General features: G+C 46.6%; 3 protein-coding genes across 12 annotated transcripts in view; 2 read left to right on the top strand and 1 right to left on the bottom strand.

Moving 5' to 3' along the window:
• Positions 1–50,942: 50,942 nt before the first annotated feature.
• Positions 50,943–86,172, top strand: VIPR1 (vasoactive intestinal peptide receptor 1). Of its 7 annotated transcripts, none has more exons than XM_009201097.3 (13): positions 51,399–51,607; positions 62,547–62,652; positions 68,015–68,122; positions 74,592–74,698; positions 76,117–76,217; positions 76,712–76,844; positions 79,416–79,569; positions 80,108–80,168; positions 80,440–80,506; positions 80,878–80,969; positions 83,565–83,694; positions 83,933–83,974; positions 84,688–86,169. In XM_009201097.3, the coding sequence occupies exons 1-13, from the start codon at positions 51,530–51,532 to the stop codon at positions 84,877–84,879; spliced, it is 1,371 nt and encodes a 456-aa protein (XP_009199361.1). In that variant the 5' UTR covers positions 51,399–51,529; the 3' UTR covers positions 84,880–86,169. The 7 variants fall into 7 exon arrangements, with proteins under 7 accessions (XP_017811040.1, XP_017811039.1, XP_017811037.1 ...); XM_009201098.3 differs by having other exon boundaries at positions 76,114–76,217; positions 83,565–83,794; positions 84,688–84,800; XM_003894609.5 differs by having other exon boundaries at positions 51,400–51,607; positions 76,114–76,217; positions 84,688–86,172.
• A 13,851-nt stretch (positions 86,173–100,023) lies between these two features.
• Positions 100,024–132,075, bottom strand: SEC22C (SEC22 homolog C, vesicle trafficking protein). 4 transcript variants are annotated; one of them, XM_003894606.3, is made up of 7 exons: positions 130,913–131,057; positions 117,690–117,898; positions 112,656–112,819; positions 110,236–110,415; positions 106,429–106,547; positions 104,802–104,867; positions 100,024–102,291 (listed from the first exon to the last, which is right to left on the bottom strand). In XM_003894606.3, exons 2-7 carry the CDS (start codon positions 117,869–117,871, stop codon positions 102,091–102,093), a joined length of 912 nt encoding a protein of 303 aa, XP_003894655.1. In that variant the 5' UTR covers positions 117,872–117,898; positions 130,913–131,057; the 3' UTR covers positions 100,024–102,090. The 4 variants fall into 4 exon arrangements, with proteins under 4 accessions (XP_003894655.1, XP_009199360.1, XP_017811041.1 ...); XM_009201096.4 differs by lacking the exon at positions 130,913–131,057 and adding an exon at positions 131,240–132,075 and having other exon boundaries at positions 102,091–102,291; XM_017955552.3 differs by lacking the exon at positions 130,913–131,057 and adding an exon at positions 130,380–130,805 and having other exon boundaries at positions 102,091–102,291.
• Positions 132,076–139,933: 7,858 nt separating this feature from the next.
• Positions 139,934–143,672, top strand: part of SS18L2 (SS18 like 2) — a 4,227-nt gene continuing 488 nt past the window's right edge. The window contains exons 1-3 of the mRNA XM_009201093.4: positions 139,934–140,101; positions 140,659–140,735; positions 143,587–143,672. The exon at positions 143,587–143,672 is cut by the window's right edge and continues 488 nt beyond it. Of these exons, the coding sequence (XP_009199357.1) occupies positions 140,033–140,101; positions 140,659–140,735; positions 143,587–143,672 (232 nt within the window). The 5' untranslated portion in view covers positions 139,934–140,032. The remainder of the gene's footprint in view (positions 140,102–140,658; positions 140,736–143,586) is intronic.

Raw genomic sequence — 143,672 nt, 5'->3', positions numbered from 1 at the left:
GTGTGCTTTTGTGGTAGTGAGTATCATTCTTTTGTTTCCTTGTTTAGAACTCCCTTAAGCATCTCTTGTAGGGCTGGTCTAGTGGTAATTAATTCACTCAACAGTTGCTTGTCTGGGAAATACTTTATTTCTTTTTTGTTTGTGAAGCTTAGTTTGGTGGTATATAAAATTCTTGGCTGGCACTCACGCTTTACTTTGGACATAGACATTGAACCTGGACCCCGGACCTTGATTTATCCAATTCCTTTGACATAACCTTAGAGCTGGAACTTGGACCTACAACTAAACCTTGGATGTGAATTTGGATCTTAGTTCTGCTCCTTGAACCTCATCCTTGGGCCTGGATTGGGCCAGAACCTTAAACATGACCTTAGACCTTGACAATGGTCATGGACTTGAGCCATGGGCTGATCAAGCATCTATATTAGTCCATTTTCACACTGCTATAAAGATACTACCCAAGACTGGGTAATTTATAAAGGAAAGAAATTTAATTGACTCACAGTTCTGCATGGCTAGGGAGGCCTCAGGAAACTTACAATCATGGTGGAAGGCAAAGGAGAAGCAAGCACCTTCTTCACAAGGTAGCAGGCAAGAGAGAGCATGTGTAAGGGGAAGAGCCCCTTATAAAACCATCAGATCTCATGAAAATTCACTCATTGTCATGAGAACAACATAGAGAAAACTGCCCCCATGATCCAATCACCTCTCTCCCTCAACACATGGTCCCTTCCTCAATATGTGGGGATTAAAATTTGAGATGAGATTTGGGCAGGGACACAGAGTCAAACCATATCATTCCAACACTGCCCCCCCAAGCCCCATATCTTTTCACATTTCAAACCCAATCATGCCTTCCCAACAGTCCCCCAAAGTCTTAACTCATTTCAGCATTAACTCAAAGGTCCACAGTCCAAAGTCTCATCTGAGGCAAGGCTACAAGCCTGTAAAATCAAAAACAATTTCGTTCCTTCTGAGATACAATGGGGGTAAAGGCATTGGGTAGGTACACCCATTCCAAATGGAAGAAATTGGCCAAAGCAAATGGGCTATAGGCTCCATGCAAGCCCCAAATCCAGCAGGGCAGTCCTTAAATCTTAAACCACCAAAAGGATCTCCTTTGTCTTCATGTATCACATCCAGGGAACACTGATGCAAGGGGTGGGCTCCTATGGACTTCAGCAACTCCTTTGCAGGCTGGCATTGAGTGCCTGTGGCTCTTCTGGGCACACATTGCAAGCTGTCAGTGGATCTACCATTCTGGGAGCTGGAGGACTGTGGCACTCTTCTCACAGCCCCACTAGGCAGTGCCCCAGGAGGACTCTGTTTGGGGCTTCAACCCCACATTTCCCTTCCACACTACCCAGCAGAGGTCCTCCATGAGGGCTCCACCACTGCACATCCACACACTTCTGCCTGGACATCCACACACTTCTGTACATCCTCTGAAATCTAGGCAGAGGTTCCCAAACTTCAGTTCTTGACTTCTATGCACCCACAGACCCAAGACTACATGGAAGCCACCAAGACTTGGGGCTTGCACCCTCTGAAGTGATGGCCCAAGCCATACATTGACCCCTTTTAGTAACAGCTGGAGCTGGAGTAACTGGCACACAGGGCACCAAGTCCTGAGGCTACGCAGAGCAGGGGGGCCCCGGGCCCTGTCCATGAAATCAATTTTTTCTCCTAGCCTCTGGGCCTGTTATGGGAGGGGCTGATGTCAAGATCTCTGACATACCCTGGAGACATTTTCTCCATTGTCTTGGTGATTAACATTCGGCTTCTCATCACTTACTCAAATTTCTGCAGCCAGCTTGAATTTCTCCCCCGTAAATGGGTTTTTCTTTTCTTTTGCATTGTCAGGCTGCAAATTTTCCAATTTTATGTTCTCTATCCCTTTTAAACACAAGTTCCAATTTCAGATCATCTCTTTAAAGTTCAAAGTTCTACAGATCTCTAGGGCAGGGGCAAAATGCCGTCAGTCTCTGCTAAAGCACAGCAAGAGTGACATTTGCTCCAGTTCCCAATAAGTTCCTCATCTCCATCTGATGCCACCTCAGCCTGGACCTCATAGTCCATATCACTATCAGCATTTTGGCCAAAAATCGTAAGTCTCTAGGAAGTTCCAAACTTCCCCATATCTCTCTGTCTTTTTCTGAGCCCTTCGAACTGTTCCTACCTCTGCCTATTCCATAGTCCCAAAGTCACTGCTAACTTTTCAAGTATCTTTATAGTAGTACTCCACTCTCTGTGCCAGCAATTTACTGTATTAGTCTGTTCTCACACTGCAATACTACCTGAGACTGAGTAATTTATAAAGGAAAGAGGGTTAATTGACTCACAGGTCTGCATGGCTGAGGAGGCCTCAGGAAACTTACAATCGTGGTGGAAGGGGTAACAGGTGTGTTTTACATGGCAGCAGGCAAGAGAGAGCATGTGTAGGGGTAAGAGCCCCTTATGAAATCATCAGATCTTGTGAGAACTCACTCACTGTCATGAGAACAGCATGGGGTGGGTAGGGGCACAGAGCCAAATCATATCAGCATCTCTTCATGCTTAATATGTATACGTTATTTGGTAAAGTATCTATTCAAATATTTTGTCATTTTTATTGGGTTGTTTGTTTTCTGAGTTTTAAGAGTTCTTTATAAATTCTGGATACAAGTCCTTTAATAGACATGTGATTTGCAAATATTTTCTCTAAGTCTTTGACTTGATTTTCATTCTGTTTACAGTATCTTTAGAAGAATGTAAGTTCTAATTTTGCTGAAGTCCAATTTATTAATTTTTTCTTTTACAGATGATACTTTGGTGTTGGCTAAGCAACTTGCCCAAGGTTACCAGATTTTCTCCTATGTTTTCATCTAAATGTTATAGCTCTATATTTTACATTTTAAGTCTATGATCCATTTTGAGTTAATTTTTTAATAAGATGGGGGAAATAGATGGTAGGTTTTCTTCTATTTTTTGATCGCACATGGATGTTCAATTTTGCCAGCAACATTTGTTTAAAAGGCTACCCTTTCTCCATTAAATTTCCTTGTTCCTTTGTCAAGAATTGACTATGTGTGCCTATTTCTGAACACTCTATTCTCTCCCACTGATGTATTCGACTCTTTTTCTATACTACACTGTTTTGATTACTATAACTTAGAAGAAGTCTTGAGAGTAGGTAGTGTTAATCCTCCCACTTTGTTATTCTTTTTCAAGGTTGTTTTAGCTATTCTCAGTCTTTTTCACATTTTAATCTCCAATTGTTCATTACTAGTATATAACAACATTATATACTGGTATGTAGAAATATTGCTTTGTATAATTATTTCCATCCTACAACCTTATAAGTCTCGTTAATTAACTCTTATAGCTTCTTAAGTAGATTCTGTAGTATTTTCTTTATAGACAAACAAAAACAGCTTAATTTTTTTCTTTCCAATCTAGATTTCTTTTATTTTTTCTCATCTTATGGCACTGGCTGGGTTCCCCAATACAATGTTGAATAGAAGTGGTGAGAGAACACATCATCACTTTCTTCCTAATCTTAAAGGGAAAGCATTCAGCCTTGCATCATTAAGTATAAGGTTAGCTATGGGATATATGTGATGCTTTTCATCAGATTGAGGAACTTCCCTTCTATTCTTAGTTGCCTAATAATTTTTAGAAGGCTTGAACGTTTGATTTTGTCATATGCTTTTTTTGTGGATTAAATTGTGTTCCACAGAAAGATACGTTGAAGTGCTAACACCCAATACCCGTGAGAGAGATCTTATTTGGAAATAGGGTATTTGAAGATGTAATCAAGTTAAGATATGATCATACTAGTGAGGGTGGACCCTAGTCAGGTATGACTCATGTCCTTATAAAATGTTTATCACAGCACTATTCACGATAGCAAAGTCAGAACCAACCTATCCGTCAACAGTTTATTGGATAAAGAAAATTTAGTGTATATACACTATGGAATACTGTGCAGCCATAAAAAAGAATAAAATCATGTCCTTTGTAGCAATATAAATGGAGCTGAATGCCATTATCCTAAGTGAACTAACCCTGGAACAGAAAATCAAATATTGCATGTTCTCAGTTATAAGTGAGAATTAAACAATGGGTGCACATGAAGAGAATAGACTTTACAAATAGATTCTAGAGTAAAAGACTAAATAGTCCCCTTTTGGGGACTCCAAATGGGGGAAGTTAAGAGGGCGATGAGGGTTGAAAAATAATGTATTGGGTACAATGGTCAATATTTAGGTAATAGGTACACTAGGAGCCCAATCCCCATTATTACACAATATATCCATGTAACAAACATGCACATATATCCCATGAATCTAAAATAAATTTTAAATTAAAATGTTTTAAAAACAGATCTTAAAAAGAAAGAAGAGAAACACAAGCCATATGACTACAGAGGCAGAGACTGAGGCAATGCATCTACAAGCCAAGAAATGTCAAGGATTGTGGACATCAACAGAAGTCCAGAAAAAGGAATGGAATAAATTCTCACCAAGAGCCTTCAAAGAAAGAATGGCCCTGCTGACACCTTGATTTCAGATTTCCACCTTCCAGAACTATAAAAGAATAAATTTAAGCCACTCAGTTTGTGGAACTTTGTTACAACAGCACTAGGAAACTAATATAGTTTATTTTCTGAATTAATTGAAGTGATCATATGTTTGCTTTTGGCTAGTCTGTTAATAAGCTGAATTACATTGATCAGTAGAATTTGCAGCAATGTCACTTCTTTTATTCCTGATGTTGGTAATTTGTTATCTGCTAACTTTTTAAAATCTGGTTAGAAAATTATTAATTTTATTGATCTTCCCAAAGAACCAGCTTTTGGTTTTATTGATTTTCATTACTTATTTCCTGACTTATATTTCATTTGTTTCTTCTCAGACATTTTATTTTCTTTTTTTCTGCTTAAAGTTTAATTTTTTTCTTCTTTTAGGTTGTTAATATGATATCTCAAGTCATTTATTTGAGACTTTCAAATTAATGAATTTAGGTATTTTAGTGATATAAATTTCTCCCTAAATACTGCTTTAGCTGTATCTGACACATTTTGATATATTGTGCTTTCATTTTCATTTAGTTCAAACTATTTTATAATTTTCTTTATAATTTCTTCTTTTCCCATGGTCTATTTAGGTTCCTAGGTTCCAAATATTTGATATTTTTAAGACATCTTTTTGTTGTTTGTTTTAAATTCCAATGTGGTCAAAGAATATTCTTTGTATGATTTAAATTATTCTGAATTTGTCTGGACTTGTTTTATAGCATAGTGTGGTAGATCTTGGTAAATATTTCATGTGCACTAGTAAAAAATATGTATTTCTACTGTTTGGGGGTGGAATGCTCTATTAATATGAATTACATCAAGTTGTTTGACAATGTTTTTCAAGTCTTCTATATCCCTGTTCATTTCTTTTATTGAGAGAAGAATGCTGGGATAGAATGGAATAATAGCCTCCAAACATGCCCATGCCCTGCTTCCCAGAACTTTTGAATGTATTACTTTACATGACAAAAGTGACTTTGCAGATGTCATTAAGGTTACAGACCTTGAGATAGGGAGATTATCCTGGATTATCCAGGTGGGACCAGTATAATCACGTGAGCTCTGAGAAGAACCCTTCTCAGATGTGGTCAGAGGAAAAGGTCAGAGAAATGCAACATTGCTGGCTTTGAAGATGGATGAAGGGGAGCATGAGCCAAGGAATACTAATGGCCTCTATAAACTGGGAAAGACAAGGAAATAGATTCTCCCCCAGAGTCTCCAGAAGGCAATGAGGCCCAGAAAACTTTCATTTTAACCCAGAGAGACCTGTATCATACTTCTGACTTAAAGAACGTTATAAGATCAGTAAATATATGTTGTTTGAAGCCACTAAGTTTGTGGCAATTCGTTTCTGCAGCAATTAGAAAACTAATACAGTTACAATTTCTATTGTGGATTTGTCTATTTCTCTTTGCAGTTCTCTCAGTTTTTGCTTCATTCATTTTGAAGCTCTATTATTAGGAGTATAAATACTTAGAATCATTTGACCTCTTTGTCATTAAAAAAAAGATCTTCCTTATTCCTGCTATTAGTCTTTGCTCTGAACTCAAATTCATCGGATACGACTTCAGTTATTTAGCATGGTATATCTTTTTCCATCTTTTAACTTTAAACCTATTTTTGTCCTTACATTTAAAGAAGTCTTTTGTAGGTAGATTTTTTTTTTTTAATTAATCCAGTTGGGCAATCTCTGCCTTCTAACTGAGCTGCTTAATTTACATTTAATGTGATTATATAGTTGGGCTTCTATTTGTTTCATCTGTGCCTTGTTTCTCTTTTCTTCTTTTTCTACATTTTTAGATTAAGCATTTTTATGGTTCAATCATTATCTCCTTGGTTAGCTCATTGTTGTGTTATTTTATGTACGCTTTGTGGTTTATAGTATATTTAATTTATCACAGTATACTTTCTGGTGATATTATACCACTTAGCATGCAGTATAGAACCTTACAATAGAATGCCAGTCTGAGGAACTTGGAAAACAACTCCCACAGAGAAACATCCATTAGACTGGTCAAGATTAGCAAATATAATCATTCAGAGTCTCTGAAGAGTGGCCAAAGGGCTTACAACAAATTGAGAAACATTTATTTAACAAAATCAATGGAAGCATGGTAAATAACGTAATACAGTAAATAAGGTTTATGCTGCACAATGGGGGAAGAGGCTATTCCTAAAACCCAGGTAATTCCTATGGACCCTTCAGGGCCACCACGTACAGTGTAAAAGTTCACAGAAGACTACAGTAACTCTATACAAGCAATGCAGTAAGGGTTCAGCTCCCTCAGGATGAAGGCTGAACTACCCCACAGGTCAAAATCCATGTAAAAGACTGGCTAAGGCCATAAGAACATGGAATGGATGCTAGAAGAAGAAATCCGTAAATGAAAACTATGGCCATTACAGAAACAGACACTGAACCTACCACATTTTCTTCCTAGGGGGCCATGTATTAATATATAATGATACAGTTTATTTTCCTCATCCCCTCTTCCTTTACATCACTGTTGTACAGAGTTTGATGGTTGTAGATAATCCTACAATTCAGACCTTAGGTTGTGGAATATTGAAACAAAACAATGACAGAACTACAAGAACAAACATCCATCATGCAGAGATTCAGGATTTTGAAGGGATGAAGTTACTGATAAAACACCAGGTTAAGCCTTCTTTGGAATGGCATACAGCTGACCCTTGAACAATGTGGAGGTTAGGGACGCCAACCACTTGCATAGTTGAAACTCCATGTATAACTTTTGACTGCCCCAAAACTTAGCTACTAATAGCCTACTGTTGACTGGAAGACTTGCCAATAACGTAAACAGTTGATTAACACATATTCTGTATGTTACATGTATTATATACTGTATTTTTATAATACAGTAAGCTAGAGGAAAATGTTATTAAGAAAATCACAAGGAAGAGAAAATATATTTAATACTCATTAAGTGGAAGTGGATCATCAGGAAGATCTTCATCCTTGTCGTCTTCAGGTTGAGTAGGCTGAGAAGAAGGAGGAAGAGGAGTGGTTGGTCTTGCTGTCTCAAGGGTAGCAGGGGTAGAGGAGGTGGAAGGAGAGATGGTGGAGACAAGCACACTTGGTGTAACTTTGTGGAAATACATTAGAATTTCTGTCCAACATTTTTGCTTTTTCATTTCTCTAAAGATGTTTCTATATGGTACCAATTCTTCCATCGTTTGCTTTGGTTTTAGTGCCCCATCATAGAAGGGTCTATGTCATCAAATAAGTCAAATGCCATCTTGTTTAATCAAAATCCTTCTGTCAGATAGTCTAATGTCAATTTGTTTTCTGGCACTGCTTCTTCTATGTCTTCTTCCTCATCATCTGACACTGGTTCAGAAGCATTCATCTTCATTAGTCGTCTTCTGTTGATTCCTGTAGTGTAGTGTCTGTTAGCTCTTGAATTTCTCCAACATCCATATCTTTAAACTCTTCATCCTCCACCTTCTTGCCATATCCACAGTCTCTTTAATGATTTCCTTGATTGACTTTGTCATAAATTCCGTGAAGTCATGCACATCTGACACAGATTTCTGTAGCAGGAATTTATTGTTTTGGGCTTGATAGCTTTCACAGCTTTTACTATAACAACAATGACATCTTCAATGGTGTAATTAGTCTGTCCAGATTTTCTTGAGGTTCTCTTCCACAGCATTGACAATCCTTCCCTTAGAATACTATATGTAATGCAACTTAGTTGTCCTTATGCTCATCTCATCTAGAAGCTGAATTTGAGACACTGTGTTTGGGGGCAAGTAGACCACTTTGATATCTTCACTGTTGAACTCATGGGTTCACCCAGAGGTGGCCAAGGAGCATTGTCTGATAGTGAAATAACTTTAAAATGCAGTCTCTTAATGGCAAGGAACTTCCTGACTTTCAGGGACAAAGCATCAATGGAATCAATCCAGAAAAAGTGTTCTCATTGTCCAGGCCTTCTTGTTGTACAATCAAAAAACTGGCAGTTGGAGTGTATCTTTTCCCTTCAAAGCTCTAGGGTTAGCAGCTTTATAGATAAGGGCACTCCTAATCATAAACCCGACTGCATTTGCACAAAACAGTAGCATTAGCCTATCCCTTCCTGCCCTAAATCCTGGTGCCCGCTTCTCTTTCTTACTAATAAATGTCCCTTGTAGCACTTTTTGTTTTTACAGAATAGAGTACTTTCATCTGCATAAAAACCTATTCAGGCAGGTATCCTTTCTCCTCAGTGCTTTTCTTGATGGTGCCTGGGAAGTTCTCTGCTGCCTCTAAGTTGGCAAAAGCTGCTTCTCCTGTTATTTTGACATTTTTAAGGCCAAGTCTCTTTCTAAAATTATCAAATCATCCTTTTCTGTCATTAAATTCTCAGGCTTGAGATCCTTCCTTTATCAAATCATCCTTTTCTGTCATTAAATTCTCAGGCTTTAGATCCTTCCTTTTGCTTTAAGTTGTCATATAATGACTTTGCTTTTTCTTGAATCATGTTAGAGTCTATAGGACATGCCTTTTTACAGCAATCCTGCACCTACATAAGAGCTGCATTTTCAACACGAGATAAAAACCTATTTCACAGTAAGTCTAAGGTTTTCACACCTGTTGGCACAGCTAGCACGATGACTTCACTATTTTTACAATAGTCCTTACACAGTATTCATTTACTTTAAAACGGTGGGCAGCCACCACTGCAGACCTCAATCCATGGTACATGTTTTTCAACTTTTTCAATTCAACTTTTTCTTGTAATGTCATGCCTTTTCTCTGCTTTTTAGGAGTACTTCCAGCATCATTAGTGGTGCTTTGTATGTTTCCCATGGTGTTATTCAAAGTTTACGATGTTGCACTAAACGCGATGAAAAATACAGGAGAACTGCAATCACTTTTTACTGCGAAATGCAATTTACTGGAGGGTTGAATTCTTCGTGTTAGAGGCTTAGCATCACACAGTGTTTTAAGCAGATACTCACAACACTTGAGCTCACTGCAACAGCAACAGGAGGTGGTTACAAAATTATTACAGTAGTACAGTGTGTATCACAGTTAATTTTATGCAGTTATGATTTAATATTGCATCTTTACGTTTGAATTTATCTTTACTGTGAATAGCAACATGTGCAGTCTGTGTGTGTAAGTTTTGATAAATTTTAACTTTTTATAATAGATTTGTGTATATTTTACTGTAGTAAATGATAAAATAGGTGACTATCTACATACTAGTCTTGAACCTTGAAATAAAACTTTGAAACTAGAATTAGGACATGGTCCTGGACTTTAAATCTTGGATACGGACCTCAGACATAAACATTGAACCTGGACCCCAAGGATAAACTGTGAACATTTTACCTAAAAACTGGACTAGAGCATCAAATCTGGACCTTGGACATAAACCTGAACTGACCTTTAATGAAGGTCTTGGAAGTGAACATAAAATCTCCAACCACCACGACACTTGACTTGGATGTTGGACCTCAAGCTATGCTTAGATTTATCCAGGACCTCAAACCTGACTTTAGACCTAGACCTGGGTATTAGACCTGAAACAATTGACTTGGAATTTGAACCTGTACTATAGGTCTTGACCTGAACCTCAGACATAAACTTGTACTTGATATCTGGACTTTATACTTTCACTTTAGACTGGGATTTGCCCAGATCATTGGACCTGGCCATGGACCTGGACTTTAAAAACTGGACCTTAAACCTGGATCTCAGGCCTGAATATGAATCTTGGATCTGGATCTTGGACCTTGCTTTGGAATGCACTTAGGACCTGACCTACGGCATGAAACTTTGCTCTTAACTTAGACCATGAAACTGAATTTTGGACCTGGACCTAGACTTTGGCATTGGACCTGGACATTGCGCCTAGAACTTACACCTAGACCTCAAACCTGGTTAAGAATTTTGGACCTGGATCTTGGACGTTTCTTTGAACTCATATTAGACCTAATCTTGGGCCTGGAACCTGAACTTTGGATGTGGATCTAGACCATTGGATCCAGGGTATTGGATCTAGGTTTTGGACTTTAGAAATGGATTTTGGACCTTGAACCTAGACCTCAAAACATGGACTTTCCTATTGCTTTGTAGAAAAAATAATAATGAACATAAGCATTTCTAAGCAAAAAATCTAAAATTTAAAAAAACTCATTCCTCTCAATTACACTGTTGAATTCTAGCAGCATTTGTGAAAATCAGCTAATAATCACATAGAGTGCACAAAAGTTCCTATTGCAAGTTAGAGTGAGTTAAAGTGAATCTAAACAATATTTGTGTGAAAAAGCCTATTATCACATACTAATATTATTATCAAAAGTACTTTCTTATTCAAGTTAGAGCCAATTAAGATGAATCAGGTAAGTGTGAAAACAAGCAGTTTCCCAAAATTTATAAACAAGCCCAGTCTCATACATTCTTCTCAAAAGTATGTTCTTACTGAAAATTAAATAAAATCAGGCGTACTTGCTCAATAAAAAAGAACACAAGTTCAGAATCGGAATCAAAGTTCAAACTTTAGCTCCAACATCAAAGTCATGGTCCAGAGTCAAAATAAAAGGTCTAGATCCATGTCCAATTTCTCGTGTATAAGGTCTGGCCTAATGTCCAATGCAAAGTCACATCCAGAGTTCAAAGTCCTGGCTCACAGTCTAGATCCAAGTTGAAGTTCTAGGTGTGAGGTCCAAGTCCAAGGTCCACATTGAAGTTCTGTAAGCCATATCCAGAGCCATGTCAGGTTCTGGTCAAGGTCCTATTCTAAGGTCCAGTGCTGAGTTTAGGTCCAAGTTTCAAGGTTGACTTTGAAGTCCTAAGCCCAAGTCCAGTTCCAAGTTGGAGGTCCAGATTCAAATGCAGGCTTAATGCAGGGGTCCAAGGTTCCTGTCCTGGTATAAGGCCCAGATACATGTACAGGCCCATCATCCATGTGCAAGTCCAATTTCCATGTTTAAACCCAGGTCCAATGTCTAGATCAAAACAAGGTCCAAGATCCAGCCCAAAGGTCTATATCCAGGTCTAATTTCCAGGTATAAGTTCAGGACAAAGAAGCAAATAAACGTCAAAGTCTGAGGTCAAGGTCCAAACTTTAGATCCAAGGTCTAAGTTCAAAACCAAGGTTCAAGGTTCAGGTCTGAGGTTCTGGTCAAGGCGCAAGACTGATTTCCAAGATCCAAGTCCAGTTCCACATCTAAGGCCCGGGTTTACTGTAGAAGGGCAAGGACAAGGTCTAAACCTCAGGTTCTGGTCTAGGTTTAAATTAATATGTAAATGTTAGATCTAGACTCAGGTCCAAGATCCAGGACCTGGCAAATCCAAGGACCTGAAAAAAATCCATGACTAAATTCCAAATCCAAAATTCATATCCTAGGTCAGTTCCAGGTCCAGGTCAGAATTTCAGATCTGAGGTCCAAATCCAAGGTTAGAAGTCCAGATCTAAGATCCAAGATACAGCTCTAGGTTCCCAGTCTTAATCTAAGACTCAGGTCCAGTTCAAATCCACATTATAAATCCAAGTTCATTCAACATCTGAGACGAGATCAAAGTCAGGGTCTAAGTCCAGGTCTAAGGCTCAGGTCCACAGTCTTGGTTGAAGATCAAGCTCTAGCACCAAGTTTTAAGCAAGATCATGCTCATGTCTGAGCTCAAAGATCCCAAGGTCAAATGTCAGTGTCCAAGATTCAAGTCCCAAATCCAGGTTCATGACCAAGAATGAGATCTAAAATCAAGTCCCAGCTCATAGAAAAATTCAAATCTGCCGGGCGCGGTGGCTCAAGCCTGTAATCCCAGCACTTTGGGAGGCCGAGACAGGCGGATCACGAGGTCAGGAGATCGAGACCATCCTGGCTAACACGGTGAAACCCCGTCTCTACTAAAAAATACAAAAAACTAGCCGGGTGAGGCGGCGGGCGCCTGTAGTCCCAGCTACTCGGGAGGCTGAGGCAGGAGAATGGTGTGAACCCGGGAGGCGGAGCTTGCAGTGAGCTGAGATCCGGCCACTGCACTCCAGCCTGGGCGACAGAGCGAGACTCTGTCTCAAAAAAAAAAAAGAAAAATTCAAATCTAAGTTGAGAGCTTATGTTCAGTCCAAGGTCTAAAACCATATACATAGTCTAGGCCAAGGCCTAAGATTTGGGACCAGTTCAAAGTCTGAAGTCCAGATACAAGATCCAGATCCAACAATCAGGTCCTGATTCAAGATGCTGGCCTAAGACCAATGAGGTCCATATTTCCAGTACAAAGTTCAGGTCCAGGACTCAGTTACTGATCCAAAGTCAGGGTCCATTGCAGAGGTACAAAGTCCAGGTCCAATATCCATATCGATAGTCATGCCCAGGTTTAGGTCTGATGTTTAGGCCTGAGGTTCAACTTTGAGTTTAGAGATTGAAGTTCAAGGACAAGTCAAGATCTCATGTCCAGTTTCAAGGTACAGAACCAAATTCAGGTCATGATCAGATCAGAGGTCTAGGTCCAAGATCCCCAGCTTCAAAATTAAAGATACTGATCCAATTTCTAAGTCCAAAGAAAATATCTGAATCCAGATCCAAGATTCATAAGGACTAGGACAATGCTCAAAGTCTAAGTCCAGTTCCAAGGTCCAGGTTCAAGATTCAGATACCAAAAACTGGTTAGATTCATCTTAACTTGGACAAATACTGTTTGGATTTGTTTTAATCTGCTTTAACTTACAATAGTAACTCTTAAGAACACTGTGACTTGGATCTAGTTTTCACAAATACTGCATGGATTCACCTTTTGTCTAACTGAAAATAAGAAGTTCCTTTTTAGAGTTATATGTTATAGTTAGCTCATTTTTGCATATTCTACTAAGATTCGTGTCACCGGAATTGAATCTGCTGAGAGGAATGTGTGCTTTTCAGATTTTGCTCAGGTAATGTTTAAGTACCTTACAGATCATTTTACCAAGCAACAAGTTACTTTGGAGAAGAGTGTTTGAGACTTGTTTACACTAATAATGCTTCATTTTAAAACAACTATACAGTTCCCCAGTTCCACCCAAATGAGTTGTCCAATTCTCCCTGGTCCTCTGTCTTACAACTAAAAATCTCTGGACACAAAACAACATAAGCATAAGAAGACTTTGGGCTGGGCATGGTAGCTCATGCCTGTAATCTTAGAACTTTGGAAGGCCAAGGAAAGAGGATTGCTTAAGGCCAAGAGTTTGAGAGACTAGCCTGGCCAACATAGCAAAATCCCATCTGTATTTAAAAAAAAAAAAAAAAAAAAAAGTTGGTTCTCCAGAAAGATAAACAAAATGAATAAACTGCCAGCCAGGCTAATGAAGAAAAAGAAGAGAAGAGAAAAAATTCAAATAAACAAGATCAGAACTGAGAAAGGAAATATTACAACTGATCCCACAGAAATACAAAAAGTCACAGACTATTACGAACAATTATATGCTCACTAACTAGAAAATCTATAGGGTATGGATAAATTCCTGGAAACATACAATCTTCCTGATTGAACTAGGAGAAATAGAAACCTTGAACAGACCAATAACAAGTAGCAAGATTGAATCAGTAATTTAAAAAATCTTCCAACAAAGCAAAGCCCAGGACCAGATGGATTAACAGCCAAATTCTACCAAACGTACAAAGAACTAATATCAATCCTCTAGAAACTGTTCCCAAAAACTGAGAAGGAGGGAATTCTTCCTAACTCATTGTATGAGGCCAGTATCTCCCTGATACCAAATCCAGACAAGGACACAACAAAAACAACAAAAAAGAAAACTACACAGATCAATATCCCTAATGAACATAGATGTAAAACTCCTCAAGAAAACACTAGCCAACTGAATCCAATAGCACATCAAAAAGATAATACATAGCCAGGTGTGGTGATGCATTCCTTTAGTCTTAGCTACTTGGGAGTCCGAGGCAGGAGGATTGCTTGAGCTCAGGAGTTTGATACCAGCCTAGGCAACATAGTGAGAACCTGTTTCAACAAAAAATTTAAACATTAGCTGAGCATGGTGGCATGTGCCTATAGCCCCAGTTACTTCAGAGGCTGAGACAGGATTGCTTGAGCTCAGGAGGTCAAGGCTGCAGTGAGCCGTGATCATGTCACTGTGCTCTAGTCTCTGACGAGCGAGATCTTGTCTCAAAAAAAAAAAAAAAAATGTTTTTCACCGGGAGCAGTGGTTCATGCTTGTAATCCCAGCATTTTGGGAAGCCAAACTGGGTGGATTGCTTAAAGCCAGGAGTACAAGGCCAGCCTGGCCAACATGGTGAAACCCTCTCTCTACTAAAAAATATGAAAATTAGGTGGATGTGGTGGTGCATGCCTGTAATCCCAGCTTCTTGGGAGGCTGAAGCATGAGAATTGCTTGAACCTAGCAGGCGGAGGTTGCAGTGAGTTGAGATCATGCCACTGTACTCCAGCCTGGGCAACAGAGAAAAACTGTTTCAAAACAAAACAATTTTTTTAAAGGTGCACAAATCTCTCATACACTGTAGGTAGGAATGTAAATTAGTACAACCACTATGGAGAACAGTTTGGAGGTTCCACAAAAAACTACAAATAAAGATACATATGATCCAACAATCTCACTGCTGCGTATATACCCAATAGAAAGGAAATCAGTATATCAAAGAGACATCTGCAGTCCCATGTTTGTTGCAGCTCTCTTTACAATAGCCAAGATTCAGAAGCAACCAAAATATCCATCAACAGATGAATGGATAAAGAAAATGCGGTACTTACGCACAATGGAGTACTATTCAGCCATAAAAAAGAACGAGATCTTGTCATTTGCAACAGCATGGATGGAACTGAGGGTCATTATGCTAAGTGAAATAAGCCAAGCCAAGAAAGACAAACATCACATGTTGTCACTTATTTGTGGGACCTAAAAATCAAAACAATTGAACTCTTGGAGATAGAGAGCAGAAGCATGGTTACCAGAGGTTGAGAAGAATAGTGGAGGGTAGGGAGGAGAAGTGGGGATGGTTAATGGGTACAAAAATAGTAGTTAGAAATAATGAATAAGACCTAGTATTTGATAGCATAACAGGGTGACTATAGTCAATAATAGTTGTACATTTTAAAATAACTAAAAGAGTATAATTGGATTGTTTATAACACAAAGGATAAATGCTTAAGGGAACGGGTATCCCATTTTATATGATATGATTATTACGCACTGTATGCCTGTATCAAAACATCTCATGTATCCCATAAATATATACACCTACTGTGTACCCTCCAAAAGTGTGCAAAGGATATGAATAGTCTTTTTTTTTTTTTTTTTTTTTTTGAGACGGAGTCTTGCTCTGTCGCCCAGGCTGAAATGCAGTGGTGTGATCTCAGCTCACTGCAAGCTCTGCCTTCCAGTTTCACGCCATTCTCCTGTCTCAGCCTCCCAAGTAACTGGGACTACAGGTATCTGCCACCATGCCCAGCTAATTTTTTGTCTTTTTAGTAGAGATGGGGTTTCACCATGTTAGCCAGGATGGTCTCAATCTCCTGACACCATGATCTGCCCGCCTCCACCTCCCAAAGTGCTGGGATTACAGGCATAAGCCACCGCGCCCAGCCCCATGAAAATTCATTTTTTAAAAGAAGACATACAAAAGACCAGCAGGTGTGTGAAAAAATGCTCAACATCACTAATCATCAGAGAAATACAAATTAAAACCACAATGGGATATCATCTTACCTCAGTCAGAATCGCTATTAGTAAAAAGTCAAAAAATAACAGATGTTGTCAAGGATGCAGAGAAAAGGGAACTCTTATATGCTGTTGGTGGGAATGAAAATTAGCACAGTCTCTGTAGAAAACAGTATAGAGATTTCTCAAAAAACTAAAAATAGAACTACCATCTGATCCAGCAATCCCACTGCTGGGTATCTACCCAAAGGAAAAGAAATCAACCCGTCAGGCCTGCCACAGTGACTCATGCCTATAATGTTAGCACTTCGGGAGGCCAAAGTTGGAGGACTGCTTGAGCCCAGGAGTTTGAGACCAACCTGGGCAACATAGTTAGACCTTGTCTCTATTAAAAATAAAAATTAAAAAATTTGCCAGGTATGGTGCACCTGTAGTCCCAGCTACTTGGGAGGCTGAAGCAGGAGGATCTCTTGAGCCTGGGAGGTTGAGGCTGCAGAGAGCTATGATCAAGCTACCATACTCCAGCCTGGGCAACAGAGCAAGATCCTGTCTTAAAAAGAAAAAAATAGGAATCAATACATCAAAAAGATACCTGTACTCATATATTTATTGCAGCACTATTCACAATAGCGAGTATGGAATCAACCAAAATATCCATCAACAGATGATTGGATAAAGAAAATGTGGTGTATATACACAACAGAATAGTATTCACCGTTTAAAAAAGAATAAAACCATGTCTTTTGCAGTAACTTGGATAGAACTGGAGGTCATTATCTTAAGCGAAACAAGTCAGACATAGAAAAACAAATATTGTATGTTTTCACTCAGCAGTCGGAGCTAAATATGTGTACATATGGATGTAGAGAGGAGAATGATAGATTATGGAGACTCAGAAGGGTGAAGGAGTAGGAGGGGGATTGATGATGACAGATTACTTAATTGGTGCAATGTATGTTATTTGAGTTATGATTACCCTAATGGCTACCCTGAAAGCCCTGACTTGACTGCTATGCAATTTATGCATGTAACAAAACTGCACTTATACCCCATAAATTTATACAAATAAACAAAAAGAAAAGAGAAATACAGAATGAGAATGATATGGTTTGGCTCTGTGTTCCTAGACAAATCTCATGTCGAATTTTGTAATTCCCAATATTGGGGCAGGGGCCTGATGGGAGGTGATTGGATTATGGGGGTGGATTTCCCCCTTGCTGTTCTCATGATAGTGATTGAGTTCTCCTGAGATCTGTTTGTTTAAGAGTGTGTAGCACTTCCCCTTTGCTCTCTCTCTCCTGCTCCACTGTGGTAAGATTTGCTTGCTTCCCCTTCGCCTTCTGCCTTCTGCCATGATTGTCAGTTTCCTGAAGCATCCCAGCCATTCTTCCTGTACAGCCTGTGGAACTGTGAGTCAATTAAACCTCTTTTCTTCATAAATTACCCAATCTCAGGTAGTTCTTTACGGCAGTGTGAGAATGAACTAATACAGATAAATAGATGAAACAAAGAGAAAATGGCAAATCATCAATTAATATAAATATACCAATAAAGCAACAGATATTGGCAGAGTAGAGTTTAAAGATGATACAACAATATACTATATACAAGAAATTCACTTCAAATATAAAGACACAGATACGTTGAAAGTATAAAGGTGGAAAAAATACACCATGCAAACTTTGAGCCCAATAAAAAGTATATTAATGTCAGATAAGGTAGACTTCAAAGCAAAGAAAATTGCTAGATGCAAAGAGGGCCATTACATAATGATAAAAGAATCAGTCCACTAGAAAGATATGGCAATGTTCAATGTGTAAATACCAAATAACAGACCCTCAAAATACGTAAGTGATCTGAAAGGAGAAATTGAAAACCCCACAATTAGAGTTGGGAACCTTAGCACCCCACTCTCAGCATTTGTTAAACTTAGCAAGAATATAAAAGAGCTGAACCATACAATCAACCAACAGAATCAAATTGACATATATAGAACACTCCACCTAACAAGAGCAGAATATATATTATTTGTAAGTGTTCATGGTACATGCACCAAGACAGACCATATCCAGGGGTGTCTAATATTTTGGCTTCCCTGGGCCACATTGGAAGAAGAATAATTGTCTTGGGCCACACATAAAATACACTAGCACTAATGATAGCTGATGAGCTTAAAAAAAAATCACAAGAAAATCTCATAATGTTTTAAGAAAGTTTATGAATCTGTATTGGGCCACATTCAAAGCCATCCTGGGTTGCATGTAAAAAAAGTACAAAAAGTAACCAGGTGTGGTGGCATATGCCTATAGTCCCAGCTAATCAGGAGGCTGAGGTGGGAGGATCACTTGAGCCCAGGAGGTGCAAGTTGCAGTGAGCCAAGATTGCACCACTGTACTCCAGCCTGGGTGATAGGGTGATAGTGTGAGACCCTGTCTTAAAAATATATATTTTTTAATATATTTTTTTAAATATATGTATTTTATATATATACACACACACGTATATTTACACACATACAGATACACATATATACACATATATACACACATATACACATATATATATATAGAACTAAATTAAAATGAAAATATAACATATCAAAATATGTGGGATGCAGTTAAATGATTGAGAAGGAAGGCTCACATTAGAAAAGAGAAGAAATCTCGAATCAATAATGTAAGCATCCATCTGAAGAAACTTTAGAAAAAGAAAAGAAAAATAAACCCAAAGCAGGCAGAAGGGAGGAAATAATAAAGATAAGATTAGAAATCAGTGAAATTTAAAAATTAAAAAATAATAGAGAAAAATCAATGAAACATAGCCTGCTTGTTTGAAAAATTTTAAAAAGACAATAAACCCCTAACAAGACTCACAAAGGTAAAGAGAGAAAACATGAATCACCAGTATCATAAATGAAATACCACAATTTTATGCTGATAACTTTGACTCCCTTGCTCTTCCCGCCATCTTGGCTCCTGTGGAGGCCTGCTGGTAACAGGACTTATAAAAGGAAATGTGTCTGGAAGGCTGTGGTCCAAGGCCGTGTTTGCTGGCTATAAACGGGGTCTCCGGAACCAAAGGGAACACACAGCTCTTCTTAAAATTGAAGCTGTTTATGCCGGAGATGAAACAGAATTCTATTTGGACAAAAAGGCCCATGGAAACAGTGGCATGGTTCGTGCCAAATTCCAAAGCAATCTTCCTGCTAAGGCTATTGGACATGGAATCCAAGTGATGTTGTACCCGTCATGTATTTAAACTAAAGAAAAGTCAATAAATAAACGCGTATTTAAAAAAAAAAAAAAGTACTCCCTTGAAGAAATGGACCAATTCCTCCAAAATCATAAACTACTAAAACTTAACCAAGATGTAATGGGTAATCTGAATAGTCCTATAACCCTTGAAGAAATTGAATTTGTAATTTTAAAACTCCTAAAAAAGAAATATCCAGGCATAGGTAGTTTCAATGGAGAATTCTACCAAATTTTTCTTTTTAACTTAACACCAACTTTACACAACATCCTCCAGAATAATAGAAGGGGAGGGAATACTTTCCAACTCACTTTATGAGACTGGCATTACCCTGATATAAAAACCAGACAGCAGGCTGGGCACAGTGGCTCACGCCTATAATCCCAGCACGTTGGGAAGCTGACGCAGGTGGATCACATAAGACCAAGAATTCGAGACCCACCTGTCCAGCATGGCAAAACCCTGTCTCTACTAAAAATACAAGAATTAGCCAGGTGTAATGGTGCATATCTGTAATCCCAGCTACTGGCACATCTGTAATCCCAGCTGAGGCATAAGAATTGCTTGAACCCAGGAAGCAGAGGTTGCAGTGAGTTGAGATCGTTTCACTGCATTCCAGCCTGGGCAACAGAGCGAGACTCTGTCTCAACAACAACAACAAAAGACTGCAATATTACAAGAAAAGAAAACTACAAATCAACATCTCCCATGAACTTAGACACCAAAATCCTCAACAAAAATTAGTAAACTGAGTACAGCAATGTATAAAAATAATTATGCAACATGACCAAGTGTGATTTATTCCAAGTATACAAGACTGGTTCAATATTTAAAGAACAATCAATATAATTCACCATATAAACACCACATAAAAAAATATATATGTGTGTATATATATATATATATATATAGAGAGAGAGAGAGAGAGAGAGTACTAGAATTTCTAACCACTGCAATAAAAGAAGAAAAATAAATAAAATGTTGCCAAGGCTGATCTCAAGCGATCTGCCCATCTCAGCCCCCCAAAGTGCTGGGATTACAGTGGACTGTGCCACTGCACTCTAGCCTGGGTGACAGAGTGAGACTATGTCTCAAAAATAAATAAATAAATAATTATAGTGCTGGAATTTCTAACCACTGCAATAAAAGAAGAAAAATAAATAAAAGCAAATAGATTGAGAAGGGAAAAATCAAACTGTTACTATCAGAAATGATACAACTGTCTATGTAGAAAATCACAAGCAATCTTTTTAAAAAATCCTCCAAATAAGAAGTGAGTCTAGCAAGGTAGCAGAACACAAGATCAACGAACAAAAATCAACTAAAAAAAATTTTTTTGAGACAGTCTCACACTGTCGCCCAGGCTGGAGTGCAGTGGTATGATATCTGCTCACTGCGACCTCTGCCTCCCAGGTTCAAGCAATTCTCCTGCCTCGGCCTCCCGAGTAGCTGGGACTACAGGTGCGTGCCACCATGCCCAGCTAATTTTTGTATTTTTAATAGAGACAGGGTTTCACAATGTTGGCCAGGATGGTCTCAATCTCTTGACCTTGTGATCCGCCCGCCTCGGCCTCCCAAAGTGCTGGATTACAGTTGTGTAATGACATTATAGCTGGAAATGACAGTTGTGTCATTTCCGATAGGAACAGTCTGGGCAACAGAGCGAGACCCTTTCTTGAAAAAACAAAAAACAAACCAAAAACCCCCCACAAATAACAAAGGGAAGAAAATACACTTTTAAAGTGAAAAAAATCTGGGAGATACTACCTTAGCCAAGTGATCAAAGTTAGTATCACCGGTAATGGGACAGTCCTGACTCACTGCAGCCTTGACCTCCTGAGAGCAAGCAAGCAATCCTCCCACCTCAGCCCCCCAAGTAGCTGGAACTACAGGCATACACCACCACACCCAATTAATTTTTGCATTTTTTGTAGAGATAGGTTTTCACCATGTTGACCAGGCTGGTTTCAAGCGATCTGCCCGCCTCAGCCTCCCAAAGTGCTGGGATTACAAGCATGAGACACCATGCCCAGCCTGCTTATGCTATTTTCCAATAATCCATATAATGGTTTTTGTTTTAGTGTGCATGGATATATGTTACTATTATGAATTAGGAAGAATGTTATATTTGAAACAAATTTTTTTTTATGGGATCTTGCGCTGCTGCCTAGGCTAGAGTGCAGTGGTGCAATCATAGCTCACTGCAGCCTCAGCAGTCCTCCTACCTCAGCCTCTTAAGTAGCTATGAATACAGGTGTGTGCTACTGTGCCTGGCTAATTTAAAAAAAATTTTTTTGCAGAGACAGGATTTTGCCATATTGCCTAGGCTAGTCTTGAACTCCTGGCCTCAAGCAATTTCCCCATCTCAGCCTCCAAAACAAAATTACAGGTGTCAGCTGCCATACCCAGCTTGAATTCTTAATTGAAAATGTTGCATAAGCCCACCAATAAAATAAAATAGTTTGTTAATTAATATGTAAATATTCTTGTAATATACATAATTTAAAGCATGTCCTGGTACTGTCTTAAAGTGTCTACATTTGGACACTTGAGGCCATGTGCCTGAGATTCATTGCAAAATTGCCCTTGAGGTTGTTGAAGTCAGACATTCAGGCAGAGATGATAGGGATGGCTCCAGCGTAGCCTTCAGCCCTACTTTCAGTCACCCTCCACCCACCACCCCTTCTCCCATATGCTCAACTCAGAGCCCTGGGTCCCAAAACAGATACACTCCATTAATAAGCAAGGGTATGCCCTCCCACCCCAAACTGCCAACAGGCAAAAGACAAGAACCAACAAATATCTCGAGGGATTTGGGTTCTTCTAAGGAGACTCATCACCCACCTCCCTTCTCTCTTCCCCCTGCCCTCTGTCTCTCCTTCTTTCCTTAAACACCTTCATTCCATGGGTGAGAACACTGAGGTCCAGAAGGGGCAGAGGCTGAACTAATGGCATGGTCAAGATCACCACAGAGCCAGGACTCAACCTATCCTGGTTTCGGGAGAGCCCTGCAATGGGGTAGGAGGCAGGAATCTTGGCTCAGGATTCACCTGCCCTGGCTTTCAACAGGCTGCTCGTTCCAGCCTGGAGCAAGCCTCTGTGCCCATCAGGACCCAGCCGATGCAGCTCCTGACTGGGCTTCCAGGAAGGGCTGCATGGCACGGCCCGTGGTTCCCTGCCCCCTGCAACCTGCAGCGCACCACCCTGTGCCCAGGGGTGAAGTGCTCTCAAACAACTGCTCTGGTCACCAATCCACACCCCAACCCTCAAAGCAGAGTCTCCACCCTCCCTGTTCCTGGACAATTCATCTCATCCTGTTTCCTCCTCCAGGAGCCTGGTTAGAGGCGTCTGAAAGGCAACTCATCCCTCCTTGGCAAACTCCCTCTCCCACTCTGGAAGACAAAGAGGCTGTTGACTCCTCCCTGGCAGTAAGGAGCACCCAGCCCTTGGGAACTAGGCTCCTGGGAAGGTGGGTTTGCCTCTCCTCCCTTCCCGATGGGTCTTTGGCAAAAAGAAGCAAATTCTCCTGTGACACACCTAAATCACCCCTGCTGCTTCCAGCCAGTTCCCTCTGGCTCCACGGAAAAGCCATTATGCAACTGCAGACTTTGTGTGCATGTGAAGTGGCTGGTGCTGGTATGGACATCTGTCAAGATGGAATGTGTGCCCATTGTCCAGTGCAGATAACCCAGACCCCAGCCTGTAGCCCTGAGAGGAAGACGGAAGCTGGCTCCTCTCCAACACGTCACTGCACTACATGCCTCACCAGGGCACAGATGGTGGCATTCTAAGTGCTGAGGAGCCCCTGACACTTACACAGAGTTTAACTATCTTCCAGGGAAGCAGGATTTTGTGGGGCTCTAAATTCATCTGTGACTTAAGCAACAGTTCTCTGTTAACCAGACCTTGTGTTACCCAGAGCACGCTCTCCCTTGGCTTCAGCAGCCAACAGGGAGACCCTTCTGTGGAAGTCAGGGACGTGGGGGTGCTCCTGGGTTCCCAGACCTCCAGAGAGACCATCAGAAGTGGAAAGAGAACCTCAAGCTGTAGCCCAGCCCCACTCTGTGTGGTGTGTGACTTGGGCTCTTTGGGTTTCAGCTTCCTCAGAGATGGGCAGACAATCTCTCAGACTGTCCAGCCTAGGGACTGTCTCTTGTTTCTAACAGGTGTGTCATCTATTGGCTCTCCAAAACATATCCTGCTCTGTCCTCTACCTGCATGGAATAAGGGCTGGGAGATTAAACCATCCTCCAAACCACCAGGGGCCTGAAGCTTCCAGCCCCTCCCCCAAAGCGTAGATATCTTGCAATTCTGGAAGGAGAATATGCTCCTCAGTCCTGGGGCCACACAGATCTCCCAGCCAAATCTCACCTCACACATATGGTACAAAAAGGCAAAGTACACATACAGGGCTTAAAGACTATGACATCAGAGCACAGGAGTGAGGCAGGACAGGAGCCGTAGGAACAGTCCTTCCTGATTCACTATGTGAGCTTCCCCAGGTCCCTTAGCCTCTCGCAGCCTCAATTTCTTCAACAATATAATGGGCATACACATACACCCCAACAGAGTCCAAGATGTGGCCCAGACTCTCCTTAATACTTACTCAGTTCTGCTCCCTGCCCAACAGGTCACTGCTCTGCCCACTCTGTGCTTCTTTTCATGCCACAGGGAAAACTGGACCAGCCACCCCCTTCTCATAGAGAAATTCTGCAATCGCATCATTCGGAGTGGTGATCAAGCCCAGACATAGCCTTCATTTATGAAGGCCTGGTCTAGCAGGAATTGTGCATTCCTTTCTCTGAGCCAAAAAGAGGAGTAGGATTAAGTAGCACCTGAATAAATAGCAATTTCTGCCTTTACCCCAGATAAGCAGAGTGGCTTTGCTGAGTATAAGAAACAATCTCTGGGTCCCCTTCATGCTATTATCTCCATCCCCAAGTGTAGTTACCTTATTTCATGAGAAGAACCCAGGATCTTGATAGCTTTGGGCTCACTGTGGCTCCTGGAAAGGCCTGTGCTGGCTTCTGAAAACCGACTGATTGGTTCTCATTACCAATCTAACAAAAGCCCAGTCCCTTTCTAGCATGTCCCTGGAGCTCTATTCTCATGCCTGACCTGAGATCACACCCTGACCCTGACCCACACTCAACCCTCACCTTGTAGAGGCTGGGACTTCAAAAGGAGTCTGAACCCAGTGAGACAGAAGTATCTACACAATACTGTAACGCTGTTACTAGAGCTTCTGTCTCCCTTACTGGCTTTGAGGAAGCAAGCAACCATGTTGGGGAACCTCACATGGCAAGGAGCTCAGGCAGCCTGGAGAACCACGGGTAGCCTCCAGCTAACAGCCTGCAAGGACCTCCAGCAGCCAGCAAGAAAGTGAGGTCCTTGGTCCTACAGCCACAAGAAACAGTTCTGTCAACAACTACATGAGCTTGGAAGCAGATCCTTCCCCAGCTGAGCCTCAGGTAAAACCACAGCCTTGACTGATACCTGGATTGCAGCCTTGTGAGAACCACGCTCAGACCCCTGATCACGGAAATTGTGAGATAATAAGTATTCATTGTTTTAAGATGCTAAGTTTGTGGTCATTTGCTACACAATAGATAACTAAGAGCCGTACTGGGAAGTCTTGACAGAACTTCAGGCCATTGAGATAGTTAAGGGTGGTCAAAATATTAGGCAGCCGTTGGGGCAGAGTAGTGTGAAATAGATACCAGCTACATTTTACTGAGCACTTACTATGTGCCATGCGCTGTGCTAAATGCTTTCCGTGTGCTAACTCATTTAATCCTCACCAGGATTTAGGGACTAAATCCACATTTTACAGACAAGGAAATTGAGGTGCAGAGAAGTTAAACACCTTGCCCAAGGTCACACAGCTGATGAGTAGTAGAGCCAGAACTCACACCAAAAGTACTTTGCCATAACCCTTCAAGAGTGGGGGAGCTGGGATGTCAGTCTGAGAAATTTTGTTCTTCAGCCAATGGGAGCCCTTGAAAGTGGGGAATAGGAGAGTGGCGCAGCCAATGTGTGTTTTGGAAAGCCCTTTTTGGCAGGGCAGCAAGAAAGGCAGGGAGCCAGGCTGTGAGGAGACTTGGAGGCTGTAGGAGTTTGCAGAAGATAGAGAAGTCAGGAGGGAGACCCAGAGTGAAGCATGTGGGGATGGGCTAGAGGGAGTAGAGGACCATGAGGCAGAGCTGAGATGCTGACCAAAAGCCACCTAGGTCAGTAAGCATCTCCAGGGTCAGGGCTGGATTACAGTGAGCTAGTGGCCTCTGAGCCTTGCCACTTCACCGCTTCTGTTCAGCAACCCTATAGCCTGTTCCTCCTCCTCCCAGGGTGTGGTAGGGCTGAGGGAAGCTGTGCTCCAGTCAGGCCCTAACCAATTGACTGGTGCCCTCGAATGCTCTTCCCTCCTTCTCCAAAGGCTCCTGGAAAGTGCACTTGAGGGTGAATGTTATTGCCTGGCACTCAAAGACCAGGCAGACACAGCTGAAGCCACCATGGAAGTCAGAGCCTGGCTCTCCCAGGGCAGAGCACCCACCACGTCTTGAGGCTCAGGTTTGCCCAGGATTCTACTGAGCCCCTCTCTGCAGTTTCTGCAGCCCCCACCAGAAATGAAACAAAACCAGTCATTGACAGGAATGAGCCAGGCTTAGGGTAAATACTGCAATTAGTTTTTTAATCTGGTGATTTACAAACCTCTAAGACATCCGGAGCTCTGAGACTCAAAGCAGCTGATCCCATGCTAGCTAATGAGGGTAGTGGCTTCTAACTGGAGCTCCTGGCAGCTGGCACTGCTGGGTTGAGCTGCCCTGAAGCCAAGACCGCACTGGTGGCTAGACCGGCTCTCCTGGTGGCCTCCACAGGAGGAAGTGCCTGAGGGCTCAGTAGGGTGGAGCTAGGCCCAGCCTGCCTGCCTGTTGAAGGCTCCTCTCCTAGTTCCTGGTCAGGCCTCGCTCCTTGCAGTCCTGTCCTCCCTGACTCGCAAGCGGCAGCTCCTTCGCTTTTCCTGTGCCTCCTGCCAGGATGCCCTCACTCTCCTCCACCACCTTGCAAATCCCACCTCACTTTCACAAGCCAGCATCTCCCTGACACTTTCCAGAATCCCAGCAGAGATGCTGCCTCCGTTCTCTGAGGGTCCCCAGCTGTCTTGCTCCCCACTGACATTTTGCCTCACATAAAAGTGCTATCTTAATGCAGTCTTATTTCTTCCTTGTCTGAGTCATGTAGGGCTGAGGCTCAGTCCAGTTCGTCTTTGCACTGCTCCCCATCCAGCCTACAGAACTCTATCCAGGAGACTCCCTAAAACAGGCATGAGAGCACTGCTGGTGGGGAAAGCAGCCTTGAAGGAAGCCAGTGCACAGGAGGATATTTTTAACAAGTTAGCAGAGGTTTTCTCTCCTTCCCCTCAAACAACCTGTAGACCTGGATACATCACCCAGGGAAGAGAGGATGGAGTGGATGGTGCCCTGCCTGTATCCCCTCTGCATTCACCTCCCCTAGCAAAAGATACCTGTAACTTTTTACTGCAGGCACCTGCAGTTCCGTATCTGAGGGCTTTTTTGGCCACAGGACATGAAAGAACCCACAACCTATGGGAGTTGATGGAGAGATGCCCCAGCTTCCTCCACCTACCAATGGGGATAGCACGACTCTGAGGTGTGTTCCATGCAGCCTCCCAGAGCTGGAGTTCCAGGCACCCATGGCAGTGACCTGGTCATTACCCACCCTGCATTGGCTGCCTTCTCTTTTCTGTCCCACTTCCTCATTTCCCTTGAGTGCTTCCTAGGATCACCTCCAAATAAATTGCCTGTGCTCAAATTCTGCTCTTGGAGTCTATTTCTAAAGGAATCCAAAAGAAGACAAGGAACACCTATGAGTCCCCCGGCTCATAGATGATCCCAGAGGTCTCTGAGGAAAAAGTCTCAAAACTGATCAGGATGTGTTGACAGCAGGAAAAGTTCTTGAAACTCAAGAGCAAAGCTCCCTGGGCCCACTCCCCAGACAGAGCCTCAGCAGGGGCAGCAAGAACCCAAAGAGGAAATGGGCATGTGGAGTAGCCCGGAAGAGACTTTCTCTGCCTCCTGGAGAGCCGGCTCCCCAGGCATAGCCAGAAGCCTTAGTTTTCTGATCCCACAGTTACAGCAGGAAAATAGCAGAGAACCTCCAGAACCATTATGGAAACCCCTTAGTAGCTGTACTTACATCAGCCCCCAGAGCTTTGACTCAACCACCAGAAAGGCAATAAGCCTAGAAAATCACTGGGATTTAATTTTCTGTCATTATAGTAGAGTAGGAGCCCAGAATCAGAAATAATTTGGATTACGGAACATAAAGCAGTTTCTTACACACCGGAGTTTAAGGTTGCAGCAGTAGCTGCTGAACTAGCATTCCTTCCTCTGTCCCTCTTCCTGGTTCATACCTGGCTGTCTAGGACAACTCAGGATGCTGCAGGGTAAGCTCTGGAGACAAAGCCCTGCATTAGTTCCAGGACCACCTTCTTGGAAGCCCCCACCCCTAAGGCATGGGAAGAGCTCTGGAGTTCAATGAGGCACCTTCCACATTTCTCCACTCTCTTTGGGAATCTCGTGGGACTCATAGTTTCCCCAGCACCAAGCCCAAGCTATCCAGGGCCAGGCCCTGCCAGGAAACGGTCAGGGGCTAGCCCTCTCCATCCATCTGTAGAAATGCCTTTTTTGAGGACAGAGTTGGGAGAGTGTTCCCCAGTCCCTCCTTGGGAAATGGCCAATACCTTCCAGTCCCGCTCTCCTTCCACTTCTACCCCAGCCTCACCTGGAAGCCATGGTGGTCATGACTTGAGGCTGGAGTTACCCTCCTCTTCCCAAGGTCTGGATGCAGAACATCTACATAGGCCACATATGCTGGCAGGGTCCCTGCCCTTGTTGGCTCAGTCAAAACCAGCCAGGCAGGGAGAGTGTCCAGCTGGGGCCATGAGGCCTGAGAATGCAACAGATCTCAGTTAAGGCTTCCCATAGAACAGGTAATCTTAGCCCTGAGTCCAGTGACATCCAAGAAATGCATGAATAGAAATTTATGGAGTCCAAATACTTGGGTGCTAAAACATGGCTACTTTATTCCATTTTAACTGAAGGTTGGCATTCTTTTCCATGATGAAAATAGACAACATAGCATAGTGGTATCAGCAGGAGCTCTGACTTTATCACCAATAGAAATCCCAGCTACTTTCATCTCACGTTACCATTAGTGGAGATGTCTCAAAATGTCATTTATTCTCATTACTACTTTAAAATCACTGGGGTTACTCAGCCTGCCACTAGATCTTGTTATTTGATACATTAATAAAGAAACACATGTATTACTGTAACCAAAATGTGTTTTTAGTATTTTGATAACTGCATTTCAATTGATTTCCTTTGTAATTCTATGTTTTGTTTCTTGTGCATTTTAAAACATTATATGGAGAAGATGGTAGATGGGAGACAGGGCTAACGTGCAGCTCCCACATGGATAGACAGAACACCATGATCTTTTGCTCCAAGAACCACTCCAGGAATGTGCAAGGAAAACCAAAAGAATTCACAGATTCTTTGAAAGAAATGGCATGCTGCTGCAAATTCTGTGAAACAGGCAAAAAACTGAGTACCCAAAGTGTGAGGGGCGGGATATCTGCCTCTGAACACACATCCCCACTGGGGAATCTGAAAATCCAGATCATAAGAGGAAGATTTAGCCTTGCCTAGAGCTGAGACGGAATTAGGAAGTTGTGTGAAATATACAAAGTAGAGGTAGCAGTGGGATGTGCCTTATAGGCACTCCCAGTCTCCAGGTTGAGCCCAGGGAAGCCATCTCTGACTATATCTCACAGGGGCCCTTGGAGAAGGCAGCCAGAAGAATTGGGGAGGGATTGCAGGGTGAAGGAAACTCCCAGTTGAAATGGGTAGTGGTTTCAACTGGCACAAATTTTCTTGAGCAGAGTCCAGGGGACAAGCAGGAGCTGTACAGATTTGAGTGCAGGAGCACAGGAGCTACCTATGGAGTGGGAAGATGAGAAGGGGTGAGGTCTGAAAGCCTGCTTTCTCAGCAGGGTAGCTCACAGCCTGGGGCAAGATCTGAGTGGGAGCATTGCAAGAGTGAGATAGGCCTTGCCAGCTGCATGAGAGCAGAGTGAGGCCTTTTGCTACCAGCTATCTCCCACTTCCCTGGCGAACTATATGACACAGCAGAGGTGTCCAAGATCCCCTCTGGAACATAGCTCCATAGGCCTGAGAAACACCCCTCATCCCCCACAGTGGCCACAGCAAGTGCTGCCCAAGAAGAGTCTAAGCCCAGACCTGCCTGATCCTGCCCCCACCTGATGGTATTTCTCTACCCATCCTGGTAGCCAAACACAAAAGTCAGAAACTCTTGGGAGTTTTATGGGCCTACTAATCACCTGAGAAATTGAAATACTTACCTTGGCCAATTTAGGGCAAGCTTGGATCCCCCTACTACTACTACAAGAGAGCTGGTGCTCTCTTGAAAGTGCCACCTCCTGGCTGGAGGTCAACCAATTCAGGCCATTACAGCAACTCATGACAGAACAACCCTGATCCCAGGAAGGAGAAGAAAACACCTAATTCCACTGCCTGCAACATCCTGGCTAACGAGAAATCCTGAGTGTGTCCACGTGACAACTTCACTGCTAGCATAACCAGCATTCAAGAAAGCCAGCACACTAAACATATCTATAACAAAGGACTCTCACAGAGTCTACTTCATTTCCCTGTCACCTCTACCAGAGCAGGTGCTGGTATCCATGGTTAGGAGACCTGAAGACAGATTACATCACAGGACTATTTGCAGACATACTGCAGCACAAGCCTGGAGCCCGGTAGCCCACTGGGTGGCTAGACCCAGAAGAGCAGTAACAATCACTGCAGTCTAGCTCTCAGGAAGCCCCATCCCTAGGGAAGAAGGAGAGCACCACATCAAGAGATCACCCCATGAGACAAGAGAATCTGAGTAGCAGGCCTTGAGTTTCAGACCTCTCCACTGAAATAGTCTACCCAAATGAGAAGGACCCAGAAAAGTCATTCTGGTAATATGACAAAAGTGGGTTCTAGAACACTCCCAGAAGATCACATGAGCTCCCCAGCGATGGATCCAAACCAAGAAGAAAGCTCTGAATTGCCAGATAAAGAATTCAGAAGGTTGTTTATTAAGCTACTCAAGGAGATACCAGAGAAAGGTGAAAACCAATTTAAAGAAATTTTAAAAAAATACAGGATATGGATGAAAAAATACCCAGAGTCATAGACATCATAAAGAAAAATAATCACAACTTCTGGAAATGAAAGACACACTTAGAAAAATACAAAATGCCATGGAAAGTTTCAACAATAAATTCGAACAAGTAGAAGAAAGAACTTCAGAGCTTGAAGACAGGGCTTTCAAGTTAACCCGATCTAACAAAGACAAAGAAAAAAGAATTTTTAAAAATACAGGAAGCTCAAAGAACACCTGGGAAATTCATTGCAAAAAAAGATCATCACCTAGGCACATAGTCATCACATTATCTAAAGTCAAGATGAAGGAAAGAATCTTAAGAGCTGTGAGACAAAAGCACCAGAAAACCTATAAAGGAAAACCTATCAAGGTCAACAGCAGATTTCTCAGCAGAAACTTTATAAGCCAGAAGGGATTGGGGACCCATCTTTAGCCTCCTGAAACAAAAATAATTGTCAGCCAAGAATTTTGTATCCAGCAAAACTAAGTATTTTTCAGACAAACAAATGCTGAGAGAATTCACCACTAATAAGCCAGCCCTGGAAGAAATGCTAAAAAGAGTTCTAAATCTTAAAACAAAACCTTGAAAATCACCAAAATAGAATCTCCTTAAAGCGTAAATTTCACAGGTCCTATAAAACAATAACACACCAAAAAACAAGGCATTAAGGCAACAACAAACATGATGAATAGAACAGTACCTCACATCTCAATACTAGCGTTGAATGTAAATGGCCTAAATACTGCTCTTAAAAGATATGGAATGGCAAATGAATAAAAATCCACCAACCAAGTATCTGCTGTCTTCAAGAGACTCATCTAACACATAAGGACTCACATAAACTTAAGGTAAGGGGGTGAAAACAGATATTCCATGCAAATGGAAACAAAAATGAGCAGGAGTAGCTATTCTTATGTCAGACAAAACAGACTTTAAAACATCAACAGTTAAAAAAAAAAAAAAAAAAAAGATAGGCTGGGCATGGTGGCTCACACCTGTAATCCCAGCACTTTGGGAGGCCGAGGTGGGCAGATCACGAGGTCAGGAGATCGATACCATCCTGGTTAACATGGTGAAATCCCATCTCTACTAAAAAACACACACAAAAAAATTAGCCAAGCGTGGTGGCGGGTGCCTGTAGTCCCGGCTACTCGGGAGACTGAGGCAGGAGAATGGCGTGAACCCGGGAGGCAGAACTTGCAGTGAGCCGAGATCACGCCACTGCACGCCAGCCTGGGTGACAGAGCAAGACTCCGTCTCAAAAAAAAAAAAAAAAAGATAATGATGGACATTATATAATAATAAAAGGCTTAGTCCAACAGGAAAATATCACAATCCTAAATATTTATGCACCTAATACTGGAATTTCCAAATTTATAAAACAATTACTACTAGACCTAAGAAATGAGATGGACAACAACACAATAATAGTAGGAGACTTCAATACTCCACTGACAGCACTATACAGGTCATAAAGACAGAAAGACAACAAAGAAACAGTGGAATTAAACTATACCCTAGAACAAATGGACTTAATGGATATTTACAGAACATTCTACCCAACAACTGAAGAATATACATTCTTTTCTTCAGCACATGGTACATTCTCCAAGATAAATCATATGTTAGGTCACAAAACAAGTCTCAATAAATTTAAGAAAATCAAAATTATATCAAGTATCCTTTCAGATCACAGTGGAATAAAACAAAATTAACTCCAAAAGGAACACTCAAAACTATACAAATACATGGCAATTAAATGATCTGCTCTTGAATGATCTTTAGGTTAACAATGAAATCATAATGAAAATTTTAAAATTTTTTGTGCTGAACAATAATAGTGACACAACTTATGAAAACCTCTGAGGCTGGGTGGGGTGGCTCACACCTGTAATTCCAACACTTTGGGAGACCAAGGTAGGCAAATCACTGGAGGTCAGGAGTTCAAGACCAGCCTGGCCAACATGATGAAACCCCGTCTCTACTAAAAATACAAAAATTAACAAGGCATAGTGACGTGCACCTATAATCCCAGCTACTCAGGGACTGAGGCAGGAGAATCACTTGAACCTAGGAGACAGAGGTTACAGTGAGCCGAGATTGTGACACTGCATTCCAGGCTGGGCAACAGAGCGAAACTCCATCTCAAAAAAAACAAAAAACAAAAAACAAAAACCTCTGGGATACAGCAAAAGTAGTGCTGAGAGGAACGTTTATAGCATTAAATGCCTACATCAAAAAGACTGAAAAAGTACAAATAGACTATCTAAGGTCACAACTCAAGGAACTAGAGAAACGGGAACAAACCAAACCAACTCAGCAGAAGAAAAGGAATAACGAAGATCAGAACAGAACTAAACAAAATTGAAACAAACAAAAAACCCAAAAGACAAATGAAACAAAAAGCTGGTTCTTTGAAAAGAGAAACAAAATTGATAGACCATTAGTGAGATTAGCCAAGAAAAGAAGAGAGAAGATCCAAATAAGCTCAGTTAGATATGAAACAGGAGATATTTCAACAGATACCACAGAAATATGACAGATCATTCAAGCCTACAATGAACACCTTTATGCACACAAACTAGAAAATCTAGAAGAGATGGATAAATTCCTGGAAACATACAACCCTCCTAGATTAAATCAGGAAGAAATAGAAACTCTGAATAGACCAATAACAAGTAGCAAGATTGAAACAGTAACTTTAAAAATTTTTAACAACAACAACAACAAAAAATCCGGGACCATATGGACTCACAGCTGAATTCTATCAGACATTCAAAGAAGAAGTGGTACCAATGTTACTGAAACTATTCCAAAAGACAGAGAAAGAAGGAATCCTCCCTAAATCAGTCTGTGAAGCCAGTATCACCTAATAATAAAACAAGGAAAAGATATAACAAAAAAAGAAAACTACAGACCAATATCCCTGATTAACATAGATGCAAAAATTCTCAGCAAAATACTAGCTAACTGAATCCAGACTGTAAATTAACTGCAAAAGGAACACTCAAAACTATACAGATACGTGGAAATTAAATGATCCTCTCTTGAATGATCTGCTGGGATAATTGACAAGCCACATGTAGAAGAATGAAACTGGATCCTCATCTCTCACATTATATGAAAATCAGCTCAAGATGAATCAAAGTCTTAAATCTTAGACCTGAAACCTAAAAATTCTAGAAGATAACATCAGAAAAACGCTTTTAAACGTTGGTTTAGGCAGAGTTCATGACCAAGAACCCAAAAGCAAATGCAACAAAAACAAAACAAATAGATGGAACCTAATTAAACCAAAAAGCTTCTGCACAACAAGAGAAATAATCAGCTGTGTGAACAGACAACCCACAGAGTGGGAGAAAATATTCACAAACTATGCATCCAACAAAGGACTAATAACCAGAATCTACAAAGAACACAAACAAATCAGCAAGAAATAAACAAATAATCCCATCAAAAAATGGACAAAGGACATGTATAGATAATTCTCAAAAGAAGATATACAAATGGCCAACAAATATATGGAAAAAATGCTCAACATCACTAATTATCAGGGAAATGTAAATCAAAATCACAATGCGATACCACCTTACTCCTGCAAGAATGGCCATAATTAAAAAATTTTTTTAAAAGATATTGGAGTGGATGTGGTGAAAGGGAACACTTTTACACTGTTGGAGGGAATGTAAGCTAGTAAAACCACTATGGAAAACAGTATGAAGATTCCTTAAAGAACTAAAAGCAGAACTACCATTTGATCCAGCAATTCCACTACTGGGTATCTACCCAAAGGAAAAAAAGTTATTATATGAAAAAGACACCTGTTCAGGTGACAGATGCACCAAAATCTCAGAAATTACCACTAAATTAACAAAACCACTAAATGTAACAAAAACCACCTATTCCCCAAAATTATTGAAAAAAATAAATAACTAAAACATTGTCCTAATGAGGGTCCACAGGCTTCAAAAGAAGGTCCATGGCAGTAAAAAGGTTCAAACCTCTGCTGTGGATAGACCCCTGTGAAAGAGGGAAGCAGTGGCCTCTAGTTGGGAGGCCTGGCAGAGATGGGCCAGGAAATCTTAGAAATCAATGTTCTAGGGCAGGGGCTGGCAGCCAGACTGCCCAGAAAAGGATTTTACTGCATCTTGTCTTCTTTCTACTTATTGTTTTAGCTTGTATTTATGGATTCAACTTCTGAACTTGTCCACTGTGCCCAGCAAGGAGCTTAGCAGGGGAGGGTTTCTGGCAGGGTGGAATAGAAAAAAGAGCCTAACAGGCACCAGACTTAGCCCCTTGAATTGGGATTTTGGGTGGTGGCCAAGGACCGATAGGTCAGACCTCAGTTTCCAAGTAGGGGGTCTGGGAGTGATAGAGTCCACACTCCAGGACTTTCCTGGAGATAGACCATTTTGGGCTGTCACTGAAGGCTGGTACAGCAGGGCTGAGAAGTGAACTCCCAGGCACAAACTAAAGTGAGCCCACAGCACCTGCCCTTGGGAGTCAGTGGCTGACACGAGGTCTTTAAGCTGCACAACCTGGACCCCTGTCCTTAAGAACTTTGGGTAGGGGGCAAGGCAGGCAAAATTGGCAAACTATATGAAAGACGCTAGGATGGTTCCCCAGTCTGACCTCTGCTTCTTCCAGAGTGTAGCAGATGTTTGGGGCCCCTCCTCTCATTACAGTGGCAGTTGCAGGGGCCAGCTCTATACCAGTCCTCAACATCCCACCTCAACAGTCATAGGTCTCTCATTTTGCCCGTCTCAGGGCTATTTTTAAAAGCCACAGAGTCAGCTGTGGGGGATGAGTGGGAGATGCAGCCAGGAAGTGCAGGGGAGTTAATTCCCCAGAGTAGGACCCATAGATAAATGGCCCAGCTTCCCACTCACTCTGGGAGGCTTCTGAGGTTCTCGCTGAGTCAGGCCCCCATCTTCTGAAGCAGAGACCTTGACGGCACACTCCCTGCTCCCTTCCTGCAGCCTGCTAGGGTCACTTCCTAAAAAAACTACCTGGACCCAAGTAATTTGCTCCAGGTTCTGCTTCCAGGGAGACCCAAACTGAGACACATAGTAATAGAGTTTGTTTTTTTTGTTGTTGTTTTTTTTTTTTTTTTGAGACGGAGTCTCGCGCTGTCGCCCAGGCTGGAGTGCAGTGGCGCGATCTCGGCTCACTGCAAGCTCCGCCTCCCGGGTTCACGCCATTCTCCTGCCTCAGCCTCCTGAGTAGCTGGGACTACAGGCGCCCACCACCGCGCCCGGCTAATTTTTTGTATTTTTAGTAGAGACGGGGTTTCACTGTGGTCTCGATCTCCTGACCTTGTGATCCGCCCGCCTCGGCCTCCCAAAGTGCTGGGATTACAGGCGTGAGCCACCGCGCCCGGCCAGTAATAGAGTTTTTAAGCTGGGCACACGACTGCCTCTTATAAAGGCTATATTGCTCAGCTGTATATTTTAACCATGAGTGGCCATAGTGATTAAGTTTTGGCCAGTGGGATGTGAGAAGAGGTGACTGTGCACCTTCCAAATCACTCAGTTGTTAGGAAGGGGCATGCCATCTTCTTCCCCTTTGCCTCTTCCCACTGCCTGGAAAGCAGAAGCAGCAGTGTGCAACCTGGGCCGTGTGGACAAAGGTCTTTACCTCCTAATATTCACACCCCTGTGTAGCCTCCTCCCATATTCAACCAAGAATGGCCTCTGTGATCAATAGAATATGGCAGAAGTGACAGTGTATGACTCCCACAGACAGTCGTAAAAGGCACTCTATCATCCACTTCAGTCCTTTGGGTCCTTCACTCTGGAGAACCAGCCACCATGACATAAGGACACTCAAGTAGCCCTGTGGAAAGGTCTCGGTGAGGAGGAACCAAGCCCTCCTTCCAATAGCCATGTGAGACAGAAAATGGTTGGAAATGGATCGTACCCCAAATAAACCTTTTGGTGACTACAGCCCTAGCTGACATCTGACTGCAAACTCATGACAGGTCTCAAGCCAAACCTGTCCAACCAAGTTTCTTACAAATTCCTGATCGACAAAAACCATAAGACTTAATAAATAATTTGTTTAAGCCGCTAAGTTTTAGGTTAATTTGTTATATAATACTAAATAACTACTATGGATTGTATTTTGGCTCTCCTGTCAAAAATTTACATGTTGAAGTCCTAACCCCTAGGGCCTCAAAATGTAGCATTATTTGAAGTAAATGTCTTTACACAGGTAATCCAGTTAAAATAAACTTATTAGAGTGGGCCCTAGACCAATATGACTGACGTCCTTATAAAAAGGGGAAATTTGGAGACACATGCCACACAGGGAGAATGCCACGTGAAGATTAAAGCAGAGATTGGGATGATACTTCTTCGAGCCAAGGAGTGCCAAAGATTGCCAGCAACTACCAGAAGCTGGATGAGAGTCATGGGATTCTCACAGTCCTTAGAAACCAATCCTACTAACACCCTTTCCTTGGACTTCTGACCTCCAGGACTGCAAGAAAATAAGTTTCTGTGGTTTAAGCCCCCAAGCTTATGGTACTTGGCTATGGCAGCCAGAGCAAACCAGTACAATAACTGATACAGACAACATCCAAGGGATAGTGGAGCAGAAAGACCGAAGAATTCTGGACCTTTCATGTCACAGCAAGAGCCTCCACACCAACTCTGGCTTCTCTATGAAAAAGAAATAAATCCCTTTCTTAATTAAGCCACTGTTCTTCCCATCTCTAGCCCACGTAGCTGAAGCTATATCCTCACAAATTCAGCATCTAAAACTTCCTCTCGACATGTGCTTTCCTGACAGATTTCACATGGAAATGAATCCCCAGAATAAAGAAATAAATGGAGATCAACACTGTCATCAAGATTGTAAAGACTGTCTCCCTTTCGCACACTGACACTGAATGTTTCTTCCAGATGGAAAGCAGTGGGGTTGGGTGGAAGGGGATACAGGAAGCCCTTACTGTGAAGGAGCAGCACATCCTGGCAGGACTGAGGGGGAGGTCTAGGGGAACCACACTGGCTCTGCTCACTCTATGGATAGAGAGCAGAACATCTCTCTAAGGAAAAAGAAAGAGCACCAGGTCCAGGAGAGACTGCCCAGGGCAGGATCAGAGGCCAACACAAAGATTCAAAAGAAGTGCTTCTTTCTGTCCTGAGCTACAACAAACCATACGTACATTCCCACTTCTCCCCAAGGTGGCCTCTTCTATTCTGCTGTCCCTGAACAACTTGAGGGCTGGGGAGTTGGAGTGGGACCTTGCAGTATTAGAACTCTTTCTGTTTCACTTAACATGAAGCCAGCATATACTGGTCTAAGCAAAGAAAAGATTTATATATCAGAAACAGAAAAGTTCACAGGGCTTCAGGTGCAACTGGATTCAGGAACTCAAACAATGTCATCAGAAATCTGTCTCTATCACTTGGATCTGATTTCCTTGTGTTTCCTGATTTCAGGCAGGTAAATATGCCACAGCAGCAGCAAGCTTGCATTTTCGCAGCTTACTAGCAGAAAAGCAAGCTTCTTTCCCACAGTTCCAGCAAAAGCCCCAGGGCTGATGCTCGTTGGCCCAGGTTGGGGCATGTGACCATTGGCATGACTCCCATTGGCCAGGCCTGAGGCAGGTGCTCACTACTGGAGCCAGAGCGGAGGATGAGCCCCACCCAATCACTGAACCACGTGGGTCAAGAGTAAGGGAGCTGTGGCTTCCACCCCATCAGAAGGGCACTGGATGATGGATTAACTCTGTGTGATGCGTCTTCACACTGACATCAGGAGGATCAGGAAGTGAGTGACTCCCTCAGCTGAGTGGCCGGCATGTGCCAGGCTAGAGCAGCCTGGCTATGGCAAAGCATCCAGCCCCACCGTGTGGACGGGAGGATAAGACCCAGCCCTAGTCTGGCCTCAGACTAAGGGCTCCTCAGCCCCAGGTTTCCCCATGCATTGCCACTCCTCCAGACCAGGTGTAAGACATTTCTTTACTACGCACAGTTCCGTACTTTCTTACTCCACCGTATGGCCCTCCGCTGGTGCTCAGTTACCCTCAAATGTGGTCTTAGCTCCAGCAAGCCTTCTGCCTTCTACCTTCTCTCCACTCTCCCACCGTAGGTTACACTCACACGCATTCTTCCACAACCAGTCCAAGACCTCTCCCCCGACCCTCCATTTCCTTGACAGCACAGTTCCACGAAGCCCTTCCTCTGATCTGCACCACCCAGAGAGGCTAAGCTCTGCCTGCAATCTCCACTCACACCCTGCCTCATTCCTACAAGAGACTCTGGTCTCCCCACTTAGCCTGGGAGCTCCCAGGACAGGAGTCCAGCTTCCTCCTTGCTCTTTTCCCACCCCAGCTCCTCCCCATGCAAGACAGAGGACAGACAGGCCTACCCCCAAAGAAGGGGTTAAATAATCTGAAAGCTAGGGACATCACAAAGCAAAAGAAGTCAGTGGTCAATTCAGGGTGGCTTCCTGGAGTGACAGCAGGCGTCAAGGTTCACATGGGCTGCAGCAGAGCCTCTAAAGCTGTCAGGGTCCCTGTCCTTGTCCTTCTGGGTCCCGTCCCATCTCAGGCAAGAATAGCCCTAGGGGCAAGCACAGCTGGCAAGTGACTCAGGCCTGGGCAGGATCCAGAACAAAGAGGAAGTGAGAGAGGCGTGCATAGCTGAGGCTATTTTTACCCAGACCTGTGCAAACACAGGCATGAGCTGGTCTGGCCAGTTCCTCCCCTCCCTTGGCACCTGGCCTGGAAGTCCCTTACCAAGTAGGCAGTGCCCACTGGGTTGGGAGCCAGAGGGGAGGAGTGGGTGGGTAGAGAAAGGGCAGATGTAAGAACTGCCTCCAGGTACCCTAGAGACGCAACACCTTGGAAGGCGATAAGTGCTATGAAACAGAGTCGAGAGTAAAGAGGTTTAGGAGTTAGGGGGAAGGGATCAGTTTGCAGTATTAAGGAGAGGGGCTGTCATTAAGAAGAGAGGTGGGGAGCCATGGGAATACTGGGGAAGACCATTCCAAGCAGAGGGAGCCGCCAGTACAGACCAAAAAACAAGAGGGGTCTAGGAATAAATTTTCAAAATAGCAGGGAGGCTGGTATGGCTTCAGGGAGAGCAGAAGACAAGAAGAGAGGTGAAGGGACGTGATGGAGGAGTCACTCAGGGCCTGGTAAGTGCTCGGAACTAAGGAGCCACAGGATCTCGCCGATGTTTTAAAATGTGTTCCACAATAGTCAGTCTGAGAGAAATGTATTAAATAACACCACAGGGACACAAGCCACAAACTTTGACAGGAGGATGCTCATGTGCAGAACCCACAACACAGTTTCTTCAAAAGAGAGCCTGCAAGGAACAGAGAAGCACAGGCAGAGAGATTGAGAGGAGTCTCTGTGTGAAATCTGAATGTATGAATCAGATTTAAGCAAACAATTGATAAAAATACATAAATAAATAATCAATCAAAGCACTTACAAGGCAAGGAATGAAAATTAAATAATGATTGGATATTTAATGCTATTAAGGAATGTTCATATTTCTTAGGAGTGAAAATGGTGTTGTGTGTAATGGTATTGTGGTTATTTTTTAAAGTCCTTATCCTTTAGAGGTACACACTGAAATATTTACAGATAAAATGATAGATCTGTAGTTGGATCCAAAATGATCGTGGTTGAGGTAGAGGGACAGAGGAAAAACATTAAGTGATGGGTGCATGGAAGATCATTACAATACTTTATTCACTTCATGTATTTTGAAGCTTTCTTTTTGTTTGTTTGTTCGTTTTTGTTTTTTTGTTTGTTTGTTTGACACGGAGTCTCACTGTATCACCCAGGCTGGAGTGCAGTGGCGTGATCTCAGCTCACTGAAACCTCCACCTCTTGGGTTCAAACGATTCTCCTGCCTCAGCCTCCCAAGTAGCTGGGACTACAGGCGTGCGCCACCATGCCTGGCTAATTTTTGTATTTGTAGTAGAGCTGGGGTTTCACCATGTTGGCCAGGCTGGTCTCGAACTCCTGACCTCAAGTGACCCACTGTCCTTGACCTCCCAAAGTGCTGGGATTATAGGTGTGAGCCACCGCACCCGGCCTGAAGCTCTTCTTAAGAAACAATAACAACACTCAATCCAGATACTGAGATTGGAGAGTGGGGTGCCAGAGATTCTGAGGAAGCAATTGTGGTGAGCAGGTGAACAGGTAAGCAGGTGAGGGATGAGTTAACGAAGACTTGAGACTGGAAGCAATGGATGAGAGAGAGAAATCAGGGATGCGCTTGGAAGAAAAGGCTTCCCCTTCCTCCCCTGGCTCCAGCATTTGGCTTCTCCTTTCCTCCCCACTCCCTCCTCCCCTCTCATTTTTTTCTTCTCTCCCAACTTTCCATCCTCTGCCCACCCTCCTCATCCTCCCTTCCTTCCTCATCCCTCCTCCCCTATCTCTCCTTCCTCTTTTCTCTTCCTCCCGCCCCTCTATCTTCAGCAAACATCTTCCTGGCTTCCTTCCCAGCCCTGCGCAGGTGGTCCTACCCAGCTGGATTTTCTCTGCAGCTAGGTTGCCAGGCAGCTCCAGTTTGACTCCCCTGGTCACCACCACCCCCAGCTTCCCAGGCCTCCTCTCCTTGTTGAGTGCTGCCTTCACCAAGTTTCCTCAAAAGGAGAAAAGATGGTGCTACTGGGGCCTCTCCTTCCTCCACAGAGCAAGCACCACCACAGCCTGAGGTTGTCCCGGCCCCACTTGGAAGGGAATGGAGGTGAGGACCTGGGAAAAGCATTAGGGACCCAACTTGGCAATGAGAGCATGAGACAGTCTTTGCTGTTCTTCTCCCAGAAATGATTCCTGTCACTGCAGAGGAGGGTGGAGGCTGCAAGAAAAGCAGAAGTGACCTCAAGACACTTCCTGACCAGGCATTTGTTTTCAGGTGGCAAGCCTGGGGACCCAGGAGGAAAAGGGGAGGACTTCCCTGGGCTTCCTCCAAACTGTCTCCCTTAAGCAGCACTAGACTCACTACCTGCTCCCCACCTGTTCTTTGCCTGCTCCCACCTCAGGAAGGGGACTGCAGGGTACACAGGAGGCTGGGCCCTGGACACCAGGCTCCAGCCACACCAAATCCTCAGTCCCCAAAGCCCCAGGCCCTGGACTTGCCAGAACCATGCAAGCTGGGATCCTGTAGGTCTTGGCAGAACCAGCAACGAATGGAGGGCGAGAAGGAAGGAGAACTCTAACATTTTCCCACAACAAACCACGCAGGAACCCAAGAAAGGCTGAAGTTCTATTTTTTGCCAATCCGGTGTAATGAGAGTATAAAGTCAAAATTAACTTGAATTATAGAAAATAAAGACAAGCCATATTTCCTGAACCTGAGTCAATGGACTGAGATTCCACCCAAATGAAGGAAAGGTGAGGAGGGAGCCGGGGGGCTTCTGGCTCCAGTGAGATCTGAGGCTATCTGCTGCAGACCCCATATTGCAGGCCACAGCCCCTGTCCAGTGGCAGCACACCAGCCTACCTTGCCACTGTGGGCAGCCATCAGGGACTGTGCCACTCTCAAGAGGGCCTTGGGACCCTAAACTAGCCATGTCCCCCCAGGGAGAGTAGACACACACTCCCAGGGCCGAACATGGGGCCAGCACTCTGGTAATCATCAGAGTCATAAAGATGATAAGAAGAAGCATTTAGTGATCATGGCTGCTTGCCTGTGGGCACAGTGGGGCCTAGCATCCCTAGAGGCCTTTATGCTGGACACCTGTGGCTGCAATGGGGAACAGAGGAGGGATTAGAGCTGAGCTTCCCCAACCTAGCTCAGATCTCTTGCTCTCTCTGCCTGGTCTTCGCCACAAGCTTGGCCCCAGTCCTAGAACCCATCCTTCAATCAGGGGAATGACACAGTGGTTGTTGCAAAGGCCCCAGGTCAGAACCCAGGTCTGGCTGATGGGTCAAAAGAAAGTTAAATAGATACTCCCACCCCTGCTCTGCAAGGATCAGGATATGGCTGTACTGGATTTCTCTGGGCGTTTCTTCAAGGTCCCAAGGTCCTCGTCAGAGTGGCACAGACCTGGGCTGTGCTCTACCTTCTCAGTCCATGGGAGCCCAGACTCTGGGCCCATCCCTTTCTGGAAACATCTGGTTTGTCAAGGGCAACCACTCTATGACCAGCCAGGGTCCTCTCCTCCAGTCTCAACTCCCACCTGGCAGGTGAGGCTGCCTCTGCCCACACCTGCCCTGGGCCCAGGTCCCCTCACCTCACCAGGCAGCGGCCAGCAGCGCCCTGCCTAAGGCACAGCAGCTGACAACAGACCTGCCTCAAACCTTCCCCAGTGGGGCAGCAGTGGTTTGTCTCCCTTGTCTTAGCTCAGGAACTAAGACAACTTTGTACTTTATTGACCCTGTTGTTTAATTTTTGCTTCTGTATTCATGTATGAACATTCATTAAACATTAGACATTAAATATGTATTAAATTAATTCATAGATTTATATATTTATTGATGTCCATGAAATTACAAAATGGAAATACAGTTTTCTTTACTTACCATGTATTTGCTTTGTCAGAATTACGATACCTCATAGAATATGTTGGAAAACATTTCATCTTCTTCACTGCTTTCAAACGGTTTGATTACATAGGAGTTATCTGTGCCTTAAAGGTTTATATAATTCTCTTATAAAACTATCTGAGCTTGGCATTTTTTACAGGTAAATTTAATAGTTTATATTTCTCTCGAAAAGCACCTATTTCACCTAGATGTTCAAATACATTGGCATTAAGATAGTATTCCCTTATAGCTTTCAAATATACTGTATTCTTGGAACTATGTCCTTTCTCTTGTATATTTCCACTTTCATTTGTGATCAGCCATGCTAAACCTTTGTCTATTTACTGGTCTACTCAAGAGGAAAGTTTACTTTAATCAATTCAATATTTTATTTTTATTTCATTGTTTTCTGTTTTTATAGTTACTAATTCCTTCTTTCTTTGGACTTAAATTATTATTTTTTCTAGTATATTTAGCTGTTAACTTGTTTCACTAATTTTGTCTTTCTTGCTTATTATCAATGTAATTAAGGCTACAAATTTTCCTCCAGTTACTAGAATGTTCATATCTCTTATTTTAATATTCATCCTTATTCATTTCTAAATAATGTATAATTCCAATTTTTACTTCCTTACCATAATTGCTTAGAAGGGTGATTTCTGGTGTTTTAAAATTTATTAATTATCTATGTGTGGAATATTTCCAAACATATGGGAGAAAAGAATAAGAAAATCAAACCCAAAGTGTCTGTCACCCAGTTTTATTAGACCATAATATAATGTCATATTTGCTGTAGATTGTGTTTTTTATATATATTTTTTATTTTTATTTTTTGAGACAGAGTCTCGCTCTGTCACCCAGGCTGGAGTGCAGTGGCACAATCTCAGCTCACTGCAACCTCTGCCTCCCGAGTTCAAGCGATTCTCCTGCCTCAGCCTCCCAAGTAGCTGGGACTATAGGCGCCTGCCAACACGCACAGCTTTTTGTATTTTTAGTAGAGATGGAGTTTCACCATGTTAGCCAGGATGGTTTCGATCTCCTGACCTTGTGATCTGCCCTCCTTGGCCTCTCAAAGTACTGAGATTATAGGCATGAGCCACCATGCCTGGCCTGCTGTAGACATTTTTTAAAGAAATAAAATATTCAGTGCAGTTCAGAATCCCCTGTGTATCCCTCCTATGGTTGGCAGATTTCTAAGACAGCACCCAAGATTTCAGCCTCCTAGTGTGCACACCTTGTATAATCCGCTCCCTGTGAGTGTGGGTGGGCCTGACTTAATCAGGTGAGCCCTTTAAAAGGAGGTTCTAGAGCTCAGAGACATAAGTCAGGCAGCTTCAAAGCTGCAGCAGATATTCTCTTACTGGCCTGTCAAAAAAAGCAAACCTCTATGTTGTGAACTACCTACAGAGAGAGTCACATGGCTAGAACCTGAGGTCAACCTCTAGAAGCTGAGAATGACACCCAAGTCAATGGCCAATAAAAAAATAGGGAATCTTATAGCTGCAAAAAATTGAGCAACCTGAAAGAACTTGGAATAACAATGAAAACTGAACAACCTGAATGAACTTAGAAGAAGACTCTGAGCTTCATATGAAAACACAGTCCTGGTTGACACTCTAATTTCAAGCAGAGGACTCAGCTAACCCTTATATGGACTTCTGATTCTAGAAAATGTGAGATAATAATGAGTGCTGTTTCAAGCAGCCACATTTGTGGTAGGAGTTCGAGACCAGCCTGGCCAACATGGCAAAACCCCGTCTCTCCTAAAAATACAAAACTTAGCCGGGTGTGGTGGTGTGTGCCAGTAATCCTGGCTACTCAGGAGGCTGAGGCAGGAGAATGACTTAAACCTGGGAGTTGGAGGTTGCAGTGAGCCGAGATGTTGCCACTGCACTCCAGCCTGGGGCAAGACTCTGTCTCAAAAAAAAAAAAAAAAAGAATACATCTCCCTTATTCCACTTCCCTGACTCTCTCTGCAGAGGTAACTAACAACATGCCTTTGTGTTTACCATTCCTGGACATGATTTACACTTTTACTGCATACTTAGTATCCATAAAAGTTACATAGTATTATTTGCAGATAGTATTGTTAACTCTATAAAAGTAACATTGTACCATACATATCATTCTGCCACTTGCTTTGGTTGCTGGACACCATATTTTTAGTTACATATACACATACAGGGAGATGTGGCTGTCCTTATTCTGAGAGCTGAAAAGAATTCCTGAGAGAAGGGTGTTAAACTCTTCCATTATGACTGTAGATTTGACAGTCCCTCTCTTTTTTACATAACTTGAGACTATAGCATTAGATGCATAGATGCTTGGCATTTTTATATCTTCTTGAGAGATTGAGTGGTCCAACAATATGAACTATCCTCTTTGTGCCTTTTGTTTTCTATCTTAAATTCTCACTCATTCCCACTGACTATGATGATTCATGTTTGTAATTATTTCTGATACATGATTTGATGCTTCTATTTGTCATATATCTTTATTTTTAATCCTCTTATACGAACAAACTTTATTTTTAATCTTCCCAAACAAACAATCTTTATTTTTAATCCTCCCAAACAAACAATCTTTTATTGGATACATGGAGTTTTCTTAGTTTCATTTTTCTTTTTTTCTGGTTATCTGGGAGTTACATACTTTCTTTTTTTCCCCAGTGGATACTCTCACATTTTTAACACACACACTAATCTCTGGTGGCATCAATTACGTTAAACTCCATGTCTGTTTTGTCCTGCCTACATTATCTCCCTTTTTCAGAATCTCTGCCGAAGGTCAGCTACACACAGGAATGCAGGACTGGGAAGGGGGAGGTGAGCGTGAGAACTTTGAGATCCCCTGTGGAGTTAGTCTGAGCTCTCCCTGGGCTGAGAAGTGGCCTCACCACCCTCAGGAATTCACTGCCTCGGAAATGAGCTCTGGGAGATGATGCAGTGCTGTCCGTGGTCATGGGCACCCTCTGAAACTCAGCCCCTCTCTGCCCTACCTACCTTGAACCTTGCCCCTAACTCTACTTCCTCCCTGCACACACTGGTCAAGCCCTGCTCTCAGACCCCTGGCTGGAAGTAGATGTGTCTGTGTGAACTCATGCCCACACACAAGGGCACATACATTCTCTTACACACACACACACACACACACGCGCGCGCGCACACACACACACACACACACGCTGCAGCAAGCATTTGACCAGAAGCTGTGGCTGCTTTTGAAAACAGGGTGGAGCAGTACTCCCCTTTAGAGTCTCCCACACTCCCAACACTATGACCCCTGATATGGTTTGGCTGTGTCCCCACCCAAATGTCATCTTGAATTGTAGCTCTCATAATTCCCATGTGTTGTGGGAGGGACCTGGTGGGAGATCATTGAATCATGGGGGCGGTTTCCCCCGTACTGTTCTTGTGGTGGTGAATAACTCTCATGAGATCAGATGGTTTTATAAATGGGAGTTCCTTTGCACAAGCCCTTTTTGCCTGCCTTCTGCCTTCCGCCTTCTGCCATGATTGTGAGGCCTCTCCAGCCACATAGAACTATGAGTCCCTTAAACCTCTTTTTCTTTATAAATTTCGCAGTCTCGGGTATGTCCTTATCATCAGTGTGCAAACAGACTAATACAACCCCCTGGCTAAGCTGTCTGGTGACAGACTGCTGACCCCCTGGACCAAACCAAGCCCTGGGGTTTTGAGGGAAGGAGTTCTCAGGCTTTTCCTCTCTGTGCCCAGACCAGGAGCTCCAAGGGTAGGACCTAGGTCTCCTCTTCCTCTATCCCCTGGAGCAGGAGCTCTCTCACACACTTCATTCTCCATGCCTCAGTTTCCCCTTGTGGCAATTGTAAAGGGGCATCACTTGGATCCCCCTTTAGAAAGAGCTTGCCACTCAACTGTGAGGAGGGCAATGAGCTGGGGCCTCTAGCCACATTGCCTTCAGGCTCTGATGAATAGGTCTATGACCTGGCCTGTCAATACTCTTCACAGACAGCCCCAGACATTGACCAAGCACAGTAGGGTTACTAAGGCTTCTATTCCAGCCTTTGCCCTGGAACTTGCTATCAAATTGGCAGAGACTTTTTCAGATCTGCATCACAGTCGGAGTTTCTCTCTGCCCAATCCTACTTTCTCCTCTTTTGTCTCTCACAGGTCCCCCTGCCATCCAATAAACGTTCACACTCCTAACTCCACCTTAGCATTTGCTCACTAGAGGACCTGAACTGACACACCTATAGTTAGCACCACCCTTCCCCCAACAGAGCTCTAAGCCTCAGCCTCCAGGACCAGGGATGGCCATTTCAGAACTTGTCCCTGGGTTTCATTTCCAAATCTATTAAGTCAGGATGATTCTTTCTCCATCACCTGCTCTCCTGTGAACTTGGTTTTCTTCCTAGATGCAGTTGTAGCACCACCAGAAGATTCCCCACAACCCCACACCCAAGCACTGCTAGGCTTCCCTGCAGAGGACAGTCCATGTCTAAGTCACAGTCACATCCCCAACCCCCAGATGAGTGTAGGTGGTGATACGTGAAGGGTGAATGAATGATACTCACTGCGTGCTGTTACGGAAGGGATGAAGGGAATATTGATTCTTTAAATGCCTGCCCAGGCCTCTCCTGCACTCCACCAAATTACAGCTTGGAGTTAAGGTGCATCTTCTCACAGGAAGAACTGGTCCCAAAAGAAGGTGCACCCTGGGGAGGTGGTGATCACTCCATATTCCCGGAGCTGCCAGCCCCGCTCTATGGATAAAGACCAAAAGTGTAAGTCCCTTCAACTTAGAAGCCCAGAAAAAGCAAATGTTGCTTGCATCCGGACAGCAATGTGGGTGGCTCTGTCAGGGGAATCTTAGAGCAGTGACTCCCCCAGCCAGGTGGTTTCCTCACCATCTGCCTCCACCATACAGGTCAAGGCCACTCTGTGGCTCCCCAGCCCCCTTCTCACTCCACCGTGGAGCCCCTGAGTTGGGAGTCTTGAAGTCAGTGAGTGCACGATTCTGAGAGGAGGCGAGGGCGGCACACACCGCATGGATGAGACAGGCAGGAAGCCAGGCAGGCTCCGAATGAGTAACTGCAGATTCTCTTTATGCCATGCCTGTTGTCACGGGGGATGGCAAGTGACTCCACTTCTCTCTCTTTCCCGCCACCTCCCGTGTCCTTGGCACCCATGTGATTCTGACATCCAGAAGGGATATGAGATGGGGCTGGAGACTAGGGACAGGTTTTAGGGATCCCAGAGGGAAGACTTCAGAACAGACCACCCCAGGGAGGAATCCGTGCAAGAAGGACATGGGGGAACAGAGAGTAGGAGGCGACTATGGCTCTCCTCCTCAAACCTGGACTGGGAAGGCAAGGTAGACTCCAGAGGGGCTTAGGCTTTGGACAGGGTGGGGAGATTGGGACCACAGGCTTCCTACTCCCTCAGGTTGTCCGTCGGCCCCACCTCTGCTTCTGACATCCCTCTTCCTCCAAGAAGCCTTCCCAGATCAACTGGGTGCACGAAAGGATGGCTCCCTCAGCAGATTCTACAGGACTCCCCAAGAGTGGGCCCATGGTTGACCTCCTCTCCCCCCAGTGCCTCAGAACACAGGACAGGACATTTGGGAGCAATTAGTTGAAACATGGTCACATTTAACATTGGTTGAATTTCTTAGGCTTTTGTTTGGTTTTGCTATTTTCTTTCTGCTCTTTTCATTTCTGAATGTTTTGTGCCCTTTGATAGGTAAGGAAGGGTGGATACCCCAGGAGAACAATTCTGAAAGAACAAAGAAGTGATGTTTATCCCAAAGAATCTGCAAGGAAACAATTATTTCTGATTCACCTGCTGCCTTCCAGGGAGCAAGGCCTGCAAAGACATCAGATGCCTTCCCGGTCGCTCACTGCCTCCAGCCTGGCCATCCAGCCCTCCAACAGAGGAGGGGTAGTGTGGGCCCCGCTCCAGAGCCAGGGGAAGGCAGCCCATCCCCACTGGTAGCCAGTCCCTCTCCCTCTCTCCTCATCCTGCACACCAGCCATCCACTGGGGGTCACATGGCAAAGTGAGGTCTGCCTCTCCAATCCTCACACCCATCATACACCCTCCAGTGTCCAAGAACCTTGTCCTCTAGAGAGCAGGAGAACTTCAACAACCCAGGGGGGATGACATATTAATGGTGGGATTTCAGCATCCTGCAGCTGGCTAGGTGCTGTGTGTGTATGTGTGTGTTGAGGAGTGGGGGCTGAGGATTCACAACACCCCAAACCTACAGATGTGCTCTTCACATCTAGGGCTCCTAGGACACCATGGCAGCAGAAGTAACTTCCCAGGAAAAAGACACAATTCCACTGTCCTGCCAGGGAACTGAGACCTGAGACGGGGTACACAGGATCATAAGGAGAGACAAAGACCCCTGATTTCTGAGCTAACAGCAGCCGTCAGGGGTGTGGATAGCTGAGGAGAGGGCTGAGGATCATTCAAATCCTCCCACCACTGGGAGATTGAGTACAAACTCAAGAAAGGCTAGGAAAGAGGCGTCTCTACAGCTCCCAAATCTAAGGCAGGGCCTGTGTCCAGCCTCACTGATTATATCGGGAAGGAGGTAGAAATTGCAGGGAGCACAGTAGTTCCCCAAGTTCCCCTCATGGCAAGGGGATGCCGCCCATCCACCTCTGTGCCCCCAGTGCACAGCACAGGGCCTGGCACACAGAAAGCGATTAATAAATGTGCATGGAAGAAAGGAGGGAGGTAGGCATGAAGGGAAGGACGAGGCGGGGAAGGGAAAAAGAGCAAGTGCAGGGGCTGGAATGCTGGAAGGGAGGAAGAAAGGGGAGGAAGAAGAGAGAGCAGAAAGAAAGTGTAAGCACGCCCTGAAGACAGGGCCAGGGTACTCATCCCTTCCCGGCTTTCCCCCGACTCCCCTCAAGCCTAACCCATGGCAGCATTCCGACGTTCCCTCGCTGTAGGGAGGGAAGCCCTGGTGGGTCCTCAGGGAGCTCCTGCGCGCCTGCTGTTCAGCTCCTGCGCGCCTGCGGGACCTCCTTCAGGTACCGCACATTCTGCTCACGGCGCTGGGACCCGCTGCCCTCTCCGCCTCTCCACGGAACTCCGCCCCGCCTTCTATCACACTGCTCCGCCAGCCACGCTATCCTGCCGCCGCGACCACACCTCCAGCCTCGATTGTGCAGGCTCGAGCCCGTAGAAAGAGGGCCAGTAGCCACCTGCGCTTGGTCCACAAGAAGACGCCCTCCCAGGGCGCAGAGCTGGTGACCCCGCTCCCCGTTCCAGGGAAGAATAAACGAGAGGAGAGTCTGGCCCGGTGTCACCCGGCGGCCGAGCCGCCGCCCATTGGAAGCTCAGCACCAGAGGCAGGCGGCCAGTACCCCAGTATCCCCAGCTGTAAAATAGAGAATTCAGGAGGAGGAGGAGGTCTGTGGTTCGTTGTAGGTCAGCTGCTGAGTCGGCCCGCGGGCTGGGAGCAGACCTCGCTCCCCACGCGAGGGCGCTGCAGCCCAGCCTCCCTGGGGAGGTGCCCTGGTCGAGACCTGCGAGGGTGCGGACAACCCATCCTCCCTAGAGCAGGTCCCCCGAGGCTTGAAGGGCCAGGGCACCCAGCAGGTTCTGAACGCGCTCCGTCAGGTCACCCGAGAGTAGGCAACACCAAGGAACCCAGAGTCGGGCCTCTTTGGAGCCCTCGCTTCCTCTCGCCCGGCTTCTTCGGCGCGAAGGATGAATCTGGGCTGTTGAAAACGGATCAAACAACCCGATCTCTGTCAGCCCCAGGTCACATGCTGGGCCTCAGCTCGCAGCCTGCGAAGATGAGTGGCACTTCATGTCCCGTAATCGGGTTTGCGCGCAGGAGCCCTCCGAGGCGCACAGGTGGGAAATGGGGAGGCTGGCTGGGAGGCCTCCTGGAGGAGGTGGCTCCGAGGGTAGACGTGAGGAGCGCCCTGGGGTGGGGCTGAGGGGGCGTACGGAGGTGGGAGCATGGAAGGATGGGACGTGTTCTGGTCTCGAGATTCCCGGGTGATAAGCCTTAAGGGGCGAAGGCCTATAAATGTCTCACGACGGAAGACCGAGGTGTGGGATTGGCAAAGGGAGAGCAGAGCTTCCTCACTCGCAGGGGGGCCCGGGCCCCGCCCCATACCTGCGCGGCGGCCCCGCCTCCACCCATCCATTGGCTAGACCCGCCGCCCGTCAGACGAGCCCCCGGGGCCCGCCCCCAGCCCTGAGCTGCGCCTCTTAGCTCTGGGGCCACCGCGCCAGCGCCACTCAGCCAGGCTCCCGGCCATCGCCCGCCTGGTGCGCCGCCCGCCAGCTCTTTGCCCGCGCGGGGCCGCCCGCCGCGGGCTCAGGGCAGACCATGTGCCCGCCAAGTCCGCTGCCCGCCCGCTGGCTATGCGTGCTGGCAGGCGCCCTCGCCTGCGCCCTTGGGCCGGTGGTGAGTGTTCGCCCGGCCGCCCTGAGTCCCGGCAGCCTGGGAGTTGCGGGAGGTGGGGGAGGTGGGGGGCGGCGGGAGCCGGGCCATCCGTGCGCGTGTCTGTGTAAGAAGAATAGGGGACATCAAGCACCTCGTCTCGCCTCCTCCCACCGCTCCAGACCTAACCTAGACGCGAGGGCTGGGATATTGGTCGTGCCCAGTCCCTCCCAGCGCAGCCCGGAGCAGGCACAGCATCAATGGAGGGGCAGTGGGGAAGAGTGGGCCCCAGACTTGCCTTCCTTGTGGTGGTTGCCGATGAGCAGTGGGGTGGGGCGGTCAGTGGGAGCAGGGTCAGGTACTGCGGCAGACTGAGATGAAAGGTTTAGTACACCGTAGGTGAGAGGGAGGATGTGAGGGCCGTCCTTGTGTGCTGTGACGGTCTGGAGGTGTCAGCAGCAGAACCAGTGCTGGGGGCCCCAGGATTTGAGAAGGGGTTCTTAGGATCAGGTGAGTGACAGGCACATCCCTCCCTGTGCCCTCCCACTGAGCAGAGCAAAAAGGTACCAGAGCCCAAGGTGGAAGCTGGTGGGCAGTGAGGGGCTAGGGGTAGTGGTTAACAGGAGGGGCCAGACCTGTGCACGGAGAGAGCTGAGCAGGAAGCCAAAGCTAACAAGCAGTGGCCTCCCTCTTCCTCCCACTTCTGCTTCCTCTCAACGTGGATATGTGTATGCCCTTGATACATGTGTACTCGTGTGCCCCATGTGTGGGTGTGATGTGTGTATCTGTGGATGGTTTACCTGGGCCATGAGGCAGACGCCGATTGAGGCAGGAGATGCATGGATCATCTCACTCTAGAACAGGGAAGACCTCAGCGCTCATTGAGTCTACTGAAGCCCATTTTACAGATGTGCAAAGCGAGGTCCAGAGACACAAGAGCCACATCTGTCTGCCACCAGTTAGACCTAGACAGAGGTTGATTTTCTCCCTACCCCAGACCTTGAGTAATCTAGAGTTGCTGCTTAGGTAGGGCCTTAAATGCCCACTCCAATTTGGCTGGGCGAGGGTGAGGAATCTTGATTATCTAGTTCATTCTCTCCCATGATCATTTCCCTCACCATCACCTCCACCAGAGCAGGAATCTCTGTGTTTCCATCTAGCGGGTGTCTTGAGCACCCTGGGAACGGGAAGCTCATTGCCTGTCCTAGGAGCAGACCTCTGACAATTGGCAGGAGCCTCACCTCCACCCATGACAGCCATGAGACCAACCTCTTGAGCACTCAAAGTCTCACCAAACTCTGTCCCAGAGGCCACAGCTCTGGCACAACTTGCATGAAGCCTCCAGGCCTCTCCAACAACCCTCTGGCCCTCCCAACCCCGGGGTCAAGCCACTCAAACTCTTCTTGGATGAGCCAGGGATCTTGGAACCACTGCTGACACCCCATTCCTCCATCCTGAGAGGCTTCTGAGCTCAGGGGCAGAGTGGATTCAGAGAGGCCTCCTTTCACATCAGGCCACTTCTGCTTCACACTTCAGAGACAGCCCAAATCTGTCTCTTCCCTCTAATGCCTACCCTCCCCCTGTCTTTCCACATCTTATTCGTTTAGTGCCCAACTCTATCTCCTCCTCCAGACAGCCTTCCCTGATTGCTCCAAGCAACTCGACCCTTCCCCCTCTAACTCCACCCTTCAGCCCTACCCACCTCCCAGGCTGGGCTATTCTGGCCATCCTATGAGGTCAGGGGCTGGGGGTCTCTATATTCCCATATTCCTTACAGTCCAGTGCAGGAGCTGGGTCCACAGAGAGAGGAGAAGGGACTCAACCAGGACTGGGTGAGGGCAGGCTGGAGTGAGGGGTCCCTGTTTCCCTCCTTGCTTCTCCTTCCTCCCCGCCAGCTACCAATCGCTCCCTCATGGAACGGACACCAGGCAATGCTGCTCTAGCTGGACTCGGTGTGACTGCAGGGGTTGGGGGGGGGTGCCAGGAGTTATCAGAGTCATAAAATGGCAGCTGCAAAGTTCAGGTTGAAGGCCCAAGGCTTATCACTCCTGTTTATGGTGCCCTGACTTCAGCCTGGAAAGGGGAAATCTCTGAACAAGGAGGCAAAAAAAAAAAAAAAAAAAAAAGGAAAGAAAACCTCCAGTGTCTCAGAGGAGGAAGTCTGCCCCAAGGTCACCTGTCAAGCCTTCCAGTGCCCCTGCCCCCCCCCAGACAGCAGGCACAGGGACTCCTCATCCAGAAGCAGAGCTGCTCAGGGCAATGCCCAGCACAAGGCTGGGGGAGGAGAGTTACAGGCCTCCTCCTGGGAAAATCCTCTATCTGGTGTGGGAGACTAGACCCAGTGACATAGGAGGAAGGGCCCAGATGGATGTGGGGTACAGTCTCCTAGAACCGGGGGAGGGGTTGCTGAGAGGAACAGTCAGTGGAGGCTCCCTGGAAGAAGCAGGACGGTTCTCTGAAGAGTTTGACCAGATGAGCCAATCTTTCACCCTAAACCATAAAACAGCCTCTGTTGACAGGACCAATGGGCCTGGCCCCAGAAGGAGGAGTCCCAGGAGCTGGGAGAGGCTTGGCTTCTCCCCTACTCTGAGGTTGATTAGTGGCCACCAGCTCCTGAAGGCCTCACCCTGCCACCAGCATCCTGCTGCCCCCACCACCTGACTCTACCCTCTCCAGAGGCTGACCACAGCTGCCCAGGCCCTCTTGGCCCCCAGCAGGCCACCCTATGAGCTTTGGAAAACATGGCTGCATCTGGGTCAGGTTCCTCCTCAAGTGAGGTTACCACCTCAGTGAGGCCTGGCCAGGGCTCCCAGGGTACCATGCTGGAAAAGCAAGCCCCTTTGAAAGTTTCCACCCTCCAGTCCTGGTGCACTAAGACTAGGCCTTCTCTGAGGTTTGTAGGGCATCCTTGGGGAGCCCAGGCTGGGGACAGGAGAGCTGGTCCTCACTCCACTCCATGGCAATGGCTTGACCTTGGGAACGTCTTTAACCTCTGTGAAAGGGCCTCAGGGTCCTCACCACAAAAGGGAAGGTGAGAGGCCTCGGCCCAGTGTGCAGGAGAAGCGGGAGGAGAGGGTTGGGCTAGAGCCAACTCTGCCTCCTGAGTGGGATATAATCTACCCCTGGAGCACCGGGGTCTCTGTGAAATGGAGTTTGTCTTTCAGGCAGGACTTCTGTGAGCTCTGAAGGAGGTAAAAGCTGTGAAGGTGGCTATGTGAACTGTGTGACCGTCATCCTTTCTCCTCCGTCCCCAGCTTGGGAGCCCTGTGGAACCTTATACAGCTATTTCTGGCCCTCATCTGCCCAGGGGTTCCCAGGGCAGGCAGGAGTCCTGGGCTTAGGGGAGGTGTCCTCATGAGGTGGCCAAAACATTTTGGGGGTAAGGCTCCAGGCCTAGGTAGGCAATGGGGCCTCTCAGAGCAGATGGCCCTTCACACCGTGGGCAGCCTCAGTGGAAGTCCAACATGGGCCATGAGACAAGGGTAGGGGCACTAACCTCTACCTGCCAGAACTCTGCCATTGCTGGACCCTTCACTGTGGCCCCTTTGGCCATGGAGCAGGAAATGGGGCCTGGGGACTATGCAAAGCCTAGTCCCTTTCTTAACCCCTTCTGTTCAACCCCCAGATTCTGCCTTACTCTATTTGACTTCCAATACAAAATGATTTTTATTGTACCTATTGAAAATGTCAGTATGTACAAACTCTCTCACATAACTTAGAAGTATTTCTTTTCTTTTCCTTTTTTTTCCTTTTTGAGATGGAGTCTTGCTCTGTCACCCAGGCTGGAGTGTGGTGGTGTGATCTTGGCTCACTGTAACCTCCAGCTTCCGGGTTTAAGCGATTCTCCTGCCTCAGCCTCCCTAGGAGATGGGATTACAGGCTCCCGCCACCACGCCTGGCTAATTTTTGTATTTTTAGTAGAGACAGGGTTTCGCCATGTTGGCCAGGCTGCTCTCGAACTCCTGGCTTCAGGTGATCTGCCTGCCTCAGCCTCCCAAAGTGCTAGGAATTACAGGCCTGAGCCACCGCACCTGGCCCCTTAGAATTATTTCTGAAGAAGAAAAAGCATTTTAATCTCTCCACCACGTGTATAGTGTTTCAAATTTTTACTTTTTTGGTGAAAATTTATAAACAAGCAGAGAGAATATTATAATGAAAGCGCAAATACGCAATTCCGAGGTTTGACTATTGTTAACATCTAACAAGTAATATATGCTTCATTTGCTTTTGAGCTGAAGTATTTTAAAGTAAATTATAAACTTCCTGACCTTTTACCCCAAATCATTTCAGAACGCGTCTCTAAAACCAAAGGACACTCTTCTATATAACTATCATACTGTCATTACCCCTAACAAAATTGACAGGAATTGCTTAATATCTTTCAAATATCCCCAGCTGGAATGTAATGAAGCGCCACAGGATGAGTGGTGATATTATCCAGGGCTTGGTCTTCTCGCAGGAGTTTCATGTCTGCGTCTGACAGGACTGTCCAGCGAGCTGGAAGGGAGAAAGCCAGGTGCCTTGGCAGTGAGAGTCAGGCTGGGCTCCACTGGGCAGGACCTAGTCTTTTCATGCAGCCCATCTCATGCTGCCTATTATCTCTCAGGAAGTGCCTCCTACTACCTAACTTCAAAACAAGTTCTTCCTGCACAGCAGGTCACCAGAGGAGGGGGAAGAGGTCACCAACCAACCTCCATGTACTAAGGACTCATAGCCTTGTGGCTGCCTGTGCTGGAGTCCAGCCCTCTGCAGGTGGCTCCAACACCAATGTCACCCACAGGCACTGTGTTTATAAGCTGAGTCCTGCAAACTCAGTTCCCTAGGTGTGGCCAGGATCACAAACAAGCAGCAGAGGATTTAAACTAAATGCTTAGCCTGTATTCCTCTGCAAATAAAGGCTTCATGCCCCCGAAAGAAACCTTCCAAGAAGAACCCTTAGATGGGAACAAGCTAAATGTCTGTGCTCGGGTTCTGCTAATTATGAGAGCCCTTGTCTTGATATCACTCTGAGATGTGGAAAGTTCTTCTTCTCCCGAGCACAATCCTGTATCCCTCTGTCTCCCCTCTTCCTCCCCAACCCCATCAACCCTCACACAGCAGTTCTCATTCTCCTCTTCTACCAGAGTTCAGCCTTCCCCAAGAGGAAGTGAGGCTGGCAAAAAAAAAAAAAAAAAAAAAATGAATTTGCAGCGGGGAGGCTTTGGGCTGTTGGCAAAGGGATGTAAAGATACAAGGAAGAGAAGAGAAATCAGTACAGGGCGAAGCTAACTGGCAGACTCGAGACCTCTGGTGGGTGTGGCTGACACTTGTCAGAGGTAGGAACTTCAGCCTGCCCGGGGTTATGCAAGGCACTACAGCTGTGGCTAGGCTTGGGTGTGGACGGCAGGGGCAGCCTGGCATGAGGACGACTAGAGCTTTGACAGTCACTGCTAATGTTCCTGGTGCCTGGCTGGTGTCTTTTACATGTGACCCTCAACCCCAATTCTAGAAGTAGGTGGTATTGTTGTTGTCCCCATTTTATAGATGAGGTTGAGTAAATTGCCCAAGTCATCCAGACAGGAAGCGGCAGACAGTCTCATTCTGGAACCTGTGGTCTGAACTAGGCTCTGCCACCTCATGAAGAGGGGTGACTACTTCCAGGGTGGGCTATGGCATGCATGTCCATGCTGTGCTGGGACTTTAGATATTTTTAAAATTAGTAGAATGCACAAATCTGAATTGACAGCTCAGTGAATTGTGACATATGTGTACACCTGTGTCACCACTGCCCAGGTCAAACTATTGCACACTCCCATCACCCTAGCAGGCTGCTCCACAGTGAGGGGAAGTCTTATTTTGACTTCCTTTAGCGCTTTCTGCAAAGCTGGGAGCATGTTTCTCCTCTCTTTTGTGACTCCTGGATCCCATGATCCAACTTACCTTCGTATGTCCTTTACCTGCTCCTTTCCTGCCCTTTCCTCCTCCCACCTTTTCTCTCCTCTCTCCCTTCTTGCCTCCCAACTACAAGGTCTGCACGTCCTCGCCCACTCACATGCAAAAGCCAGCAAGGATAGGAAGCTGGGCTGCTGTCCTGTGTGCCTGTGATCACACTGCTTTCTCTCTGGCTCCTCCATTCCCTCGTGTCTCTTTTTTACCCCATGATTTCAGCAGGGGGCTGGCGGAGTAGAGCAAATAAGTCATGAGATATGAGATGGTTTCTGTAAAGGGCTGGGGTCATGGGGGAGAGGGTAAATGGAACCACTCCTGAGCCCCCTGTCCTCTAATTCCCATTCCCCTGCCTCCATTAACAGTTGCAGGCAGGAAAAAAGTAAAATAGCCCTCTTGACAAACCTCAGAAGCACAAATCATCCATGGAGGCTCCGCATGCTTGGTAATTTGCAGACAATTTTTTCTCCTGCCTCACCTTATCCAGCCTGCTGCATTTTGTGCTCTTCTCAGAGACCAGCTGCTCCTCAGAGGGACTCATGCTTCCTGCTGCGCTACTTGGCTCCTCCTGCCCTAGTTCCCTGGCCCCAGATGACGAGGCTGGGGCTTCTGATTCGAGGCAGTAGCTGTGGTCTCAGGCTTCCCTTGAGGAGATTGAACATGGCCTACGAACCTGAGCGTGACCCACCCTGTCTTTCAGAGCCCCTTGCATCTAACAGCTACAACTCCCAGCATCTTCACCCATACCCCCATCACCACACCTAGCCTTTGCTCCAGATATCAGAGAACCCCACATGGAGAGGCAAAAGCAGGGCTTTCTCTCTAGCCCCTCACCAATTCCTGTGCCGGACTGAGCTCCAAAAAGTAAGCTTAAAGACAGCCTGACCCTGCAGTTGAGCTGAGGCTGGAGAGTTTTGGGCCAGGCTGGGCTCTCAGCACCTTCTTTAGGACAGGAGTTCCTAAGCCCAGAAGGAACCCAGGCAAGACTGAAGAAGTCCACAGCATCTCCTCCATCCTGATCTTCTTCTGTCCTCTGCCATGGTGTTAGCTGGATGTGGGAGGTGAATGACAGGGAGTTGGCAGGAGAATCCTGAGTCTAGTTGGAGACAGAAACTAACCAAGTCTTGTTCATTCCACCTGCCCCCTCCTCTCTATGCCCCCTCTTCTCTGTATCCACTGTCCTGCCCAGGCTTCATTAGTTCCTGCCTAGACTGGTGCAATAGCTTTCAGGCCCACCACCTGCAACCTGAGGGATCTTTGTAAAATGTGCATCCCCCATCCTCAGTCTCCTGGTTCAAGTATCTGTTGGCCCCCATGGCCTAGGAGTGAAAGCTCACATTGAAAACTGGCATTCCAGGCCCTTCCCAATCCTACCCCAGTCTACATCTCTCAACTTGTCTCCCGATGCCCCCGGAACTCCTTGCTGCAGCTACACCAGGCTTCTCGAAACCTTGCATGTATTAGGCATTTTCATGCCTCCATGCTTGCACACACGCTGCTCTACTTTCTGGGGTGCTCTTACTCCACTTCTAATTGTCTAACTCGCACATCCTCCATGACCTACCTCTACAGAATGAGTACAGCATACCTATTCTGTAGGAAGCCCAGACTCTAGCTATATCCCACCCTGGAACACTTCCCCAAGATCAGTAAGCTTGGCTATATTCAGCCAGGGAATTTTTCAACTCTCTCTGTGTGCCTGAAGTCCAGAGGGATAATGAGCATGTTTAGAATAGGGAAATAAGTAAGTGGGAAAGGAAGTCCAAAGTCTGCCTGAATTCCTTAGTGATAAGGACTAGAGGGAGCTGCCCTGGCCCGGTCCCTCAAAGGGCAATGGTTGACCGGAGGACCCAAGGCGAGGCTGTGGAGAAGGACTGATGCAGTCCAGACCAGCGGTCAGAGACTTAGGTCCCATCTGGGAATGCGCATTTGCTGGGTGACCTCAGGTCCCTCTTTGGGTCTCCATTTCCTCTACCCCTCCCCAGATAGGGCTCAACACTAAACTAAATTGTGACAAAGAGAGAGCTCAGAGCTCATCTTCCAGACCACACCCACTTTTTCATAAACACCACAGGCTTCAGTACCCACCCCTCCTTTCTCTCCAAACTGCCTCTAAGGAAAGGCTCTGTGTCTGTGCAGCTGAGGGAGCAGAGTTGGCTGGAGAAATTGACCCAACACTTTTCCACCCTCAGAGAGTTGCGAGCCAAAGCTGCCGGAAATCCTAGGCACCCATGGTGATTGAGAAACAAATATTTCTTGGCAAACTACATGGCCACAGTCCTGGCTTAAGATGGCCCAGAAAGTGAGGGCGTCCGTTGTCCTGCCCTCAGAGGGCAAGGCTAGCCACTTTTGTTTACAGCGACCAACAGAAAACTCAACTGAGCCAAGCTATGAAGGCAAGGCATCAGCTCATGTTGCTAGCAGTAGGGCTGGTTTCAGGTATGGCTGCATTCACAGACCCAGACAATATTAAGAGAACCTGATTTTTCTCCATCTCTCTATTCTGCCTTCAACTGTGTAGTTTTCATCCCTGTGTTCCACTTGTCAACAAGAAGACAGCAGAAGCTTGAGCCCTTGCTTCCTTTAAGGTTTCCAGTCCAGTGGGAAAAAGCAAATTCACTTGCTTAATCACTTAATCCAAAGTCCCAGGAGTGAGCCTCCTGGCTCCGAGTAGCCTGACTCGGGCTATGTGTCAGGCACTGTGGCCAGGAATGCTCTGATTGACTTAAGCCTTGGTCACATGTCAATCCCCTGGAAGAGAGTTCATCAGCACTCCATGAACTAGAGGTAGGGAAGGAGGTTGTTTCCTAGACACAGAGGAGAACATGGCATCAGAAGAGAGCAAAAGATGGTGGAAGGCAGAAACAATAAATATCCACTAACATCCATCCTGTTTTCCGGTTACACTGTCATGAGAGGTGAGAATGGACAGGAGAATCAGGAGAGGCTGGAAAGGGGCCAGAAAGTAGAATGAACCCTATTGCTGGTGGGAAATGGGGTTGGGATGGTACCTTGGTGAGAAACGTGCTCCAAGACAGGCAAGACAGACCAATGATGGGATACAAGGCAGGGTGGCCAGTACCCAGGTTCCTCTTCCAGAAGCCACCTCTGAGATCTACCTGGCCACTCTTCCCCCCTACTTGAGGATGAACCAGCCACAAATCCCTTGAGACAGAGTGTCTTCAGCATTTCAGCCTGAGTAACCCTTATGGAAAAGAGAGGAAGCACATGACCCCAAAGAGGAACCACAGACACAGTTTCCTTGAAGCCTCCTGTCTTTTAACAGTTATACGAATAACTGTATCATGCTCCATCACACAACTGTGTTACTTTCAATAGGTTTTAAATGACTTACCAGCTAATGTCTTTACCCCGGTTGGCTGGTAAAGGTGCAAGATGGAGCTCATGTTCACTGTGCAGCTTTCAGGGCAACACAGGTGAGGTCTGGATTCTGGGGAAATCTAAAGGAGTCTTGGAGAGGGAGGCCTTCCCTGGACCTGGACGAGGTCAACCATGGTGCTAGCTGCTTCTGGGAGTGTTGGCCTTCAGGTGACCTGTGAGACAGAAGCTCTACCAGAGAGCCCTCAACAGGAATGAGAGAGCTGTTTGGGGTGGAAGGGACTTGGCTGTACAGCCTCTTAGGCACTGAGTTGTTCAGCTTCAGCTTGGACCCCTCTCCCTCCACAGCAAAGGATTGCTGGCTGCCAGCTGGGATGCACATCCCAGTAAATGGAGCTGATTTACTTAAAACAATGGTCAAAGTACTAAGCACTTTGGTGTCTGCAGGCCAGGAGGGACCTCCTTAAAGGAAGGTCGCCTACCTATGCTCTTCCCACAGACCCACTTCAAGAAATCCCTAAGTCAGCAGGGCAGGTGGTTGAGGCCCATGTAGCCTACAGAGAAACTGAGGCCCAGGGAGGTAAGGATCCTGTCCCAGGGTGGGAGGGACAAGTTGGAGGAGACACTGAGAATGTCCGACTCTGGAGTGGTCTTGCTGGACTCTCTCCTATGGCCCTGGTGGAAACCAACATTCTCCCCAGGCAGAGATGAGGAAACTGGTGTGGGGTTGCCGGGGCCAGCAGCCACTTTTCTAAAGGCAAAGACGCAGAAGCTGCTGCCAGCCCAACGCTTCCTCCATGGAGGCCTTCACCCACCCTAACCCATCTAAGAGCTCCCAACACCTACATTTTTCTGGCTGTTCCCAGACAGCCATCACCCCCACTCACATGTCTTCCACAAGGTCAGTGTCCCCAGTCACCATGGTCTGACCCACCCCTGATCCCTGGCCAGGGTACAGGGAGGGGCAGGGGAGAAGCTTGGGCTTTTCCATCCCTTCTCTTCACTTTCCAGAGACAGGGGAGGCCTGGTGGGATCCTAGAGGTGCTGTCTTACTTCCTTAAACCTCCCTACCCTCAGTAGATCTGGTATAGCTTGAATTGTTTAGAAACTAAAAAGGAGACAGGTGAGGTCTGGGCAAGGAAGGCCAGAATCCCCTTCCTAGCCTGGTGACCCAGGGGACTGAGCACAGAATCCTGGAATGACAGCAGCTGGAAAATACAGCTAGACTCCTGGATTCTTCCTGGGGCTGGCACTGGAAACCAGAGGCCAGGATCCAATTCCACATAACAGAGTAATAGCATGAGCTGGCCCCACTCATCAGGGAGACCGAGACAGGGACAGACTCTCAAGCCAAGCTGGAGAGTGGCAGAGTCCAGAGGGCCAGCTCAGGCCTCTAAGGGGAGGCCCTCTTGCCGCCATCTGGAGTTGTGCCACCCACAAAGAGACAAACCAGTTATAGCTGCAGCACTATTGGGGGAGCCATCAAGAAGCTGTGGCAGGGTCCTCAGGGCCGACCCAGGTTTGGGGGCAATGGACAACAGGTTGGAGTCAGGTTCAGGTTTCAGTCTGGGGTTGGTATTGGGGCTCCATATGGAACTTGGATCTCTTCCAGGGAGAGGGCAGGTGCATCCAGAGACTGGGCCTGGCGCTCCTGAGTCTATGAACAAAGCTGATGGGCCCTCCCTGTCTTTGTCCCCAGGGCGGCCAGGCAGCCAGGCTGCAGGAGGAGTGTGACTATGTGCAGATGATCGAGGTGCAGCACAAGCAGTGCCTGGAGGAGGCCCAGCTGGAGAATGAGACAACAGGTGAGGCCCCCATGGGCAGAGGGGGGGCTGCATGCCCCCAGGGAGTCCACGATTCCTCATGTCTCGAGCTGAGATCCAAGTCACGTTCGTTCCACATTTGTTGGATGATGGTGAGGAGCGACTGGGGAGCCAGATGGAAGAAGAAAGGGGCTAACAGGCTTCCACATTCCCACCCCAGGTCTGGGGAGCTCCCAGCTGCAGCTGAGGAGGACATACTAAATCGGGGTTCTGAAAAGTACATGGAGCCAACTCTGCCTCTGGGGGTCCCTATCCCTCTTCTCCAGGAAAAGTGAAGATCTCCATGGCAGCCAGCCCACCCGGAACACAAGGCCCAGCATGCTGCGTGGTGGGGGACCTGTGACCAATGAGGGTAGGCAGGTTCCAGGACACCCAGGAGCTGACATGGGGAGAACTAGCCCCATAATACCATACTCCAGGATTATAACATTGTACTGTTAGCATCTCAAAGGAAGAAGAGGGACATTCAGTCACAATATGTGACCCCCACAGGGACCGCATGGAAGCTCAAAGCCATCTTAGTGGTCCAGAGCAAGAAAGGGCATAAGTTTTGTCTGGACAGATGTGGAATACTCACCACAGCCAACACTCAGCCTGGAAACTTAGGCTCACTCCTCCCTCTCAACCCCAGGCTCTGCCTCTGCCACACCCAGAGGACCGATAGTGACACCACACACATACACACACACACACACATGCCCAGCCCCTAAGCATACACATACAGGCGCACACACTGGCTTCTCCATCCCAACCCACCCTTAGTGACCAGATGAACCATCAGCTCATTATTTGGTTGATGAGACCAGTCAAGGTCAGCCCCAGAGGCCCAGCCACTCCTCCTCAGGGGGCTGGGAGAGCTCCACCTGGCAGTGTGAAGGGTGGTGCCCAGTTACCTAGACTGGACAGCAGGGCTATCAGGACAGATGACAGCACCCTCTTTTTGGCTCAGCAGCTCCAGGTAAGAATGGGTGGAATTATTTGGTACCACTTGAACCAGACTTGGAGGGGTGAGCAGGTTTGGAGAAACGGAGAGTCTGGAAAGGTGGGAGGCACTGAGGCAGACTTCCTATGGGGAATGGGGCATGGTTGGCAGGTTCAAGTCTTACTGCCAGGGACAGCAGCCTGGCACGTCTGGGCTGGAGGCAGTGAGATGGCTGGGCTCATTCTGGGCCTCCATCCCAGGCTATCTCCCTGAGGCTGAGCTTACACTTATGTAACAGCCTTGCTCAGGAGCAGGGAGCATCTTTACATCTTCCTGGCTCCCTAGTTCCCCTTCCACCTTCTAAAGCTGACAGTTATGTAACCCCTTCCAGGTCCCTCTTCTTGGCCCTGGTGCCCAGGCTGTCTGCCTCCTGCTCTGTCAGTGAGTAAGTGTAGCCTCACAGATGGGCTTTGCCTACCCTGATCTCAAAGCAGGACAACCCCTTGACTCTAGGGCCCAGAGACTGAGGCATGGGTCCAGGGGTGGCTGGGCCTGCCCACTACCTACAGGCCCCACCCCACTCCACCAGTGCAGGGAGCCAGGACCAGGTGCAGATAGGCTTTGGCAGGCCCCAACGGTGGGATCATAGGCAGCCCCGAGAGGCCCGGACTCTAGACTCCACTGCGCACCTCCCATGCCGAGGGGCAGGCCACCCTTGTGATTCCGATGAGGTCACTGCTGGCACAGCGTTCCCGTTGGGTGCCAACACCCTGTCACCAGCAGCCAGGCTGGGATGCAGAGAAGGGCGGGCATAGGTTGTGGCCATGAGTCTGCCTGTGGCCTTGTGTAGGGCTCTGTGCGTGTTCATGCACATCTAGGTATGCACTCCTGGCCCATGTCTGTCTGGAGCTGCGTCTTGCCTCTGGGGTCTATAGCTCTGTGTCTGACTCTGAGTATCTTTGTGAGTCAGAAGTGTGTGTCTATTTAAGCATGGGCACATGCATCTCCGGACATGCCTAGCTGTGTCTGCCCAGTGTGCTGTGTCTCTGTGTGTTGGCTGGTATGTCTATCAGTGTGAGTGTCAGTGCTACACCCAGACATGTCCGTCTCTCTGAATGTATGTCTCTGTGAGTTGTGTGTCTCTCTGTGCCCATTTGCTTGTGTCTGTTGCCTGTGTTCAGGTAAGTGTACATGTGTGCATGTTTGCATGTGTGCCTGGTGTTCTGTGTACTGGCATGTAAACATCAGTGTGTGTATCTCTGTGTGCACACAAGTCTACAGAATGACACAGCAGAGGCCTCACCTCACCTTGCCTCACCAACCCTTACCCCAAGCTCTGGGTTGGGCTTTCCTGGTGGGGGCACAGCCCCACCTGTGGGCACACACAGCCAGCCTGGGCCCTGTATTTCTATAGGCCTGGTGACATGTGTGATGGGACCTGCGGGGCCTCATTAGGGCAGGCACACAGGAAATATTCCCATTGCCTAGCCCAGGACAACAGGCCATTCCAGGTACCAAGTATATTCATGGCTGTCACCCCGTCCCCTGCTTCCCCAACCATGTCCCTCATATTGGCCTCTCGTCCTGCTCCCCTGCCCTGCTGGCTGCCCTCACCCCAGCACTAGTTCACAGCCCAGCCTTGGTCGTGCTAAGATTCCTTGAGGCCAAGTGTGGCCTCCCAAGGGCAGGGCCTGGTTTCCTCTCTTCTGTCCCACCACAGTGAAGCAGAACTCAGGGCCAGAGACCCAGCCCCGGATTCACTCCCCAGCCTGTGCTGGCCGCCGGAGGTTTAGAGAGCCCAAAGTCTGGCAGGCACCCAGACACAATAGCCGGTCTGCATAACAGGGCGTGCCCAGCACTGTCAGAGAGGGGTAAACAAAGTCCAGCAGCGGCAAAATTCCCAGAGAAATGACAGCCCTTCCAACCGAGAGGAGTGGGAACATGTGAATATACTGTACCACTTACCAGCAACATGACCTTGAGCTGGTTGTCCAATCACGCTGTGCCTCTGTTTCCTCATCTGTGAAATGGAAGCGTTAAATAAGTCATTCATCCAAAGAGGTTAGAACAGTGCCTGGCACATGCAAAGGTTATATGAGTGTTTGCTGATATTCTTAACAGGGTCTGGAACCCCCAGCAGGGTTTGACTGACCTGAAGTGCCCCTACTCGGCTTTCAGAGAGGCTGGCCCAGAGTGGAAGAGGGACTGGCAGCCAGCGTGAGGCCACAAGAGCCCTCAAGACAGGGAAAAGTGGTCAGGGTCCATGACTAAGGGAGGCTGCAATCTCTGGTCAAGCCCTGGGGATCTAGGTGTCCTCCTCAGGCTTCAGCTATAGGTGTGGCCTGACTGCTGCAGCCCCAGAAGGTGCCCCTTGCTGCTGCCAGCCCACTCCAACACACAGAGTCCCGAGCCTCTTCCCCAAGTAAGGATGTCCCTCCACCTCCTCTTCCCAGACCCCCTTCTTAAGAACTTGTGAACCTTCGGACCTGAGCTGGGCTGGGCTGGGCTTGGCCAAGCTGGCGTTGACTTTGGCTCAGGGGTTGGGTTTTCTGAGCAAATCTATGGGACTGGCAGGATTGCAAAGAGACAATTAAGCCTCCTGCATGGGACGAGTCCAGAGCAGTCCTAGTCCGTCAGGGGCATGCAGCTTCTGAACAGACTAAATGATGGCATTTGCATGTGCCTATTAAAGCAGACCCTGGAGACCCCACTGTGCATCTTTCACTGGCCAGGCTCTGCAAGGCTGATAGCTGTGGCAGAGAATGCAGCCACAATGGAGGGTTTTTGCTGAATTTGTTCCCTAACTATTCCCCTCCATCACAATTCACAATCCGACCACACTGGGGGAATCTGTGTTGTTCAAGAACTAGGTGTGGGCTGGGCACAGTGGCTCACGCCTATAATCCCAGCACTTTGGGAGGCTGCGAGGCAGGTGTGAATCACCTGGGGTCAGGAGTACGAGACCAGCCTGGCCAACATGACGGAACCCCGTCTCTACTAAAAATATAAAAATTAGCCGGGTGTCGCAGAGGGCGCCTGTAATCCCAGCTACTCAGAAGGCTGAGGCAGGAGGATCACTTTGACCCAGGAGGTGGAGGTTGCAGTGAGCCAAGATGGCGCCATTGCACTCCAGCCTGGGCAACAGAGCGAGACTATGATGGGGTGATGAGTATACTGGGGTGCATGTAGTTCTTTTTTTTTTGAGACAGAGTCTCAAAACATTTTCTAATGCCTCCTTTATTATCATAAGATGAAATTCAGGACACACGCCCATCCACTTTATTAAAAATAAAGTTCTAGCTATACTGTAAGATAAATATTAAAAGGAAAGTAATTTATAATAAAGTACCATGTACATATTCAAGCATAATCACACTAGATGTAGTCTGAAGGTTGTACCTACAAATATAAATCCTGAGACTGCGAGGCCTACAAATGCAGACTGATGGACACAGGTAGTTGCATCAGTGACTCAAGTATTACAGGCAGTACTGCTATGGGTGTCATGATTTTCCAAAACATTGAACAACTCTTAGTGAAGTTCAGAACAAAACAAAATACAATATTCCCTTCCTTTTCTCAGTGGCTGCATTCCTGGAAAACTCCATGTATGTTAAACTTGTTCAATAAATAGCTTGTGTTGGCCGGGCACAGTGGCTCACACCTGTAATCCCAGTACTTTGGGAGGCCAAGGTGGGAGGATCACTTGAGGTCAGGAGTTGGAGATCAGCCTGGCCACACATGGTGAAACCCTGTCTCTACTAAAAACACAAAAATTAGCCGGGCGTGGTGGCACAGGCCTATAGTCCCAGCTACTCGGGAGGCTGAGGCAGGAGAATTGCTTGAACCCAGGAGGCAGAGGTTGCCAAGGTTGCACCACTGCACTCTATCCTGGGTGACAGAGTGAGACTCCATCTCAAAAAATAAGTAAATAAATAATAAAGTAAATGGCTTGTGTTTATATGTCAAATGGTGTAAGAGTCTAGGCTCTGTTCATTACAAAAGGTTTTCACCTATATATATGGCCAGTGGCTCATCTGGAAGCCGTGCAGAATGTGAGACAATTCATCACTGTGCAGGAGTTGCCTGTCTGGCATCCCTGGTGGCTGCCCATCAAATGCCAGTGAGGCCCCCCTATTGCTGTAACAATCAAAACCACCACTGGCATTGGAAACATCCCCAGGGGGCGCTCTATCCCTCACTAAGGACCAAAGAACTGTAGTCAGGCCTCCTCCCTGCCTCCCTGTCAGGACAGGCCCCATGCAGCCTGGGCAAGCCTGTGCCTTCCCTCTCAGACTGGAGGCTCCTTGAGGTGGGAGCCCGGCAGAGGGAGGAAGAGAGTGGATGCCTATGACCTCAGGCCCCAGGGCTGGAGGCACCCGCACTGTGCTGACCCATGTGTCCTCTGCCTTACCCCCATAGGCTGCAGCAAGATGTGGGACAACCTCACCTGCTGGCCAGCCACCCCTCGGGGCCAGGTTGTTGTCTTGGCCTGTCCCCTCATCTTCAAGCTCTTCTCCCCCATTCAAGGTAAGACCCCTGGGTTGAAAAGGTGATGTGAGTGGTGCCGGCTGCCGTGGGACTCACCTCTCAAGGAAGTGGAAAGTCAAAGGAAAGTGGTCAAAGAGGCTGGAACAATCCGAGGGACTCCCTGGCAGAGGAGGCAATGGTGCTGGGTCTTTAAAGAACTCACGGGATTTGATTAGCTCTTCACATAAAGATAAGCATATGGGAAAGGCTCATTAAATATTTGCTCAACAATTGATGACTGATTGACTGACAGGTACTTGATTAAATTATGGTTCCCATAGTCCTGTTGTCGTGGGCTGGTCATGATTCAGTCTTTCGATGCCTGGAGCCTATGACCTCTTGGGCTCCGTGAAGCCACCACACAACTTTGCTTATACACCTTGTCATGTTCCACTTAAATGAATGTCCACAGAATGTCCACAGAATGAGGCAGAAAAGAAAAGGGGGAGCCCCTTTAGGATGTGGCTTTCTTGCTAGTGAGTCATTAAAGAGGTTTACAATATAGATTCAGTCATTCTTCTGTGCAGTGAATGAAGCACCCACCCGTGTGCCAGGCGCTGAGCTGGACAAACACAGTGGGGAGAGGATAAAGCAGCCCCCAGGGCTGCTCTTCCAGAGCTAGTGTTCTCATTGGAGAGACATTTCGTAAGGAAATAAACAGATGTATCATCAATAATAAAAAGTGCTGGACGAGAGAATAAGGAGAGTGGGGACCAACTTAAGGCAGAGGTTCACAAACAGTCCCTCTCTGAGGAGGTGACACTTCAGCTGCCATCTGAAGACCTGGAGGTGAGAAAGAGCCACGAGGCAAAGATCCCAGATTGGGAACAATTGAGAGAGAGAATCAACAGCCCGTGGAATAAGCGTCCAAGGAAGCTCCATGAAGGCCAGTGTGGCTGGAGCAGGGAGAGTGCCAGGGAGGGAGGGAGGGGAGGGACAGGCGGGCTGAGGCCAGACCACACAGGGCCTTGAGGACAGAGGCGAAGACTTGAGTTTTTTCCTAAGTCCAGTGAGAAGTGGGGGGTTTTAAGCGGGGAACTGACAAAGTCCAATTTAGGTTTTTAACTTCTAACTGGTTTCTGTGAGAAGGAAGGATTGTAAGAGTATAAACAGGAAAACCCAATCACAAGGCAGGCAGGAAATGATGATGGATTGAATTCAGGTAGTGAGCTCAATGAGGGAGAGAAGTGGGAGAGTTTATGGAGGGAATGGGCGTGACTGAGGCAGGGAGGAATCAAGCAGGCCCCACCCTAGGCTTAGGTTTAATGAGCCTTGGGGAAGAGAGAGCAGGACTGGGTGGGGAGCATGGAGGGAGGGGCAGGCCTGGGGTGGGGAGGACTCATGAGGAGCAGAACCTAGATAATTATTCAGAGAGCGAACAGAACTCATGCGTCTCTCACTCCAGGTGGCCTTTTCCTCCCTGGACCCCAGTTTCCCTGTTTGTAAAGTGGGGATGGGTGGTAGACCCCAGGGTCTCTTTGGGGTAAGCCGGTTTGCCCCCAAGTGACTGCTGTTGTGATCTCAGTGGTGAAAAACAGACCTTAAAGCCCTCCTGAGGAGTCTGGGAAGGTCACAGCCATGCCATATTCCAGGCCAATGCCCACCTGGCCTGGCCACCTCCTCCTGGGACACCCAGTGCCTGGGCAGATAACAATGAGCTCCTCTGGCAGGTTTCACAGTGCACGCCATCACTGAGCCTGGAAACCAGCCTTCTCTCTGATCCCTGGAAGCACCTGCTAATTGCCTTTCTCCCTGAGACTCTGCTAACTGCATTTCTCCCCATGGCTCTTCCTTCTGTCCCTGCTGGAATGTGTCAAGGCAGCTCCTGCCCTTGAGAACCTGGACTCCAGCCCACCATCTAGCTAATCTTGAGGCTGCCGGCATCAATGGGGCCCATACGGTGCCTTTGGACTGACAAGAAAAAGTCAGTCCTTCCTCAGGCAGAGATGACCTCTCACTAGAGCCCACCTAGTGGCAAGCAGAATATGCCTACCAGCCAGGTGCCCTTGTACAGTGAACAACTTACACAGCCATACTCTGTGGGCCTGGTCTCTGAAAATGGTGGAGAGAAATAGGAAACTGCTATTAGGGACTGAAAACAGAAAAAAGACGGTGTTCTCCTGAGCAAGTAGATTAAGGTGTGGGCAACCGACCTGAAATTCCAAAGAGGGAAGTTTGCAAGTGTGGGGTAGGGATGATGGCAACACCAACTCACACCCTTTTAGATACAGACCTGGGAAGAAGTATACCCACAGGAAGGGACCTGGTTCTACAGGGAAAGCTAAAGAAAGCTTATAGAAGATAAAAATTGTGGAGAGTTAGAAAAAAGTCATCTACATAGGCTGGATAAAATACCTGAAGGAGGGAGTTTGACCAGGCGAGGAATAGCTCATTAAGGCACCAAAATGTTCACGGTGGCTCACTTCTTTATTTTTATTTTATTATATTGATGTTTTGAGATAGGGTCTTGCTCTGTCACCCAGGCTGCAGTGCAGTGGCACAATCTTGGCTGCAACCTCCGCCTCGCGGGTTCATGCCATTCTCCTGCCTCAGCCGTCCCAGCAGCTGGGACTACAGGCACCTGCCACCACGCCTGGCTAATTTTTTCTATTTTTAGTAGAGATGGGGTTTCACCGTGTTAACCAGGAAGGTCTCGATCTCCTGACCTCGTGATCCTCCCGCCTCAGCCTCCCAAAGTGCTAGGATTATAAGCGTGAACCACCATGCCTGGCCTCTACCTTCAAATATTTGAAGAGATATTTTAAAAAATAAATATGAGAGAGCCATTCTGGCTGAGAAAATTCGATGTACAGTCTATGTTAACCATGTCTGTGGGGTCTATGGGATACCTCCCTTCCCCCACCACCTGCATCATGATGCTATAAATAAGAAAACATTGCTGCCAGCCTAGGAAGCTCATCCTTGCTGGCGGGGATGGGGCACTATGGCAGGGAATCAGGAGAGTTCCATGGCAGGGAATCAGGAGAGTTCCACAGTCAGGTCTGGGTGTTAGCATGATCCTTCCAGCTGTCTCAGGCTGTGGAGCTGACAGGAAAGCAGGGGGCTCCTACTTAATCCGGGGGAGATGAGGTGGTGGTGGTGCTGGGGAAGAAGCAGCTGGGAAAGGGCTGGTGACTGATGGGGGAGAGGAGGGAGAGGATCATTCCTCAATTCCTGGCTCCAGAAACTGAGTGGAGGATCCTAGGCACGAGCGGGGGCCATGACTGCTTTTTGAGACATAGTGAGTGGGAGGAGACTGGGAGAAAGGTGGCCCTCACCACCCCTCGGGTCGTCACAGCTATCCTGAGCTTGCTTAGGTGAGGCCCAGCCCAAGTGACAGGCCTCAAAGCAGACCTGGCAAGTGTCCCTCCCATGGTGGAGCCCAGCCTGGCCCAGGCATGCCGTGACGCCCCCACTGTCGCATGCTCTGACCCCTCCAGTGGGGTGTCCCTCCCAGCACAGGGTTAAAGTCCCTTGCTACCTCCCTCCTGCCCTTCATGTCCCCCTCTACAGATATAGGGCCTGCTGGTTTCCAGGCCCAGACTGGAGGGAGACTCTTGGCTGCTTCTTGGGATCCCATGGTGACTGCCATTTCGATCTCCTCGAGAGCGGCTTGCTATGAGGCCTTGACCACAGTCCCAGGGCTCTTCAAAGAGGCCACCTAGCCCCAAAGATGACCCATTGTCCCCTCCCTTTCTCTCCCTCACCATCTATGGCAGCCAGGGCTCCAGAAAACAGAGTGTCCTTTTGTCCACTGCTGGGAGCCCAGAAAGATCTGGAGTCAGGCGGACCTTGGTCTGCATCTCAGACCTGCTGCTCCCTTGCTGTGTGACCATGGGCAAATCACTTAACTTCTCTTAACCCTGGGATCCCCATATTTTGGTGGGATAATAAAAACTACCAATTCCTAGCCTTAACACATTAATGTTTACCCTAACACCTCCGCCACTATACACACACATACACACACACACACAAATACAGCGGCATGGGAAGCTGCTGTGTACATGCCAGAGTCATCCAGGTTTGCTGGCATAATTTGCGATACCAGATGCTTGCTATGTCATTGAGCCTGGCCTCCTCAAGCCCTGGTCCCTCTGGTGAGTAGGCAGCCCAAAGCTCCAGTGTCCCAGCTTCAAGGCTGGGTGATTTTGGCCTTAGTCCTCATTTTTTTTTCCTGAGTTGGAGTCTCACTCTGTCTGTCACCCAGGCTGGAGTGTAGTGGTGTGATCTCAGCTTACTGCAACCTCCATCTCCTGGGTTCAAGCGATTCTCCTGCCTCAGCCTCCTGAGTAGTTGGGACTACAGGCTTGCACCACCACAAGCAGCCCTTAACCCTCTTTTCTACCTGCCCAAGTCTCCTAGGGGGAAGTCCTCAAAAGAATCAGATTGTGGGCCGGGCGCGGTGGCTCAAGCCTGTAATCCCAGCACTTTGGGAGGCCGAGACGGGTGGATCACAAGGTGAGAGGATCGAGACTATCCTGGCTAACACGGTGAAACCCCATCTCTACTAAAAAACACAAAAAACTAGCCAGGCGAGGTGTCGGGCGCCTGTAGTCCCAGCTACTCGGGAGGCTGAGGCAGGAGAATGGCGTAAACCCAGGAGGTGGAGCTTGCAGTGAGCTGAGATCGCGCCACTGCACTCCAGCCTGGGCAACAGAGCGTGACTCCGTCTCAAAAAAAAAAAAAAAAATCAGATTGTGGGTGGGAGCCAGGCCCTCAGGGCCTGCAGTTAGCTCCCTGGAACTGGAGCTGAGGAAGGGCTTGCCCTTTGATGAGGGGCTGAGCGGCTGAAGGCTCTGGGCCAGGCCCACCTCTGACTGAAATGATGGGAAGCTGACAGGGGCGCAGGGGGACAGCTGAAGGTTTTTCTCCTTTCCTAGGAGTCTCTTGCAGCAGTGAGGCTGGGAGCCCAGGGCAGAAAAGGGGATGCCAAGACAGGAAACTTGCCCAGTCCAATGCCTCCTCCTCAGCCAAATCCTTCCTGCCCTCCCTGGGCCACGCAATGGAAATAGACCCAGCCCACAGCTGCTCTTCCCTGGCTGCCCCATCCCCACCCCCCCGTCCCTCAGTTCTTCATCCATGAAGTAGGGTGACAAGACCTCTTTCCAAGGGTTGCCAGGAAGATTCACAGAAACGGCGAATATGGAATCATCTGGTATATTCCACGCATACAGCAAAGTTTGGAAATAAACACACGTGCCCAGTGACCCTTCCCGAGCTCACAGGACAGCTTGACCGTCCTGCAGCTCTTTATCTGGTCACCAAAATAAGTCCTCAGGTCACCTCCGTGAAGGTGAGAACCAAGCTTACCTGGGAAGACTCTGGAGAGCAGATCAGCTCTATCCTGTCCTCTCTGTGTGGCCTTGGGCGAGTAACCAACCTCTTGGGGCCTCCACTTCTCAACTGTGAAATTGAGTTACGTTCCTCATTGGATGATTAAGGAAATTAAACAGGATGTGCCTAAAGTGCTCTGACCAGCGCTGATATTTGAAAAGTATTCAAAACCTGTTATTGTGATGAGGCTGACAACCGTGATGCTGCTGATGGTGACAATGGCGGCGGCGATGGCGGTGATGAACGGGTACCAAGATGGGGAAGCGAGATTCTTCTCCGGCTCATCTAATTTCTATTCATCCCATCCTCTCCCTCTCTGGGGAGAGGACACCTCCCCAGTGCTGGAGAGTGGGGACCCTCAGTGGTACCCCTCACCTCACATAGCCCTGAAGCGGTCCTGTCCCTTTGCTCAGCTTCGAGCCTCTGAGGACAGTGGACAGTGCAGCTTCCCTGAAGCCTCAGCCTCTGCTTGTTTCAGCCCCAAGCCCCTGCCATGCTGTGCTGCCTGATTCCCCCTCACGTGCCTTTGCCTGCACAGGCTCCCCTGCCAGGAACTCCTGGCTTCTCCATTCATGAGGATTTCAGATCTGCATGCTTATCAGGTGTTCCCAAACCCAACCCCTCCTCATCCCCACACCCTTGCTCCCCATTCAGCAGCACATCTGAGCCCTTCCAGGTGTGAGAGGAAACCCAACCCCACAGGCCCAGGCAGGCTGACTGGGGAGGCTTGGGCAGGCCTGGGCCCCCCTCCCCCAGCCGTGGCCTTGTGACAAGGGTCAGCATTCTGCTCACAGCAAGGGTCAGGAATCATTCTGTGACAAAGATCCAGGCAGGGTCTGTGATAAGGATCAGAGTGTATGTTGTACTTGGGGTCAGGTTCAGACCATAACAAAAGGACTGAGCCCAAGAATGTCTGCTCTGATTTTGTCATCCGTGCAGGAGCCCTGAAGAGGCTTTTCCCTGCCCCGGGTGCCCCCACGGTGCCCTGGGTAACTGGGTCAGGGCAGCTGGAGCCTGACAGCACCAGGGTTGGTGGGAGTAGGGCTGAATTCTCTGCCCTGTTCCAAGCAGAGACAGCCAGGTCCCCGTGCTCCCAGCCTCAGCCTTTGTCCTTGCCCCGCCCTCCACCCAGGCCGCAATGTGAGCCGCAGCTGCACCGACGAAGGTTGGACACACCTGGAGCCCGGCCCGTACCCCATTGCCTGTGGTTTGGATGACAAGGCAGCGAGTTTGGACGAGGTGGGCCTCACGGCACCGACACCCCACCTGCAGAGCGCCGGGGCCCACCTAGGCGACTTTGATCTCTCCCACCAAGGGGTGCAGTTGCTGTCTGTGTGGGAGCAGGACTCCTGGAGTCTGCCCTCCTCTAGCCTCCTCCAGGCCTGCCTTTCTGGGGTCCCAACGCTTGGCTCCCCCTGACAGGGTATGGGAGGAGGCTTTCCCACAGGAGGGGCCCCCAGAGCAGCGAAAGCTGAAGCAGCACCCCCAGGCTGGGCCACCGCACTGCCTCATGGGAGTCTCACTTCAGCCCGGGAGTTGGCAGGGCATGCAGACACCAGCACCCCATCCCATCCAGAGGCGAAACTGAGGTGCTGCAGGTCCTGGAAGGAACCAGCTTTGGCTACCAAATAGCCAGTCAGGAACAGGGACAGAGCCTGTTGTCCTCAGTCCCAGGACAGATATCTGCCCCAGAGCAGTTAAAATGTAGGTGGCCTCTGTAAAGACTGGGGAACCTGGTAAGGACATTGATGGGGAGGCTGGAGTACTCAGCTAGGAGCCCCTCACTGCTTTAGGGTGCAAATGCATGTATGTGTGTCTGTCTGCGATGACATCTGCCCCACCCTCAGGCGCCCTTCTCAGACGGGCTTTCACTCCACTCACCCCCAAGGGCAGCAATTTCTTCAGAGGCCTTCGAAGCCCACTGGAGCCATAGGCCCTCATTCCCTCTTAACCACTGGACTCTTCTCAGGCAGGCGTGGGAGGCGGAGAGGAAGGAGGGGCTTGCCTAGTGGCTGTTGTGCTGCACTGCACCTGTGTCCATGGGGAGGGCATCAGGAGAGGGGACCAAGCAAGACACCCTTGGGGTCTAGCTTTGCCCTCCTCCCCAAGAAAGGCCAGACTGCCCTCATCCCACCAACCCCAACTCCCAAGAGCCCAAAATGGGACATTAGTGCCAGTGTCTTCTTTGACATCCTGCAGCCTCTGCATGCCTCTCCTCCCTGCACAAAGACAGGGCCTCAAGGGGTGTCTGAAGGGCAAGCAGACCTGGCCCCTAGGGTGCCCAGCTCAGAGATGGCACAGAAGGGAACCCAGGCACATGGCTGGAGACATGAAATTAACAAAAGGGACGTGCAAGGTCTTCATTCTCTCCCTCACCAACTTGTCCCTCATAAAGATGCAAAGAGAGGGAGTACATTCAACCCCCACCCCACCCTAAGACACAGTCCTGCCCTGTCTGTGGAAACCAGGGCGTCAGGGGTCAGGGGATTGAAGAGCTCCGCTCAGCTGCTCTTGGGAGCCCCAGACCTCAGCCTGCTCATTTGCTGAGGCAGGGGTGGGCAGGCAGAGTGTGTAGGGCACCCCACCCCTGCCAATACCCCCTAGATGAGCCTCCCACCCCACCACCCAAGAGCCTCTCCCTGTCCCTCCAACAGCAGCAGACCATGTTCTACGGTTCTGTGAAGACCGGCTACACCATTGGTTACGGCCTGTCCCTCGCCACCCTTCTGGTCGCCACGGCTATCCTGAGCCTGTTCAGGTGAGGCCCAGCCCAAGTGACAGGCCTCAAAGGAAACCTGGCAAGTGTCCCTCCCACAGTGGAGCCCAGCGTGGCGCAGGCATGCCCCGACCCCTCCACCGTTGCCCCCCAGCAGCACACAGTCCCCAGCTCCTGCCAGGCCAGCTTCCCTTGGGAAAGGCAGATGACCGAGCTGTTCCATGTGTTGCAACCTAGTCTCCCCTAGGATAGCCCTGCACTTGGGGACAGGGCACCAGAGGGTGGGGTCTGCACACAGGAATGAGGTTTCTGGGGTCACACACGAGGCTGAGGCACTTGGGAGCCCAGCTGCACAGGAGGATGGGGTACCTGGGGGTGGGGCTCGTAGTTCTGGATGGGATCCCCTTCGAGGCAGGGCCTGCCCTCTGGAGAACACATGCTCCCCTGCCCCACCCTTGCTCAGAGCATGGGACAGCACTGGCTGGGGTGGGGATCCAAGGCCCCTTTGGCCTCCCAGATCTGCCCACCCCACGCAGGAAGCTCCACTGCACGCGGAACTACATCCACATGCACCTCTTCATATCCTTCATCCTGAGGGCTGCTGCTGTCTTCATCAAAGACTTGGCCCTCTTCGACAGCGGGGAGTCGGACCGGTGCTCCGAGGGCTCGGTGAGGACCCTGGCCCTGGCCCACCTCCCTCAGTTTCACCCTTATCTTTAGCCACCGTAATCTCCTCTTCTCCCCCTCTTTCTCCCTCTCCCTCCTTCCTCTTCCCTCCCATCCCACCCCTCAATCCAAGGATGGCCCAACCCCTACCCAACCCCACCTGGCAACTCCTCAAATCACACTCCCCTCTGGCAACAGAAGATGTTGCTCACCCATCTGGGAGCTCACGGACCCGCCCCCGCCAGTGAGAAAAGCAGTTGGGAAATGGGACACGTCATGGCCACAGCCCAGAGCCCCTGTACCACCTGTTGCTAACTTCCTATGTGGCCTTGGGGAACTTACAGCCTCAGTGTCCTCATCCGTGCAAGGACTTCCATTCCTTCCAACTCTGCCCTCTGTCACCTGCATAGCAAGGGCTGTGTTCACCATGCCACTTTTCCTACTCCCCCCATCCCCGTGCCATCTGGAGTGGGTCCAAACATATGCATTCCTCCTCTTTTGTTCTGATCCTGACATCAAGCTGGTTCTGGGCCTTCCTAAGGAAGAGAGGTAAAAGAAGCATCTAAGGAATTCATTGCCAGTCACTAAGGAGGCCATCTCCGAGGGATTCTGAGGGACCCTCTCTGAGTACCTCAAGCTTTGACAGAGAGCTTGAGACCAGCCCAGCCCCCACTCATTCCTTGTGGTCAGTATCTCCTTGCTTCATGCATGACCCCAGAGGCAGTGCATTATATCAGGGGTCAGCAGTACCTTCTACCCAAAGAGTGAAATGATCATACTGGAATCTCAGGCATTTCAACAAGGGGGGGAGAAAATCTAGGGGACCTACCTTGGCCATTCCCAGAGCTTCTCAGAGGTTCTGTCCCAGAAGCCAAGTCAGACATGAGCAGTGCGAGCCACAGGACCTGAGGAGGAACCTGCTGCCTCCTGTGCACATGTTAAGGATAATTATGGAGACTGGCTTCCTGATTCATTACTGCAAAGCTTTTCTGAGACTAGAAGGAAGCACAGATAACTGTCCTGGTAAAGAGCTGAGCTATGGCCAGGCGTGGTGGCTCATGCCTGTAATCCCAGCACTTCTGGAGGCCAAGGCAGGCAGATCACGAGGTCAGGAGTTCAAGACCAGCCTGACCAACATGGTGAAACCCTGCCTCTACTAAAAATACAAAAAAATTAGCCGAGATTGCCATGAGCCGAGATCACTGAGTCATTGTACTCCAGCCTGGGTGACAGAGCAAGACTCCATCTCAAAAAAAGAAAAAAAAAGAAAAAAGAGCTGAGTTATTCTCCAAAAGCAAATGGGGGGAAGATGGGAAGGCAAGAACTCCTGTAACTGGAGGGACTGAAGTGAGACCTGAGGAAGGACTTTCCAACCAAAGGGAGTGGTGCGGGCATTAGGGGAGGGGAGGCTTCTCTCTGAGGATCTCTCAAACCAAGGGTACAGGAAGGAAGGGTGGGAACCAATGTTCTGGGTACAGGAGGAAGTGGAAGCCAGACAGTTTCCTGGTGGAGGGTGGCTTTAAGCCCTGGCTCACAGACATCTAGGCTTGATCTGAAATGGGTGACTTTCTGGGAGGGGACAGAAGGCCCAGAATACCTTCCAGTCATGCCAACAGGGCCACCCAGAGGCCCGTGATTGCCCTACTCATGGGTCTCCCTGACTCCTTCATGGTCCTTGTCTGCCTGAGAAAACCATTCTTCCACTAGGTCCTCTGAACCCCAGGAGGAATGGCCAACTCTCCCCTCTTCTCTTCTTCATTTCTACTTCCTCATCTTCTACCCTCTTTTCAGTCCCAGTCTCCCTCCACACTTCCATCTGGGCCCCACTCCACAGTCCACAGCCCTCCACCCCACCACACTCAGCAGACTCTTGCAAACTCAGGCAAGAATTCTCCCTCATACCTTCCAGCTACCTTCAATACAAATTGGCATTAGATGAATGAGTGGGTGGGGTGGGGGTGTGGATGGGCAGGTTGGTGGATGGCTAAGTAGGCAGCAGAATAAATGGGTAAAGTAAGGAAGATTGGACAGATGATGGGCAGAGGGGCAGGTAGGTAGATAGGTGGGTGGATGCACGAGTGGATTGATGGGTGGGTGCAGAGATTAATGGATGGGTAGATGACTGAGTGAGTTGGTAGATGAACGGAGAGATAGGTGAGTAGGTGGATGGATTGATAGATGGGAAGATGATAGATGGTGGATGGATACATGGATAAAAGATGGATAAATTGATGAGTTGATAGTGAATGTCTAGTGAGTGAGTAGGTAAATAAATGGATATGTGGATAGGTGGGTGGATGATTGAATGAGCTTACGGGTAGATATATAGATGGGAAGATGAATAGATGAATTGATGGATGGATAATTAAAATCACCAGTTTATCCCAAAGTATCAGAGGATCTAAAATTAGGGAAAATGGGAAAACCAGAGTACATTTTTAAGGGGATAATGCAAAACAACAAAGAAATTAAACTGGCTGCACTGCAACTGTGTTTGTGCCCCCAGACATAGGTGTGGGCAGTCAAGGACCCTTGACAGCCCCAGTGAACCTGTCTTTTCTCCTCCCCCTGCAGGTGGGCTGCAAGGCAGCCATGGTCTTTTTCCAATATTGCGTCATGGCCAATTTCTTCTGGCTGCTGGTGGAGGGCCTCTATCTGTACACCCTGCTTGCCGTCTCCTTCTTCTCCGAGCGGAAGTACTTCTGGGGGTACATACTCATCGGCTGGGGTATGGTACCAGGGAGGGCTTCCAGGCTGGGGACAGAGGGGGCAAGGCCTGGAGAACTCCCTAGGGGGAGGGTGCTAAGCTGGCTTGCAGTCCTACGTCTTGCTTAGCTGCAGGTCCTACCTGCAAGAATATCAGCCAAGGGTCGAGAAAGTCCTCAAAATGTCTGAGCCCAGGACAAGTCCCTCAGGCTGCAGCTGCACCTAGGGCTGACCTTTGGGACAGTTTTTATGAACATCTTTCCATTTCCCTTTAGCCCCCGAAATACACAGGGCCACTGCTAATCTATAGAGGGCCTCTGTCACAACTGGAAAGAGAATGTCCATCCAGGTAGACAGAGCCCTTCAGGCATACAGCTTCACCCCCTCAGTGGAACATCCCTCCGCGGTGAACAACCTGTGCAACCAAAGACAACAGCCTGACAACCCACCCTTTTCTCTCTCCCTCCCTCTCCTTGCTTTTCTCTGAAATCTCTCCTTCATGCCCTCTACCCCTGCTTCCTGTGCCCTCTCTGCTCTTTCACTCTCCCTGGGCCTGACAGGGGTACCCAGCACATTCACCATAGTGTGGACCATCGCCAGGATCCATTTTGAGGATTATGGGTGAGCTGCTGCCCCACACACTCCCCCCGCCGCCGTCACTTGGGCAGGCCCCCTGGGTGGGATGATAATGCCATCTGGCCTTGGTGAGTGGACAAAAACCACAGCTCTCGGGCCAGAGGGGAGGCTGGAGGAGGACCTGGGGAGCAACAGATTCTGGGCCCGGGGTCGCTAAAGGGCTCAGGAGCAGAGCTGGGGACAACTGGGGGAGGTGCTGCTGACTCTCTCTCTGGCTGAGGACAGACCCTCTCATTCCTCCCTACACTCTGCTCAGGTGCTGGGACACCATCAACTCCTCACTGTGGTGGATCATAAAGGGCCCCATCCTCACCTCCATCTTGGTAAGGTACCCTCCCACCACCTAGAGGTGGGAAAATAGGCCCAAAGGCAGGCAACTTAGCCCAAGGTCACACAGGAAATTAGTATCTAGGTCAGAACTGAAACGTAGCTTCCTAATGCCCAATGTGCAGGATCATCCCCACCCCTGTCCCGCTAGTTCTTCCTTGAGTGTAAGCGGATTGGGAGCACAGTCCTTAGGGATGTGAAGGAGGTAGAGTTCCTGGATGACCTGCCCAAAGGGGAAGCACCAGAGGAGAGAAGATAGAGAGAGGGGCAGCAGGACCCTGGGAAAGAAGACAGGCCAGCAGCCGAGGGGCCTGGACACCTCAGCCTTCCCACTCTGACTGCCCGAACTTGGGTCCTCACCCACTAGGTGAACTTCATCCTGTTTATTTGCATCATCCGAATCCTGCTTCAGAAACTGCGGCCCCCAGATATCAGGAAGAGTGACAGCAGTCCATACTCGTGAGTGTGGGCCTAGTGCCTCAGCCCCCAGTACCTCCATCCCCAGTCCTCAAATCATCCCACATCTCCTTGAAGTCCTCCCACCCCAAACATCCAGAGTCACCAAAGAGCCATATTGTTCTTGCCCACCTCCACCATGGCCTGACTCAGCCCACCACCATCCCCTGCTCCAGCCTCACCCTCACCAGGCTGCACTCAGAGCCCCACACATGCATCTCCTGCCCACACTTACGTAGCATCCTTCCCAGGCATGCATCTGCTGCCAATCCAGGGAGCTCAAGAGGACACCAATGTCTTGTTCATACCATGTGCCCAGTCCCTGGCATGTGCCTCGCATGGAAAAGGGGTGCAATCAACACATAGTAGATGCATGCCCTCAGGGAGGCCCCAGTCTGCCAATGAGACAGCCATGTTCAGGACTCAGTATTCCTCAGTAATAATGATGACTCCTGCAGTTTACATGCCAGGCACATGCTAAGGGATTTCCATGCATCAAGTCATTTCATCCACACAGTGCCCTGTAAAATTATCCTTATTTTACAGAGAGGAAACTGACATACACTCCCTTCTCCTCGAGGGTTTTGGAGCATGTCACCATGGGCAGGGAGAAGGGGGCACAGTGTCCATGGACCAGGGCTTGGAAAGGTGTCAATACTGTTTCCCCTGCTTAGGAGGACTGCAGGAAGAGGCAGGTTTTTTGAGGGAGCAACAAGGCTTGAAGACAGAGCTAAAGAAACATGAAAAATGTGAAAAGCGAGGCTGTGGGAAGGCAGGTAGGGTCTGCATGCCCACAGATGGGAGTAGGAGATTGAGTATCAGTGCTCTTCACACAAGACAAACCCGGGACGTCCCACAAGGCCTTCCAGCCCTGGGATTCTTCTCGGCCTGCCTTCTCTTTGGAGAGTCTGTGCTGTGGTTCTAAGATTCCTGGCTAGAATGTCACATGCTGCTGGATTTAGGATTCTATTCTGGAATCCTGTGATTCTCCCTGATGAGACTAAGACTCACATTCTTGGTGTGACCGCATTCTCTCCTGCCAGGTGTGTAGGCGGAGCTTCCCTTCCTGTCTGAGAAGGAAAGGCTCAGTGGGGGTCTGCAGTCTGCTAAGGGGCAGCACATTGAGCCTGTGCACCCTCATCCTCTCCTTTGCCGATGGGACCTTATTTCCCCCAACTTACAATGGTACAAAAGGGCCTGAATCTGAGGCAAACAGAGCTGGCCATGGTCAGGGCCAGGTCTGTGTGGTGAGACAGAAAGGAAACAGTTGTCAGCAGGCAGAAGGGGTGGGGGTAATCGGAGATGAAGCTCCTCAAGGAGAGGCTGTCAGCTCCCACTCTCCACCTCCCCATAAGCCTTTGATTTAAAGAAAGCCTCCATCTGTTAGCCTCGGGTGCGTGGGATAGTTTTGCAGCCAAAGAGGGGTGGGCAGTGCTCAGGATCTCGGCATGGCTGAGGACCAGGTCCAGGAAGGGGTGGGATGGGCAAGGCCAGCTCCTCTGCCCCCAGCTTGCTGTGGGACCTCAGGCCTTGGACTAGGCTTCCTTGGACTGACTGCTAAGGCAGGAGAGACAGGGTCAGAGACCCTCCCTATCCACATCCCACCTCTCCTAGCCAGGGATCTATGGGCTCACACTGCCTGGATCAGCTATGAGGTCAGGTGGCTGGGAGGCCTAAACCAGGAAGAGCCCTGGACCATGGGAGGCGGGTGAGCATTTAGAATGAATACTGACCCTACTGAGCATACAAGGCTGTGAAGGAGAATCTGGTCCTTCAGAGCACGCTGGGAGTATATGCAATCCCAGAGAAGCTGGCAACTTCTGGAGAAGCAGACACAGCAGAAAAAACACAGACAGAGGGTGATACTGATTAATTCTGGGTTGTCCCTGGTGATCAGGCATGAACTTGGGTCCCCATCACCCTCCCAAGTGTTCCTGGGCATATGTGGTCAGCACCCCAGTTAGAAAGACTTGCTTCCTAGTACGTCTTCTCTCATGGTCTCTCATGGATGCACTGTGCTTCATAGTACCCAGAACACTTCCAAGTTCATAGTGAGCCCTTGTTTCTATAATTTGACTATGTCAAGCATACACTTACTGCATTATACAAATTGGAAAAACTGAGACCAGGAGAGGAAGAACCAGAATCTCTTGTTGCCTGAGAGATTTTCTACTGCTCTTGATGGCTGAGAGCATCCTCTACTGCAATGATGAGGTAAGCCTCTCCCAGACCAGGGGGCCCAGGCAACAGAACTCCCAATAGTGGATTTCAGCTAACATGTCTCTGTTAGCATCATTCTCACTGGACTCTCCTTTACTTCTTACCCTCTCTCCTCCAGAAGGGTGAGAATAGAGGGAGTTTCTTTCTCTCTCATGCTTCCCTCCAGGCCAGGAGGGCTGGGGGCAGAAGGGGAGAGGCACTGCAGCTGTGGAACAGGAACAGAGAAGGGCATAATATTTAGAGGAACCTACAGTCCATCCTCACACATCCTGGTCATTGTCCCCATCTTCTGTGCCTCCAGCTGCCCCCATGCCATGCCCTATCAAATCCACATGTGTGGACACACAGACCCATGGCCTGTCCCTCCCCTGTCTCCAGGAGGCTGGCCAGGTCCACACTCCTGCTGATCCCCCTGTTTGGAGTGCACTACATCATGTTCGCCTTCTTTCCTGACAATTTTAAGCCTGAAGTGAAGATGGTCTTTGAGCTCGTCGTGGGGTCTTTCCAGGTATGGGCTGTTGACTTAAGGCTGCATTCTTCCCTGGCTTTTAAGGGAATTCAACCTGGAGTCTTGGCCCTTGCCACTGGATTCCAATCTTTTTACCGTAGTAAGTATTAGATAAGCACCTACTTTGTGCTTAGCTCTTTCTTTAACCAGGGGAACACAGGGGCTAGAGCCAGGGGAGGGGCAGGGCTGGGGGCTTCCGGTCTGTCTACCTCACCTCTCCTGCACTCTTCCTTCTCAGGGTTTTGTGGTGGCTATCCTCTACTGCTTCCTCAATGGTGAGGTAAGCCCCTCCCAGTCCTTGGTGCTCAGGCAATGGAACTCCCAGGACCAGGGTCCAGAAACACTGGTGGGATATGTGCAGAGCAAGGGCAGGTTAAACCTTGCTACTACAAGTATGGTCCTCAAACTAGTAGCACGGGTGTCACCTAGGCCCTTGTTAAAAATGCACATCTCTGGGACCACCCCAGACCTGCTAGCTTAGAATCTGCATTTTAATAATTATTTAAAAAAACAAACAAACAGGTTTTTACTAAACCCCAGGGGGATTCCTGTGCACAACAGAGTTTGAGAAACACCTAGTTAAGTGGCTGTGTGCAGTGAGTGGGGAGGGGTAAGGGCTTCCAATGAAGGTTGAGTTGCTGTGGAGCTCCGGTTACTATACACAAAAACCCACTCAAGTGAGCTGGAGACCCAGCATGGGAAGAATTGGGGTACAGGCACCCCTAGGCAGCATATCCCTCTCTCTCCCTGGACTGTTTTCTCGGATCCTCTCTGCCTCTCACCTCCTACCATTCCAAGGCCTCATTTTGAACCTGGCCTCCACCCAGTCCCAAGTTCCGATGCTGCACCGCGGGAGGCAGCATCGGGGTCTCTCCATTTTGATTTCCTGAAGAGGATAAGACTGGCTAGTTCAGAACCCTAAGTCCAGGGCAGCCCAATCAGCAGTGGAAGAGGCTCCACAGCAGCGGAACTGACCACCTTCCCCTCTCCTAGGTGCAGGCGGAGCTGAGGCGGAAGTGGCGGCGCTGGCACCTGCAGGGCGTCCTGGGCTGGAACCCCAAATACCGGCACCCGTCGGGAGGCAGCAACAGCGCCACATGCAGCACGCAGGTCTCCATGCTGACCCGCGTCAGCCCCGGTGCCCGCCGCTCCTCCAGCTTCCAAGCCGAAGTCTCCCTGGTCTGACCACCAGGATCCCAGGGGCCCAAGGCGGCCCCTCCCGCCCCTTCCCACTCACCCCGGCAGACGCCGGGGACAGAGGCCTGCCCGGGCGCGGCCAGCCCCGGCCCTGGGCTCGGAGGCTGCCCCCCCGGCCCCCTGGTCTCTGGTCCGGACACTCCCAGAACACGCAGCCCTAGCGCCTGCCTGGAGCGTTTCTAGCAAGTAAGAGAGATGGGAGCTCCTCTCCTGGAAGACTGCAGGTGGAACTCAGTCATCAGACTCCTCCAAAAGCCCCCTACGCCAATCAAGGGCAAAAAGTCTACATACTTTCATCCTGACTCCGCCCCCTGCTAGCTCTTCTGCCCAATCGGAGGAAAGCAACCGGTGATCCTCAAACAACGCCGGTGTGATCTGAGGGCAGAAAGGTTCTGCCCCGGAAGGTCACCAGCACCAACACCACGGCAGTGCCTGAAATTTCACCATTGCTGTCAAGTTCCTTTGGGTTAAGCATTACCACTCAGGCGTTTCACTAAAGATGCAGCTCACTACCCGCATTCTCTCTTACTCTTAGCTACCAGCTCCTCAAAGTGGGTTATTCTGGAGTTTTCGTTTGGGGACCACAGTTGTCTTACTGGTTCCCCACCGAAGTGGAGTGGCCCCAGGGTCAGTCTGGTGGGAGGACGATGCAACCCAAGGACTGAGGGACTCTGAAGCCTCTGGGAAATGAGGAGGCAGCCACCAGCGAATGCGAGGTCTCAGACTAAGCCTACCTGCTCTGCAAGTCTCAGTGGCTTCATCTGTCAAGTGGGATCTGTCACACCAGCCATACCCATCCCTCTGTGCTGCAGAAGCAACAGGAATCAAGAGCTGCCCTCCTTGTCCACCCATCTATGTGCCAACTGTTGTAACTAGGCTTGGAGATGTGCACCCATGGGGTCTGACAGAGAGCAAATACCTCACCCTGCTACACATACAGGATTTGAACTCAGATCTGGCTGATAGGAAAGTGAAAGCACAGACTCTTACTGCTAACTTTTGTGTATTGTAACCAGCCGGATCCTCTTGGTTATTTGTTTACCACTTATATTATTAATACCATTATCCCTAAATCTTTCTTCCCACCCCACCCTCCCTGGAGTGTGGCTGAGGAGGCCTCCAGCCCATGTATCATCTGGACAGCAGCCTGCTGGTCACAACCTCCTCTGTCTGTCCTTCACCCTGGTGGCCACTCAGCTTCCTACCCACACCTCCCCCAGAAGATCCCCTCAGGACTGCAACAGGCTTGTGCAACAATAAATGTTGGCTTGGTCTGGCTTGGTTCCACTGGTGGTTGATGTTCTCATATGGCCTAAAATGGGACCAGCTTTCAACTTGGAGCCATCTTCCCCCACCCAAAGGATGGGTGATCTAATACATTACTGAAACCAGATGCCTCCACTCTTTTGGCTTTTGACAGAAATCTATATTTTCATATGAGGCATTCACAGTTCTAAGGGCCTTCAGCTCCCATCTTTTTGAGTGGTATCCTCTCTCCTCTGAGTGTGATGAAGTAAGACCAGGTCCCCATTGTGTTCCCCCACTCCTTAAATCCAGCCAAAAAAGACCATTATAATCTCAGATCATACAAAATAGCTGGCAGAGCTGCCCAGAGTCCCAGAAATTGTTGAGTGTGAGTGTTTCACAGGCCGCAGTCATTCCTGCAAACAAGGGCCTAGGATGACCATGTTGCGATTACCCAGGGCTCAGCCAAGAGGAGGTAGGTAGTGGACAAAACAAATGCCACCAACACAAGTTGAGTGAGCAGAGACAATATGCTACTAATAAAAAGGTTTAGACACAGAGGCAGTATGGCAAATAACATCAGTCAGCAAGAGATGTCTCCAAAGCCGTTGCCCATGCTGACCTCCTTGGGTCCCACCTCCTGCAAACTTGCTAGAGGAGCAGGAGATGGATGTCAAGCTGGTCAAATGTGGTCAGAATGGGCTGGCGAAGGCTCAGATCTGCCTGCCCAGCTTCTTCAATGCCTTGTCTGACCCAGTACCATCCCAGGACCCATCATCAATGACAGTTCCAACCAGCATCCTCAGAGGCCAGAGTCAGGGGTGTTCAGGTGGGAATAGAAGTGACTATGAGCCGTGGGCAGAGGCACCTCCAGGGAAATGCCCTTTGATCAGTTGCCCAGCATATCCAGGAGTGGAACGGTCTCTCCATCTAGATCCACACTCCATGCCCTGCCCTGTGCATGGTCAGTCATAAGACCGAGAAGGAGGCCTCCCTAACCTTGACCTCAGGTACCCCCAGGCCTGCTAGAGAGAACATTCTCAGTAGCCCCCACCCCTGCCCGGACCAACAGTGGTGACCACCTATGAGGTACTGGTGGTGGAGAGCTGAGCTGGGGCATCTAGAACTTGTTTCATTCTTCCCTGAGCATCTTCTTTTTTTTTTGAGATGGAGTCTTGCTCTGTCGCCCAGGTTGGAGTGCAGCGGTGTGATCTTGGCTCATTGCGACCTCCACCTCTCAGGTTCAAGCAATTCTCCTGCCTCACTCTCCTGAGTAGCTGGGACTACACGCGTGCACCATCACACCTGGCTTATTTTTGTATTTTTAGTAGAGATGAGGTTTTGTCATGTTGGCCAGGCTGGTCTCGAACTCCGGACCTCAGGTGATCTGCCCACCTCAGCCTCCCAAAGTGCTGGAATTACAGGTGTGAGCCACTGCACCCAGCCTACTGACCCTGAGCATCTTGCATTCCCACCACTCCAAGGCATAGGAGTTGAGAGATAGGGGACAACCTGTCCATGTTCCCCTCACCCAACTGGGGCATGTCTCTCTCTCTAAACTGCTTCCAGAGACCTTGTCCACCCCATACTTCTCAATAAGGTCCAGAAGACCCAGCCCTTGTCATTTAATCTCAATTCTGCTTCACACTTTCTCAGAGATCATGGGCAGGTCTCCTGAGTATGAATCTTTCAATCCACCTGCACAATAGGGAGGGTTCTAGATGACTTTGCTTAGCCCCTGGCTAAGGCACAGGCGGCTAATGAGGAGGGGCTGCCCAGAGCCTTCTGCCACCCACTCTGCCTCCCTGGGCTCAGAGGGAGGACAGCAGCTGGTGGGAGGAGCCCCAAGCAGTTGGGGGCTGAGGCATACACAGAGGATGGAGGCTGTGCAGAAAACAAGGTCAGAGACCTGGCAGGACTCCTTGAGAGATGAGCTCAGGCCAGTAGAAGAAAGGAGAAGGGAGAGGGGGGACAGAAATGCAGAGGAAAGGGCAGCACCTTGCCTTCCAGGTTAGGACCCTATAGACTGCCTGGGCTGTGTGAAGCCTGAGAGGGGCCCCCACACCACACTGTACCTGCCCCACCCACCACAGTCCCTGATATCCCCCGTATTCGTGCGTCATGGCTTTGGGGTAAGGCAGACAGCCTGGGTAGGGGACCAGTAGTCAGCCAAGAAGGTGGAGAGTGAATGAAGCAGACAGCCAAGATGTGGGCAACAAAAGGGAGGACATAGGTGGGGCCCTGCTCAGAGAGGCTATTGGGAAGGGCAAAGCTTAGTGATGAGCACTTACGGATGGTGAGAAGCCGAAACACAGTCTCCCAGGCCGGAACAGCCGTGGAGTAATGGGGTTGGCCACAAGCAGGACTTTTCCTGGTCCCATGCTTCTCCCCCTGCCCCGCCCGCTCCCAGGTCCCTTGCCAGGTACCTGTCAGGCCAGGCCAACTCATCTCTATCGCCCCCTGGTGGATGCTTTAAGGACTTCACTAAGGTTAGGCTCAGTGCCCAAACACCTGGGTGGAGGCCCATTCCTAGGAGGCCAGGTGACCCAGAGGGAGGGCCTCTCTCCTGAGCGCCACGCAGAGTGAGATACAAGAGGGAGGAGGCAGTGAGGTGGTGAGGCCACAGGACTGATTCTCAAGCTTTAGTCTGAAATTAAGGTGACCCAGGGCCTGGCCCTTAGACCCAGGCCACTGACCTCTGCTGCACACAAACCCTGCCGCAGACCCAGCTGTAAGCCCCGGTAGAGCCCAGCCTCTGACTGGCCACAGGCTGGACCCTAGCCACTAACTGAGCCCTAAGCCCAGTCCCTGAGGGCAAAGCCCAGTTGACTCATGTGGGTACCTCCTGGAAAGACAAGGACGAGGAGCACCCCACCATCTCCATGCAGAGAGCCACCATCCCTCCACAGCAGAGGCCACCATCTGGGTGATTCCTGCCACTCCAGGGCACAGGCTGCCCAAGGAGGGTGGCCAATTTGCCAGCAGCATGGATAGGGGACAGTGTCTCAGGTGAGGCAACATCGAGGTGGTCTCTGAGGACTAGGTACGGGTCTCTGGGTCCCAAGGGAACATGATGGGTGCCAGGGATACCTGAATCCTAGAGGGCAGGCATAGGGGTCCTTTCCAGCAGGAGCACAGTGGAGGCTTCCTAAGTGAGGCCGAGGGGATGATGGCGGGTTTGGGGCAGGCCACTCTGGCTACTGAGAAGAGCCCAAGGGGCAAGCTGGGAAAAGCTGTCAGTTCCCCATCCAGGTGAGAAGGAGGAGGGCTGGGGAAATGGTGACCTGGTTTGGGACATGCTGAATGTAATGGCTGCAGTACATCTGGGAAGAAGCTCCAAGGCTACTGGGGATCAGGACCTAAAGTGAAACAGAGCTCGGGTGGCAGGTGGGGACACAGGGCAGCCCCCTTGGGGAGGGGGTGTGGGGGGAGTGTATATCCCCAGGGACCCCCATCTGCTCTGCTGGCAGGGGTGGGGTGAAGAGTCAGAATCAGCCTCTCCATTCTCACCGCTCGCCCAGGGCCTATTTTAATGAACAATGATCCAGCCTCCCCCAATGTGGGAACAGGAACTGCTCTTATCTCTCCCGGGGGAGGGGGCCGGAGCCACAGCTGGCAGTCATTAAACACCCCAATCAGGCCAGGGATGGCCAAGATATTAATAGGCAGGAGCCAGTGACCCTGGAGACGCAGCCTCCTAGGAAGAAGGACAGTAACCCCAGCAGGCTATGGGGATGAGGAAGACAGGTCAGAAGGCCACCCTGGCAATGCCCCAGCCTCTACACAGGACAGATGGGGTAACTAAAGGCCATAGAAGGGAAAGGACATGCTTGAGTCACCAGGAAAGTCACTGATAGAGCCTGGCCTTGAACCTGGTTCTCTAAACCCCAGAGCGCTGCCTCTTCCATTACACACATCATCATAGCTGAGACCATTAGGGGTGCCCTGTGTGGAAACACATGAAGAGCAGGCCTAATCAGTGACACTGACTCTTTGTTTAAAATCTTGATATTTTGCTCATTATTATGTTTTGCATTAATTTTGATATTTTAAAAATACTAGATTAAAATATTATCTTGATCACTGAGGTTTTTTTGCCACCCCTTTCAATTTTGCACCTGAAGCAAGTACCTTGCTTGCCTCACTCTAATCCCAGCCCAGCTCCCAGGTTCCCAGCATCCCCGTGTCCCAGGATGTCAGCATGGAAGAAACTCTGGAGAGCTCCAGACTGGTCTTTATGTGGCCTAGAGGGAAAGGATCCTGTCAGGGTGATGTCTACTAGAAGGAGGCAGCTCCAGAGCAAATTCAGTGGCTCAGCAATGTCACCGCAGATCTAGGTATTTTCTGTCCGTCCACTCTTCCATCTCAGTATGTGGACTTTCATCCTCAGACTTATCCCCTCATGACTGCACGATGGCTGTCGCTGCCCAAGCATCATGTTCCCAAAGAACCCCATCCACCGGCAGAGAGGAGAATTTCCTCTATATGTCTCCTTTTATCAGGGACGGTCATCTACCCCAGGACCCACCTTTTGCACACTCTCTTCAGGCCAGGATTAGGTCACACACCCAAACCACAGCTGCAAAGATTGGTGAGGGTTCTATAAGGGAAGCTGATCTGCTGAGAAATAAATGGGGATGGCTACTGAGTAGGTAACCAACAGAGTCTGATTCTCAGTTTCTTTTTGGATGTTTCTTGGGATAAATGTGTGATCTTTCATATTCCTCCACCTGAGCCTGGTGGTGCAGTATATGGGGGAGGTGAAAGATCCAAATCAGTCATGCTTCAGTGTAAGAGACAGAAAACATTCCGCGTGTTTTGTACAGAAAGAGATTGAGTGTAGGGAATTAAATATAGGAAGGCTTGGAGGGCTGGAAGTTTGGGTGCACATCTATCCATGGTCACACCATTGCAGCTGCCGCCTTGCCGAACATTACTGCCAATATCTCAGTTGCACATCCATTAAAGCTAGTGACAAGAAAGCAGAAGGAACATAGTGCCCTGTTGCTGTAGAAAACTCAGGTCTGCCATATCCCACCCATCAACCACCACACTGCAGGAAACATGGCCTTTACTTCTCTCTGCTTCCCAACTGTCTTGGTGGTGCTTCCCTCTGGCAGAGCCTAAGTTGCATCAAATTCCTAGCAGTGAGGGAATTCTGGAAAGGGAGCCTTGAGCCTTCCAACCCCAACAAAGCAGGGGAACATGGAAGGGGCTAGAGAAGAGGCTGAGTGCCATAGATAATTTCTAGCACAGCAGCTCAGGTGGCATTGTAGCCCAAGTCCCCAGAAAGCAGAGCCTGAGACAAGGGCCTGTGACCAGGAAACAGAAGAGTGAAACAGGGAAATGAGGAAAGCCAATATAAAGACGAGTTACCAGCCTGGGCAACACGGTGAGACCCCATCTCTGCAAAAACATTAAAAAATAAAAAATTAGCCAGGTGTGGTGGTGCACGCCTGTAGTCCTAGCTACTTGGGAGGCTGAAGTGAGAGGAACACTTGAGTCCAGGAAGTTGAGGCTGTGGGGAACCATGATTATGCCACCGCACCCCAGTCTGGTGACAGACCAAGACCCTGTCTCATGAAAAAGGTGAGCGCTGGCCACTACTGGGGCAACAGGACTCAATTCACTGGGACCCTCTGCAAGGCTGGCAGAACATGCCCAGAATTGTCCTCCTGAGGGACAGAGAAGGAAAGCATTAACCCCTGGCTCCCAGTATCTGTTGCTCAAGGTTTGCCCATGTCAATCCCTCACTCTTCCAGGCTTGACAGGCATGAACAAGAAGCAGGTTCCTGCAGGCATCCCATCACATAATCAGAGGAGATCCGGGGCAGAAAGGGCCGGGTATGTGGTAGAGATGGGGTGAGGAGCTGTCAGATCCCCCGCCTCTGCCAGGAAGCTGGCCAAGGTGGCCAATAGGGAATGAAGCAGAGGACCCAACACAGGTGGCCTCCTGGGGCAGAGAAGAGGAGCCCCATGCAAAGGTCCTTGTGCACTAAGGTCTGCATGGACACTCACTGGCCCTGCTGCTAAGGTCTTTGGCTGGGGTACTCATAGCTGCTCTCTTGGTTGCAGCCCCAGGGTCTACTCCAGATGACTTAGACCCACTGAGGCTCACTCTGGCCCCTCACACCCCTCCAGGCTCAGCCATGCCATCATCCAGCCTTGGATGTGAGCTTCCCCGCTCCATGGCCTCTGTGGCAGACTCACTTCACCATTCACCATGGTAGCACCATGACAGACCCACCAGTTCCAACTCCTCCAGCTTCCTCATGCCCCAGGGAGCGTGCAGTAACTTCTGGGTCCCTTCCAGGCCTCTGGGAGCTGAGGGTAGCTTGGTGGTGTTCACTCAGATATACTTGGCGTTAAATCTGTAGCTCCACCATTTTATCTAGGAGGGCCACTTAAGGAGTACAGGTTGCTTGGAGGACTGACTTCCTAACACAGAGTGGGACACACACACCCTCTGTTTTCAGATTACAATGTGTCCCCTCAATATTTCCTAGGTAATGAGACCAGGGGGGCTTTCCTCCCTTCCTTCCATCCTCACTTCCTCCTTGCAGAGACGATATACCCCTCATCCACCTTTCCCCAGGTCATAATGGTAGAGGGCTTCAGAGGGATATAATCTCAGGGGCCAGGTAATGAGAATGGTATCTGTTTAATGTTTTCAAAATATTACCATCATATTTTCATTCAGCAAATAATTACTGTGCGCACAGTTCTAGACACCAAGGATGCAGTGGTGAACATGGCAGAGCCCTTGCCCTCATGGAACTGACCGTCTAATGGTGGAGACAGATAGTAAATGAGAAAAGTTACAGAAAAAGAAGGCAGGATGAGGGTTAGAGTGAGGGGGTGCTCTGTTAGTTGAGGTGGCCAGAGAGGCTTACAGTGGAGCAAGAGCAGGCCATTCCCCTCCCTGATGATCAGAGGAATTTAAACCATATGCATCAGAGCTGGGGCTCGGAGATCTTGCAGTCCAGGTCGAAACATCCAGTTCCCTGCCTCTGCAGAAGCAGCCTGGACAGTAGCTGAGGAGAGCCAGGCGGCCTGGGGCCTCAGCAGGGTCTGAACTCCCCTAGGCAGGGGCTCAAGGGCTGGCCAAGCAGTAAGTAGAGGATGCCTGGCTGGACATGGTGAGGCTTGTTTCTTACGTCCCTCATTGCAGCAGTGACCCAGGCCCACAGACTCTATCTGGATGTGGAGATCCCCCCACCCCGCCCCCAGTTCAATGTCCTCGGTGCCAAGTGACACAGAACAAGCAGCTCTTGAAAAGACTAATATTTACTCTTCAAACGGGAGCTGGCACAGGCTGTTTCCTGCAACTGGCGTCTGACTCGCCCTGTGGGATGGACACAACAGGAGGCACTCCGAGAGATAGGCAAATGTCCCCTCGGACGCCAGCATTCTGGATGAGATGATGTCTGTGAGATGGGGACAGCATGTTCCAAGGTTCCATCAGACACATCTCATTTCTGCCGCACACCTCACAGTGGAGAGCTCGTTGCCTCTCCAGCTCCTGCTGGACAGCTCTGTGAGAAAGTTCGTTCCAATGCTGGCCCTGTGTTCCATGCCCCGGCCCTTGCTCTGATCCCTGGGGCCTCAGGAAATGCGCCCGGAATAACCCCAGGGCAGTGGTGGTCCTGGTCACCTTTATTCCTCCCACCCCCACCCGCCTCTGGCTTCACTTCCCCAGGCCCACGCTCTGGGCTCTGTGGCCAGAACACGCTATTTCTGGGGTAGGAGGAAGAAATTGCCTTGAGGGCACCTCTGTCCCCCTGCAGCTGTGTTCCTTGTCCTCATGAGAGCCCTTCAGCTGAGTGCCTCATATGAGAAAGTCTTGGCCAGGAAACTGCTGGTCAGACGGCTCAAATATGGGGAGGAGAGTCCCTAGTGGCTTGGCGGTCAGAGCCAGCTCCCCCTGCCCACTTTCCCCTCTGGAGTCTCTCCTCTCTGCTCTAAGCTCCTCATGGCTTCCAGAGCCCTCCGGACCAATATAACCCCAGGCTTCAGTTTCCCTGCCCCCACCCCCCACCACTGCAGCCCTGGAGGCTCAAACACTCTGGCAGCATATGGGGCTTTAGAGTTCCCAAAGGTCAGCCTTCTCAACCTCGTCATGTCAACTGCAGGGCTGGGCACGGCCAGGACAAGATCTCCCAGGGGGCATGCAGGCCCACCCCATTCTCCCAGAGCTCTCAGAACTGACTGCTGACTCAAGCAACCCTCTTTTTAAAACAATTCCTTATTATCCCTATACCTAACTCCCAAGCTCCTGGTCTCTTGTAAGAAGCCATTCAAGTGTATTTAACATGTATCTTTTTGCATGTATCCTCACAAAATATTTTATCATCTTGTATGCATATATTTCTTATATAACAGTCATTTTTCACTCAGCTCTAAGTTTTCAGGATTCATCCATGTGACGTTGCATCTAAATCTGGTACATCTGCCTGCATCGTGATGCTCCGTGGTATGCCTGCACACTTTCTTTCCATGATGGATACATAGATTGCTTTCCACCAACACCAGTAAGTCTTCAATGAATGTGTCTCCTTAAGGATCTGTATAAGAATTTTCCTGGGACAAATAACCAGAAGTCAAATTTCCACTTCACAAGGTGTGCACTCTTAACTTGGGTAAGTAGGCTGTATTAGTTTGTTAAGGCTGCCCTAACAAAGTACCACAGTCCGGGTGGTTTAAGCAAACATTTATTTTCTCATGGGTTGGGACTTCAACATGTGAATTTCAGGGGAACAGAATTCAGCTGTTAACAGTGGCATGGCTCTGCAGATCAGCCGTGCCTCTCTACTCACTGCCACCTCACACGAAGTCCTACGTCTCCATACTCCCTCCTGCACTTGATGCCATCCAGCTCTGCAAGATTTGCCAAATTCATAGGTGTGAGGTGATGTCTTATTATTGTTTCAATGTGTATTAATGATTTAAAATCTCTTGGCCGGGCGCGGTGGCTCAGGCCGGGCGCGGTGGCTCAAGCCTGTAATCCTAGCACTTTGGGAGGCCGAGACGGGCGGATCACAAGGTCAGGAGATCGAGACCATCCTGGCTAACACGGTGAAACCCCGTCTCTACTAAAAAGTACAAAAAACTAGCCGGGCGAGGTGGCGAGCGCCTGTAGTCCCAGCTACTCGGGAGGCTGAGCCAGGAGAATGGCGTAAACCCGGGAGGCGGAGCTTGCAGTGAGCAGAGATCCGGCCACTGCACTCCAGCCTGGGTGACAGAGCGAGACTCCGTCTCAAAAAAAAAAAATAAATAAAAAATAAAAAATAAAATAAAATCTCTTCATATGTTTATTAGCTTTTTAGGTTTTATCTTCTGTTAATTGTCTGCACATTTTCTATTGGGATTGCTCTTTCTTGCTGATTTACAGGAATTTCTTCTGTGTTATTAATCCCTTAGTGGTTTCTGGCATCATAAATATCTCCTCCCATTCTTTTAACTTTGCCCATGAAATCCTTATTTGTGTATAGTCAAATTCATCAATCATTTTTGCCTTAAGGCAGTCCTTTTCCACCACAAGCCACAAAGATAATCTTCAAGTTCTCCAACGTATTCCATAGATTTTGCTGTCCACATTTGACTTAAGAAGTCCTTTTCCGCCACAAGCCACAAAGATAATCTTCAAGTTCTTCAATGTATTCCACAGAATTTGTCGACCACATTTGATCCCAGCAACATCTTTGTGCTGACTCAGCAGAGCCAAGTGGGCTCCTTAGAGACTCTCCTCTACCAGCACTGCCCAAAGATGCTTGGCAGCTGTCAGGTAGCACTTCTGCTACCTGGCACCCTTCAAGGGGTAGGCCCCAAGAAAAAAGAAGGCAACTCACCAGCCAGAACTTCTCATCCAGCCCTCCTGGCATAGAAGGAACACTTTCATGGGCCAGAATCTCCTTCTATTCTTTGTGGGTACTGCCAAGTGGGGGACAGACACTTGTTTCCTGCTCAGTGGAAACAGAGCTCCGAACTTTACTGTCACTGGCTCCCTAGAACAAGCCTCAGCTTCGCAACCTGAGCAAAAACGTGGTTGAAGCAGATGGTGTCTGAAAACTACCAACTTCCAAATCCCAGCACCCAATAACTCAGATGTTTATTTTGGCAGTCACTGCCTTCCTCCAAAAGATTCTGACTCAGGACAGATGGTGCAGAGACTCTTGGTGAGTGAATTCCCCAGTGTGTCTAGAGGATGGTCAGGAGAGGATAGTGCATTTGCTTCCTTTCTGGGAATTTTATTAGCTGCTATAGGAACGGCCTTTGCAAAAGGCCACCTTCCCTTGTCTGGAAACCTGAGGAGGTGGCCAGCAGCTGTGCCCCCTGGTGGCCATTCGGTGGTCAGGCTGGTCCTGGGAGATGAAACTTCACCTTCACAGTAGACAAGAACCCAAAACACAGAGCAGGGAAAGTGCCTGCTGCACACAGCAGGACAAGGGCAGAGCCTGCAAAGTGGGGAGGCCTCCCAGCCCCCAGGGCATTGTTGTGACTGCTATTTTGGTTGGGAATTAGTGCTAAAGACTATTTGAGCCCTTGCCCCTGTCTAGGCCTCACCGGACAAGAGGACCTGACTTTCACTTCTCTCAGCAACCCCCTCCCATTACGTCAGGCCCACATCACACTGTCTAGGAAAGGATCCATAACTCAGAATTTTTCACACAAGTGCAAAGACACATGTTAATAAACACTTTAGATTTATTCTGCCATTTCTGAAGCCACCTCATTTATGTACACATAGGATATAAATGGCTATACAACATTTTTACATACTTTCATACAAGTTTAGGTTGTACTACTATGAGTTTGTTAAAACGTACCCATTATTTACTCAAAATATTTATTGTTACAAGAAAACCGTAAGAAGCTTGTGTAACATGAACAGCAAGTATTTAAAATGAATATGTAAATGGTTTTGCCCTGACTAAATCAGCCTAGTATTTTATGCTCTTAATAGAAAAGCCCATTAAACAAAATAGAATCCTGGGGGATCAAATCATATGAATGATTCATGAAACAATACTTCTGAAGCAACCCCAGAATCATATAAATGTAAGGGTTAAAGAAGGTTATATGTACCAAGCATGGGTCGGAGGAACAGAACGGGTTTGTTAATTTTACCCTAAACAAAAGGCGCTTGTGGGCAACAGCTCTGCCATCAGCACACATGGGCAGATGTTTCCATATCCAGCCATTCCCAGATTTTACTGACAAGCCCTTTTCCACAGGTTCCCTGCTGATGAGATTTCCCCAGCAACAGAAGTTTGACATCACTGCTCCCAGATGGGAGAATCAGAGCTCTCCTCATTTGGGTCAGAGGTGGCTGGCTCATGAGGTTTGGTCCAACCAGCAGAACCAGCTCCCTGGATCCTGGAATAAACCAAACACCAATGGTACCATGCGCTCTGTGCCCAGGGGGTGAAAGGCAGGTCCAGGGTGGGAAGAAAAGGGGCTGCTACCTTTTGGAGTGAAAAATTGAGGTTGTTTACACTGTAGTATAACAAAATGCCTTTTTGTAAAGGCCAGAAGAAATGGCTGTGCTGTGCTGCCTGAAGCAGAAAAACCTTCATGTACCAGGTGAATGTAAAGCCTTTCTCCTCCCACACATGATGGATTCACCCAGTATTCCCCTCCACTACCACTTTTGACCCTCATAACAGCACCCTGGGGGAGAAGACTGATGTTATCACCATTTACCAGATGAGGAAACCGAGGCCTGATGGGCAATGATTTGTGCACTGTGATATAGGACTCAGTGAAGAGCCTAGCAAGCTGATGGTTAGCTAACTGGTGCACTCTTTCCCTCACCTTATCTCTCAAGGGCACAACTACACTCACTTTCTCCACCATCATTAACACTCACAGTGCACAGGTAGAGCGTCCCCAGACTTGTGCAACATTCTACACAAAACCATTTGGAATGTGAGCAATGTCTGAACAGGGGCTTGCCAGGCACATCTGATCACCACAAATGCTCCCACCCGTGTCTGTCCTCACTTGTGCTGCACTGTGCAAGCAAGCAGTAGGTTCTCAGAAGGCCATTGTCCTGCATGTTACGATGAGTGGCCAACTCCTTCACAGAACAGCAAATGGCAGCCCTGGCTGCAAGGTGCAGTGTGCAACCCCCATATGCCAAGGGGCAGCTGCTATCTTCCAGCAAAGAGAGAACCCCTAGCTCTGCTCCCTATCTATGCCCTGCTTCCTGTGCCTCACACAGCCAGCCTTGCTGCTGGCCTGCTGGCTGTTGTCTTTTGACTCTGAGCTGTGCTGACCACCAAGAGTGTTACTCCTCTCCAAGACTTGACTCCCAGGCATGGGTGGGAGAGTTGAACCTCAGTGCAATCTGCTCCCACTCTGAAGCTCATCTACCCACCCCATTCGTTACAATTAAAGGTGGTTTTCTCATCCCTCCAGAGACTCGTTTCAGCCTCTGTCTCCAGAGCTGGAGTGTATAGGGCAGAGGTAGAAAGAGGCAGGAGAGTTGGAGAACAAGAGCACCCAGAAAAGAACAGAGGAGCTCAAGCTCATTTAATCAAAATGCTTACATGTTTTAATTCCAGCATTCTCGAGTTCACAGAAAAGAGGGATGCAAGCCCAAAAAGCAAAACCAGGAGCTTATGGTCACATGCCTCCAGCTGCAGGCAGTGGGACCTCTGGTACTGAGAGGGAATGCCACCTGAATATGCCCCAGCTGTCTCCACCCAGGAAAAGGAAAGCCAGGTACAGTCCTCATCACAATAAGGCTAGCCTAACAGGGGAAAACAGATTTACATGTTTCCTTCATTAGGATATTAGGGAAGGGGAAACCTTTTGGGCTCTGGCCCCTTGGTTAAGAAACCCTTCCTAAGAGCACTGAGCCACACTCTGGCCCTGATACAGTAGATGGGACTTAATACACTCTGATGCTCAAGGCCTTGCAGCATCTGATACCAGAAGGCACCTCTAAAGTTTTGTTTTCAACATTATTTCATCTATTCCCAGATCTAGCCCAGTAAGATCAGCTGCACAGGTAGCATTTAACTACTGGGAAAACAAAAGTGCTACAACAACAGTGAGTCCATGGTGGAGTGAGGATAACTCCTGGTATTTGGAACCAGTTTGCTGGTATCAAGGATCACACAAAAGGCTATAAACCTCCAACCCTAAACCAAGTCAAACCTAAGCCTGGGGATTTCCCTTGGATGAAATCACCAGAACTTCTTTCCTATTATCAGTCTCTTCCTTCAGTGAGCTGAGGATTCTTTTAGCTAGCTGGATTTCAGCCAAACAATGTTTTTGTGGTGACTACTTGTACTGTTTTTCTACTGCATCTTTTCCCTTTTGTTTGCAAAAGTCAACCTCACCCCATGTGGATGTTAACTGATATCCACACATTCAACCTGGTATGGGTAACATCTTCGGTAGTGCTTTGGTGGTCAGGAAGCATTACCAGGAAGGACTCATCTTCAAGGACCGTTTCTTTACTGCCTACTGAATATGGATCATAGGCTCAGATGCCCAAAGCACCCCGGGTACAGGTCTACACAGCAACCCAATGCCACACAGGCTTAAAAAGAAAATAGTCCATTTTTAAGCTGTTCTCACCGACTTTTTTTTTTTGAGACGGAGTCTTGCTTTGTCGCCAGGCTGGAGTGCAGTGGCTCGATCTTGGCTCACTGCAACCTCCACCTCCTGGGTTCAAGAGATTCTCCTGCCTCAGCCTCCTGAGTAGCTGGGGCTACAGGTGCACATCACCGTGCCCAGCTGATTTTTGTATTTTTAGTAGAGACTGGGGTTTCACCATGTTGGCCAGGATGGTCTCGATCTCTTGACCTTGTGATCCGCCTGCCTCGGCCTCCCAAAGTGTTCTTATTGACTTTTAAAACGTTTTTGTTCTTCTCATTTAAAACAATTTACCTCCCCTCCTTAACTTCCCATTCTATTTCACCATCTCTTCAAAATTGTCTCCCAGAAAAACTGAAAATTCACCTGCTGGGTATGCAGAAAATTATGCAGATGTGAAATCAGTGGAGAGACAACTCTGGAGTTTATGTCTGAGTATGCTGCCAACATAATTTTCATATTCAGATTTTTTAGAGACAGGGTTTCACTCTGTCATGCAGGCTGGGGTGCAGTGGTGTGATTATAGCTCATTGAAGCCTCAAACTCCTGGACTCAAGGGATCCTCCTGCCTCTGCCTCCCAAACTGCTGGGATTACAGGCATGTGCCATCACATCTGGCAATTTTTTTTTTTTTTTTTTGTAGAGAGGAGTCTTACTATGTTGTCCAGGCTGGTCTCAAACTACTGGCCTCAATCGATTCTCCTGCTTTGGCTTTCCAAAGTGCTGGGAATACAGGTGTGAGCCATCATGCCTGGGCCATATCCAAATATTTTATGTTTGGTCAAAAATAGAAAATTCTATTATAAAAAATAGAGTTACTATGGCAACATTTTCCCAACATAGTTCCCAGTATATAAACTTATCTTTCTTAAAATGATAACAAGGTAGCTCAGTAACAATATAATACCAATGATAACCAAATATAATTTTCTAAAACTACATTCTTACATTCCCTATCTACTCAACTCTTGTAATGGTTTTCCACTTTTAAAAACTATCAAAATAGGATTTTTAAAAATGTATCAAGACCACATAATGCAGTTGAACACTCAAAGCATTCCATGCAACTGTGGTTGAACTATTCAGATTCCAGACTTCTACCAAGAACAATCCAAAGAACAAACTCCCAAAATGGCCTCCTGAGTGGTACTAAACAAGTCAGCCTGAAATTTTGGGAGACCTAAGGGATCTTATCCAGAACCATATTCTGGAAAACTGTGATCAAGCAATTTTTTGACAATGAAAGACAGTAACTTTCCAGAGTATGTGTTAATTATATCTCTATCAAGCTTTAAAAAGTTAACAGCTACTTAACTCTTGTTCATAAAAAATTAGGCCCTCAAGCTAATTAAGATGACTGGGAAAGGTACAGAGGAGGAATTAATTTCGGAGGCGCTCTGCAAACAGGTACACAGTAGTCATCATCATTAAAACAACAGGCACTCAGCTCTACTGAAAAGGCTGATGACAGCAGCCTCTCCCAAGCGGATCTGTAAGGTGCCACTGAATCCATGTTCATTTACCTACTCCAGGTTGTGGTCAATTGTAAGTAATCCTGAAATTCTCATTTCTGCTCATGCTGATAAACTTATCATCTAGTAGTACCAGTTATTCAATTAATTTTTAAAATATTCAGATATACCCTGCAAATAAATAAAAATTTTCTGTACCCACACAGTGCCACCACCATAAAAGGTTACATATAAATTAACTCAGATTTCTTAACAATTTTCTCAGCTTAAGTCTGCCCTCACCCTAAATGAAGTCCAATTTATATCCAAAATATATTTAAATATTCCAAAGGTATTTCGAACCTAAGATATTGAAAAAATGTAAACAAAATTTATCTAGCTTATATTTAAGAACCATATTTTTAGGTTTTTAATTCATCCTGTACTGACCCACTGGAAAAAAAAAAAACGAACCAAGTTATATTTAGACTGAAAGCTGATCTGGATTTTAAAGTGGTTCCTTGGAGACAACTGCCAATTACTAAAACCAGCGTTATTGAATCAAGTGGTTTACTGTATCATTGAACTTAAAAGACCAACATATTTCCTTTCTCTCTCCCAATAAAGCTCTTTCTGGATGAGCCCCCAGATCCAGCTGTCCTAAGTAAACGTGCTGAACTGGAGATCCTGCAGTAATGCTCGGCACAGAACCAAGGCTGGGTATCAAGCAACTTCATGACTTCCACTGCAACTGTTTAACATCCCCAATTCCTGGTTTTTCAGGCCAGTTGGCTGAAAAGGATGGAAACTGGAGTGTAAAGTAGAGAAGCAGAAAGAGAAACATAGACTGATCCTCAAAAGAAAATCAAAGAATCCATTCATCACAGTGTCATCCTCATACTCCATAGTCAGACTGCTTCTCCTGAAGCTGCCTTGTTAGTATCTGATATGAAGACAGAAAAGCCACTCCTATGTGGAAAAGGATTTGCCAGAGGTTCCTCAGCCCATGCAGGTACATGTTGCCCAGGCAAATAAAGAGCAGCATCAGCACCACCTTCAAAGTCCTGGCTGGACTGTAGAACAGGTACAAATAACACTGAAATGAGACCAGAAGAGGAATTCCAATCAGAGATAAAATGGCTACTAGATCATATGCAAAATTCACCTCCCACAGCTTCCATGAAGAGTGTCATTTCCCTCACATTAGCTGATTAAACTGAATTCATTACAGTAAAGTGGGAACCGATGGTTAGGCTGCTGTTAATTATTGGATAAAAGTGAGGATTTGGAAGATTAAAGGAAAGTGAAATAGATGTCACAGGAAGAATTAGTGCATGGCACATCTGAGAGAAGTTCAAGAAATAGACAGAAATGCCCAGACTGTTGGCAGTAGAGAAAGAAGAGCCCCAGGTAAGCTGCAGACAGCCAGACCAGGGGACCCTAACGTGACTGACTGGTCTCCCAGTGAAGTTTTCCTTCAGGGAGCCATGACAGGCAAGCAAGCTGGTGAGAGGAAGCCATGCTTTTACTATTTTGGTTTCTCCTGAGCGATGACTACATTGAGTACCACTCTTCCCTTGGGCACCCTCCTTATCATGTCTTCCAAAGCATCTCTGAGTCGGGGAAAGGTCTCACAGCAGGGAGAGTGACTGGCATTTTGTGTATGACTATCACACATAAAAGGGGCTATTCTTGTTCTACAAAAGGTAGAAACAGCATTTTGGTTCAATGCTTTCTTGTTTTTTGTTTTGTTTTGTTTTTAAAAAAGGACATCACTGAACATGGATCGATACAACAAAGGTTCAACCTACAGAGGGAGGGAGTGAGCTATCCAACTAGGAACAGAGTTGAAGGAATGGGGTGGAACTGTACAATCCCTGCAGTCCTAAAACATAGCTCTAGGAAACTGCCACTGGCTATGTCCAAGGTCTTGGAGACTTGTTTTCTAAAAACTGAGTGCATTTTCATGGGTTGAAAATTTCTTTTTGCGCCATCAGGTAATGCTTTTTCTTTTTTGCATTTCTGGGCAATGTTTTTCTCTGTTGCCCAGGCTGGAATGCAGTCGCATGATCTCAGTCACTGCAACCTCCACCTCCAGGGTTCAAGCAATTCTCATGCCTCAGCCTCCCAAGTAGCTGGGACTACAGGTATGCACCACCACACTTGGCTGATTTTTGTATTTTTATTATAATAGATATGGGGTTTCACCATGTTCCCCAGGCTGGTCTTAAACTCCTGGCCTCAAGTGATCCACATATCTTGGCCTCCCAAAGTGCTAGGATTACAGGCATGAGTCACCGCACCTGACCTGGGTAATTCTTAAGAATAAACCATTCTAGAATGCATGTGGAAGAGAAGGAAAGTGTCCTAAGAAGAGAAATTTTAATTTTAAAAAAAAGGGAGAAAAAAATATGTATTCAGAGAGAGTGCTAAAATCCTAGTCCATATGGAGGACAAGGAAGGAGAATTAGAGCCAGGCTTTCACTAGAATTAACTCTGCCTATGAGGGACTCAAAAGCGCCTCTTTATGCCACCCCTTAGTACACAGCTTATTTGAAAATAACTAATCAAAACCCTCTAGTTAATTTTCTAATGTTTGCTTCAGTTGCTAAAGAACAGGTTTGAGTCAGAAGGTATTACTATTAAAACAATAACAACAACAAAAAACAGCAGTTCTTTGACCTAGTCCTATATATGTATATATATATTTTAAAAAATTTTTGCGGAGGCCAGGCGCGGTGGCTCACACCTGTAACCCCAGCACTTTGTGAGGCCGAGGCAGGCAGATCACATGGTCAGGAGATCAAGACCATCCTGGCTAACACAGTGAAACCCTGTCTCTACTAAAAGTACAAAAAAAATTAGCCGGGCATGGTGGTGGGCACCTATATAGTCCCAGCTACTCAGGAGGCTGAGGCAGGAGAATGGCATGAACCTGGGAGGCAGAGCTTGCAGTGAGCCAAGATTGTGCCACTGCACTCCAGCCTGGGTGACAGTGCAAGACTCTGTCTCAAAAACAAACAAACAAACAAAAAAGTTCAGCGATGGGGTCTTGCTGTGTTGCCATGGCTGGTCTTAAACTTCAGGCCTAAAGCCATCCTCCCACCTTGGCCTTGAAAAGTACTGGGATTACAGGTGTGAGCTACCATGCCCGGCCTAGTCCTATATATTAAAAACTACAAGTACACAGATGCTAGTTTTATAGAAGGACATTCCTGTGCTTGGACTGTCCTAATAATAAGCACAAGGCAATAAGGCAATATCTTGCCACCCACTAGTCAGGCCTAATCCAATCCCCACATAATCTCATCCCTCCCTTCTGGGAAGTCAAATCCAAACTGTTGGTTTCTGTTCTGTTGCTGTCAATAGCCCCTTGGCCTTGAACAAGGGGCTTTCCCTTTCTGAGCACAAAGTTCTTCCTCTGTAAAATGAGAGGACTGGGCAGAATGGGCCTAAGGTCCTCCACTAAGGGCTTGGTATTGTCCATGATTTGAACCATGACCTTGGTGGAACAAAAATCACATCTAGAAACTTGCTGATAGATGAACAGAAGAACAAAATAAGGTCATGGATTTAATCCACTCACCAAAATATCATTTCACCCACCTGGAAAATGCAGGCTACAAAAGGAACAAGAAAAGCCAGAACGTTTCCAATTTCCTCATGGGCAACCTAAAACAAATACAAGGAACACAAGGAAAGGGATATTTAGAAGAAAGGAAACACAGCACCATAAAGCACTTTACTCTGCCTTCAGTCTGGTATGGTTGACAGTACAAAATCCCTGGCTGGGTGAGACACAAGTTCCTGTTTATGCACCAGATCAGGGTTAGCATACGACTGTTTTCAACAGCCTGGTCACAGCATGTGCCTCCTGTCCCCATGTGATTGTGCTAAGTCTTCAACCTGGAATGAGCCGCCAATCCCTCCACCTCTCAGAAACCTAAGCATCTGTTAAGCCCTAGCTTTCTCTAATTCCTCCCATCTCCAGGCACTGCCGCCTCCTTAGGGTTGCCATCACACACGGTTTTGGGCCATGAGAGCCCCCAAGGCAGGGACTATGTCTTAACCATCTTGCTGGCCAGGTACTTATTCTAATGTATACAAACAAGCAGACAGTTGGTAAGTATCTGGCTAAGAGCAATCATAAACAATAAGAGTAGAAACCATAACACACATTGATCAAAGACAGGATGTGGTAACAGCCAGTTACCACTCATAACATAGGCCTGCTGCCATTCTCCAAAGAGGTCAGTCTACATCAGTCTCCTGAGGTTCAACATCAGTCATGCGTCAGACTTTACGCACTATATTCATGGGTGTGAGTATGGTGACTCTATCTTTAAAAGTAATATCTATTTGTTGATGCTAATAAGAGTTCTATAACTTCTCTTTTTTTTTTTGAGATGGAGTTTCACTTTTGTCACCCAGGCTAGAGTGCAGTGGCGCAATTTTGGCTCACTGCAACCTCTGCCTCCTGGTTTCAAGCGACTCTCCCACCTCAGCCTCCTGAGTAGATGGGATTACAGGCATGCACCAACACGCCCAGGTAATTTTGTATTTTCAGTAGAGATAGGGTTTTACCATATTGACCAGGCTGGTCTCAAACTCCTGACCTCAAGTGATCCACCCACCTCAACCTCCCAGAAGTGCTGGGATTACGGGTGTGAGCCACCACACCCGGACTATACCTTCTTAAAATACTTCTTAAAATACTTCAAAATTTTAAAACTATTTTTAAAAAGCACTGAAATAGTAAGTTCCTTTGAAATGAGCAGACCAGTGTAGGAACTTCCTAGTGATATATAATTCTTCGATAAAGACAAAAGGAAGGTGGCATCTGCATTATATAAATCAGATTACAGGACAACCTTTTCTCAGGGTAAAAAGAGCCTGAACCTTAAAATCAGAGAATGAAACTTTTGTCCTGGTTAAATAATCCAGTCCCTAGAGTGACTCCTGGGGTCCCAAGAGTCACAGGGTGGTCTAATGTCCTTGTAGCAAATTCTCCATTTCTTACCAGTATCTTGGCAGGCCCCTCTGGTCTCTTAGGACAATAAACATAAAAGAGCAACTTTCATATTCATTCAACTTACTACAAAGAATAAAATTTAGAATAAAATTTGTATTAGTTTTGAAAAATTATAAAACCTCAATTTTATAGATAAAATGTATACCTATCACTTTCTTCTATCATATGTCCTTCAATTTAAACTGTTAAAAAAAAAGTTACCTGTAAAGAATGTTCTGCAAGGTGAACTCCACGAATGAGATTCAGGGCAGCACACATGATGTTGAGAATGAGGGAGAGGATACCCAGGGCTGTCACTGGTTCCATTCGGAAATTAGGAGCTTCACAATGAAAAAAAACAAGTGTTTAGTGAAAGTAATTTCTATATGAAAGAAAAATAAACAAAGACATTAACTAGACCTACACTAATGATAGGTTCACTATGTTAAACACAGAATTACAAACATATTAATTGTAAAAGCAGCAGAAGTTAGAGGGAAAAAAGGCAAGAAATGATGGACAGAATGGATGTGGGTATTTGAGTAAAGTTTCTTCCAGAAAAAGGCTCTTTTCCAGGCAAGTACAGGTTTTTTAAGTGCTTAATTTCTGTTCTATCTAAAGCAGTAGTTCTCAACCAGGGGCAATCTGCCCCCCGGTGGATATCTGGCAATGTCTGGAGTCATTTCTGGTTGTCACAACTAGAAACAGGCTGCTACTGGCATCTAGTGGATACAGGCCAGGAATGCTTCTAAACATCCTACAGTGAATGCACAGGACAGCCTCCATAATAAAGAATTATCTGATGCAAAAATGTCAATAGGGATTAGGTTGAAAAATCCTAAAACAATTTCTGCGCCAGGCATGGTGGCACACACCTGTAATGCCAGCACTCTGGGAGGCTGAGGCAGGCGGCAGATCACTTGAGCCCAGTAGTTCAAAACCAGCCTGGGCAACATAGTGAGACCCTGTCTCTACAAAAAAAAAAAAAAATACAAAAAATTATCCAGGCATGGTGACGCATACCTGTAGTCTCAGCTACCTGGGAGGCTGGTAACCTGAATAATCACTGTTTCCCTCTTTCCAGTTATTTTAGGATTTTAAAAATTGCATTTGCTGTGAATTGCTCTAGAAACGCACATGACATCGCATATTATTGTTGTCAGAGAAAGAGGACAAGTTGAATGTTGAGGCATATGATAGAAATGCTTTAAACATTTGACAACCAATTACAAATAAAGCCTTGGTTCTCTTTGGTAGTATAAGAAACTGTTTTATTTACTTATTTATTTAATTGTTTTTTGAGACAAGGTCTTACTCTGTCGTCCAGGGAGGCTGAGGTGGGAGGAAGCTGAGCCTGGGAAGTTGAGGTTGCAGTAAGCCATGATTGCACCCCTGCACTCAAGCCTAGGCAACAGAGCGACCTTGTCTCAAAAAAAAAAAAAAAAAAAAAAAAGAGTTCAGGCATGGTGGCTCATGCCTGTAATCCCAGCACTTTGTGAGGCTAAGGTGAGAGGATCACTTGAACTCAGGAGTTCAAGACCAGCCTGGGCAACATGGTGAAACCCCATCTCTATAAAAAATATATATATATATACAAAAATTAGCTAGGTGTGGTGGTGTGTGTCTGTAGTTCCAGCTACTCAGGAAGCTAAGGTGGGAGGATAGTTTGAGCCCTGGAGGTGGAGGTTGCAGTAAACCAAGATCCCACCATGGTACTTTAGCCTGGACAACAGAGTAAGACCCTGTCTCAAAAAACAATTAAATAAATAAGTAAATAAAACAGTTTCTTATACTACCAAAGAGAACCAAGGCTTTATCTGTAATTGGTTGTCAAATGTTTAAAGCATTTCTATTATATGCCTCAACATTCAACTTGTCCTCTTTCTCTGACAATAATAATATGCGATGTCATGTGCATTTCTAGAGCAATTCACAGCAAATGCAATTTTTAAAATCCTAAAATAACTGGAAAGAGGGAAACATTGATTATTCAGGTTACAAGCTGTTTCTAGAACTATAATGAGAACAAATGCTCATTTTCTCTGTAAAGATAACCACTGAAATTGATTTTGGTTCACACAAGTAAATGGTGTCCCTCCCATTCTCTTGCTATACTCCTTTCTTACCCTTATATTTCACACACACACAAATACCTAGCCACAATCCAATTGATGCCTATTGTTAGTGTGTTAGAGTTTCCACTGAGCAATTAAAAGTTACTGTTAGAACAGAATATGCTACCTGTAAAGATTCTAGCCTCAGGACAATAGGGTAAATCAAATCACAGTAAAATGTCCTACAAAGACGGGCAAGGTGACACTTTCTGGATTTGCTCCTCTTGTCTAAGTGTTTAAAAAACAAAACATACATTACAAAGATATGCCTGCATTCATATATGGTGAGTGAGAAGCTTGGAGCTCAATTACCCAGTCTTCCTTTTACAAAAATTAAGTTTATTCTCAATATAAACTAGAACCACTTATTGACCAGAATGAGAGCCAGTTCAAGTATTGGTTGAAACACATTAAACTAAAACACAAAGTTAAGTCAAAACCATGAATATAATACATCACTTTTAAAATTCAAGAAACGAGTTTAGCATAAAACAGTTAAAAACAAAATAATTAAGACTATTATAGTGTAGACAGTTCTTTTAGCAAAGGATTCAGCTCTTATGCCATTATAGAATTCTTAGAATGTAAATATCCAATTTAATTAAATATTAGTTTAATTGTATGTAATATAAACAGGAATATAAAAAATCATGCTTTGTTATGTGCTAAGCATTGAGTGGCTAATGACGTTAATGACAAAGTCATGGAATGTCAGGGCACTGTGATCACGTTCATTAAGACCTCTTTCTTCAGATGAGGTCTCTGAAATCCACAGGGATAGAGGGAGATCCCAGGTCTCAGAGAGAGCCAGACAGTGAGAACATTAGAAGCCTTGGCTCCAATCCCCTGCCCAACGCTCTCATCCCCATTGTCCTCCCTCCAACAAGAAGAGTGGGGGTTTCAGATTTACAACACTTCAGTAAATAATATGACAAGGATTCTCTCTCTCTATATATATATAATATTATATCTATATTGTATATATTATATATTATATATTATATATATTATGTAAATCTATACAGTTCAATAAGTAACTTACAGAAAAAGAGAATGAATCTTCTTTATAACATTTAAACTTGTAGTTCTGTCAGAACAACTTGAACTTAAATAAATAAATACATAAAATTTAAAAATAATAAACTTGTAGACTTCACCCTAATTAAGAAAATAACCTGCCAGCTGAGCGTGGTAGCTCACACCTATAATCCCAGCACTCTGAAAGGCCAAAGCAGGAGGATGATGGCTGGAGCCCAGGAGTTCAAGACCAGCCTGGGCTGTAACATGGAGAAAACTTGTCTCTATTTAAAAAAAAAAAAAAAAAAAAGAAGAAGAAGGAGGAAAAGAAAAAAGAAAATAACCTGCCAAGTCATTCTTCAACTCCTGAATTGCATCACAATAGCCTCCCCTCAAACCAATCCACTGTCATAATAGTCAATTTTTTTCTTTTTTAAGACAGGGTCTCATTCTGTCACCCAGGTTAGAGTGCAGTGGCTCACAATCACGGCTCACTGCAGCCTCGACCTCCAGGGCTCAGGTGATTCTCCCACCTCAGTCTCTGCGGTAGCTGGGACTATAGGCATGAGCCACCACCTCTGGCTAATTTTTTGTATTTTTGATAGAGATGGGGTTTTGCCATGTTGCCCAGACTGGTCTCAAACTCCTGGACTCAAGTGATCCACCTGACTTGGCCTCCCAAAGTGTTGAGATTATGGACATGAGCCTCCACGCCTAGCCTGTAGTCAAAGTTTTATAACAGCCACCAAGAAACAGGATTGGTCCATATTTTTCTCAGCGTATTTTATACCACTCCTTCTCCCCAAAAAATCGCTTTCTAGTGAAAAAAAAAAAATCAACGTCCATTTGAAATACACAGTATCACTTCATCAACATCAGGGAACTACAAGCCACTTACCAGGCTCCAAGTGCATCGGTGTGTGACCATTCATCACCCCATTTGCCACATCTGTGTCCTCCAGAGTGAGAACCACTGGAGGCTGCAACTTGAGCTCCTCCTGAATTTTTTCCAAGCTGCTCTCCATCTGAGAGGAACTTACATAGTTAAAATGCCACTTCACTTTCTGAATGATGTTGTCTGCAAAAAGAGAGCAACACAAGTTAAACATTTTCATCAGAACAGATATTATAAGATAATATGTACAAAATGAAGTTCACATTTCTTTTTTTGAAGATAGGGTTTCATTGTCACCCACTCTGGAGTGCAGTGCAGTGGTGCCATCACAACTTACTGCAGCCTTGACCTCCCGGGCTCAAGTGATTCTCCCACCTAAGCCTCCCAAGTAGCTGAGACCACAGATGTGTGCCACCACACCTGGCTAATTTTTTTCATTTTTAAATTGTTTTTCTGTAGAGACAAGGTCTCACTGTATTGCCCAGGCTGGTCTCAAACTCCTGAGCTCAAGGGATTCTCCTGCCTCAGCCTCCCAAAGTGCTGGGATAATAGGCGTGAACCATTGCACCCAGCTGAAGTTCACATTTCCAAGAGCTAATAAATCAGCCAGATTCTGAAAAGTGTCAAGTTAAACATAAAGGTCAAATGATTGCTAATATGAACACTGTCTGATCAATCTCTTCAAAGCAGGATAATTAAAATGTGATTGACTAAAAAGGCAATAATGCATCACAGAACCTCAGCAATGAGTCAGGGGAAAGGGGCATGCGTCTAAGCCCCTTACCACTTCTGATAGTACAGTACAACCCTAGGCAATTTACAGAATATTTCTAAGCTTGAAAAATGGAGACAGTTACTCCTGATCTGATTAACTCAGAAAAAGGCTTGTTTGAAAAAAATTACAAATGAAATGTTGTGCAAACTAGGATTACATATTTGAAAAGTATTCATTTTAATTCTTAAATTTATGTTAGGATTAATCCATTATCGAATCTGAACAGTTCTTGAAGTGAAGTTTCATACACACTGGCAAAGCAAAATCATGTATAATTCCACTCTCAGTGTACTTTGACTCATTCTACTCCCACTCAACAATGAGCAAACATGATGCTGGGGAAGGGGCTCCCATCAGATCAAGCAAATGGCTTTAGAAGGCAGGCACATCCAGAGATGAGGGGAGAGAAGAACACAGGTCTACCCAGCTCCAAATCAACTCACAGCCCAGGGATGCCGCAGCTATGGTCTGTTTTGAACTAGCAGCCCTCTTCAGAGAAAGAAGTGCGGCCCAGAGCACAAGCTTGACTAAAACTTCACAGGGAGACTCAGGGGCAGAATCCTCAGTCTATTACTGGTCTACCAGGCTGGAGCCTGCCTACCAGGGTGACACCAAAAGAGGGTGCTAGCCCCATTCCTGATGGACTAGCCAGTGAACACATGAAGGAATGTGAGGGCTGTGGCAGGAGTAGCCAGAAAGCCTAAGTGGCAACACTTCCAGGTGCTGGTTCTGCCCCTGACCAATTTTAATAAATGTTGCCACACCTTTGCTTAAGAACATCACAGAGTCAGCAGCTGTTTACACGGAGAGCACAGAATGTCCCCCAACTCCCACCTCCATTCCTCTTCATCCAAGAGCTCAAAATGACCCACACCCGACCAAAATAGGGCACATACTATGATTATCATGCTGTGTTCCAAAGTCTCTAAGCCTTGACAAGGCCTTTCTGGCAGAGCCTACAAAAGAAGTATCATTTTCCAGAGCAAACTTCTGGGTCAAGGAACTGTTTTTTTCTTCCAAACCATCACAGACTGATATTTTGATTAAAAAAAAAAGCAATAAAAAATAATCACAGGAATGTCAAATTACCGTAAGAATTTCTAAACACCAGTTCTCACTTTCCGTGCTTACCTCCTGATGGTATAAACACCCTTTCAGTAGTAATGCTCTGGGGCAGGGGTCAACAAAAGTTTCTTACAGTGCCAGTTAGTAAATATTTTAGGATGGTGGCTACATGGTCTCTGTCACAACTCAACTCCGCTGTCGTAGGCTGCAAAAGCAGCCACAGACAACATGTGAAAGAATGAGCATGGCCATGTTCTGCTTCATTTACAAAACAGGTGGCTGGCCTATGGGCCAACGTTTGCTGACCCCAGCTTAAGAGAGCTGTGGGTTACAACCTACATGTTTCACTCTTCCTCCACCCTGCCTCCAGGCTCTGTGGAGATGAAAAGCCAGAGTATGAAACCTTGACACTTTCCAGGCCACTTCAATTGCTATGAAATCTCATGGTACAAGTCTGTTCTTCAGTGACATGTTTTTGCATCTCCAGTGGTTTTCCTTGATGGTCAAAGCCAAACCTAAACTGTAAATTCTACACATATAACACCATGGAAGAGAACAATAAATATGAAAGAGGGTTACAAACCAAACTCAAGAAAAGCGTATGGCCTGGAGGCTAGGCCAATGCAGGTGGTGTCATAGGAAGCCGTGAATTCCCACCACAGGGTCTCCAGGAAGCAGAAGGCCATGGTTGCTGGACACTGGCAGGAACAGATAGCCATGCAGGCCACATCCCCGAAAGAAGAAAAACTGAAACAAAACGGCAACATCTGTATTACCAGGAAACAGCCCCATGTATTCCCATCCCACACCCAGACACAACCTTACCTCAATTCTGCACTTGCTTGGCTTTAAACAGTCCTGTAGCTATTTGTTGCAGGCATATTGTCTCTTCAGTTTGACCTATTCCTGACACTGTCTTTCTCCTACTTCCTTTAAAATGTCTAGCAGTCTTAGTCAATGACAGCCTGTGATCACTTATTTATTCATGCATGAGGGATGCATATTCTATTAGGGGGAATTAGCCTCAGACTTCTCCACATATACTAAGAAAACGTTTTTCTTCTTTAATCTACAACAACAGATTTCCTAATGTTAAATCATCCTGGCATCCTAAAATAAACCCTTGTTGGATCTAAGTTCCTACATATTCATCAACTGCTGGATTTAGTTTGCTAACATTTTAATTGGGACTTTTGTGTCTATGCAAATAAGACTGGCCTATAATTTTCCTTTCTTATACTGTCTTCATCTGATTATGGTATTTAGGTTATTCTGGTCTCATAAAATAAATACAGAGTTTTTCTTCTTTTTCTACTCCCTTTTGAGCTGTCATGCTATCATTTCAAGTTCAGGGTACGGGGGCTCTAGATCACCTATCTGTGTGTCTACTGACTCCCACTCACTGTGGAATGTCTCCTCTTGTGTTTTGCTGAGAGCTCATCCCTATGGGACATTTTTTGTAAGAATCCCCTGAGGCCCGAGTTGTGACACACTTCTTCCAGTGTGGTTCTGCATTTGCTCTGGCTGCCTACCACAGCAGTGTCATCACTCTGGGACCAATACCAATGTTTCAACCTTGGCTTAGGAGTTCCTAGACTTTGAGGAGTATACACTCCAACTTCAATCTTTTACAAGGCACAACAACAACATTTCAATTTCTTAGGTGAAATTTATTTTTCCTTCCCACACAAAGCCAAGTAGAGGTGAGTTACCCTGTATCAATGGGAAAACTATTTCCCTCACCTATCACCATTTCATTAGGTTGTGGCCTGACAAGAACTTTCCTTTATGCAAGAGTTTTTGTTTTGTTTTTTTGACACAGGGTCTCACTCTGTCGTCCATGCTAGAGTGCAATGGCACAATCTTAGCTCACTGCAAACTCAATCTCCTAGGCTTAAGCCATCCTCCCGCCTCAGCCTCCCAAGTAGCTGGGACTACAGTTGTACGCCATCACACCTGGCTAATTTTTTGTGTTTTTGTAGAGATGGGGTCTCTCCATGTTTCCCAGGCTGGTCTCGAACCACCGGGCTCAAGCAATCTGCCTGCCTCAACCTCCCAAAGTGCTGGGATTACAGGTGTGAGCCACGGCACCCAGCCACAAGGGTCTTGTTCTGACACTCCATCCTATGTAAGCCCAAACCAAGCCCCAATTTTACGGTGACTGAATGCCAGGAGCCTCAGTGTCCACTCACACACTTACTACCTTAATATTCTGCCCCCCTTTCATTTCTAGCATCTTAGGATTTCTTTCTTTCAAGATTAACTACATATTTAAAGTAATGGTTGATATGTATTTACCCTCATTTCTGGGTGTTTTCAGTAGGAGGGTTTTAAGGTCATGTTGTCCTACCATCTTTTTGAAACTGTAACTCCCTACATAAAAACTTTTCCAATCTAAAAAAAAGGACAACTCTCCTCCTTATGGAAGAAATCCTTCAACAGGGTCTAGCCACTCTAGGATGGATGTGTTTCTATTTGAAAGAGGACCCCTGTTGTGGGTTGAGTGTGTCCCCCCGAAAAGATTTACTGATGTCTTAACTCAAAGAAATAGAGTCTTTGAAGATGTAACCAAGATAAAATGAAGTCATACTGGATTAGGGTGGGCCATCATCTAATGATTAGTATCCTTATACAAAAGGAAATTTGGACACAGAGACATAGGGAAGAAGACCATGCGACCATGGAGACAGAGACTGCAGTAAGGCATCTACAAGCCAAGGAAAACCAAGGATTGCCAATGACTGCCAGAAAGTAGCAGAGGTTAGGGAAGGATTCTTCCTTAAAGTTTGTAGAGGGAACATGGTCCTGTGACACCTGTGAGAGAATGAATTCTGCTGTTTGAAGCCAATTTGTGGTAATTTGTTATGGCAGTCATAGGGAACTAACACACTCCTTAACTATTAAAAGCTATGGTACTGCTCACCTGTAAGAAAAGAAAGTCTGTTTCCTCTGCAAAAATAATTGTAAATATTTAATTCAAAATTACAAATGAGTAGAACATTTTTTATTCCTTTTTCCAAAATACTACTGAAGTATCCAGGATTTAAATCTGAAGTCTTAGACTTCTTTTTTCTGTGAAAAATAGCTTTTAACAGAGAAAAGCTTTCCTATTTGAAGTACAGTACAAATCAGCTAATCACAGCATAGTAAAGGAGAGACCATCAAGGACAGCATGTTCAGGCCCCCAGAGAAAGGGGCTGCACATGTGGGCAGGTGCAACTCAGTGTTTGCTCCTGAACATCCAGAGCCCACATCACCAGGTGACAGCTGCATAATAATTTGTCACCCCCTTCAGGACATGGCCCTTCTAGCCTGACATTACCACCTAGCCTGGTGTCAAGGCTGGACTTTTCCTTTTGTTTTTATAATTCTGAGACTGAATTCCCCTAAAAGGACCTCAGCTTAGCAGGTCAACTAAAAATTCACTATTAAAGGAGAACAAAAGGGGGCCAGGCAAGGTGGCTTATACCTATAATCCCAGGGCTTTGGAAGGCCAAGGCAGGAGGATCACTTGAGCCTAGGAGTTCAAAACCAGCCTGGGCAACATGGCAAGGCCCTGTCTCTAAAAAATAAAAATAAATTAGCTGGGGGTAGTGGTGTGTAGACTCAGCTACTTGGGAGGCTATCTATCAAGCAATCTATCTATCTAATCTACCTGTCTATCTAGAGACAAGGTCTCTGTCCCCCCAGTTTGGGGGACAGAGTTCCAGCTACTTGGGCGGCTAAGGTGTGGACATGGCTCACTGCAGCCTTGACCTCCTGGGCTTGAGCAATCCTCCCACCTCAGCCTCCCAAGTAAGCTGGAACTACAGGTGCACCCTACCATACCTGGGTTATTTTTAATTTTTTTGTAGAGATGGGGTCTCATCCTGTTGCCCAGGCTGGTCTTGAACTCCTGGACTCAAGCGATCCTCCCACCTTAGCCTCCCAAAGTGTTGGGAGTACAGGCGTGAGCCACTGCACCCAGCTGAGACCCTGTCTCTAAAAATAAAATAAAAAATAAAAATATAAGGAGAGCAAAAGGGACTTGCTAAGTAAAGGTCTAGATACAAAAGAAAATAGACATAAACTCTAACAAGCCATTTTCATATTCTAAAATCTGCCTTGCCCCTGATGCCTCCATAGAATGACTTGCTTCTTGCTCTGAGTCCTAGAACAGGAAATTTTATAACCCATAAGAAGCAGACTTTGGTGCCTAACTGCCTGCATTCAAATCCTGGGCTGACCAGTTACTAACAGTGTAACCTTAGTTAAGTTTTTTTACCTCAGTTTCCTCCTCTGCAAAACAGGTGTAACACTATTACCTACATTATTAGCCACATAAAACACAGAATAGTGCCTGGCATATAGAAAACACTCAATAATATCAGTTATTGTAACCAGGATTATTGTAATCACTTGATTCCTACTTCCAATGGAGCATTTTCCCCACTGTATTGTAGTTAGTTATGTATTTCTTTTGTTACCTCGTTAGACTTTAAGTTCCTTGAGAAGAGAGACCTCCTCTCACTTATTTTTCACTCCCCTGCTCCTGTCATGTAATAAAAATTTTTAAATGACCGGGTGCAGTGGCTCATGCCTGTAATCCCAGCACTTTGGGAGGCCAAGGTGGGCAGATTACCTGAGGTCAGGAGTTCAAGAGCAGCCTGGCCAACATGGTGAAACCTCGTCTCTACTAAAAAATTCAAAATTAGCCGGGCCTGGTGGTAAGCGCCTATAATCCCAGCTACTCAGGAGGCTGAAGCAGAAGAATCACTTGAACCCAGGAGGCAGAGGTTGCAGTGAGCAGAGAGTGTACCACTGCACTCCAGCCTGGGTCACAAAAGCAAAACTGTCTCAAAAAAATAAATAAAAATTAAAAAGTGAAAAATTAAAACATAAAAAGTGAAAAAATTAAAAAGCAAAAGTATAAAGTATAAATGAAATTTTTTTCTTATTTTCTTGGCTTTCTAACTCTCATTATTTTCCCTCCCCAACATTATAATCTAGTATCTCCTCCCCCCTTACCTTTTCTCTTTCCCTGCATCTGAGTGGAAAAAAACTACAAAACTAAAGACATGAACCCAGGTCTCCCAATGCTCATGGGCACTCCAATAACAGAAGTTAAGAGCTGGAGCAGCCATGGCTGGGCGTGGTGGCTCACACTTGTAAACCCAGTACTCTGAGAGGCTGAGGCGGGTGGATCACCTGAGATCAGGAATTCGAGATCAGCCTGGGCAACATGGTGAAACCCCATCTCTACTAAAAATATAAAAATTAGCTGGGCATTGTGGCATGCACCTATAATCCCAGCTACTCAGGAGGTCGAGGCACGAGAATTGCTTGAACCCAGGAGGCGGAGGTTGCAGTGAGCCAAGATGGTGCCATTGCACTCCAGCCTGGGTGACACAGCGAAACTCTATCTCAAAAGAAAAAAAAAAAGCTGGAGCAACCATCCCTGAGGCTCTAAGAAAACCCATTTCTTTCATGATTCTGTTGTGGACACACATGACCTCAGACCACTGATGCTAGATCTACTTTTAATACACAATGTTATCAGCATAAGATTACCACTACATGTAGTTAAAAATAATCCAAATTTTGCTAATATTCTGAAAAAGTGAATATGCTCACTTACTGTATACTAAAGTCACGGCCTTCTGCAGAACCTCGACCTGGATATTGGGCCAGTCGCAAGGCTAAACTCTTGAGCCGTCTCCTCCATTCCAAAAAATCTTGGGTGTGGTAAAAATCAGTAGAGGCTGAGAGGGGCAGTCCATCCCTTACCCGTACCACGCAGGCAAAAAAGATCATGGACATGGTCCACAAGGGAAGTCATGAGGACACCTGAAGAAAGCAAGGTCACCTTGTTACTGAGGCTCAAATGACAGTGCCAGAAATACCCCCACCCGTGAAATGCCCACTTTAGGGATTTTCACCCTCATTCCCACTATAATTGCAAATGTTGCTTTTATTGTTATTTCCCTGGCCTCTACTGCTACATCACTCCCAATTTTCCTCCCTTTATCATCCTCCCTGCCTTTTCTGCACTTGTAATTCTCTTTTTATTTTTCTCTAATGAGTCTCTCCCTTTCCAGAATTAAGCCAACTGGGATGATGGAGAAAGGAATACAGAATGGAAGCAGGATCAGAGGGCTCAGGAGCAACAATAGTAATGGCAGGTAGCAGGACACAGACACAGCAAGACAGTCCTAAAGAGACAAGAAGCACCAGATACTGAAGCGGCAAGGATTGAGGTCCAGTGACCTGTGCACTTCAGGTCACCCACGGAGATAGGCACTAAGCAGTTTAGTTGCCATATCCTCACTTGCGAGGAGATAGAAGAAGGTGGAGAGATTCTGAGCATCTAACCTAATGCTGGTGACAAGGAGAGCAGAAGGCAAAAATGAAACCTCCAGATCATGTCCTTCTGAATTTCTGCAAATGTCCGACATAGAGCCAGTCTTCAAAGTGATGACTGAGTCCCTACAGATGGCTAAAGGCAATCATTTAGCAAATTATATTACAGTAAGATTATAAATATTTGGCCATGATATGTGAATACCATTAAGAAACAGAAAGAAACAGATCTGAACCCTCATGGTGCCTTGGGCAAATTGGAAAACGATGTCTCTCTTGGTGGAAACAGGCCTGCACCAATTCTGCTGGCAGAGTCTGGCTGTATTAGCCCTATCTGTAACTCTGCAGGGTGCTTGTTCAAGGCATAACTTGTATATCTGTGAGTGGCAACCCTGCAATTAGGGATTAGTGAGGTGGCCATTACAGCTCAGATGAGTCTTTCCAACAGGATGTGTCCACACATCCTATTTCACAAATCCTCTACTTGACAGGATCCTCTATTATCAGGCCCTTTACTTGATAGGATGATAACAGGATACCAATGCACCTCTTTTCCAAAGAACTCTAGGGATGCAACCTTATTTGGCATCTCAGTTCTTCATCTCAGACTCCCAGGATGCACACTACTCTTGATCTCTGTACCTCTATGCATTCTTCACTTGTGTCTGCAGTGTCACTCCTCCGATCTCCCCACATCCAAATCCAAATCAAAGACTGTCTCAAATCCACCTTCTCAGACTTGTCCAGCTGGAAGTACTTTCTCCCTCTTTTAAATTCTTAGGAAACCTACCTCTTTGTTCTCTATTTTACTGATTTTGCATTTCCACTACCTAAATATAAGTTCTAAGAATAAAGACCATGTCTGGAATGGATGAATGAATGAATAATTATCACCACAATATACATGTAGAAACTGCAGTGATATAAAAACACAAAGGAGGCAAAAAGAAAAATTAGGCTACCAGCCAACAGATACTACACAGTCCATTTGACCCATTTCTCCACACCTTCCATTGGGGAGTAAAAATGTGGAAAGCCCCTGGAAAAGTACACACACACAGAAAAGCTACTAAGTTCCCAGCACCAATGGCAGGGCCAGGTCAACTGCCAGAAGACACTATGGGTTCTACAGCAGACGCCTGCCTGGCCAATGATGAGACCACAAGCACCACAAAGGGAATCAGGGAACAAATGTAGAGAGGTTAATTGTTCTATGTTCTATATTTTTGTAAGTATTTGAAATATTTAATTTTAAAACATTTTCTAAAAAGAGTTATAGGGCACAAAGCCCTGACAGACATAGGGAAAGGCTACAAGATCAATTTGAGACCAGGGCTTAGGCTCTTAACAGTAACTCCAACGAGAACCATAAGCCAAGATATGAAGACATTGAGGCCAAAAAGAGACAGTCAATGAGATACCAAAACAGTTAGAGACAGGACAGAAACACCCCAAAGCAAAATAAGAAAGGTACTTTTTTGGGAGCCAAGTAAACTGTACGCTCCTCTAAAGGAAAGCAGTGTGCACTGACTCCAAATGTCAATTCCAAAATATCCTCTGTAGTTCTGTCTTTATGGAGCATCTACCTTATGCCAGGTATTGTCTTAAGCTAATAAAAAAGAAAAGGGTGACATTTCCAAGCGATGGTAATCAAGAGAACTAGTTTTACCACTCTCTAAAGGACCCAAATGTCCCCTCCAGGTTCTCTACTTCTCCGTCCTATCCTTTGGTGATCAAACTTGCTTTTCCTCAAACATTAGTATTCAAGATAAATAAATACCCCTCCTGTTTTTCAGTTCTATCAAGTTACTAGTACTGCAAACTAGTGAAACCTCCATCTATTTTTTAAAAGTCTTTTAAAAATATTTGTGATGGTTTAATGAAGGTGACACTGTGATACTAACTTGTTTGTGCGTATTTGCCAGTGTATGTGAATGTACAGGATGGCAGCTGCCTGAAGGGTTAAAAGATTTTATAGGCTGCCACAGAAGAGTCTAAGAATGAAGACGACATCCTTGACATTGTTTTCCTTTGTAAAAATATACTTTGTATTCCAAAAGATGGGAAAAAAAAATACAAAAAGGAAGGGGCTTATCTTTACAGAGATTTGATATTTGTGAATTCAGGTTATGAGCTATTATGAGACAGCCTGTACTCAAATAAGAGATATGACCACTGCTCAAAACAGAATGAACTTCTGTTTCTGGAAAGATGAAGTAGAATTACTTTTCCCTGCTTCTCCCATGATATACCCTGGACATTACATATAAAATAAACATTCAAAAATTCTGACCAGCCTGGCCAGCAAGGCAAAATCCTGTCTCTACTAAAAATACAAAAATTAGCCAGGTGTGGTGGCACACACCTGTAATCCCAGCTACTCAGGAGGCTGAGGCACAAGAATCACTTGAACCCAGGAGGGAGAGGTTGCTGCAGTAAGCCGAGATTGTGCCATTGTACTCCAACCTAGGTGACAGAGTGAGACCCTGTTTCAAAAATAAAAATAAAAATTCTGAAAGGTGAAGAAGGAAGACTGGCTAGGGACCTTGGGATTTGAGGAATGACACATCTGTGAGTCTGCTGAGTTTGTTTTTTCTTATTTGTTTGTTTGTTTGTCTCACATATCACAGACTGGGTGTTAGAGAAGCTAGCAAGAAATGCCAATGGGTCAATGGGTACAGACCGGGAAAAAAAAAAAAAAAGTCAAAAAAACTTTGTTCTCTCCAGTCAAAAAAACTAGAAAAGGTAAAGCATAACAAAACAAAAAACTTTTAGATAAAAAAACTGCTCTACTCCAGCCAAACATCACAAAAAACAACAACAACAAAAAAAAAAACTGTAGCCACCACACACCTGCCAACGAAGGCCAAGTGAACAGCCTAGACTTTCACCACTGCCCTGCAGTAACAAGATGCCCCATTCTCCACCTTCCATCCTGCCGGGGTAGCATCAGAGAAGGCCAAGTAGCGGGTTAGAGGGCAGTAATGAGCCATTCTCTCCCACCACGTCACTGGGCAGACAGAATTCCTCTCTCTCCCCAGCAATGATGAGCAGTCCCTTTCCCCCAGGGTGTCAACAGAGGCCATGTAGGGAACCTGGACTTCTACGTCCATTGGGCAGTAATAAGACAGTCCCTCGCTTCCCCTGCTGGAGTGGTATCAAGAAAGACCAGCTAAAACAGAAGATTTTAGTAAGATTCATATCTCATAATATCCAAAATGTAAGTTTCAATAGAAAATCACTGGCTATACTAAGAACCAGAAAAATCTCACCTTCAATGAGAAGAGACATTAACTGATGCCAACATCAAGATGACAGAGATACTAGAATTATCTACAAAGAGTTTAAAACAGCCACCATAAAAATGATTCAATGGGCAATTATAAACTGCTTCCCAGGCTAGAATGCAGCAGTGCAATCATGGCTCACTGCAGCCTCAATCTCCAGGACTCAAGCAATCCTTCCACCTTAGCATGCCGAATAGCTGGGAATATAGGCACACATCACTACATTTTTTTTTTTTTTTTTTTTAGACACAGGGTCTCGCTATGTTGCTCAGGCTGGTCTTGAACTCCCAGGCTCATGTGATCCTCCCACCTTAGCCTCTCAAAGTGCTGAGATTATAGGGGTGAGCCACCATACCCAGCCACTTTTAAAAAATGAAAAATAAAAACTCTCAGTAAAGAAACAGAAGATATAAAAAACTAAATGGAGATTCTAGAATTAAAAATAAACTGAGGCAGCCAGGCTTGGTGGCTCACGCCTGTAATCCTGGCACTTTGGTAGGCCAAGACAGATGGATCACTTGAGGTCAGGAGTTCGAGACAGCCTGGTCAACATAGTAAAACTTCATCTCTACTAAAAATACAAAAATTAGCCGGGCATGGTGGCACACACCTGTAGTCTCAGATATTTGGGAGGCTGAGGCAGGAGAATTGCTTGAATCTGGAGGCTGAGATGGCAGTGAGCCAAGATCACGCCACTGTACTCCAGCCTGGGCTACAGAGTGAGACTCCATCAAACAAAACAAAACAAAACAAAACTGAGGCCAGGTGCAGTGGCTTACATCTATAATCCTAACGCTTTGAGAGGCCAAGGCAAGAGGATCACTTGAGACCAGGAGTTTGAGACCAGCCTGGACAACATAATGAGACCCCATCTGTATGAAAATAAATTAATTAATTAATTAAAGTAAAAAACACAATGGATGGGCTCAATAGAAATATGGAGGGGGGAGAAGAATGAATGAGTAAACATGAAGACAGAATATAGAAATTACTCAATCTGAACAATATGAGGGGAACTAGATTGAAAAATATTTCACAGACACTTGGAGACCTGTGAGACTATAAAAAATGACCAAATATTCCTGTTACTTGAGTCCTGGAGGACAAAAGAAAGAAGACAGGGATGAAAATGTATTCAAAGAAATAATTTCTGAATATTTCCCAAAACTGTGCAAAAGATATAAGCCCAGAGATTCAAGAAACTGAACAAATCCCAGAAAGGATAAACCCAAGAAACCCATGCCAGCACACAGACAGAAGCCCAACTTATGAAAACTAAAGATACAGAAAAAATCTTGAAAGCAGCAAGAGAAAAATAATACCTTACCTATAAGGGGAAAACAATTCAAATGACAGCAAATTTCTCACAGAAACCATGGAGGCCAAAAGGAAGTAGCACATTTTTTCCGAGTACTAAAAGAAAAGACCTGCCAACCCAGAATCTCATATTCAGCAAAAATATCCTTCAAGCAGCCAGGTGCAGTGGCATGTGCCTGTAGTCCCAACTACACTGCTTGAGCCCCAGGAGTTCAAGTTCAGCCTAGGCAACATAGCAAGACCTTGCCTCAAAAAAAAAAAAAAAAAAAAAAAAAAGGAATAAAAGAAAAATTAAAGCATACTTAGATGAAGGAACATTAAAGGAATTTGTCAAGAAGTTCTCTAAACAGAAAGGAAATGATAAAAGAAGAAATCCTGGAACATCAGGAAGAAAGAAAGAACAATAGAAAGGGTAAAAACTTTTAAAAATATGACAGATTAATCTCTCATGTTTTCTAAATGATGTTTGGTAAATGAAGCAATAATTACAATGTCTCATGTGGTTCTCAACATATGTAAAGGAAATATTTAAGACAATTATAAATGGGAGGGTTCAAAGACATAAAAGGAGGTAAAGTTTCTACATTTCATTTGAAATAGTAAAACACTGACATCAGGAGACCACGACAAGTCATACACACACACACACACACACACAAACACATACACACCCCACTAAAAAGCTATACAAAGAGATATACTAAAAAACACTACAAATTATAAAATGAAATTACTATTTTTTGAGACAGGGTCTTACTCTGTCACCCAGTCTGGAACACAGTGGCACAATCATGGCTCACTGCAGCCTCGACCTCAAGTCATCCTTCTGCCTCAGCCTCAAGGCTCAAGTGATCCTTTTGCCTCAGCCTCCCAAGCAGCTGGAACTACAGACATGTACCACTATACCCAGCTAATTTTTTTAAAGATGTATTTTGTAGAGACAGGGTCTTACTATGTTGCCACGGCTGGTCTTGAATTCCTGTTCTCAAGCAATCTGCCCATCTCAGCTTCCCAAAGTACTGGGATTACAGGCATAAGCCACTACGCCTGGCCTAAAATGTAATTATTTTAAAATGTTCAAATTACTCACAAGAAGTCAAGGAAAAGAAAATGGAGAAATAACAACAACAACAACAACAAACAGAACAAACACAAAACAAAAAAGGGCAGACTTATTCCCTAATATATATCAATAATTACATTACATGTAAACGGTCTAAATATGACAATTGAAGACAGAGACTGACAGTAGGTAAAAGACATGAACCAATTATATACTATCTACATGAAATTCACTTCCAATATAACAATATAGACAGGTTGAAAGTAAATGGATGGAAAAAATATAGCATGTAAACATTAATCAAAAGAAGCAAGAGTTATATTATCATCAGATAGACTTCAGAGCAAAGAAAATGTCCAGGAACAGAGAAGGATATTACATAATGATAAAAGAATAAGTCCACCAAGAAGGCATAATAATCCTAAATGTGTTTGCACCAAACTTCAAAGATGTAAATAAGTGAAGCAAAAACTAATAAAGTGAAAGGAGGAACAGACAAATCCATAGTTGTAGCTGGAGAGTTCAACCACCTCCACCTCAAAAATTGATAAGACAAGTAAACAGAAATCAGCAAAGATTTTAAAAAATAACTAAAAAACACTATCAACTAAAGGATATAATCATGATTTATAACATTCCATCCAACAACAGAAGAATTCCTTTCAAGACCCCACAGAATAGGCTGGACACAGTGGCTCATACCTGTAATGCCAACCCTCTGGGAGGCTGAGGTGGGAGGATTGCTGAGGACAGGAGTTTAAGACAAGAAACCACAGAATATCTACCAAGACAGACCATATCCTGGGCTATAAGACAAACCTCAATAAATTTAAAAGAATTCATACAATGTGTGTTATATGACCACAATGTAATCAAATTGTAAATTAATAACAGAAAGGTAATGAAAACCTCCAAACACTTGAAAATTAAGCAAACACTTTTAAATAATCCATAGGTTAAAAACGAAATATCAAGGAAATTTTAAAAATACATTGAACTGGATGAAAATGAAAATATATCAAAATTTGTGGCACACAGCTAAAGCAGTACTGAGAGGGAAATCCATAGCACTAAATGCTTACGTTCAAAAAGAAGAAAAGTCTCAAAACAATAATTTAAGCTCACAGGTCAAGAAACTAGAAGAAGAGCAAAATAAGCTTAAATCACAAACATGGAAGGAAATCACAGGGTAGAAATCAATGAAATGGGAAATTTTAAAAATAGAGAAAAACCAATGAAACAAAAAGTTGGTTCTTCGGACAGAGTGATACTTCATCTCAAAAAAATTATATTTCTATATACTAACAATGAACATATGGAAACCAAAACTTAAAATATCATTTATAATCACTCTAAAAAATAATCTCAATAAAGCTATAATTTTTAAAATAAAATGCTTAGATGTAAATCTAACAAAACATATACAGAACTTGTATGCTGAAAACTACAAAACATTCCTGAAGTCGAAGTGCTAAATAAATGGGGAGATATATCATGTTTTATGGATTGGAAGAGTCAACATAGCAAAGATGTCAATTCTCCCCTCAAGTTGATATACAGGTTTAATGTAACTACTGAAAAAAGAGTTTGTGGCTATAGATAAGATTATTCTAAAATGCATATGGAAAGGCAAAGAAACTAAAATAGCTAAAGCAATTCTGAAAAAAGAATAAAATAGGAAAAACCATGCTATCCTACTTCAAGACTTATTATACAGCTATAGTAATCAAGATTGTGTGGTATTGTCAGAAAAATAGACATAGATCAATGAAACAGAATACAGAATCCAAAAATATACTTACATAAGTATATCTAACTGATTTTTTTACAAAGTGCAAACATAATTTAAGGGAGGAGGGGTAGTCTTTTCTACAAATAGTGCTGGGAGTAAAAAGAAAGAATCTTAACCTAAACCTCACATCTTACATAAAAATTAACTCAAGATTTATCATAGATTTAAATATGAAAAATAAAACTATGAAACTGGAGAAAACATAGGAGGAAATCTTCAGGACCTACGGCTTGGTGAGGAGCTCTTAGATATGACACCAAAAGCATAATCCATAAAGATAATTCAGAAAACTAGACTGCAACAAAATTGTACACTTTTTCTCTACGAAAGCCCATCTGAAGAGGATGAAAAGACAAGCTAGAAATTGGGAGAAAACATCTGTAAACCACATATCTGATAAGCAACTCAAACCTAGACTGTATAAAGAACTCTTGAAATTCAACAGTCAAAAAATACAAACAATCCAATTTTAAAATGGGAAAAACACACATACAGACATTTCACCAAAGAGGATATATGGATGGCAAATTAGAGCATGAAAAGATACTGAGCTATTATGAAAATGCAACTTGAGAGCCCAATGAGATAATACTACCTACCCATCAGAACAGCTAAAATGATAAATAGTGACAGTATCAAATACTGGCAAGCATGGAGAGAAACTGGATCTCTCATGCATTACTGGACTGTCAAATGGTATACTCTAGAAAAGTTTGGGCCAGGCACAGTGGCTCACGCCTGTAATCCTAGCACTTTGGCAGGCTGAGGTGGGTGGATCACCTGAGGTCAAGGGTTCGAGACCAGCCTGGCCAACGTGGTGACACCCCGTCTCCACCAAAAACACAAAAATTAGCTAGGCGTGGTGGTGGGTACCTGTAATCCCAGCTACTTGGGAGGCTGAGGCAGGAGAATTGCTTGAACCTGGGAGGCAGAGGTTGCAGTGAGCCGAGACTGCACCATTGTACTCCAGCCTGGGCGAAATAAAGAGACTCATGTCTACACAAAAACCTCTGTATAATTGCTCATTGCAGCTTTATTTATAACCAAACCTGGAAACAACTAACATGTCCTACAAATAGTGAATGGTTAAACAAACCACAGTATATTCATTCCATGGAATACTACTCAGCAAAGAAGAGGAATAAACTACTGTACTGGTACACAGAACAACGTGAATGGATCTCAAGTGCATTATGCTTGGCTGTAAAAAGCCAGTATCAAAAGGTTATATACTATATGCATCCTTTCATGTAACATTCTTGAAATGACAAACTTAGAGAAACGGAGGGCTGATAAACAGTTGTCAGAGGTTAGGGATGGTAGAGAAGCAGGGAACAGGTGTGACTATGAATGAATAGCCAAAGGCAGATCTTTGTGGGGATGGAATAATTCTGTATCTTCATTGCTGTGATGATTACAGGAATCTACACATGATAAAGTGACAGTACTACACACACACACATACACACACACACACAGAGACACACACACTTTATACCAACATCAATTTCCTGGAGTTGGTATTGTACTAGAATTATATAATATGTAATCAATGGGGAAAACTAGGTGAAGCATACATGAGACTTCTCTGTACTACCTTTGCAAATTCCTGCAACTATAATTACCTTAAAATAAAAGCTGGGAAAAAAGTATTAACTTAAGATCTTCACGTACTGGTTACTTAAATTATGCTCATACTTCTTTGTTTAAATATCATTTTTAAATATCTCCACCAATGGAACAATAATCTTATCTGCTAATTAACTATAATTTTGATGTTTTATGCATGAACATTGAAGGGCACACTTCATAGTGAATAGCTCCTTAACTACATGACATTTCCAAACTGGAAGGTACTATAATCTCAGGACTCTTTGAAATAAAGCTGCTCAAAGATAACTAGTATTCGACTTAAAACAGGAAAGTGGCTGGGTGTGGTGGCTCACATCTGTAATCCCAACACTTTGGGAGGCAGAGGCAGGCGGATCAGCTGAGGTTGGGAGTTCGAGACCAGCCTGACCAACATGGAGAAACCCCGTCTCTGCTAAAAATACAAAATTAGCCAGGTATGGTGGTGCATGCCTGTAATCCCAGCTATTCTGGAGGCTGAGGCAGGAGAACAGCTTGAACCCAGGAGGCAGAGGTTGCAGTGAGCCGAGACCGTGCCATTGCACTCCAGCCTGGGCAACAAGAAGGAAACTCCATCTCAAAAAAAAAAAAAAAACTAGGCTGGGCGCCAGTGGCTCACTGAGGGTCCCAGCAGCAGTTTGGGAGGCTGGCATGGCAGATCAATGAAGTTCAGGAGATCAAGACTATCCATAACACGGTGAAACCTCACTAAAAGTAAAAAATTAGCTGGCATGGTAGCAGGCGCCTGTAGTCCCAGCAACTCAGGAGGCTGAGGCAGGAGAATGCATGCGGATCCCGGGAGGCAGAAGCTGCAGCGAAACAGGTGGTGCACTGCACTCCAGCCTGGGCAACACAGCGAGACTCCGTTTCAAAAAACAAACAAACAAACAAAAAAACTAGGAAAGCAGGCTGAGCATGGTGGCTCATACCTGTCATCCCAGCACTTTGGGAGGCCGAGGTGGGAGGACTGCTTGAGCCCAAGAATTTGAGACCAGCCTGGGCAACACAATGATACCCCATCTCTACAAAAAATTTAAAAAAAAAAAAAAAGCCAGGCATGGTGGCACACACCTGTGGTCCCAGCTACTCGGGAGTCTGAGGTGAGAGTCTTGAGCTCAGGAGGTCAAGGCTGTGTGAGCTGTGACTACATCACTGCACTCCAGCCTAGGCAACAAAGTGAGACCCTGTCTCAAAAAAAAAGAAAAGAAAAGAAAAGAAAATCAACTCCACAAGGACAAAGGAAGCTTCAGAATGTTCACACAAAGAGACATTGGAATGTCTTCCAGATCTTAGCAGATCCTTCCACAAGGCAGTGGATGTCATAACCTACCACCTTGCCTGGGACATATTAGGAAGCACTCAGTAAACACTGCTAAGTAAATGAATGAATGACCTAAGGGCTACCTTATTTTTGCTCACTGAAACAAGAAATGCAGGTTTACAGATCCCTTGCCATAATTCTGATCAACAGTTTGAACACTTTTCCACAATAAATCTGTACTTGGAGAGAAAAAGAGAAAGATTTATACAGATGACATTTGTCTAAAAGTAGAGTGAAGTAGTAATCACATACACAGCATCCGTGTTACTAGTTTTATAAAAATATATTTCAATTTGCCTCCCTTATTTCCTAAATCCTCTTCCCAGCATCTGTTTGTAAACAGCTCATGCCATAGATTATCTCTGTTCTATCAACAAAGACTTTGTGCCTATGCTGCAGGCTACCCTTGTTTCTGCTTTTTCTTCCACCTTTTACCCTTAACCCCTCCTCAAGCCCCTACCACATGCACTGAGAGAGGGAGAGGCTGAGAGAGAGAAACAGAAAAAAAGAGAGAAAGAGAGAGATGACTGCACCTTGCAAAATAGGAATTTAGACAAAACAGGGTTCATTTGGCACACAAATATTCAAACACAAAGTGTTCACCATAAAGTATATACAGAATACAGAAGACTCAAATACACAATACAGAAGACAAAACTGAGTTGTGTCACCCTTACTGAATTCACCTTCAGCCACAGGACTTGAGAACTGGTTACCAAATTTGTAGATTCTATTAAGGCTCCAAGTTGCTTGGGGATGGAGTGAACAGGAGGGTAGAGGTCAGTTTTGTCATTTGTTAGGAACTGAGAAGGATAGGGAACTAAACTTGATAGGACCTTTTACACTGATAATGTTATTAAATGCTTGTAACTATAAGGTAGACATAATCTACACTGGCTAGGTGGGAAAACTGCAGCTCTAAGGCTCAAGAGGTAGAGCCAGATTCAACCCACACTTCCTTACTTCAAATATTCTAAAGCTGACGATCTTTCCACCACATCCTTCTTCTATAAATCCAACCTTGGGGATTACAGCTACTCCCTTTCTCTAAAATAATTTCTTCTCCTTAGAGCACTAATAAGCTAATCAGAGACCTGTTGGTAGACGAAGGAGCCTGAGATTACACTTGTTACAACTACTCTTTATCCACTGTATTACCTTGAAGTCAGGTTGTCCTCTCTCTGACCATGTTACTTTTTGAATATAGTTGATTTCTAAGTTATTCTAAGAATGAAAAAACACTGAGACTCCAAGATGGCTTCTGTTGCAAGTACAAACACTTAAATCAGAGCTATTAACAACATTGTCCAAAACATACTTTCCAGAGGAAACTCTATTTGTTTATTTAATTCTATCTAGCAACGTTAAACCATTTCCAGTTGCTTCCATTTTTCATTTTACTAAAATTATCTTTAGCGGGATCAACTCTCCTCTGCAAAATGTAATTAAATATTATCTTCTATGTTGGTTCTGAGCTGTATTCTTTTCTGACCATGTCACAAATTTCACTAATTACTTTCCACACTGGCAAGTCTTTCGTGGCTTTGATTTCTACAAACCTAATTTTTCCCCAAGCGCTTTATCCTTCTGGCTCTGAAGGTACATGTGTAAATCTGTAATGAACACAAAACCTGTAATGGAACGTCCTACACCCAGTGCTCTGAAAAGTTGGTTCAGTGTATCCAATATTTAAAGTCTTATAACACTAGCATGCTAAGGGAAGTTTGCTATTCAGACTAAACAATGCTCTGACGTGAGATTCGTGAATGGTTAAAGAAACAGTCGTCCCTTTCTCACTCCCCATCTCTTCCAACTGGGAGAAGCCCTCGACGCCCATCTGTCAGCCCAGGGTTCCCGCAGGCGCGTGTCTTGGGTGGCCCCGGGGTCCAGGGAGAGGCTGGCGGGAGAAAGGGGACAGAGGACTCCAAGAAGCCCAGTGAAGCCCCGTGGGGAGCCCCATGGTCAAGGCCGGGCCTGAGGGCGGGGCTGGCCCTGGGCCGCCTCCACCTCTGGGCCCGCCCTGCGCCACACCCTAACCCGCCTGCTCTCGGCTAACGGGCCGCGGCACCCGCCTCCGCCCGTCAGCCCTCACCTCGCCCCGACGGCGGCCTTCGGAAGTCGGCGCCCGCCAGCTACCCGCCGCCTCCTCAGCAACCTTAGCCGACCGGGGTGCCCCGGCCCAGGTCACCGGCGGCCCCGGCGCAGGTAGGCGGTGGTGCGCGTGCGCGAGCCTTGAGCCCCCATTCGCTGCTGCTTAGCGACACCCGCACCCAAACCGACCAATCCCGGCGCGCCTCCACAGCCCTTGTCCTGGCGAAGGCGCGAATGTAGTGGTTGTTAAAGGGCTGCGACCCAAACTGAGAGGCAGCGTGACCGAGGCGCGCGCCTTCCAACTTTCTTCCCACCTCCCGGCTCTCACCGCGGCAGTTTGAGGTCCAAGCCTGTAATTCTCACGTCCGGAGATGAGAAGGAGCCTTCGTGGTATAAGCTCGATTCCTGCTGGGGTAGCAACCGGACCGACGTCTGGAGGCGGGGAGGCTCCGCGTGACAGTGTGATACGCCCGGGGCGTGTGTTCTGCGGTCCGCGCGGCTGGGCGGGAGGCCCGAGATAGGCAAACCAAAGAGCACAACCTACTGCCAGCCTGGATAGGGCGCCAAAGTCCGACCCAGGGGGACACACCCCAAGCTGGGGGCGGAGGCACCCACAAGTGGATGACCGGCTGGAAGGAGATTAGGTAGCAGAGTCCGTCCATTTATTCATTTAGCAAGTATTGAGCACCTGCTGTGTGCCAGGGCTTGTGGACAAAGCGAGGAATTCCTGACAGGAAAAACTATGTTAAGAGAGGAGGGCAGGGTGAGAGCACCCTTCAAACAATCAAACACCTGTATAAATACAAATTGTTCTTCAGGGAGGAGCAGGGGTTTTGAGAGAATTTACAGAAGCTTCTAGGCTGGTGTTGGGAATCACAGGAGGCTAACTAGGCAAAGGGGAGAGGAAGTGTGTTTCAGATGGAGACATCAGCATGTATATAAGGACTCTGTGGAAGGCAGCAGAGCTCCTTTGAGGGATGAAAAGAAACCCAGACAGGGGGTAATGGAAAGTTAGTGCTTAATAGATACAGAATTTCAGCTGGAGAAGATGAAACAGTTCTGGAAATGGTTAGTAGTGATGATCGCACAACAATGTGAATGTACCAAATGCCACAGATCTGCACACTTAAAAATGGTTATGTACATTTTACCAAAAAAGAAAAGAAACTCGGAGTTTAGAGAGTAAAGGAGTAGAGTGAGATCGACTAGAGCAAATAGGAGGAAGGGGCCAGACCATGTAGGATCTTATGGGCCATAGTGGAAAGTTTAGGACCATGGAACACTGATCAAAATTGCATTTTATAAAACTCACTTTGGCTGCTAAAGTGCAGATCAAAATGGAGAAATCTCAATAAAGCTATGGTGGGACTTGCCTGGGAGCCAGTGCAGTCATCTGAGCAAGAGAGAATGGAGCTGGAATGTGGACTGGTGTGAGACTGAAGAAAAAGAGATCTAAGCAGGCTGCAGAGAAATACAGGAGTAAAATCAATAGGACTTGGTGATGAGTTGGATGTGAAGGGGCGATGAAGTAGCTTCAAGGATGAGGCCACTGTTCAGCCATGGATAAATGGATGGATGGTGGAGGGATTCACAGATATGGAGAACACTGGAAGAGGAGATAAAATGGATCTTGAGCTCCATCTTAGACAAGTTGAATTTGAGGCACCTTTGAGACTTGGTTAGGATTTTGCAATGATTCATTTTAGATGTCAACCTGACTAGGTTAAAGGATACTCAGATTCCTGGGGGAACATTATTTCTGGGTATGTCTATGAGGGTGTTCCCAGGAGATATTGGCATTTGAATCAATGCACTGAGTAAGAAAGATCTGTCCTCATCCAATATGGGCAGGCACCATCTAATAGATAGAACAAAAAGGCAGAGGAAACGCAAATTCTCTGGAGTTGGGATACCCCTCTTCTGCTCTTGGCATCAGAACTCCAGGTTCCCCTAATCTCCTAACTCCAGGAGATTAGGTAGTAGAGTCCATCCATTTATTCACTTAGCAACTATTGAGCCTTTGGACTCCAAGACTTGTACCAGTGGTTCCCCAGGTTCTCCCGGCTTGGGCCTTGGACTGGGAGATACACCATTTAACTTCCCTGGTTCTGAGGCCAAGTCCAAGACAGGGTAGTCTTGAACTGAAGCACTCTACCAGCCTCCCTGGTTCTCTAGCTTGTAGATGGCCTATTGTGGGACTTCTCAGCCTCCATAACCATGTGAGCCAATTCCCCTAATAAATCCCCTCCCATATATATTTATAGATATAGATCTATATTGTAGATATATAGATGTCACATTGGTTCTTCCTTTCTGGAGAACCTTGACTAATACAGATGTCAACATAGCCGTTGTATATACAGGTTGCAGGTCAATGTAGAGGTCTGGGCTGGACACAGACTTTTTTTGAGGCTGAGTCTCACTCTGTGGCCCAGGTTGGAGTTTAGTGGCACGATCTCGGCTCACTGCAACCTCCACCTCCCAAGCTCAAGTGATTCTTCTGCCTCAGCCTCCCAAGTAGCTGGGATTACAGGCATCTGCCAACACGCCCAGCTAATTTTTGTAGTTTTAATAGAGATGGGGGTTTCACCATATTGGCCAGGCTGGTCTCGAACTCCTGGCCTCAAGTGATCCGCCTGCCTTGGCCTCCCTAAGTGCTGGAATTACAGGCGTGAGCCACCACGCCTAGCCTGGACTTTTGAAAATCATCATCATATGGGCGGAAATCAAAGCAGGGCTTACATAGCCAGAGAAAAATTACAAAATGAAAACTGAAGAGAATTGTGATAGAGTCTAAGATAGCCTACAGGGATCACTACCTCCTGGGATTTATACCCTTGTGTAGTCCCCTCCCACAATGAGTCTCTGATAATGAGGGTAGGTCACAACAGGCACAAAGAAGAAGAAAAACCAGGAGATTTGGGGTTGGTAAAGGCAATTGAAAACCCTGTAGCATAAGTGCCCTTCAAATATGGGGAACTGGGGCCAGGTGTGGTGGCTCACACCTATAATCCCAGCACTTTGGGAGGCCAAGGCAGGTGGATCACGAGGTCAGGGACAAGCGTGTCCAACATGGCAAAACTGCGTCTCTATTGAAAAATTACAAAAATTAGCTGGGAGTGATGGCAGGGGTCTGTGATCCCAGCTACTTGGGAGGCTGAGGCAGGAGAATCACTTGAATCTGGGAGGCGGCTGCAGTGAGCCAAGAACGCACCATTGCACTCCAGCCTGACCTACAAGAGCGAAACTCCATCTCAGAAAACAAACAAAACAAAACAAACAAACAAATATGTGGAATTGGGCTCTCAAAACTTGTGGTGCGAGTGCTTTAGAATAGGACCTTACACCCTCTGACTGGTGCAACTGGTGTGGCTCAGGCACCATGGTAGATTGGACAACAGGGGTGAGATGTAGTACCTAAAGTCCTAGCTCTCATCTCCAATCATTGGCCACTTTGACTCCAGACTCACAGTCAACTCCAGAGGCTTTCTCTTCCAGTCCTCTTCAGCCCTCCACTCCTAGGGTAACACCCTGGACCACAGAAGAGCTCCACCTCTGAAGTTATAAATGCAGATACCTGATCTTTCATCTGTCCTGCTAGTCTCTGAATTCCTTCCATGGTTTCTCTAGCCTGCAGAAACTTCCAGTTCATTTGTGCCTCTACTTTGTTTTATTATGAGCTCCCTCGAGTTTTCACTTCCTTCCCCATCAGCTGAGAGTTCAGGGTTTATCACCTCCATCACATTCTTCCCAATATACTTATATCTCTTGCACAGTTATCTTTCTAGCACAACTAGAAGGAATAGTAACACCCATCTGGCAGCACTACAATCCTGGAAGAATCCAACCTTCTGTCTTCTCTGCTTCTTGGCTCTGAGTGCCACTGGACAAAATCTCACAACCACACACATCAGTGCTACATACATTGTCAACTTCAACTAGGTCCTCAACACCCTTCAGCAGTCCTATTTGCCAAGGCAGCTCTCTCTCCAGCTCTCCCCCAAAATCAACTTCCAAATATCCTGCATGCTCCCCAGATCTCCCACTCTTCAACACCCCCTCCCCCTCTTGCTCTCCCAGGAACCTTCTTTACTGAAGAAAGAGCAACCATCAAAGTGATGTCCCTTAGCTCCAGACAACTCCTCTCCCTCCAGCTACCACCTTCTTTCCCTTCTCCCCTTTACAACCAAACCTCATGGAAAAAGTGGTCTATATCTGAACACTCCATTGCTTCACCTTCACCTTTCATCATTTCTCAGTCCCCTGCACTTCTGAGATCTGCTTCACCATACCACTGAAAATGCCCTCCTCAAAGACCTAGTCTTTATTTTCCTTGTTCTTTTTTTTTTTTTTTTTTTTTTTTGACGCAGAGTCTAACTCTGTCTCCCAGGCTGGAGTGCAATCTCTGCGCTGAGGCTTACTGCAATCTCTGCTTCCCGGGTTCAAGCGATCCTCCAGCCTCAGCCTCCCAAGTAACTGGGGCTACAGGCACGTGCCACCATGCCTGCCTAATTTTTGTATTTTTAGTAGAGACAGGGTTTCATCATGTTAGCCAGACTGGTCTCAAACTTCTGACCTCAAGTGATCTGCCTACCTCGGCCTCCCAAAGTGCTGGGATTACAGGTGTGAGCCACTGCACCCAGCCCTTCCTTGACCTTTCAACAGCATTTGTCATTGCTGTCCTGTCTGTCCTTTTCAGTCACTGTTTAAAAATAAATAAATAAATAAATAAATAAATAAATAAATAAAAAGCCATAACCCCCACTGTCCTGGTTTTCCTTTCCCTATATCTCTAGTCTCTTTCTCCCCTCAGTCTCCGTTGCAGCTTCTTTTCCTCTGTCATAAGAGAAACTATCACATTCTCCTTAGGCAATCTTATCCACTGCATAGTACCAGTCAGTTTCTACAAGTGATGTTTCTCAAAGCTGTATCTCCAGCCTAGTCTTTGTCCCTGAGTTTCAGCCCCAAATAGTCAGCCACAAGCCTCCACATCGTTTGACATCACCTCACACTATACATTTCCACAGCTGAATTTATCACCTTCATTTCCAGTCCAGCATCTCCCCCACTGTTCCCTGCCTCCATAAGGGGCATCACCACTTTCTCAGTTGCTTAACCCAGAACCCCAGAAGGCATCCCTAATTTCCCTTTTCTATCCCTCCCCACTTGATCACTAAGGCCTGCCAAGTCTACTTCCAATGTCTTTCAAATGCATACACTTCTTTTCTCATTGCTCCCACTATCTCTGGCCTGCCTTCTTGTAGCAGCCTTGTCACTGTTCTTTTTGTTTCTCATCTGGGTGTCTTCCCTAACTTTCACCATGTTACAGCCAATAAAACTCTAAATGCATCTCAGGCTTCATCACTCTTCTGCCTAAAACCATCCATGGCTCCCATTGCTCCTAGGAGAGTACAGAATCTGGATACCTGTGTCCTGCTTAACCTCCACTTTGCCTTTATACTGCCTTTATAAAACTTTTCTTCTGGAGGGCTTTCCCTGTATGCTGGAACATGTTGGTCCCCTATACCACCTGCCTCACCCTAACACCATCTCATTTTTTTTTTTACCTGATAGAAACTTTGATGATGTTAAAAAAACCAATCAGGCCGGGCGCGGCGGCTCACGCCTGTAATCCCAGCACTTTGGAAGGCTGAGGCAGGCAGATCACGAGGTCAGGAGATCAAGACCACCCTGGCTAACACAGTGAAACCCTGTCTCTACTAAAAAAAAAAAAAAAAAAAAAAATTAGCCGGGCTTGATGGTGAGCGCCTGTAGTCCCAGCTACTCGGGAGGCCGAGACAGGAGAATGGCGAGAACACGGGAGGCGGAGCTTGCGGTGAGCCGAGGTCGCCCCACTGCACTCAAGCCTGGGCGACAGAGCAAGACTCCGTCTCAAAAAAACAAAAAGCAATCAATTCCTTCTATAAACCGCACTCAAAACCTTCGCTTTAGGCCAGGCTTGGTGGCTCACACCTGTAATCTCAGCATTTTGGGAGGCCAAGGTTGGTGGTTCACCTGCGGTCAGGAGTTCGAGACCAGCCTGACCAACATGGTAAAACCCCCATCTCTACTAAAAACACAAAATTAGCTGGGCGTGGTGGTGCATGCCTGTAATGCCAGCTACTTGGGAGGCTGAGGCAGGAGAATTGCTTGAACCCAGGAGGTGGAGGTTGCAGTGAGCTGAGATTGCACCATTGCACTCCAGCCTGGGCAACAAGAGTGAAACTCTGTCTCAAACAATAACAACAACAACAACAACAAAAACTGGGGCCAGGCAGGATGGCTCACGCCTGTAATCCCAGCACTTTGGGAGGCCGAGGCGAATGGATCCTGAGGTCAGCAGTTCAAGACCAGCCTGGCCAACATAGTGAAACCCCATCTCTACTAAAAATACAAAAGAATTATCTGGGCATGGTGGTGCATGCCCATAGTCCCAGACTACTCGGGAGGCTGAGGCAGGAGAATTGCTTGAACCTGGGAGATGGAGGTTACAGTGAGCTGAGATTGCACCACTGCACTCCAGCTTGGGCAACAGAGTGAGACTTTATCTCAAAACAAAACAAAACAAAAACAGACAAACAAAAAAAAACAAAAAAACCCATTCACTTTATTCCTCAAAACATGTATGTCCCAGTTCCCTCCATTTCAGAGTCATAAACATAAAGCCTAGAGATAAGATACTTAATACCCAGGACAGATCTTTGTGTGTATATATACATACCATATGTAGCATTATGTTATATAGTATTACATAAATTACATGAAATTTTGCATAAGATTGGTAAGCAAGTCACTTAAACTTTATGAACAAAACTATGGGCCGGGCATGGTGGTTCATGCCCATAATCACAGGGAAACTTTCAGAGGTGGGAGGATTGTTGTCTGGGCCATTTCATGTTATTGTCATTCCTCACTTGTCTTAACAGGAATAGGGCTGAGTGGAACTAAGCAAGACCTACATCCTGCTCCTGATGGTTCTTTTTCTGCCCACTCTGTTTCTCTGAAAGCTTTGGGGAATTTTCCTGAGGAGGAAGCCTGATGCAGAGTTAACAGTGCAGGCTTGGTAACCAGGAAGTCCTGAGTCCGCCCCAGCTCAGGGGTTACCTCACTTCTCTCACCGGGTTTACCTCTCTGTGAAATGGGATGAAAGCAGGCTGGGTGCAGTAGCTCACACCTGTAATCCTAGCACTTTGGGAGGCCGAGGCGGGCGGATCATGAGGTCAGGAGTTCAAGACCAGCCTGACCAACATGGCGAAACCCCATCTCTACTAAAGATACAAAAAAAAATTAGCCAGGTGTGGTGGCAGGCACCTGTAATCCCAGCTACTCAGGAAGCTGAGGCAGGAGAATCGCTTGAGCCCGGGAGGCAGAGGTTGCAGTGAGCCAAGATCACACCACTGCACTCCAGCCTGGGTGACAGGGTGAGACTCTGTCTCAAAAAAAAAAAAAAGGAAAGAAAAGAAAAGAAATGGGATGAAAGCTGCCTTTTCACAGGTTTGAATAAAGGGATTATGGAAAGAAAGCCCAGTAAAGCAGATGAGCTTGCTCAGGATCAGGGCCACCATTCAGAGGAATAAAGCTCTAGGGAGCTCCCCTTTTTAGGAGTAGGCTCCCAAGATCTCCCTCCTAAATGAAGTGCTCACTCCAGGGAAAACGAATCTTGTTACCACATCCACCACGGATGGCTAGAACAGGGGACCCGTACCGCACAGCAGGAGATGAGCAGAGGGCGGATAAACATTACCACCGAGGATTCTGCCCTGTCAGATCAGCGGAGGCATTAGATTCTCACAGCAGCATGGACCCTATTGTGAACTGTACTTGCGAGAGATCTAGGTTGCACACTCCTAATGAGAATCTAAATGCCTGCTGATGTGAGGTAAAACAGTTTCACACCAAAACCACCCCCACCCCCACCCCCGTGGAAGACAAGAAAAATTGTCTTCCACGAAACCAGTTCCTGGTACCAAAAAGGCTGGGGACCACTGGTCTAGAAGACTACAACCAGTTCAGTTTTAGTGATCACCAGGAGTAACCATGTGGCCCAAGAGGGTGTGTCCAGCTTCCTCCTTGCATCTTGCGGCACACCACCTTTGCAGTATGGTGCCTGGGCAGTCCTGGGTTGTTAAGGGTGAGAGTTCTAAAGCCAGACTGCCCGTATTCAGAGACTGGCTTTGCTAAGGAACCTTGGGCAAGTTACTTTACTTGTTTCCTCATCTGTAAAATGGAGAAAATACCAGTGCTTTTTAGGGTTGCCAACCTAATAAGCATTATTCCTGCCCCAAATAAGTCTAGGCTATGTGGAAAAACGCGAATTTCTCCTTCAGCAAAGAGTAAAACTAATACCAGAGTTTTCCTGGCCCTGCAGATTTGGCCTGGCAGGAGACAATGCCATAGTCAATGTTCATGCTCCAGATGCAGACCTGGAGGCACCAGAGTGATGTAGAGAGGACAGTGGATTTGAAGCCATATATCTGGGTTCCAGACATGCTGTGTGATGCCGAGCAAGCCACTCCTACAGATAGATTAAGCATGCACACCCAGCACTTTGGGAGGCCGAGGCGGGCGGATCACGAGGTCAGGAGATCGAGACCATCCTGGCCAACATGGTGAAACCCCGTTTCTACTAAAAAAAAAAAAAAAAAAAAAAAAAAAAAAAAAAAGCCAGGCGTGGTGGCGGGCGCCTGTAGTCCCAGCTACTCAGGAGGCAGAGGCAGGAGAATGGCTTGAACCCGGGAGGCGGAGCTTGCAGTGAGCCGAGATCGCGCCACTGCACTCCAGCCTGGGCGACACAGCCAGACTCCATCTCAAAAAAAAAAAAAGCATGCACAGCCTAACACTGGAGGTGCTGAGGCCAGGTAGGTCAACATTAGACCCAACCCCGACCCACAGGTTTCGCTCTCCAGACTGCGCAAGCGCAAAGGATACGTAAACGACCCCGGCGTTCTGGGGGCGGGGACCGAGGAAGGCGCTGAGTGTCGCTCCTGCGCGTCCAGTCACAAATGACGTCTCTTCTGTCCCCCGCCCTGTAGGCGGGAGCATCTAATCAACGTCGACAGCGTAGGCCCCACCTTTCGTGGGTCGAGTCGCTTGGCGGTCGTGGTTCCGGAGGTTCCTCGGGATGTCGGTGGCCTTCGTACCGGACTGGCTGAGGGGCAAGGCGGAAGTCAATCAAGAGACTATCCAGCGGGTGAGCATCCACGCGGGCAGGCGGGCGAAGAGAAGAAGTCGGGATCCCGAGTGTCTGCGGGGTGCGAGAAGCATCCTGTGGAGAGCGGCCTCCCAGCTGACTGTGAAGGGTGCTGAGTAGCCGGGGTGCGGGGTGAGATGGGCACGAAATCAGCACAGGCGCCGGGGCAGGATAGCCCGGCATGGGGTTCTGTCCCCCGCCGTCCAGACGTCATACTGCACTAACCCAGTCTCTTTTTTTTTTTTTCCCCCCGAGACGGAGTCTTGCTCTGTCGCCCAGGCTGAAGTGCAGTGGCGTCATCTCGGCTCACTGCAACCTCCGCCTCCTAGGTTCAAGCGATTCTCCTGCCTCAGCCTCCTGGGTAGCTGGGATTACAGGAGCGCGCCACGCCTGTCTAATTTTTGTACTTTTAGTATGGGGTCTCACCATGTTGGCCAGGCTAGTCTCGAACTCCTGACCTCGTGATCCGCCCAGCTCGGCCTCCCAAAGTGCTGGGATTGCAGGCGTGAGCCACTGCGCCCGGCCTGCACTGACCCTTTCTTTCTCTCATCTTTCAGCTCCTTGAGGAGAATGACCAGCTGATCCGCTGTATTGTGGAGTATCAGAACAAGGGCCGGGGGAACGAGTGCGTCCAGTAAGTGCCCCCACCCCCGCGCCCCTCACCTGTGGGTAGAGGGGAAGCCTGTGTGATACGGTGCTTTCTCGAACTAAGAGTCTTGGGTGATTGATCGCAATTAAGCCCCTCTTTGAACTGAGGAAAGAGAGCCCCAAAGAGTTTGCTAACCTGCCCAAGACCATACAACAAGTACACTGTGGAGCCTGGAGTCAGACGTGGCTCTTTCTTCAAAACGTGAATTATTCTCACTGTAAAACCTCCTTCACTCAAAGCTATGCCAGCTAATGACAACAGGGATGGGGGTGGGAGCACACAGAAAACTAGGCTCAGGAGATTGGAGCCATGGCCCCTTTCTCATCTTGGATCCGTGCCTCATCCTTTCTCTGTTAAGTGAAGGGGTCAGGCCATTTGACTGCTAAGCTCCCTCTCATTTCTAACTTCCTGTCAGTCTGTTAGTGACACACACACAAAGACAAACAAAGGATTTCCGAGTTAAGTCAAAGGTGAATTCTGCATCATAGTTTAATGCACTCCCTAAGCAGATACCAAAATGAGAGAAAATAGAATCTGAGTCTCTTTTCCGAATTTACTCCAGGTATTATGCCCGTTTTTTTCTTTTCGTTAATTTTTTTTTTTTTTTTTTTTTTTTTTTGAGACAGAGTCTTCCTCTGTTGCCCAGGCTGGAGTGCAGTGGTGCAATCTCGGCTCACTGCAACCTCCACCTCCGAGGTTCAAGCAATTCTCGTGCCTCGGCCTCCTGAGTAGCTGGGACTACAGGCATGTGCCATCATGCCCTGCTAATTTTTGTATTTTTAGTAGAGACGGGTTTCACCATGTTGGCCAGGATGGTCTCAAACTCCTGACCTCAGATGATCCACCTGCCTCAACCTCCCAAAGTGTTGGAATTACAGGCATGAGCCACTGCTCCCGGCCTTATGCCCATTTCTTATAGAAAAATATATTATTTCATTGTTACTGAAGAAATGTTTCACAATCCCTACCCCCTAGAAAAATTACCTACAGTCCCTCACTGAATACCTTAATAGAACAGTAGAGATACCAATTTTTGGGTAAATCTTTACATCTGACTCTGGCATTTGGTAATTTGATTTTTAAAAGTTTATAATAAATACCTTCTCCTTTTTCTATATGAAAAATGGTTGCAAAACCTTCCATTTGGTACAGTAATTCGCAATCCAAGGGTAAGAAAATTATCAAAATCTCCTAGTGGGATTTTTCAATTGCACAGGCCATGCTTTCTGACCCCTTGTCTGATTTATTTTCTGGGTGAAGAACTCTACCCCCCTATAAACTTACATTGATCATGAAAATGTTTTGTCCCTTCTTGAAGTTGTTGAACAGATATTTTATAAGTACAGTTGGTCCTCTGTATCCATGGGTTCTGCATTGCATTTCAAAAATATTGGGGAACACAAAACAATAAAAAATAGCAACACAACAATAAAAAGCAATATAGTATAACAACTAGTTATATGGCATTTAAATTGTATTAGGTATTATAAGTAATCTAGAGAGTATTTAAAGTATGTGAGCCAGGTGTGGTGGCTCACACCTGTATTCCCAGCACTTTGGGAGGCCAAGGCGGGCAGATCATCTGAGGTCAGGAGTTCAAGACCAGCCTGGCCAACATGGCAAAACCCCTTCTCTACTAAAAACTAAAAATACAAAAATTAGCCAGGCATGGTGGTGTGTGCCTGTAATCCCAGCTACCTGGGAGGCCAAGGCAGGAGAATTGCTTGAACTTGAACTCGGGAGTTGGAGGTTGCAGCGAGCCAAGATCACCCCACTGGACTCTAGCCTGGGCGACAGAGCAAGACTCCATCTCAATAAATAAATTAATTAATTGAAGTATATGATATGGGAGGATGTGTGTAGGTTATGTACAAATACTATGCCATTTTATATAAGGAACTTGAGCTTGAGCATCCTCGGATTTCGATATCTAAGGGGAGGAGGGAGGTGGCCTGGAACCAATCCCCTGTGGATACCAAGGGACAACTGTACTCCTGGTACCAGGCACAGTTTCAGACTCTGGGATATCCGTAGTAAAACAGACACTAGCTCTGCACTCATGGAGCTGACATTCTAGACTCTAGAATCTATAAGAAAATGTATAATTAGGCACATAATAATGAGTGCTTTGAATAAGAATAAACCAGAGTAAGTCGGGGGAGGAGTGCTATTTTATACATGGTATGTCTGATAAGGTGATATTTGAGTAGAGACCTGGGGTAAGGGAGCCAGCTATGCAGTAGTAAGGCATAGTGAGATAAGTAAGACAGAGAAAGCATCAGGTAGAAAAGCTCCCAAGTAGGAGTGTGCTGGATATCTTCAAGTCACAGGAAGGAGGCCACTGTGGCCAGCATTCAGTAAACAAAGGTATAGCCATAAGAGATGAGATCAGAGGGGTACTGGAGGCCCCAATCATGTAGGGCCTTACTAGGACACAAGAACAGCTCACCTTTACTCTGAATGAGATGGGAGCCTTTGGAAGGTTTTGAATAGAGGTATAACAACATATAACATGATCTTGATTTAAATTGTACAATGATCTCAGACTGTTGTGTGGAGAATAAAGTAGGGTGCAAAGATAGATCTGGGAGACTAGGTGTCTACTGCAATAGTCCAAGCAAGAAATGATGGTAGCTATGAAAGTAATCAGTGAGAATGGGTGAGAATCTGACTATATTTTCCTTAAATATGTTAAACAAGAAGGTTGATAACAGTGAATCATCCAGTTAGTAGATGAGCCATTCCACTAGAGTGGGTAAATTATTTTCCAGTTTTTTGTTCATGGTCGGTAAAAACAAGCCTCTGATTTTTGCCTGGTTTTTTTTTTTGCCCATAGGTACCAGCATGTGTTACATAGAAATCTCATTTATTTGGCTACCATTGCAGATGCCAGTCCAACCAGCACTTCAAAAGCAATGGAAT

This window comes from Papio anubis, chromosome 2, assembly GCF_008728515.1.
Source record: "Papio anubis isolate 15944 chromosome 2, Panubis1.0, whole genome shotgun sequence".
Lineage (NCBI taxonomy): Eukaryota > Metazoa > Chordata > Mammalia > Primates > Cercopithecidae > Papio > Papio anubis.
Note: the sequence above shows the minus strand (reverse complement) of the source record. Positions and strands in the feature narration are given on the sequence as shown.

Bases quoted from the DNA above. Each gene is read 5' to 3' on its own strand.
- VIPR1 (XM_017955548.3), top strand. From the start codon at position 51,530: ATGTGCCCGCCAAGTCCGCTGCCCGCCCGCTGGCTATGCGTGCTGGCA. The intron at 62,653-68,014 runs GTGAGGCCCCCA...TTACCCCCATAG, and splicing joins GCTGGAGAATGAGACAACAG to GCTGCAGCAAGATGTGGGAC. The intron at 80,507-80,877 runs GTAAGGTACCCT...CTCACCCACTAG, and splicing joins CCATCCTCACCTCCATCTTG to GTGAACTTCATCCTGTTTAT.
- SEC22C (XM_009201096.4), bottom strand. From the start codon at position 117,871: ATGTCCATGATCTTTTTTGCCTGCGTGGTACGGGTAAGGGATGGACTG. The intron at 106,548-110,235 runs GTAAGTGGCTTG...TTCATTGTGAAG, and splicing joins ACCGATGCACTTGGAGCCTG to CTCCTAATTTCCGAATGGAA. The intron at 104,868-106,428 runs GTAACTTTTTTT...TATTTGTTTTAG, and splicing joins TTGCAGAACATTCTTTACAG to GTTGCCCATGAGGAAATTGG.